This window comes from Colossoma macropomum, unplaced genomic scaffold (genome assembly GCF_904425465.1).
Source record: "Colossoma macropomum unplaced genomic scaffold, Colossoma_macropomum, whole genome shotgun sequence".
Taxonomy (NCBI): domain Eukaryota; kingdom Metazoa; phylum Chordata; class Actinopteri; order Characiformes; family Serrasalmidae; genus Colossoma; species Colossoma macropomum.
The window spans coordinates 19,973,823-20,118,001 of NW_023494807.1; the positions used below are offsets into that span (position 1 = coordinate 19,973,823).

General features: G+C 38.2%; 6 protein-coding genes across 12 annotated transcripts in view; 3 read left to right on the top strand and 3 right to left on the bottom strand.

Annotated features, from left to right (window-relative positions):
- rx2 (retinal homeobox gene 2) overlaps positions 1–2,090 on the bottom strand; it is a 5,290-nt gene extending 3,200 nt beyond the window's left edge. The window contains exon 1 of the mRNA XM_036556464.1: positions 1,799–2,090. Coding sequence (XP_036412357.1) covers positions 1,799–2,090 — 292 coding nt within the window. The remainder of the gene's footprint in view (positions 1–1,798) is intronic.
- Positions 2,091–18,333: 16,243 nt separating this feature from the next.
- cplx4c (complexin 4c) lies at positions 18,334–86,023 on the bottom strand. 3 transcript variants are annotated; one of them, XM_036556812.1, is made up of 7 exons: positions 85,579–86,023; positions 85,036–85,272; positions 59,007–59,151; positions 55,524–55,606; positions 30,167–30,312; positions 21,697–21,784; positions 18,334–18,773 (listed from the first exon to the last, which is right to left on the bottom strand). In XM_036556812.1, the coding sequence occupies exons 4-7, from the start codon at positions 55,566–55,568 to the stop codon at positions 18,549–18,551; spliced, it is 504 nt and encodes a 167-aa protein (XP_036412705.1). In that variant the 5' UTR covers positions 55,569–55,606; positions 59,007–59,151; positions 85,036–85,272; positions 85,579–86,023; the 3' UTR covers positions 18,334–18,548. The 3 variants fall into 3 exon arrangements, with proteins under 3 accessions (XP_036412705.1, XP_036412704.1, XP_036412706.1); XM_036556811.1 differs by having other exon boundaries at positions 30,167–30,315; XM_036556813.1 differs by lacking the exons at positions 55,524–55,606; positions 59,007–59,151; positions 85,036–85,272; positions 85,579–86,023 and having other exon boundaries at positions 30,167–30,628.
- atcayb (ATCAY kinesin light chain interacting caytaxin b) lies at positions 35,035–67,175 on the top strand. The gene is made up of 14 exons (XM_036556808.1): positions 35,035–36,155; positions 37,614–37,859; positions 42,505–42,611; positions 47,679–47,728; positions 50,467–50,700; positions 52,815–52,985; positions 55,688–55,790; positions 58,521–58,652; positions 58,827–58,913; positions 59,026–59,124; positions 60,973–61,008; positions 62,328–62,372; positions 62,523–62,562; positions 66,640–67,175. The coding sequence occupies exons 3-13, from the start codon at positions 42,535–42,537 to the stop codon at positions 62,554–62,556; spliced, it is 1,068 nt and encodes a 355-aa protein (XP_036412701.1). The 5' UTR covers positions 35,035–36,155; positions 37,614–37,859; positions 42,505–42,534; the 3' UTR covers positions 62,557–62,562; positions 66,640–67,175.
- nmrk2 (nicotinamide riboside kinase 2) lies at positions 78,017–80,941 on the top strand. 2 transcript variants are annotated; one of them, XM_036556809.1, is made up of 8 exons: positions 78,021–78,202; positions 78,300–78,390; positions 79,316–79,364; positions 79,680–79,854; positions 79,963–80,034; positions 80,251–80,357; positions 80,478–80,563; positions 80,658–80,941. In XM_036556809.1, the coding sequence occupies exons 1-7, from the start codon at positions 78,177–78,179 to the stop codon at positions 80,561–80,563; spliced, it is 606 nt and encodes a 201-aa protein (XP_036412702.1). In that variant the 5' UTR covers positions 78,021–78,176; the 3' UTR covers positions 80,658–80,941. The 2 variants fall into 2 exon arrangements, with proteins under 2 accessions (XP_036412703.1, XP_036412702.1); XM_036556810.1 differs by lacking the exon at positions 79,316–79,364 and having other exon boundaries at positions 78,017–78,202.
- Positions 83,118–97,957, top strand: loxl5b (lysyl oxidase-like 5b). Of its 4 annotated transcripts, XM_036556804.1 has the most exons (8): positions 83,118–83,284; positions 89,930–90,010; positions 90,171–90,993; positions 91,091–91,199; positions 92,180–92,317; positions 93,649–93,805; positions 94,069–94,164; positions 94,639–94,758. In XM_036556804.1, exons 3-8 carry the CDS (start codon positions 90,309–90,311, stop codon positions 94,756–94,758), a joined length of 1,305 nt encoding a protein of 434 aa, XP_036412697.1. In that variant the 5' UTR covers positions 83,118–83,284; positions 89,930–90,010; positions 90,171–90,308. The 4 variants fall into 4 exon arrangements, with proteins under 4 accessions (XP_036412697.1, XP_036412698.1, XP_036412700.1 ...); XM_036556805.1 differs by lacking the exon at positions 89,930–90,010; XM_036556806.1 differs by lacking the exons at positions 83,118–83,284; positions 89,930–90,010 and adding an exon at positions 97,100–97,957 and having other exon boundaries at positions 90,749–90,993; positions 94,639–94,754.
- Positions 97,958–127,791: 29,834 nt separating this feature from the next.
- si:ch211-178n15.1 lies at positions 127,792–143,165 on the bottom strand. Its single transcript, XM_036556419.1, has 3 exons — positions 141,151–143,165; positions 138,250–139,034; positions 127,792–128,668 (listed from the first exon to the last, which is right to left on the bottom strand). The coding sequence occupies exons 1-2, from the start codon at positions 142,147–142,149 to the stop codon at positions 138,381–138,383; spliced, it is 1,653 nt and encodes a 550-aa protein (XP_036412312.1). The 5' UTR covers positions 142,150–143,165; the 3' UTR covers positions 127,792–128,668; positions 138,250–138,380.
- Positions 143,166–144,179: the final 1,014 nt, after the last annotated feature.

A 144,179-nucleotide genomic window follows, 5' to 3' on the forward strand; every position in this document is an offset into this window, starting at 1 on the left:
AGAACAAAACCTCATATCTCCAAAATAATAACTGTAGAGAAGAAGGAAAAAACTCTTGACTTTTAATGTAAGTCAATGGAAGCAGACTTTTTTTTTTTTTCCAAGTCATTTTGGGCCACTTCTTTTGGTCCATTCATTATGAAATTTACAAACAATGTAAAGGGCAACAGGTATGTATGTAAGAATATATATATATATATATATATATATATATATATATATATATATATATATATATATATGTACATATATATATATGTATATATATATATATATATATATATATATATACTGTGAGTGTTAAATGTAACACTTTCTCACTGTGTATATGGCACACCAATTTGAAGTAAGGTTATACTTGAAGTTATACTTGAAATATGAAGTGTTGGTATTTTACTCCACTGTAATTGTTAAAAATCTAACACTGTCACTTCCCTATAACACCAGACTCAACCAGTTTTGACAACTCTCTCTCTCTCTCTCTCTCTCTTTATTATCGCTTTATTAAACATTGCATTTGTCCATGTCCATATTGTACAACCCTACAACCCTACTGTACATTATGCAACATTATGCATTACGTAGGTTGTTAAATTATAGTGCATGCTGACAATGCTGTACTTTTATGCCATCAATATCAACCAAAAGTTTTTAAAGGTGAAGGCACCTCTCTTATTGAGTAGAACCCTCAACTATGCTAATAAATTTATGTCCATGCACTGCTTATTAGCTTATTGCCAAGGGCCAATGCTGACACTACATGTAAAAAGTCTAATAGCGACTGCTTTCCAGTGATGTTTGTCCTTTTTCTGGATTAGCCCATATCTAAATTAGACGTCAGCTAGTGTTTAAATCTGTAAGAGTCAGCCTCTAAGAACCCCTGTTAACGTCAGCACAGCTTTACACTCCATACAGCCTCCCACTAAGAGTTATGTAACAGAGTGTGGTGATGCACCTCAGAAGAGATGGTCTGTTGTAACTTTTTTTATTGCAACATTTTGTGATTGAGAATGCAGTAATTCTGTCCAGTGAATTCTTTTAACATAAATATTTTGATATTTAGAAAAAAAATGTGTTGGTACTGGCATAGTGAACTAAAATGAGGTTGAGTCCTTTGAATTCTTCCGTTCAGTTGATTTTCAAATCATTTCATAATAAAGACACATGTAATTATCAAATCCCCCGTTAAGCAATGAAACTATATTCCTAGCCTAGAATAGTGAGTTAAACTCAATAAAGGCCCATGATCACTGGCCCATGCTCAATAGTAGGTCAGCAAGGAGTAAACTGTTCTGTGTAGATACTTATCGAATTGCTGTTATAATTATTATGCAGAAATCACTGGACTTACACTTTTATAAAAATTCACCTGATTTTTTTTTTTATTTTAATTGATTCAAGTCTGTCCTTTAATGGTATCATTGAGATGTTCCTGATTAACCTCATAAAATATAAAGGCCCATATATGGGTCTAAATTCTGTATAGCTGCTATTGAGCCTACAATTGTTTAGCTCCATTTATGCTGAAGTTACAAGGAGTGTTTGAGACTGGATGTTTTCTGAATAAGCAGAGGCACAACACAGGGCAGCCAATCAGAATGTATATTAGTCTTAAAGATATATATCAGTCATGAAGGCATAGTAAAAACTGTCATGTAAAAATGAATTATCACATAAAACCACATAAATGCCATAAATGGGGGCAAAAAATTAAAACACATATAAGGTTTCCATACATGAATCCTTAATAGTTAAATAATAAGCTAAGTCTAAAGGTTGAAATGAAATAATTTCTCACCATGATAAGCAGACTGCTGGGAATTGTCCGACAAGCTGGGCAGGTGAGCATAGGGGTCAGAGGTCACCTGCTTTCCCTGTTCCACTAGATCACCTCCATCCACTTTATGGCTCCCCACAGGTCCCACAGGGTTGAGCAGGGGGTCCTGGTCTTTACTGAAGCCCAGAATGACGTCAATACTGTGGACTCGGCCCCCAACGCCTGAGCCCCCTCCTTTGCCCATGTCGTGGTAGTTGTCCGTCGAGAGGCAGCCATCGTCCGCCATGTTTATGGTATCCAGAGACAAATGCATTCGAACACACTCTTCGGGCACAGCTCCTCAGGACAGCAGAGTGGACCGTATGTCCAGACAAAGATCACTTATTTAAAGAAGAATCCAGTGTAATGAACTGAATGTTCAGTCAACAAAAAATGTAATTAGATAAAAATTCAGACTAGATGCAACAAGGAACCATCCTCTGAGAACTGACCACAAAGCTTGCTTCTTCAGTTTCCTGTTAGAAAAGAGAAAAGTGAATGAAATTATAAATTCGTGTCAATTAGAATTATGAAGTGACAACGCTCCATATGGTTTCATAGAAGAACCACATTTGGTTCCCTAAAGAGCATTTTCATAGATGATTGTTTGAAAAATAATTTTGTAAATAAAGTGTACAGGTGTGAAAAACTCTTTTAAAGTGTAAACAACCTCCACATAATGTAAAGGCTCACCTTTATTTTTAAGAGTGAAAAGTATCAGAGTGGCAATATTAGGGGACCAATCATTTCCACCATGAGCCTTGTTGCAGTTATAAGTCATTCATCATGATTGTTGATGAGGGATCTTCAAAGAAGATATTTGTCAGGTTTTGGACAGATAGACTTCAGTGTCTTTTCTGTCCATGAATAGTTATTCTTCTAGTACAAATACCAAGTTTTTAATCATTTCAAGCCCATGATTGCTAAGACTTTTATAGATGGCAACAAATAGAGTGCTTAGCTATCAAAAAAGCAACAATCTTTGCCTAATTAACTGTTGTGAATGAAGCTATCATGGACTTGAAGTTGCAAGCAGTATATGAAGAGTACATAAAAACTGTGTTATGTACAAATTCCTAACATTGATATACGTTAATATTTAAAGAATTTATTTCAAGTGATTTTGGACATTGCTTTGGGTCCAATCAACTCTTTTATACATTGTAGTATTTACACAGCAAATTATGTAGTGAATAATTCGCTGTGTAATTATTATATCTGCACATTTAGACAACCAACAAGCCTGTAATTTCACCACAACAGTTTCTTGTAACTGTGGAAAAGTTCTCAAAGTGATCAACAGGTATTTCTAGGATGGTGCTCAAAGTTGACTATGCATTTCAGTTCAGTCAATTAACTTTTTGTTCTTTTTTCTTCTTTTCAGGTTTTTAAGAAGTTATACTTGAATGACTTCTTAACAACCTGAGTAATTTTCACTTGCCTATTTTCAGTAAAAAAATGGTTAGTATTTATAGTTAAAAAGGTTTTTTGTACTTAAAAGGCATAAGTGATTCCAGAATTTACTAAAAACTAAAAACAATAAAAATAAAGCATGTCATACCTTTTCAACTCCTTAGACCATCCACATTTCAGCTTCTGCCTCTAGTCTCCGTCTCTGTACTAATGACGGTGAAGAGAGCAAGCAACTTTTTTTACTCGGGTGCCGCCTCCTTTGGCCGTTAGAAACTGTTAACGAGTGTTCTGTCACAATAGTGAACAAAAACCTCTCCAAAGCAAGCAGAAATGTCCCATCCCAAACAGCAAGGGCTGATAGGTCCTGATCTTTACGGCCGGGCCGTCCCAGCAGCACGCACGCCGACCGAGCACACGAGAGAATGGAGGTAAAAGGAAAAGACTTAAGAGGTTTATTAATTGGAATCCTTCCCCTTTAAGAATGATTGACAGTTGTTCTCTGCTGGAGTAATTGCTCTAAACGGCGGCCATGGTCCGGCCACAGAGGGAGGCCAGTGCTAATGAAGCCCTGACAAAACTTTCTTTCAAAAATCTTTTGTTTAAATGATAATGGCGTCCCACTGAAAGTGTCCCCTAATCCCTCTTACAACAAAGAAAACACACATGTATTAAGATGTGTTTTTTTTTCTCCTGTCAGTACCGCCAAATGCTGCTCAGTGTTCCATAACAGTGCTCCATAGAAAGTGAGCAACATAAATTTACATTCACTCCTCTGTGATAAAAGTTTTCTTTGTTTGTTTAAACGCCAGATAAACCAAACCACACCACGGCAGATGCATGTCCAGCGTCAGATTCCGTAATATTGTGACAGATAATAAGTTTGTTAAATAAAAAATAAAGCAAACACAAACAAGTGTTAAGATGTGCCACAGACGAGAATAATGACAGGTTTTTTCATTGTACTTAGCCTACTGACCCTAAACTTTCAACAATAAAGGGGCCCTACTGTAGAACCACTTTTGGCTTTAATTAAGAGTTATTTCATGAGCCTTTTTTTGTAAATCTGCAAACATAAACACCTTTAGTTAACCCCTTAAAATCCCAGGCTTATTACATACTAAGACTTATTATTCAGTAACTACCGGGACATCAATGCAAACTGGCTGAGCTACTCTCAGGGTATATAAGTGTGTAATAAAACTTTGGGCCCGCCGGCAGGTTCTGGCCATTTAAGGGGTTAAAATAGTAAAGAACCCCCAAACTATACACGCAAATACAGTATAGGTTCCATACACTCAAAAAGTCTAACCCTAACCCAAATGTCAAATGAAGTACCATATTTGAATTTTTTTGTGTAAAAGTTTGAACACCCGCTGGTCAAATGATATGCTGATTTTCTAAGCAAAAATAAGTGAACACATCCTCTACATTTAGGTTCTTTAAAGAACCTTTTGTAAATTGGTTCTATACAGTACCAAGAAGTGTTCCGCTCTCTTTACAAGCCAAACAACGTTTTTTTGGTACTATATAGAGCCAAGTTTGCTAATAGTATATGAGGAAAACATTTTGTTATTGGTTTTTTAAAATGATTCTTCATAGCACCAAAAAAGTTTCAGCTATTGTTACAAACCAAAGAACCTTTTTGGTATTAGAACCATTTTCACTAAAAGTATATAATGGAAAAATAGTATATGGTTCTTTAAAGAACGTTTTTTTTTTAATTGTCCTGCACAGCACCAAGTTCAGCTATTTTTATGAGCCAAAGAACCTTTTTTGATACTATATAGAACCATTTTTACTGACAGTGTATGATGGACACTATTACATATGGTTCTTTGAAGAACCTTTTGAAAAATTGTTCTATATAGCACAAAAAGGGTTCTGCTACTGTTAGAAGCCAAAGAACCTTTATGGTACTAGATAGCATCATTTTTGCTAAGAGTGCAATGAAATTCTGCTTTGAGGTGCCACCTTTGTTGACCAACAGACACGCTATTGATCAGATATCCCAGCAGACATATTGATCAGTTAGTCAGCTCTGATGTTGTTGCTGCTTTGTGTTGGAGATATGAAGCCCTAAGCTAGCACGCTTTTCTCTCTGCCAGCTGGCCTCGGTAAAGCTTTCGAAGGCTAACTGTCACAGAGATCAACCCTGGTCTTAAGGAGACTACAGTATTCCAGAGATTTCCCCCTGACCTTAATGAAATCTAAAGATAAGTTTAAGAAGCTTCACGGACGCCATTTGGGGTATCAAGCGTGCAAAAAGGGTGAGATATATGTTTACAAATTCATCTGATGCTTCAATGATTTATTCTCCTGACCCAAAGTTCTAGACAGCTCCTACTTGTAAGACGTTATCTTATTTATAATATCTTATCATAATATCTATTTTATATCCTACTTATAAAGAACTATGATATTTAAATGAATACTGCAAAATTATTCAACCTAATCTCTATTTACTGCATCTGTAAATAAGGTTAATCACCATAGGCCAAAATTGGGACACATTTTCCTATACTTAGAAAAAGAACAGAAGATCCAATGACTCAACATACTAACATAGTAATAGAATCAATGGGCAGATGCTGAAGCAACTTTCCACTGGCTTATTTTAGTGTTTTTTTTTTAGAGATTAGGTTAAAAAAAATGCTGACATATTCCTTTAATTTGACATTCAGTTTAATGTTATAGTAAAATGAGATTAACTGAAAATAACAATATTAGAATATAACATTAGCAATACTTTTTTTTTTTTTTTACTTATTTTAAATATACATCTGAGCTAAACTGAAATGTGTACCACTTTAAGAGACATATGTTCACACATCCACTGGTATTAATGGATTGGTATACCATGTGCTGAGAGTGATTATCAAGGAGACCAGGTTGAGCAGAGATAATCGGAGAACTATAGCCTCACGCCTCACCTAGACATTCACTCTTCTGAAAATGTCTTTATCGGTAAATAAAGTGTAAAAATATGTGAGCCAACTTCTTACAAGGACCGAGTCTCACATTTTCACACTCAGCAAAGGCCTTACTCGCTAAAAATGAATGGATTGGAAAATTTGGGGGAGCAGGGAATTATAAAGCTCAAAATATCATTCTTCTATCTGTTTTTTAAAATCAACAATGTGTTTCAAGTTGTGGCTGCATTAAATCATGGCCAGTGATATTCAGGATGCAGCACTGCTGTGTCTAATCCACTCATATCAGTGCAACACACACTAACACGCCATAGCACATCAGTGTCACTGCAGTGCTGGGAATGATCCGCCACTCAAATAATACCTGCTCTGTGGTGGGCCTGTGGGGGTCCTCACAACTGAAGAACAGGCTAAACGGGGGCTAACAAAGCATACAGAGAAACAGATGGACTACAGTCTGTAATTGTAGAACTATAAAGTGTGTCTATATGATTAGTGGGGCTGATAAAATGGACAATGAGTGTAGAAACAATGAGGTGGTTTTAATGTTATGGCTGATCAGTGTTTATGTAGCAATATCATGTTGCTAAAACAGGTTCAACTTCAACCTGAAGTTTAAAAAAATTTAACTGATGCAATGACATTTTATCAACTGTTACATCTCCCGCTCTGTCTGAGTTCCAGTGTTCAGTCTCACCGTGTGACTGTGGGTATGACACAATTGCTAACTATGCCACTTCAACAATCTGATAGGTTGCCACTTAGTTCATTTGCATAAATGAACGAAGGAGCAGTGTGATGAGGTGCATCAGCAGTTTGATGTGCAAATTATATGTATATCCTGTCAACTCTCGCCTCATGATAGCACAACATGACACATTGCGTTTGCTGTAGCTTATCTTAAAAAATCAAATGAAAAAAGTCAATCCTTCTGTATGACATCATCATTTACATCACATATATGCTGCTCAAAACCCCAACTTAAAACACATTCCTGCATCCCTGCAAATACATCTTGCAAGTTAAAGTGATCACATATATCACTAACATTAGCTTGCTAGGTTGCTGCTAGCAAAACTCGCTTTGATGGAGATGCCCATGTGGGTAGTCGAACACACTGGAACGCACAGAAAATTATGCAATTAAACTTCTCACTTCTGAACCAAGTTAAACACAGCATTAGCATCAGTTTATCCTTTGACCTCAGTTTGCATGTCTCAAAATCTTATCTCTGCATTCATAAGACTGATGCTAATGATGCTAAAGAAACGTGAATAGAAGTGTCTTCTTGATTTGCATTACTGTAACTGTTCTTCCACGAAAGCCCAGTCTAGCAAGTCAATTAGAGGCTTGCAGATGGGTAAAGAAGACTAAGATTTGTTGACAGAGAGCAATGAGTGACTTGGATAGTGCTCTCTTAAGGAAGCATTAGCACACAAAGCTAGCAGGCCATCTGGCTGAGTGAAAGCTCCCCAATGCTGGCCTTGACACACCAGCTATTCTAAATGCCCCATTTAACCATTAGCAGTGGAGTTATCACTCCCGGTTTGCCATTAAAAACATTTACATGTAATTCTAAAATTATGTAATCAATTACGTCAGTAGTAACATATAATTACATTGACATTCAATTATATTCTTTATTGACATGTTTCAGTCTGCACTTCCACTATTTCACACGGTATTCCACAAGCCTGTTCATGTATGCTGTATTTCACAGGTGGAGTGCCTCCTAAATCGATTTGATCCATTCTTCTTTTTTGACTTTTTCAGCCTAAACCCAACATGCATTCAGCCAGGCTGGCAGCTTATACAGTAAGTGCATGCTAGGCTGCAGTGTAAACTTCAGTTAGGTAGGCCTGATTTCTAATTGCCTTAGTAAAGTGATACTACAGACAGTCTTCATTAAGAGCTAACAGGCACAATGAGGTAATAAGGTAAACTCAGTTAGCAAGGTAGCAAGGAACCTTATTATATGGAGATGTTCTGAATGTGCCAGAAAAGCCCACGTGCCAACCCTACGCCTGCTGTAATCCAATAACACTGCTCTGAGCATGATGCATGCTTAAGTTCTGTTCTATAATAGTAATATTTATGTTTGTACTCTTTCTTTTATTGGACAAAAAGGTCCAGACAAAATTTAGGCTTTAAGATAGTTACTGCAAATATTCTTTTTGTACTTTTGTCCATTTTATAGACAACAGTGTCTATAAATTAGCCCTGTAACTTTAGACACCAAACATAACTTTGCAAATCGACTACATCAGGGATAAAGGGAAAATTGTGTTTGATTTGTTGTTGAACTATTCCCTTCATTTAGTCTTTGTAGCAGATGTGTCTGAGTATACCACTAAAACTGTGGCACTGAAAACAAAGTTTAGTTCCAACAGCAGCAATAATGGTATATTATCTTACCTTATGCCTGTATGTTTCATTCTAATGTACCCAGAGATAAAATATCATCTCAGGTGATTAAAGCAGCATGTGAACCTCTTCCAGCACTCAATAATACAATATTGAGCAATAGTTGTCTGTACCAACACTCTATTTTGACCAAAATATATTTTTTGACCGAACAGTATATTTTAAGATAAGTAAATAGGAAATGGGAGTTTTCAATGGCACTCTTTTGAAATATGAGAATAGGACTGTTTTGACTGGAAATTAAACAAATGAATGGTGGTCTCTAACTTTTGCACAGTTCTGTATGCAAGTCATTAAGTACAAGCTATTTATTTTAGTGTCAAAAAAAAGCAATGAGTTTTAAATGAGTCTACATTTGGGATACCTTGGATTATGAGAAGAAAGGAATGCCAATTTGTTTTTTGCTTTTATTACAGCTTCCATTCTTTTTTGAGATTTGCTTCCAGTTTTTCAGAAAAAAAAAGTTGCAGGGATATTTTTCCACACTTGTAAATGTCTTAGAAGTTGGTTTGTATTCTTTGCTTCTCACGATTCAAGGAATTCCAATTACAAATTTAGATTCATCAGTCCCTTAAACCTTACTCCACAATGTCCAGTTTTGGTGCAAATATTAAAATTTCAAGATCTGAAGCAAGAGTGGGGCTTGATTTTCTTCTCTCTCTCAAAGATCAAAGGTGTACTGTTTATCTGATGGTTGTTAAAAGTCTTATTTTCTTTATAACTTTAATCACCTTTTTTAACTCCAATTTTAGAGACTCCTATTTTTTCACTTACTGTCCTTTAACTTTTGTTATTCAAGTAGATTGTCTTATAGCTAATCTCTTCAAAAATAGCTAGTAAAAAATGAATAACTTAATGGCCTTTTTGACTAGAATGTAACAGCCTTTTTGACTAGAAGTGAATGAAAGGTGGTCTCTGTGTTATGCACAATACTGTACAGTATATATAACTAAAATGTAAATATATATATTATATATTATTAGCCCATTATACAGATCGGCTGTCCAGCATAATTTATTGTCCCATTCTATACTAGTTGTCACTAATAACAGTTTGTTTGAAGCTAGTTTTAAGTAGTTATATATTATGAAATTCCGTTGAGAAGTTAGAAAATTAAGAATTTGCTCCTACTTACAAAAAGCATGTACTTATAGATTCTACAATACAGAACATGATTACATAGAAAGGATTATCTAAGTGTATTTGTATTAGAAATGAAATGAAGTTGTACCTGCCAGCTGGTAATATTTACCATATCAGTCTCAGCCCTCAGGTGGCGTCAGCCCAGCTGCCAAAGTGATTTTTCCTGGGCTGCTGGGAAGACATCAGCACAGGAAGGGATAATAATCATTTTATCACATTAATATATTAAGGCTGTCCTTCTTTGCTTGTTTCCTCATTATCCTAATTGAGTACAAATTGGTTAAGAGGGTGCAGCGTGGTTATCAAGCCTCTTAGTTTTATCAGATGACAATTTAAGCCTCTCTGATCCTATTAGTGACAAAGCAGCTAACGCATAAAGGAGCTGTGTCAGCTTACCAGGGCAGCTTGGGGGGATGGTGCTAGTAACAAAGAAGGAGGGTGAAGTACCCAGGTCAAGTTTGCTTTCGTTCAAGCCAAGTTAGAGTCTAGCAAGTCTGCTTCCGGATCAGTAAAGTGAGCCAGCTTAGACATCCAATTCAAAAAAGGATAATATTGAAACTATGTTGCACTATATTTCATCTCTGATTAAAAGATGCTCACTTTGTACAGTACTGTGCAAAAATCAAAGACCACCCTTTATTTATGTAATTTACAGTCCAAAAGGCCATTGCTTATTTCTAAAACTGGAAGTCAAAAAATGACTATGAGATACAGAGAAAATGGGACCCCTATGAGACAAATGTGTAAGACCTGGTAGACCAAAAACCACCAGATGAACAGAACTTAAAGCTTTCATCTTTGAGATAGAGGAGAAAATCAAGCTCCACTCTTACTTCTGATCTGAAAAATTTGAAGCTGAAATTAGAGACAAGTGTTTTTAATCGAACAGGTGACTATCCTGTTTTATTTAAAGAACAGGGGTCTATCACAGTCACAACACATGTTTGTGGAAGTGTATCATGGCACAAACAAAGGAGATTTCTGAGGACCTCAGAAGAAGAGTTGTTGATGCTCATCAGGCTGAAAAAAGACAGATTGTGTACAAATCAAGGAAATTCAAGACCACTGTTACGCTCCCCAGGAGTGGTCGATCAACAAAGATCACACAGAGAGCAAGGTGTGTAATAGTCCATGAGGTCACAAAAGGACCTATGGTGACTTCTAAGCAACTAAAGGCCTGTCTCACAGTGGCTAATGTTAATGTTCATGACTCCACTGTCAGGGGAACACTGAACAACAATGGTGTGCATGGCAGGGTTGCAAGGAGAAAGCCACTGCTTTCCAAAAAGAACACTGCTGCCCATCTGCAGTTCGCTAAAGATCACATGGACAAGCCAGAAGGCTACTGGAACAATATTTTTTGGATGGATGAGACCAAAATAGATCTTTTTGGTTTTAATGAGAAGCGTGATTCACTGCATTCCATCATAAAAACCTTATCCCATCTGTGAAACACGGTGGCGGTAGTGTCATGGTTTGGGCCTGTTTTGCTGCATTTGGGCCAGGATGGCTTGCCATCATTGATGGACCAGTGAACTTCAGTTACACCAGCAAATTCCAAAGGAAAAATGTCAGGATGTCTGTCCGAGAGCTGAAACTCAAGAGAACGTGGGTCATGCAGCAAGACAACAACTCTAAGCACACAAGTCGTTCTACCCAGAATGATTAAAGAAGAATGAATTTAATGTTTTGGAACGGCCAAGTTAAAGTCCTGACCTTAATCCTATAGAAATGTTGTGGAAGGACCTAAAACAAGCACTTCATGGGAGGAGACCCACCAAAATAACAGAGCTGAAGCTGCTTTGTACAGAGAAATGTTTAGTTGCAGTTATTGCTGCACAAGGGGGTCACACCAGATACTGAAAGCAAAGGTTCACATACTTTTGCCACTCACAGATCTGTAATACTGGATAATTTTCTTCAATAAATAAATGACTAATAAACTAAGAAAGTCTAATATTTATGTCTCATTTGTTCAACCTGGTTCTCTTCTGCTAGTCTACTGTTAGGACTTGTGAAAGATGTGTTGCAGTAATGAGATAAAATAGCAAAATACAGTGTTTAGCTAAATTTATTTAGTTTAATAATTAGCATTAAATTACTTAGTCTGACAACAGTGTAGAAATTACTCATTACTCATAAAGAAAAGTTGCGAATTTTTTTTTACATATTCATCTTCAAACCTGACTATGTTGCGGAAATGAGAATTTGGTGACTTATACAGGAATGTATTACTAGAAATCTAATTTAAATTTAAAATCAATTAAATCATTCAGATTTATTCTTATTTATTCAACCAAGCATCACTAGGTGCATATGTGTAAGTTTGTTAGCATAACCCACATACACATCTTTGTAAGTTCGATGACATTGTTTTCTATCTATTGCATAATATATTTTGAATATTTTCAATATTTATGTCAGGTTTGATGATGATGCTTCACTTTGCTTGGAGCTCCAGGGCAATCTTAAAAGCTCCTCAGTGCTTGATGTGGTAATTTTAGGTTGGCTGATGACGCCAAATCCCAAAGAAACACTGACATACTTTAGTTCAAGGTGTAATCTGCTGCTTACTCTGTCAATCAAAGCCCTCCTACGCCACCCCCCTCACACACATACACACACTTCACCTCCAGATTAAAGCCAGCTTCACATGGAACACCCTACACTGAACCTCCTTACTGCAGCATCTAAAACCAAACAACACTGGAAAAGTATTGAGAACTGCACATATTAGTGGTCCTTACAGTTTGGTACAATATCTAAAATATGCAGCTACATTAACTACTCTTATAAAGAGGGCACTTTGAAATATTAAAAACGTAATAGCCCAAACATGATTGATTGATTGATTGATTGATTGAGTGATTGATTGATTGGAAACATTCTGGTCCATGTTGACATGATTGCATCAGATGCACTTTCATGCTGCAAATCTCCTGTTCTTCCACATCCCAGTGGTGCTCTACTGGGTTTAGATCCAGTGACTGGAAAGGTCACTGAAGAACCCTGAACTCATTGTCATGTTCATGAAACAAGTTTGAGATGACTTTTGCTTTGTCATTATCATGCTGGGAATAGCCATTAGAAGCTGGGGAAATTGTAGCCATTAAGAAAGTGCAAAATCCCCCAGGACCCCCTAATTAACCTCTTGCATCCCCTGTATCTCAGGGGGGTCCCTAAAAATAAACTTATTATTATTATGATGTTATCCTGTCCATTAGGGTAAAGCAAATGCTTAAAATACAAATTCATTGTTTCGCTGCTGCATTCACAATCAGTGAGCTTCTGTCTTCTTAACTAACTACAATGTAAACGAACCTAATTAATTAAACTAATTAATTATATAAATCAAAAACTATTCTTAAATAACTACAACTACAGCACTGGTCTGCCTCAGGATGGCGCTGTAGCAGACTGGTTCACTCAGTTGGTCCATCATAGCCTAGCTGTAACTACACTATATGCACAAAAGTATTGGGACACCTACATTACATGCTGATGTCAATGAAAGAGTTTGGAACTCTGCAGTTATTGAGTCAGCAGAGTGTTGGCAACTTTCATGCACTATGTGCCTCAGCGCTCAGCGACCCTGCTCTGTAACTTCATGTGGTCTGCCACTTTGTGGCTGAGTTGCTGTGGTTCCTAAACACTTCCACTTTTCAATAACACCACTCACAGTTGAGTGGATATCTTGGAAGAATTTTCCCAAACTGACTGCAGCAGTGGCGCCCTATTACAGTACCACGCTCGAATTCAGTGAGCTCTTTAGAACGACCCATTCTTTCACAAATGTTTGTAAAGGCTAGATACTGGATTTTATACACCTGTGGCAATGGAATTGAAAGAATTCAATGATTAAGAGGTGTGTCCCAATACTTTTGTCCATATAGTACATGTAGAATACCTCCAAAAAAACTTTACAATATGCCATAGCATACTTATACATTACACACTCAGAAAAAAGGTATGAAACTGTGACTAGGGCAGTACCCCTCTTGTCACTGGGGTGGTACCCTCAAGGGTACAGCTTAGAACCTTTAGTCAGGGAACATAATTGTACCAGTTGTATTGACTCCACACACCTTGTCTCGTCTCCAGGCTTTTTATTTTATTACTCTGTTTTAAAACATTAGGTTATAAAAAGGTACAAATACATACTTTTCACCTGGAAAAACTTATTTAAGATGCACAATTGGACCTTAAAACCACTGTTGTACCTTTGAGGGTACGTTGACATTGTTTGTACGTTGATGAACAAAAAATGTACCTGCACAGAACTTTTATTTCTAACAGTGTAGAGAACTTGCCCAATCTCAAACCAAAGACAAAAATGCCAATTAATGTGTGGATGAGCGCATTCCCAAACTAGAAAAGAGCATTTCCGAAAGAAGTCAATGATTTTGTCACCACTGAAGCTAGAATCAGCGCAGCTATGGATTCATGCTGTTGGCACCAAATTCTAGCCCTACCATTTGTGTGCCTCAGCATAAATTGAGATTCATCGATCAATGGTGATCCTGTGTCCACTGCAGCCTCAGTTTTCTTTCTTGGCTGACAGAAGTGGAACCTGACGTGGTCTTCTGAGGGTGTAGCCCATCCACCTTAAAGTGTGATGTGTTGTCCATTCTAAGACACTTTTCTGCTCGTCCCAATTGTATAGAGTGGTTATTTGAGTTATCGTAGCCTTTCCATCAGCTCAAACCAGTCTGGCCATTCTACACTGACCTCTCTCATCAACATGGCCGCAGAACTGCCGCTCACTGGGTGTTTTTTCTTTATAGCACTATTCTAAGTAAACTCTAGAGGCTGTTGTGCATGAAAATCCAGCAGTTATAGAAACACTCAAACCAGCCTGTGTAACACCAAAAATCATGCCACAGTCAAAATGTTTGATGTGAACATTACTTGCCTGCCACTGGTCTGGATCTAGATGATTTTATGCGCTGCATTGTTGCCACATGATTGGTTGATTAGATAATTCCATGAATGTGAATGTGTTCAGGTGTTCCTAATAAAGTGCTCGGTGAGTGTGTCTCTATAATCTAAATCAAAATACGGCAGATGAAGAGTCAAAGAAAAATGCCTTTCTTTGTAATACATACAGTTGGTCATATTTTCAGATACAGTTTTGGTTTATATTCTGACCTTAATGTTTGTGTCAAGCTCGTCTTCTACATGAAGTCAAGAAAGTAGTGCTTTGACCGGTGGTTAGGCTTTTAACCTCTTCAACTCCTTGAGACCACTGGTAGTTCCAAAACGCACTTTGTCATATTCTTCATAACGTTCGTATTTCATAAGCTACATTCAAAAGGTGGGTGTCATTTGAGAGCTGTAACTGGCTTCTTTCCAGTCAAATAGATGGGTAATGTAGTATTAACCCCTTATAATAAAGAAGCTGAACTCACAATTTTTTTTGTCTACTGAAAGTTGAACAATTTTTCCACAAATCTGGGCTATGAACTATAAACAGATGGCGTCTCTTCAGTGATCTGCTCTGTAAAAGTTATTTTTATAAAATAATACAAAGAGCGTCTAAGATTTTTGGTTTTCAGCAATAAATTGTAAGCATATAGCAACATGTATGTGATCATAAAACACATGTTCTATTCATTTGAGGGGAGCTTTTAAAAACTAAATAAATAAATATATAAAATAAAAATGTACATTTATTTCATGCAGTTACTGAATAATTTGCCTTATGATTTAGTCACGTAAATTCAGATGGAAAAACCAAATTATACCCTGGAGAATAAGAGGTAAATACCACTCATGGGTGATCACAGAGCAAGGTGATTTTATTCATCCATCATGGATAATAACCAGTTTCAGAAATCAATGTGAAACAGATTCAGAAATCATGATGAAATAATTTCAGAAACCATGAACAATTTGAGAATTCACAGACAATTTCAGAAATCATGATGACACAGTTTCTGATGTCAAATGAAACAGTTTCAGATATCATTTGGAAACAGTTTCAGAAATCATAGTGAAACAATTTCAGATATCACAATTTCAGAAATCATAGTGAAACAATTTCAGATATCACAATTTCAGAAATCATTGTGAAACAATTTCAGATATCACAATTTCAGAAATCACCATGAAACAATTTTAGAAATCACGATGAAACAATTTCAGAAATCATGATGAAACAATTTCAGAAATCATCAGGCAAATATTTCAGAAATCATGAACAATTTCAGAAGTCATGATGAAATAATTTAAAAAAAATTACAACAATTTCAGAAATCATGATGAAATTTCAGAATTAATGATGATGACACTTTCAGAAAATTCAGAAACTATTTTTGAAATCATGAAAATTTTAAAGATCATCACAAAAAAATGAGAAATTATGACTGAATGTTGGAGAGAAGGAACACTGAGATCAAGTCAAGATGCAGGGTAAGGGTGAAAATGATGTGATGCGTTTATGAAGTCTGCAGAGTGTACAGAGCAGCATGTTACAGCAGGGATCCACTAGAGGTGCCATTCAGACCAATATTGCTAAGTGGGCATTTGGAAAAGCATTTTTACTACAGTCCTAAAACCTTAATGATAGATGTTGTCATTAACACACCGCTCTCATCACACTAGTGAGTTCTGTCTGTAGCGCATTTGTTGAGGTAAATACTATTGAACAGAAGATGCTACAAAGTACAGCACATCCAGCATGAATACTTATACTTTGTATCAGCAATACAAAAATACATCAAATAAACAAATTGCGCAGCTATGGAAAAATGTTTTTAGTTAGCACATAATAATACATAATATTATTTTAATAAGAAAGTTTAGCCATTAACATCCCAAATAAAGGAAAAAATACATTTCCTTGCAAATTAATGCTAAAAAAAAATACTAAATGCAGAGGCAGCAACATTAACAGCATGTTTTACATTCTATTTCTAGATAGTCTTTTAGAACCTTAAGCTAGCCATGTTTTTCATTCTGTTCTCAGTGCATCTGACCTGAGTACTTCCGAACTGAAAGAATACAATTAATCAGAATGTAATTAATTTCTGTCCAGTCATGTCTGAATTATGTTAGCTACTGTTGTTTAAAGTTTCTATTTCTCCTGTATGTATAGTCACATGCAAAAGTTTATACTTTTAATTGTTCAAATTGTTTTGTTGATTTTCCATTTGTTAACACATCCTCTGCTAAGAACAAACTCAAGCATGGCATTTAACATATCGAAAAAAAATTAAACATACAAACATACAGTGCCATGACTTTTGCACAGACCTAACTTTATGCTTTATTTTTCCCAATATGTTAAATTCAGCAAATAAACACTAATTATGTTCACTGTAGAGGATGTATTAACTTACTTTCACTCAGAAAATCAGCAAAACATATCATATGACCGGGGCGCCCAAACTTCTGTATGCAACTGAAGTTATTCATTGCTTCAATGTGTTCAGCTCAGCATTTATTGATAATTTGTTCCTATTTATCCTGATCACAATCATTATTGTATTATTTCTTGATTCTTGTATCCAAAATACTATGATCAAGAAACAGTGGCTCCCAAAAGTATTGGGACATTTGTGCCATATTTTAAAAAGGTATTAAGTGCATTCAAATGTTCAAATTCAAACTAACATTTATTTTAAACAGACCGTTGTAAGTCTCCCTTTTTTTGTACAAAACATTCTTTTAAAAGATGACATTATTTTTAATTCAGCAGGTTTGAATCCAAAATGCTTTGGTATGCTTCTGAGTTTATGATCTCATCAATGAACACAAGCTCAGCGACACCACTATAAGATTAACAGCCCCAGACTTCGACAATACCACCTCTGTGCTTTACAGTACTCTTAGTGCAGTCTGGATGGAGTTCTTCTCCAGAATTTCTCCACAAAAAGAGCACATCATCTGTTAGTGGTTTTCTCTGAGACAAATATTATTTTGTTGAACTATTTTATGAAATAACCTAGACAACTTCATTAAAGTTTACAAAAATACTTTTTGGAGCCACTGTAGATAAAGACCCCCCGCAAATGTTCAGTAATGGTGGTGAAAATGGTGATTTTATGATTAAGTCCAAGCTTGGGTTTAATCTGCATGTGAGAACCTGACCCAAAAAGTGTTCATTTAATCCTGGAGGTTTTGCTCTAGGAGATCATGGACATTTGTCAATGATACTTTATTTGAAATCTACCTGCATAAGGACGTCATAACACATGCATAAGCATTGAATAGCATATTTATAAAGCAATACTTGAGTTTTTATGAACAGCTTATGCCAGTAATCGCAAGATACCATAAGCTGAAAAAACTGACATTATATTGATATAATGATTTTGTACTTTCCCTCATATAGAACTACGTAGAACTGATATAAACTTCTAAACTTCCTTCTAAGTTCCATTGCTTGGAATTGATGCTTCATAATAGTGTTATAAATGGAACAAATGTCCATCACTTTCGTTTAAGCTCCCTTATGTCAATGCAATTTTATTTGCTTCATATAACATCTTACGTCACCTTGTGGTTACTAGCATAAATACTTGATAAATACTTAACTCATAAATACTTAAATACTGCCTCATAATGTGTTATTCAGTTCTTATGCATGTGTTATGTAGTCCCTATGCATATTTTTCTATGCAAACATAAAAAACTTCAGTTCCAGTTGAACCTCACAACTGTAAATACATTGTAATTTGTGCAATTCAACTGATGCGAAAAGTTACAAGCAGTTAAGAAGCGCAAGTCTAAGGACAGAGAACCTAATGCATGCTAATTGCTGCTGATTCTTCATTAGACTCTATCAGCTTGCCAATTCAGAGGGTCAGCAGTGGCTACTTTCACATCAGGACACATTTCTCTTCAGCTGCTTGCTTCACCTCTGTCATGGTGGTCTGAGCTTTGGTTTTGATCGTCTCAAAGTCCACATCCATGTTTTGGAGTTTGGCCATGAAGGAGTCATTATTCTCCTCTTGCTCCTCGTCCTCATCCACCATCTTGGCCAGCTCCTCAGGCACGTCGATGTCGTCTCCTGCCATCTGGACAGTGGCATCATCTTGTGCGCTCTGTTGATGGAGACAAATAAACCAAGTAGTATGAAATGTAATGGGATATGCTGCTATGGACTGTGGAGTAAGGTCCATCAGTTGCCCAGTGGAATCAGGTTGTTGCTAGTTTAAGTGTTGAAGAAGCCACCTCTGAAATGCATCAAGCTTTCTGTTTTTTTTTAACCCATTAAAAGGCTTATTACATACTAAGGTTTATTATTCAGTAACTAAAGGGACTTCAATGCAAACCGGTTGAGCTTTTCTTAGGTTGTAGAAGTAAGTAATAAAACTTTGGGACCACTGGTGGTCCTGGCCCCTTACTTTGGTGTATTTTATTCACAAAATGATTATTTAAAGGTAGATCCATTGAAAGGTTCTTCAGGGAACCAAAAGTGGTTGAACCCCTTTTGCCACCTTCATTTACAAGAGTGTGTGAGTACATACTTTGATATAGTCAAATCAGAACTTTGTGTCTCAATTTTTGTATTAAATTTTTACACCATTTCCTAATGACATGCTGCTCTTTACATTACATGAACATTTCATGATCAATGGACCAACAGACACAGTCCAAAATCAATTAATAAAACTTTATTACATTAATGTACGTTAAACCTTCTCCTATAGAGTTACCATGGTAACACTTTACTTGAACCCTGCTATATTACACTGACACAATCATGCTGTAAATAAGTCTTGGCAGATGTCATCACTGAAAGCTCTGACATTATTAGTACTAAAATATTTAAATTATAATTACTTATTTTCTTGTTTGTATAGTGTGGTTGATTTAAGTGTACTTACTTAAATATGCAGAACAAACACAAAAAGACAAACAGTATAAGAGAATACAGGGCAGAGTCACACAGAAATCCTAGCAGGTTAGTTGATTTCTGTATATGAGCTCTTATTTTTCCTTCAGATGTCGTTTTCAAACAAACAACACATTCATATATTACATAAAGTTTAAATGCAAGTTTGAATGCACTTTGTATGTTTTAACCATGAACGTCTCTGTTTAGTATTTAATTTGGTTGTTGTAACAGTATAGCTTATATCCCATGTGTCAAACTCAAGGCCAGCCACACAATCCTATCCATCCCGCAAAAGGATTTTAATTTTCTATTCATATTAGCCTGTTTCACAATGTGCTGCACTACAGTCTCCAGCATGCACTGCAATGTAATGTGCTCTGACTCTCCTACCCCAACAACAATCTGGGACAACAGTTACACCTCAGTTCTACGCAATTATGCACAAGTTCACATCAGTCATATCACCAAAATGCATTTCAGCTGCAGTTCAAGCAAGATAAACACCTAAAATTAGCTCAGGAGCTCAAAAACTGAGCCCACGTCTTAATGAACTTGCAGCAAAGAAAGGATGCCAGGTGTCATTGAGTGTTACCTGGGGACATTAAATTTTTAATATTTCAAGTATTCATGTAGTATTTCAAGGTCTACTACAAGTGTCTGTATTTTACTGTTGAATTATTTGCATATTTTGAATAAACAATGGCCAGTTTGGGTTACAGCACAACATTAATTTAAAATGAAAAAAAAAAAAACATTTTTTATCTCTGGCCCACAGATTTGATGAGATTTTTTAATATGTCCCTTTTACTGGTTGACTTAGACACATTGGCTTATATCATTGCCAACTCAAGAGTTTTTTTTTACTCAAAGCAGTTGTTGGAGTATATAACTCTAAAGACTCGTTTTGAATATTCTTTTTGAGGATTCTTTTACATCTCAGCTTGTGACCATTACAATTGTCAGTGCCATGAAAATTAAAAAAATGAAATAATTATGTAGTTACTTGAACTTAAAAGCTTAGGTTTCTGCAACAGTATAGTTTGTGTGATGTGTGCTTCTACTTTGTTAAACTAAAAAGATTGGTAAACTAAAAACTTAATTAATTTAAGGCAACAAGTTACCTCAAACAGTTTGAGTAAAGTTTACTTGTACAGGGTTTTCAGTGTATACTGTTATGAGCTGTTGCGACGTGTTAACATTTGAGGTCATGACAGCTTATGTCACATGCTAATTATTGCTGTGGACTCCAGTTAGCCATTGTGACATCTTTCATGAAAGTCAACAGTAATGATAACATGACATTGGTATATTACTGAACATAATCTCATGACATGCATGTCACATGCTCTATGACATGTTTATGACATTGTTATGACAATGTTATGTAGCAGGGTTAAAGTAAAGTGTTACTGTAACAATTATGAGAATATATACACACAGTCGTATGCAAAGTTTTGGCGGCTCTGGTCAAATGACATTTTTGTGGATAAGTTGTATATCGTCTACAGAGAACACTTCTGCACATTTTAATGCACAATTACTGTTTATTTGCTGAATGGAACATATTTGAAAAAATGAATAAATAAATAAAATGTGGCCTGTGCAAAAGTTATGGCACATTTTATATTTTAGATTTTATTTTTTCCAATATGTTAAACTCAGCAAATAAATAGAACTTGTGCACTGGAATTTGCAGACAAAATGCCATACACACTTAAAAAATATGCTTCTTCAAGCGTTCTTCAGCAAAGGCAGTGGTTCTATTTAGTTCTACATATATAGATTCTATATAGAATCTTTTTAAAAAATGGTTCTATATAGCACCAAAAAAGCTAAAAGCTTGACATCATAACAATAGAAGAACCCTTTTTGGTGCTATATAGAACCATTTTCAAATAGTCATAGTCGGAGTTTGTTCTCTGTAGAGGATGTGACAAAATATTTTCACTTTAAAAAGCAACAAAACATGCAATTTGACCAGGAGTGTTCAGACTTTTACATGTATTTTTGACTGTTTTTGCCACAAAACCTAATTTCTCGAAATGAACAGGTTAAAATTAAGGTTACAGGTTCGATTCCATTGATTCCTTCTATGTAATCTGCTGTAGATAAGCGAGTTAGCCTACCTGTGGAAGTCTGTATTTGTCTCTTAGCAGCACTCTCAGATTAGCCCTTTCTGCCTTCCTCGTAGCGAACTCCTTGTCCCTCTGAATCCTGTTGGTAAAACACACAAAGGTCAATGTTTTGGTGAAATTATGAATTCTAATAAAATAAACACATGTTTACATTAATCCAGACAAATCACAAAGAAGCATGTTTAATACACTCTGAAAAAATAAAGTGTTCAATGTCATAGAAGAACCACTTTTGGTTCCCTGAAGAACTTTTCAGTGGATGGTTCTTTGGAGAACCATTTTTGTCAACGAGATATTTGAGTGTAGATAACCTTTCTAAATTCCACAAAATGTAGAGGTTCTAGGAAAAACCTTTATTATACATAATTAGTATAGAACCTTTACATTATGTGAAGACTTCAAACCTTTAAAAGACTCTTTCACTTTCACAAATCTCACAAATCAAGCATGGTTCTTTAGGGGACTAAAAGTGGTTCCTCTGTGGTACCACTCAAAGAACTGTTTGTGGCACTTTTTTTTAAAAAACTTGCTATCAATTTGTTATATGGCAAATGAGAACCTTATTTTCTTTGTTTAATGTTGGGTAAATAAAAGCTAATTACTTTAAAAGAGATAATAAGGCTAATTACTGTAAGTAAAAGAGCTCATCAGTAATAAACCTGTTTTCTGAAAGGCTGTGCTAAAGCATACATAGTGTTTTCCATTAACTGTGAATCTACAATTTACACATAATTGCATGAACAGACCAGAAACCCGTTAAATTCATTTGAAGCAGAGGTGGGTACCTTATGTCCAGCCAGGGCCATCCACATGTTTACCTACCCAGGTGAATAACTTAAAAACACATTCTCCAGATTCAGCAACACCACAATCACTTTTATGCTTAACATTCGCAAAACTAGTTTCTTGGCTCCTCCTTAGTGGCGCGTTGTAAGTGTTAAAGCCTGTCGACAGTCTGTAAATCTGCACCAGCATCACACTCACATGCTTTAGATAGAACAGTGGAAATCATTTCAGTTTATGTTAGTATGACTGAAATCAGTACAATTTTGTACAGCATCAAACTGAACTATATTCAGTTCACAGTGTAGTTTCTTGCAACATAAGTACTAAAAACATAATATTAATTTGTACATTGTAACATCTCTAATCATGGCTGTAACTAGTGTGAGGATATTAAAGCCCAGACCTCATTAAGATATGATGAAAATGTGAGAGTAATAAGAGCAATTAATTAACTAACCCCAAGCTTGTTACTAAGGCTCATTACTCATTAACTACAGGGACTTCAATGCAAACTGACTGAGTTATTCTTAAGTTACAGTGTGTAATAAAACTTTGGGCCTGCCAGTGGGCTCTGGCCATTTAAGGGGTTAACCTCACAATTTTATTTAGACCACTTGCAGTGTTGATAGTTCAATCTGCCACATTAGTGATCAAATGAGAAGTTATTGTATTGTGTTAGCTGGGTCATTCTACAGAAACATCCATTTTTGTGTCTTTAGCGTTTACAGATATATTACACTTAAAAAACATGTTAGGGTTACAATTTATTTATATTTTAAAATAAAGCAATGTTATTTTACCAATTACACCTTCTTTAGCCATGAATTTAGCAATATTGTTTTTAAATCAATTATCTAGAATTCCAAGCACCACAGAAGTGCTTGTCCCCACAGTCATGTGTAAAGGGTGAGTGCCATATTTTGAAGAAAAAAACACATTTTTCTGCAATTTTACCTACAATAATCTATACATGACTATGGAATATATACATTAAATGACATAAAGAAAACAAATGCCAAATAAATATTATAAAATACATGATAAAAGTATATAAAAAGTTAAATAAAAATACAATATATATATATATATATATATATATATATAGTATTTTTATTTTACTTTTTATATACTTTTTATTTACTTTATATATATATATATATATATATATATATATATATATATATATATTTTTTATTTTTTTTAAATAAAAATCACACTGATGACATCTCTTGACTTCCTTTTACCTATTTTCTGAAGATCTATGAAAAAAGCACATGGTAAGTCCACCGTGTCTTTTCAGTTATCAGAAGTTTTCTCAGTTAGCTCATGATTTTATGTGAAGCTTTTAGTTGACGTCACTGGTGTGACCTACTTTATTCACTATTAACTAGCATGTTGATGGCAACAAATAGTTTAAAATAAATAAATAAAGTTAAATAAATTCCCACTTCAAAATAATATTGAATAAATAAGGTCACAGCACTAACAACATTTAACAAACTGCATGGACTGCTGACCTATAGGAACGTATAGTCAGATAGTCGAACTCAGCGGCAGAGCCAATTACATTCTCCATTTCAGCTGATGAGTAGGACATTTCACAAAAACAATGAAACCTTTGTGCAGCTTTACCAGCAGGCTGATTGGCTCATTTTAGTCACATTTGTGGAACTTTCCCCATAAACGGACACCAAGTTGAGCATTATGAGCTAATTCATTTTCAACCAGTGAACAGCCTCCTCCTCCTTTATAATGTAAGGACTTTGGAAGAACCCAGTGAACCCACAGATTCAAAACATACACTGAAACTGTTTATAAATAGGTTTATTGGGACAGGTTATTGTAGCCATGACATATGCCTGTGGTGTCAAATTCAACCACTAAAAAGGGCCATATTAAAAATCTCAACAAATCTGTGGGCCAGAGAAAGCCTATGTTTTTGTTTCGTTTTAATTAACATTTTACTATAAAACAAACTGTCCATGCTTTTATTCAAAATATGCCAAAATGGCAACAGCACAATATAGACACTTGTGGTAGACCTCGAAATGTTACATGAATACTTGAACTATTATATGAAACAATAGGCTACATATAACTGTTAAACCTTTTTAAATGCCCCAAGGAGGTAGACCACTGTCCCACAGATTGTTATTTGAGAGGAGGGTCAGGGTGCACATTACGTTTACATTACGTTTACGATTAAGTTTTATTACACACTTCAATAACCTAAGAATAGGTCAACCAATTTGTATTGAGGTCCCTGTAGTTGCTGATTAATAAGTCTTAGCTTGTAATAAGCCTGGGATTTTAAGAAATATATAGAAAATTGAAAATAACCTTGGGGCTGAGTAGGATTGTGCCATGGGCCTGACGTTGCCTGCAGGCCTTGTGTTTGACACATGGGACATTCGCCAAATGTGCTGAAAGTTAGTTTTACCCAGTCAGTCAGTCAGTGGCCTTGTTGTCTTTTGTCAGTCAGAGAATTTTGTCAGTTGTCTGTCAGTCAGCTGTGGTTCCACCAGTGCACCTTCTTTATTTAAAGAACCAATACATTTTGGTCTGGAGGCCACTCATTGTGACAGCAGGTCGGGGTGTAAGAAGGTTAGAGGGGTTTAGGGTTAGAATAAGGGGCAGGTGGATCAGGAGTCAGAAAAGGACAGGGCGTTAATTCTCACCACCTTCGGTCACTGCCAGGCTATTTTAATGACACTCCACACTGGCCATTGTCCCAAACAAGAACTTATAGCTACACCCAATTCCACTCAGCTAATCCTGCTCTGAACCTTGAGCACCTCAAAACATCATGGCTGCCACCTAAACGACAAAAGAATTTACCAACATTTCAGTGACGTCTCCACGGTATTTCTAGAATTGCTATAATTGCGATGGGTCAAAGTAGGCCAATGTCAGTGTCATTTGGGTGGGGAGGGACCAGTCTGGAAGGCTTGGCATTTGACCCGATTAGGGCTCTTACCTCAGTGACCCAGTTCCTGGCCTAATGCTCTCAGGTGTTATATAAACAGATAAGAACACATAACACAGAATAACACCGGACCGGCGTGTGGAAGCCCCTTTTTCCGAGACGTCATGGTGACTTTTATCGGCGCTGTCGCTGTAGCAACAGTTGCCATGGCACTGCACTTGCATTCTTTCTTAAACTGTTAATAGGTTTGTCACTTGCTGCTTTGATGTCATTACACTTGTCCTGTGGTCATTCTCTAGTGTCTCTAGTGGACAACGAAGGTATGATCATGAGTGTGGTCAGCTTTGGGTAACACATTAGTATGGGGGACAATATAATGTCCTTGTGATGCCATTGTTAAGCCTTAACAAGCTGGTCATCCATAATTAACATGTTCTTTATTATAACTAGGATAACTATCATAACTGGGATAAAATAAGCATTTTCCAGAGCACTTTAATTTGTGTATTATACATCATAATTTTTTGTGCATTATTGCACCAATGTTAAGTCTTATCAAAAATTATTAACTAACTCATCAAGCCAATATTTAGTAATTAACTGGCTGCTTATTATTACATTATTAAGTAGTAACTAGAGTGAATTAAGCTTTTTTTTCAGAGCACTTGTAAAAGCCTTCTTAAGCCACCAGCTGCCAATTAACTGGCTGCTTATCACCACATTATTAAGCAGAAACTAGAGTAACCAGAGCATTTCCCAGAGTAATTAGTTATTTGTTTATTATACAGTGCATAGGTTACCGCTTATGTGCTTTCCTTTACAAAGCTGTATTCTCACGGAAAAAAAAACAAAAACCAAAAAAAAATAACACAACATAACATAAACAGAAATAAACTAAACGAGGTCTTGCACTCAACAAGAGCTCTTTACCACAAGACAGACAAAAACAAGACCATTCATTTGTGGTGAATACATACATAAAAGTCTAGTCAATCTTGTTGTTGCTTAATAATGTAGTAATACACAGCCTGTTAATTATCAACTACTGGCCTGTAGGCTTAATAAAAGCATTACAGGGGCATTGAAATGCTCCCCTATACTGAAGTGTTACCGCATTGCGTAAGAAGACAGGCAGTGGGTGGACTGGATGGTTAATCATAAATTATAGACGGCTGAGTGGGCTTAAAGGAAAAGGATTCAACCTAATCTCTGTCTGCTGTATCTGTAGCATACAGTCAATTACAACAGACAATATTTTTGACATATTTCCCTGGACTTAGTAAATAATCAAAAACTGTTTACTCAAAATACATTCATAACAGAAGAAAATGGGCGGGTGCTGAAACTCACTGTACCTCAGCATGATGAGTGGCCTCGAGGACTTCAGCTAATAGCCAGATGCTAAAACACCTGTTAATAGGCTTCTTTTATAAGCATGTTTTGAAATACAGGGAACCTATTATCTCAGCAATTGGCTGTATGCTACAGATGTAGCAGATCCAGATTATGTTGAACAATACTTGAGTACTCCTTTAATTTAGTAGTTTCACCTTTAATAGAAATGTAAGAGCCCTTATCTTGAAAAATCAAATTTTCCTTGCTTTTTTAAAGACTTGCAGTACATAAACACTGTTAAAATGCCAGAACATACCATTCACTTCCATACAACCTGTATATGGAAACTACGCTGCAAAAACTGCCTGTTTTGAATTCCTTGTGTGTGATGTCACAAAATCTCACTCATTGACACATATCCAACTATACATATATCCAGCAGTTAAGCCTCAGCCATTCACATCAAAGCTATAATGAATGCTTTTTGATTGAGACACAATACATGGCAGGCCAATCAGAACAGAGGTCTTTTACATGTATCATATATTTTATCATATACGAATACTGCATGTCTTTGGGTGGAAACCATGCTGACACAGTGAGAACAAGCAAAATCCACACAGAAAGGATCTGGGTTACCTGGCTGGGGAGTAGAACCCAGGCCCATCTTGTTGTGAGGCAACAGTGCTACTCGTGCCACCATGACAATATTTTTTGGGTGCATTTACATATATATTAAGTATGAAAGTTGAAAGCATTAGAGAATAAAAACATAAAATGCATCTCAGATCTGATTTGCTAGACTGTAACATGGCTGTTGGTTATGTCATAAATAATAATAAATGTAATAATGTACAAAAATACAAAAAGAAATAAATTCAAATAACATGTTTTGATGTGTTCACTTCATTCCTGCCCTACTGTCATATATTAGCCCTACATTAGTTTTATCAGTGGTTGTAGAGCTTGACAGCAGGAAAAAGAACAACAGCAGAAAATACTGTATAGTAATATCACTGCAATATAACATGGGATAATATTTTCCAGTACTATCAGAGAATACGAATTGTATACATTGACACACGCACTGAGGCATAAAGTGCTCCATATCTGGTTTCAAAGCAATATGAAGCGTTGGCTGCCAATGTAGGGCAAGCATTAGCAAACCAGACAGAACTGTTTTTATTGGGTAGTTTAAATATGATTTAAGTGATGATTTAAAAGATCATGTTTTCATGTCATCCACCAAACCTTTGGGAACAGGAATTAAGGAATTAAGCAAGCATTACATTACCAAGCGGCACTTTAGCCTGGATTGAAGCATGGTCATACAGACCCTTACAAGTTAAGGGGATCAATACTTCAATGATTAAAGTGAAGCTGAATTGAATTAATGGTTTAACCAATCTCTATGGATGTCCGGAGAGGCCATGATGCTGTAATTTTCTGGATTATTATCTTAAGATAAAGAGTTAATTGTCTTGTGATCTCAAGACAACAACTTTGTTATCTTGAGATTGTAAGATAATTAACTTATTATCTCAAAATAACAACTTTTGTTATCTTGAGATAATGAGCTAATTATCTTGTGATCTCAAGACAACAAATGTGTTATCTTGAAATAACAAGTTAGTTATCTTGTTATCTCTGTTATTTTGAGATAAAATCATAGCAACAGCTCATGGCCCTCTGGACTTCTGTGTATCTCAGATGCTTCACCCTTAATTTAAAGGGAATTCCACCAGTTTTTCTGCATACAATTTCTGCATTATATAAATGGTTAAGAAGCAACCAAAGCCATTCAGAGTGGTTTAATGTGAGAAAGTCTGTTTCAAAGAAACTTAGAAAGTCAGACTAGTTAGTACACTGTGGTGGTGATAGGAACCAGACATCCAAAACATTTAATGCATTAAGCATTGTTTTATGATAGTTCTTTGATAAGGTTTGGGCAAACATGTATGTTTTAAAATGTATACATGGCAGTGGGGTACATTCAGAGTATCATAAGGCAAAATAGTCCCCAAAGAAAACTTATTTTTTCAGATCACCACTATTTTACTATTATCAACATTACATGTAAAACACAGAAGATATGTAGAGATTCACTGGTCATTTTGGATTGTAACTAAAATAACTGTTTGTGTTGTAGACATTGTGACCTCTGGTTCCTATCGCCACCACTGTAAAGAAATCTGAGTTGGTAAGTTTCTGTACAATAATCAATTTCACATCAAACCACTCTGAATGACTTTATTTACATCTCAACTACTAAATTATGTAGACTTTTTGAAACATTAAGGAAATTCACATTTAACAAATCTAAAAGTAAATCTGAACATGCAGAGTTTGGTGTCAGGATCATTCACTTCTGTCCACTCTGTATTAAATCTACAGTGTTGAAATAGAGTAAACCACACTGAGTCTGGACCAGCATCCAGTCTACACACAGCCCAACCAGCAGTGTTGTAACTGCTTATTAATGCCTTTAAGGTGCTTATGACCTAATTAAAAATATTAATAAACTAATTTTAAACCATTTATAAATCATTTATAAGTGTAGTCTTACTGTAAAATGGTACATGTACAAAGGTCTTTATTCCAACAAACAACAGTTGTAATAACACTTACTGAGCTGAAATGTCATCAAAATGAACAAAAGCAGCCTTTATTACTACCTTTATTACAACTCATGCTTGTTAAAATAAGCCTTTATAAATGTTAATGTAGGTTTAAGTCAGCTGTCATGAAAGGCTTACACACTTAAGAATGATGGTTCTTCAAGGGTTCTATAGTAAATGGTTCTATACAGAACCATGAACATTCAAAGAACCCTTTGCAACCCTTTGTTTTTTTGCATCATCAAAGGGTTCTTCAGATTGATGGAGGTGCTGTAGATTGTTCTATATAGACCCTTTTAGTAAAGGACCGATATAGAACCATTATAGAATGTGTAAGGGGTCTATATAGCACCAAAAAGAGTACTTCTATTGTTATGATGTCAGGCTACTTACAACAGAAGAACCGTTTTTGGTGCTACATAGAACCCTTTTAATAAAGGACTGATATAGAACCGTTTTCTTTACTAAAGAACCCTTGAAGAACCACCATTTTTAAGTATGTATGTAGCCTTATGAATGCTACTCTTCAGTAAAAAAGTATCAAAGTAGATTCCCAGATTACTAGGAGTATAAAAATGCATCCATCTCAAGGTGGTGGACGATTCAGCTGCATTGAATTTGGAATGTTGTATGTTAGAATACATGACAATTGAGAATGCATTCAAATCATTGCAAGGTCAGAGGTCAGAGATTTACCCTGACAGTTTCATTACTTTTATCTTTTTGACATTTCTTTAAACTTGCTTTTGAGCTACGCAGCCCAGCATGTTTCTGGCCAGCATTCGGCTCTACTCACTTCTCCTCCACCAGTTGTCTCTGGTACTCCTCGAACTCCTCTCGGGTCATTCCTTTAGACTCGGCCGTCTCTTTTCCGTCCCCTCCGGACGCCCCCGAGTCCTCCCCTCCTCCACCCATCATGTTCTTCAACTTATCCCCCATCATCTGCTGCATTAAGAAAGCCATGATTCAGGTGCAGTGGACAGAACTACGATCTGGAGAGGTCACGTATGATTACGGCCTCAAGACGGCCCAAACTGACTGAGAGCTCAGCCTAGCCCAGCTCTTGGAGATGGATGGAGAAAAAGAGAAACACTTTCTTCTCGTTAAGCATTTGCACCACTGGAAGTGTGGAACCGGAGGTGTGAGAGGAGCTGGGTGTCAGTGTTGGGGGTAAAACGGCTCAGGGGCTTAGCTCATTACAAACTGCTCACTGACAGCTGGGCCATCTCACCTTGAGACAAGGTCTCCACAGCTATTATCTTGTCTATAGTAATGCAATAATATAAACAACACTACAGTTTTCAAAAATGGAAAATAATATCTGTTGCTTTGAATGCATAGTACTTGAATACTTGAATACTTTTTAAAATATTAATATGAAAAGTATATTAGTATTATTGCTATTTTTACTGTTCTGCTTATCTTTTAAAGTATATTCATTGACTCACTGATTTTTTTAGAGCTTTAGAGTTTCTAATTCATATATACTCATTGTATTCCAAATATATAATATCTAACAACAAATGCTACAGTGTGTAATCATATAAACTGTAAATAAAATTAAAATATATATATATATATATATATATATATATATATATATATATATATATATATTCACCAATCAGGCATAACATTATGACCACCTCCTTGCTTCTACGCTCATTGTCCATTTTATCAGCTCCACTTACTATATAGATGCACTTTATATTCTACAATTACAGACTGTAGTCCATCTGTTTCTCTGCATACTTTGTTAGGACCCCCATGGACCCTCAGACAGCAGGTACTATTAGGGTGGTGGATCATTCTCAGCACTGCAGTAACACTGACGTGGTGGTAGTGTGTTAGTGTGTGTTGCACTGGTCTGAGTGGATCAGACACAGCAGTGCTGCTGGAGTTTTTAAACACCTCAGTGTCACTGCTGGACTGAGAATAGTCCACCAACCAAAAATATCCAGCCAACAGCATCCTGTGGGCAGCGTCCTGTGACCACTGATGAAGGACTAGAGGATGACCAACACAAACTGTGCAGCAGCAGATGAGCTTCTGTCTCTGACTTTATATCTACAAGGTGGACTGACAAGGTAGGAGTGTCTAATAGAGTGGACAGTGAGTGGACACAGTGTTTAAAAACTCCAGCAGCACTGCTGTGCCTGCAGAGAAACAGATGGACTACAGTCTGTAATTATACAACTACAAAGTGCACCTATATAGCAAGTGGAGCTGATAAAATGGACAATGAACGTAGAAACAAGGATCATAATGTTATGCCTGATTGATGTATATATATATATATATATATATATATATATATATATACTGACACCACTATATATATATATATATATATATATATATATATAAATATATATATATATATATATAGTGGTGCTTGAAAGTTTGTGAACTCTTTAGAATTTTTCATATTTCTGCATAAATTTGACTTAAAACTTCATCAGATTTTCACACTACTCCTAATAGAAGAGAGCCTTTGAACCTTTACTTTCAGTATCTGATGTGACCCCCTTGTGCAGCAATAACTGCAACTACACGTTTCCAGTAACTGTTGATTAGTCCTGCACATCGGCTTGGTTGAATTTGAGCTCATTTCTCCATACAAAACAGCTTCTATCAGGCCCAAACCATGATACTACCACCACCAAGTTTTACAGATGGGTTTTCCTTTCTCCAAACATGCTTCTCATTTAATTAAAAAAGATCCGCAGATGGGCAGCGATGTTGTTTTTGGAGACCAGTTTTCTCCTTGCAACCGTGCCATACACTGAGTCTAATTTCACCTTCAAACTATCTGCTAATCCTAAAGGTTCACATACTTTTGCCACTCATAGATCTGTAATGTTGGATAATTTTCCTCAATAAATAAATGACCAAGTGTAATACTTTTGTCTCATTTGTTTAATTTGGGTCTTTTTATCTATTACTTGGACTTGTATGAAAAACTGATGAAGTTTAAGGTCAAATCTATGCAGAAAATATAGATAATTGTAAAGGGTTCACAAACTTTCGAGCATCACTGTATATATATATATATATATATATATATATATATATATATATATATATATATATATATATATATATAACAGTAGAAGTGTGTTCTCTGTTTTGCACACAACTATAGGGTCAGAAAAAAAGAATAACAGATGACAAACAAAGGGCTTTATTCAACTCTTCATCTAAACAAGCAAGTAAAAAGTATATAAGATGGCAGTTTCAAAGTTAATTTGTTTATGTACAGATCTCTTCATCTGATCTCACTAGTTCTTCATGTTCTTCATACACCACCAGAGGAGCTGGCTGATTTGGGGTGCCATCTAGTGGTGGCTAAGCTAAGTACCTTACAGGCAGCAACTTGCTCCCTCTCTCAGCACAAGGGTCGGCAACCCAAACGTAAAGAAGAGCCATTTTGTCCTTCCAACAAAAAACAAACAACCTTTGAAGCCACAACATTTTATGTCCATTTTGGCATCTTGGCTGTAAATATGTCTCAGTATGTGCTAATGTACTAGTATAGACTTATAATATAATATAATATAATATAAACAAAAATGCAGATTTACTTTGCTCTGCTTTAAGCTTTAGCTCAACTATAGCCACTTTTCTCACCTATCCACCAGGAAAAGCAGAATAATTTCTTGTAAAATGTCTCTCAATGTTCAACCTTTTACGAGGCTGAAGTCTTCTCATTTGCCAGCTTCTTGTTTGAATTTTTCTGTTCCACCTTAAATGATGCCAGAGATGACAGAATGTAAACGCTGCACCATTTAAGGTTGAATGGAACAATTCGAACAAGAAGCTGGAATGAGAATCTGACTTCAGCCTCACGACTTTTTAGTGTTTGACAGTTTCTCACTGCAGATTAAATATATCAGGAGACCATCTTATAAATGCAAAAGTCCATTCATCTCCAAATCATCAATGTTCATCCTGAAATTTCGCCCTTTGTCTTTTTGTTAGCTACTAGCTAGGCGACTTTGTTGTCTGTGTTGCTATGTGACCAGCAGTCTGAGTGCCAGTAGGGTTAAAGGTTGGTAAATTAGCAGTTATAGGCTACATTAACTCCAGCATTTAAGAACATTTATCGTTAAAACTGTGTTAGAACGATCAGCACAGCTTTATTTTACTGCAAAGCAGGACTATTTTATTTTTACCTAAAAATCTAATGCTGCTGTGGAGCCACAACAGGGCAGTAGAGGAGTCGCATGCAGCTCTGGAGCCACTGAATTTTTTTTTACCATTTCTGCAAAAAAGTCATTCTTAATGTTGTGAGGTGAAATGGTGCTTAGCATTTAGTACTTATTGAGTCAGTGTTGGTGAAAGGAACCAGATATTGTGATGTCTACAACAGTGTTTCTCAACCCAGGTCCTGGAGGCCCACTGCCCTGAACATTTTAGTGCTTTTCCTGCTTTAACACAGCCACTTAAAATCAATAATGGGCTGTTAATGAGCTGATTAGTTGGATCAGTTGTGTTGGGGGCAGGAAAACACTAAACATTGCAGGTCAGTGAGCCTTCAGGATGAGGGATGTGTCTCATTCAAATGCTTAAGACTATATGATCAAATGGTAACACAAATCTCAGTTCTGTATTTCATCTCTGGATCATTTTTTTTTTAAATTGTGCTTCTACATAGCAAAATGGCACATGTCTACATGGATCAATTAAAAGATCTTTTAAAAGGGCACAGCCTTAAAGACTTTCAGGGCATGAAAAAGCAGTGAATTTTGAAATGTATTTATAGAAGCTCTGATAACATTAGCTTCTGCTCGACTGCCCGGCCTGTCCACTAATGGAGTCCATACTGAGAGCACTTAAGCACTGGTCAGCCAAGTTCATCCAGAGTCTACCCTCAAGCACTGTCAAATAAACACTTCAAATAAACAGACTGTAAAAAGCTACATGTTAGCTGAACTCTGATGTCGGGCACTTGGCCTACAATAGTCATGCAATCTCCAGAGACAAACACTGAAAGAGCTCAGTGACTTTAAACATGACACTCTCATAGGATGCCACCTCTGCCACAAGTCACTCATTACAGAATTCCAAACTGCCTCTAGAAGCAACATCAGCACAAGAACTGTGCATCGGGAATTTCATGAAATGGGTTTCCATGGCCAAGCAGCTGCACACAAGCCTAAGATCACTATGCGCGATGCCAAGCATTGGCTGGACTGGTGTGAGGCATGCTGCCGCCAGGCTCTGGAGCATTGGAAACATGTTGACAAATTGGCGGTCTAATATTCAAAACAGGTTTTGGCAGATGCCAGGAGAAATGCATAGTGCCAACAATAAAGTTTGGTCGAGGAGGAATAATGGTCTGTGGCTGTTTTCAGGGTTTGGGCTCAGCTCCTTAGTTCCAGTGAAGGGTAATGTTAATACTTCAGCATACAAAGACATTTTGAATAATTATATGCTTCCACCTTTGTGGTAACAATTTGGGGAAGGCTCTTTTCCACTCCAGCATGTGCTCCTATGCACAAAGTGAGGTCCGTGAAGACATGTTTGGTGTGGAGGAACTCCAGTGCATTGCAGAGAGCCCTAACCTCAGCCCCTCTGAACACTTTTGGGATGAACTGGAACACTGATTGTGAGTCAGGCCTTCTCATTCAACATCAGTGCCTGACTACACAAATGCTCTTTTGACTGCATGGGCACAAATTCCCACAGACACACTTCAAAATCATGTGGAAAGCCTTCCCAGAAGTCTGGTGGAGGCTGGTATAGGTGCAAGGGGGGCAACACCATTTTACCGCCCATGGTTTTGGAGTAGGACCAACAGGGTCACATTGGTGTGATGGTCTAGTGTCCAGATACATTGGGCCTTAGTGTTGTTTAGCAGTTTAATACAGTACAATTATAGATATAGGGCATTCTAAGCAACATTACACTATTTATCAGTAAACTCTGGTGAATGCACATTAATACAGTCTAGGTTTGAAGGATTATATGCAATGCCACGTGTGCTGAACTGAGGCTGCGGGCTACAGTGTGAAAGTCCCACAAGAATTAACCGATGACATCATTGCACAGAATGTGGGGACACAACAGAATTTCTCATCCAATAGTAGAGCAAGAGAGAATGGAACCTGGCCAATCACAGAGCTTCTAGAGACAGAGGGATGAGTCTCTGTTGACTGACACAGTCAAGCAGCTCTGAGAGAGGGAGGCAGCTGGAGCGAGAGAGGGAGAGAGAGAAAGAGAGAGAGAGGGGAAAGGGAAAGGGTGGGAGGGAGGAGCTAGAGAGCAAGGAAAGGGGGGGGATGAGAAAAGGGAGGGGCTTCCTAAAGACAGCTTGTGTGAAAGTAAGAGAGAGCGAGAGACAAAGGAGAGAGAGAGAGAGAGAGAGTGATGTTGTTGCTAGGGAACAGTGAAAATGAGCGGTCGTCCATCTTTGCCAGCCTGTATCGGAGCAGAAACAGGGACATAGGCAGGATGGTCTTCTTTTAGACAGGTGGAATAGCGTCCATATTAAAAAGAAAGGGCTTTTTCATTATGTATTGAAAGAGAAAAGCAGACGGCAGAGGGAGGTGGCTGAGCCCCCAAGGTGAGATTACGTAATCATCCCAGCACTGTTTGCTGCTTGGTGGCCGTCGCTGGAGAGGGATTATGATCGTATCCTGGCTGGAGCAGCGGCTATTCTGAACATAAAAGTGAGAATATCCCTAAGCCCCTGTGGAGATGAGCCAAATCCAGCAGTGGAACATCCACCCAGGCAGTAGCAAGCACTGGAGGCAAAGGCAGCCTGGGTTTACCTCTTCTAGGTAAGGACTGAAGTGCATGGATGATCTGAGCAGAGCATCAGGCTGGAGAGGATCTAGTCACTGAAGAAACAGTTGCAGAGAATCTGGGTGATGAAGATCTAGTCACTGAGGAGATGCTGAGGGTCTAGTAGCTGAAGATCTAGCTGCTGAATACTTAGTTGCTGAGGATCTAGTTGCTGGGGATTTGTTTAATTTGGTTCAAATATACATTGTCATAAAGCAGCTTTAGAGAAATCTGGGTCCCAACTCTTTATGACCAAGCTGAGGGTCACAGTGTCAGGAAACACTCCCTAAGTGCATGAGGAAGAAATACTGAAAGGAGCCTGCAATCAAAGCTCAAATGGAAAAACTCCCCAAGAACTTGATAAAGAAACACTGAGACTTAAGGGGAAACTTTTAAATATTAAACCTTACTAATCCTTTTAAATACTAAACAGAGAAAATCAGATCAGATAGAGGAGAAATATACTTCCTCAGGATTTAATTGCTGCTAGTCACTGACAATCTAGCTGATGAAGATATGAACACTAATGATTGAGTTTCTGATTATCTAGTTGCGAAGGATCTAGTTGCAGGATCTAGTGGCTAATGATCTAGTCACTGACAATTTAGTTCCTGAGCATATCGTCACTGAGTATTTAGTTGCTAAGTATCTTCTAACTGATCTAGTTGTAGAGGATCTAGTTGTTAAGAATCTAGTTACATGATCTACTTGCTAAGGATCTAGTCACTGACTGTTTAGTTCCTGGGGATATAGTCACTGAGCATCTAGTTACTGAGGATCTAGTAACTAATCTAGTTGTAGAGGATCTAGTTACTAAAGATCAAGTTTCTGAGGATCCAGCTGTTCAGGACCTAGTCACTGAGAATCTAGCTGATGAAGATCTAGACACTAACAGTTAGGTTGCTGTGTATTTAGTGACTAAAGATCTAGTTGCTAAAGATCTAGTTGTTAAGGATCTAGTTACAGGATGTAGTTGCTAATGATCTAGTCACTGACAATTTAGTTCCTGAGGATATAGTCACTGAGCCTCTAGTTACTAAGGATCTAGTGCCTAATCTATTTGTAGAGGATCTAGTTGCTGAGGATCTAGTTACAGGATCTAGTTGCTAAGGACTTCTGAGGATATAGTTAAGGATATAGTCACAAATTATCTAGCTGTAGAGGATCTTGTTGCTAAGGATCTGGGTGCCAAGGATTCAGTTGCTAAGGATCTAGTTTCTAAAGTTCTAGTTACTGAAATTGAGTTTCTGAGAATCTAGATGCTCAGGCCCTAGTCACTGAGCATACAGTTGGTAAGTACTTGCTGAGGATCTAGTTATTGAGGATCTAGTTGCTAACAATCTAGTTGCAGAGGATCTAGTCACCTCAGAGAGCACTGATGATACATTACGCAGTCATCTTCTTACCCAATCACACACCCACCCTAATTCTGCACCCGTCTTTGTCTGCACCAGCCCAAGGGAAAGGAGCCACTACTTGTGAGTGCCAGCCACCAGCTGTCTTTTCCTGGCCAGAGAATCAGAGAGAGAGGAGGAAAAAGGAAGAGAGACATAGTGTTGGTGACTTCCTCTTCCTACAGTGGAACATTATGGATTTAAGAGGATGCCGGCTGACAAAGGAGCAAGCCCAAACCTGAGCGAGTGAGCGGAGAGAAAACAGCAGGATAACATAGCTCACGTAGAGACACTACTTATTCTGCGGTGAGTATTCTTTAAGCGTATCATTTTCGTGGTTATCATTGTGTTATATACGCGTGATTTGGTGTGGACTGGCGAAGCGTTCATTTGCAAACTGGGCAGCCAGTCTGTTTGCTCTGGTATTCCCGTTGTGCCAGTTCTTTATTGATTAACTCACATTCAATGCTCCATTTAATCCAACTAATTAGTGTCTTTTTCCATTTATTGCTGGAAGACCCCGGACTGTAGCTCAGCTCCATTTGCACTTGTGTGTTATTCTCTCTGTCTTGTGCACAGTCCTCTCCCAGCTGCAGAATACACGCCCCTCTGTGTCTGCTACGCATTCCAAGATCATCGTCCTGTCACATTAACTCCTGCTAAACCTAATGGTGCCATACCTACTCCTTAGTATAATGCTATCAGTTCCAGCTTTGAAGTGCAGTGATTGTTTTCGGGTGTATTAGAGAGAGCAACAGTTCAGTTACTCTACCTACTGTGTTGCTTACATTGGTCTAACTGTAGCTCACTGCATCGTCAGCATGTGCAGACGTATTGTTAATATTTGGCGCGTGGGTGATGAGCACAGCTGCTGAACAGACTGATGACATCTGTGCTGTCGCTCCACACTCACTAATCTCCTCCTGTCCGGCTGACATGTCCATTAGCACCCAGTGAAGGCCTCAAAGATGAGCAGCACAGTGCATGTGCCAGTTTTATTAGAATTTAGTCCCTTTACTTGCAAAAGTCAGAGACCACTCATTCATGTATTTAATTTCCAGTCAGAACAAGCATTAAGTACAAGTTATTATTTTTCAGCATCAGGAAAAAAGGAGCAAGCATATATTTAACAGAAAATTACACAGAAGCCTCAACAACTACATATAATATAATAGTTTTCAGTATTTAGTGTGTCCACTCTTTGACTTTATTATAGCTTACATTCTTTTGGGGAGACTTGCTTTGAGTTTTTCAAAGAAATCTGCAGGGATTTTTTTTCCACACCTCCAAAGTTCAGTCTTAGAAGTTGGTTGCATTTTCTGCTTCTCGCAATCAAATTAATCCTAATTACAAATTTGCACTCATCAGTCCATAAAACCTTACTCCACATTTCTGATGTCCAATTTTGGTATTCAGTTGCATTTTTTCTTCTTTGTTATCTGTTTCTTTTTCTCAGTAAATACTTCTTAACAGCTACACACCCTTTCAGACAGAGTGTTGAGTTGTCTTCTCACAGTGGAAGGACAGAAAGAAACACCTGTAGTTTTTTTAGATATGAAGCAAGAGTTGAGCTTGATTTTCTCCTCTCTCTCCTTCCTTATGCAAGTGGATTATCTAATCTCCTCAGAAGTATCTCCTTTAGTCATTCTAGATGCACATTAAAAAGAAGTGTTGAAGGCAGCTGAGGTGGGAGGACACAACTGGAATTGGTTGGTTTTAAGATTGGAAGCATTAAAGTCACAGTACTGTGGACAAAAGTAAAGAGTGGAAAATTAAATACTGATAGATGTGATATTATGTTTAGTTGTTGAGGCTTCTGTGTAATTTTCAGTTAATTATATGTTTCCAATGAATAACTTGTACTTAGTGGCCATTTTGAGTGGAAATTAAATAAACAAAATTGGTGGTCTCTAACACTGCATTGCTTGTGATTATGAAATTATGTGGCTGTGATTAGCACTGGACATCGAAATTCAATACTTTTATGGTATCAAGTGAATTATTAGAATATTACTATAGATAATACTGCAAAGTATTGAAAATATCTGTCATTTAATGCAAATTTTGATACCTAAGCGTTAGCATGCTTGTTAAAAATCTAGACTTGTGATTGGCTGTTCAAATCACATTCTGTAAGCATGATATTAGCATTAACACTTCTTGAATATTCTGCAGGCTGTTGTGGTCAGTAAACATACTAAATCCAGCAAGTCACACCCCACACCCAGTTTCGGTTTGCAATTTAAAAGACAATGTCAAAAAAAATTCAAAGATTGGTATTGAAGTCTAGATATTGAAGTCTGTGCTGCTACTGTTGAATTCTCCATTTTTAAAGATACCAGTATGCCATACAGCAGAAGTGTTCAATCCTGATCGTGGATTTCTAGCACCCTGATCTATCACGTGATCCATGAAATCAAGGCCTCCAGAGGCATCTGAATATTTGAGCCAGTTGTGTTGGATTTGAACTCTCCAGGATGGTAGATCTCCAGAACCAGCATTGGGCACCTCTGCCATATAGCCATCTGTGTCAGAAGCCACATAAGCAAGTCTGTTTGATTGCTTAACAAGACAGTGTGGTTTGAGGCAAGTGTGTGATGATTCAGTCCTGCTGTTTGCACAATGATAACCAGTGAGGTATAAGCTTCTATGACTTGTTAGCTACTTTAGCCTCATAGCAAAACTAAATAAGCAAACTTCAAACACCAAACTTGTCTTTGCCAATCAACTACAGTATTCACCCCCTTTGACGTTTTCAAGTTTTATTGTCATAGAATATTGAATCACAGTAGATTTAATTTGATTGTAGTTTTTTTTTTTTACACTAATTAATAGAAACAGACAAGTCTTTCACGGTTTTTCGGTTATCAGACTAAATGCCTTCGCACACCATCCTCACCGTGAAGCATGGTGGTGGCAGCATCATGCTGTGGGGATGCTTCTCTGCAGCAGGCCCTGGGAGGCTTGTGGGGGAGGGTAGAGGGTAGAATGCAGCAAAATACAAGGAAATCCCAGAGGATAACCTCATGCCTCATACCTCACTGTAGTCTGCAAGGAATCTCAGCTTTGGGAGAAGATTTGTATCCCAGCACAACAGTGACCCCAAGCAAACAGCCAAAGCTATGCAGGAATGGCTTAAAAATGACAATGTTAATGTCTTGGAGTCCAGATCTCAATCCAATAGAGATTTTGTGGCTGAACTTAAAAAAGCCTGTTTTCTCACAATCCCCATGCAACCTGACAGAGCTTGATGTGCAAAGCTGATAACAACCTATCCACACAGATGCTGTGATTGCTGCCAAAGGTGTATCTGCTAAATACTGAATTGATGGGGGTGAATACAATCAGATACTTTGTGTTTTAAATTTGGAATTAATTTATATCATTTTGCAGAGATCTGTCTTCACTTTCACATGAAAGAGTTTGTTTCTGTTGATTAGTGTGGAAAAAAACCTAGTTAAATCTGCTGTGATTCAAGTTCTTTGAAATAATACATGAAATCCTCTAAGGGGTGAATACTTTTTATAGGCACTACACATTTGGGTAAGAGTGAAAATTAGATTTTTCACTGAACTATCACAACAGTGTGAAGATGCTTAGTGGAAAAGAATTGTTTGCAATATCTCAAAAACTTCATTTAATGACAATTTGTGTCAATGCTTGTTTCACTGTTACTCACTCAAACACTTTTGAGTTATTTCCTGCTATGAGGACTATAACAAGACTATATCAATACCAGGTTTATTAATATCAAAATATTTGGCTGTGGGCTGAAGCTATTTTCTTTATAAAGCCTGAGGCATTGTACTTACTTATTATTCCATTTCCACATGATCCAAGTCATGTAGCCATAAGCAACATCAGAACCACTGATGTGGACTGAACTAATGGACTGTGAACCACTGTTTTGCATGGCCAGAATGACTCATTCTCAGACCAGTGTTAGGCTTGTTCCTTATTCATATCTGTTGGTAGCTTTGGGGGAGCAACATTCAAATATTTGCTGATAGATATCCACCACAAATGACTCTGTGCTACTGTTAACCATAATTGTGATCTATGGTACTGTACAAAAGCCAGAGAACATTATTTATTTATTTATTTCCAAATCAAAACGGCCATTAACTACACGTTGGTCATTTTTCACCAAAACTGTCACCATCAGATAAGCAGTACTTAAAGCTTTCGTCTTTGAGAGAGAGGAGAAAATCAAGCTCTACTTTTGCTTCAGATCCGAAAAATCCACAGGAGTTTCCTTCCATCCTTCCACTGTGAGAAGACAACTTAATGCTATGGGTCTGAAAGGATGTGCAGCTGTCAAGAAGCTGTTACAGAGAAGAGAAAATGGACAAAAAGAAGAAAACTTGCAAAGCAAACAAAGAAGCTTCTGGTGTTCTCAGAACAATGGACTGGCCACCCCAGAGACCAGACCTGAACATCACTGACATTTTCTGACACTAAAAAAAATTAATAACTTACTGGCCGTTTTGATTAGAAATGAACTAAGTGAAGTGTGGTATCCGACTGTACCATATGCATTAGACTTATTGTGAAAGGACTCAATAAATACTATTATTGTAATTAGTCAGACTTTTTACAATGCTGATGTAAAAGCTATAGTAGAGATTGTCATGGATGTGTATTATGAAACATAACCAGTGGGCTTGTTTCCCAGACATAAATTAAGTCAAAGCCTAGACTGAGAAGGATTTTTTGGTGGTGAATCACTGCTGGTATTGCAAGTCCAAACCTAGACCTCAGCCATGTTTCTTTACAGTAAGCCTGCATTGGCTTTAGTCTAATTGCAGACTACACCTCCATCTATTACATACAGTTCCAGCAGCCATTTTTTCATCACCTTAAAATTTAGTTCCATGAATTTCAAAGTTGAATCAATGCTGAACTGTTGATGAAGACTTTAAGGGCACCAGACTTGTTGTGTGTGTTGCAGTGCGGCCTGGCTGAGCCTCCAGACAGGGGAATGGGCACGACAGAGGCCACTCTCCGCATGGAAAACCTGGAGGTGAAGGATGAGTGGCAGGATGAAGACTTCCCTCGGTAAGAGCATGCTCCAGAAATTTCAGTTCTGCTGACACTTAAGTTAGCTGGAAACACTTAAGTTTGCTTAAGGTCACTGATGGCAATTCGGGTTAAACATTAGGAGGGCAGATGTTTGAACTGATGCTATCATCCAATGACCCAGAAGAGCCTATGGCTGTATTACACTGTTGGCTGTTATGCTGGCTCTTCAGTAGCACTCATAACACTGAATGACTTGATTTAATCCTAGCTATAATTTTAGCTGATGTGGCAACCTGACACTCGATGGACACTGCTATTTTATATCAGAAAACGTATCAGGAAAATATTTAAACTTATTTTAACTTTAACTTCCTTACAGATCTTCACAGAATGGGTACTGGTCCAAAACAGCACAAAGTAAATGCTTCAAATCTATGATGACATTACAGATTCCTTCATAGCACAAGACCTGCACCAGTATTATTAGTATTATTACATGTATTATTGCACTCTGCACTCAGTGCCCACTTTATTAGAAACATCAATTTGCACATGAAAACATATGGGCTGCAGTCTGTGACTGAACACATACTGTATATAGTGAACCTCATAAAGTGGCCAAGCAGAGCCATTTTTAATCACTTGGAGTCTCAAAGCAGCACCTCATTCAGAAGTCCTCACACAACCCAATTAATTATGCATTAATATGCATGCACAGTTATATACAAAAGTTTGCCCACCCCTTGACAAATTGCATGTTTTGGTCATTTTTCAGTTAACAATAAATTAACCCCTTAAAATCCCAGGCTTATTACATACTAAGTCTTATTATTTAGTAACTGCAGGGACATCAATGCAAACGGGCTGAGCTTTCCTTTGATTATAGAGGTGTATAATAACATTTTTGGCCTGCTGGGGGTTCCTGGCCATTTAGGGGTTAACACATTCTTCACAGAGAACACACTTCTGCACATTTTAATTAAACAATTATTGTTTATTTGCTGTATTTAACATAGTGGGAAAAATAAAACATTAAATGTGGCCTGTGCAAAAGTTATGGCACATAATATATTTTACATTTAATTTTTTTTCCAGTATGTTAAACACAGCAAATAAACAGAAATTGTGCACTGATATTTGTAGAAAATGCCATATTAAACTCTGTTCACTGTAGAAGATGTGTTAACTTATTTTCACTTAGAAAATCAACATAACATGTAATTTGACCCCCTGTTCACTTTTGCATACAAATTGTACCGCTCATAGCAAGAAACTAAACTAAACTAACTAAAAACTGCATGTAGGAAAGATAAGGAAGGATCTTAGTCATGAGAATATTCATGAGTTTCTCATATGACTCATCCACGAAATCCATTTCTGCAGGCAGAGAGAGGTGTTTTAGAACATGAGTCATGTTTTTCAGGTTGCTACTTTTGTATTTCAACATTGTGAAATATTGTCCAAAACAGCCACCGTGACATAAACTAATACTGTTGTTAGCCTAGAACGTGTAATTAATGAAAACAGAATCCGAAACATGTGATTCATAATGTAAGTGAGGTGGACAGGGCACGTGTACTGTAGTGTAATGAGGCTGGAGTCAGGCGATCTTCTGGGTCACATGAGCAGAAAGGAGGATGCTAAAAGCTTGCAGCATTGCCGTAAGCCTCTGTAAACACATGGAGGAAGTGGATGAGCAGTGTTGTATGAAGTTGGACATGCATTATAGTTTATAGTCATAGATGAGGTCATCGAGTGATGACATTTCCCCACAACAGCCAACAAACTGGTGAGAATGCAAAGAATGTACCAAGAGGCAAAAGCGGGTCACAAGAAGAAATGAATTAATATGTCTTTAGGATTGATTTAATCCATTAGTGCCTGCAGACGTGTCTTCATCACACATTTTAGAAATGAAATAGATTCTGCTGAAACCTCATACATTCTGTGATAATGGGCCAAGAATTCATTTAAGTGCTAAAATTAAGTCCACAGATGAGTCTTCACTTCACTATTATAGTTCATAATTATGCTATATTATCAACTTTTTTAGTTTATAGAATAAGGGTGTGTCATAGTTGTGTTAACTGACCACACAATGATATATGATCATCATCCAACCTCTTATTATCCTTTAGAATTAAACAGGCTATTTTGATTTGACTTTAAGACTGATATATGTAAATGAGCTCTGTTCTGATTAGTTGCCCTGTATTGTGCCTCACTCAAAAAGGAGCCTGGAATGAAACACTCCTTATAACTTCAGTGAGATAAATGGGTGGAGCTAAACTGCTGTAAGCTGAGTAGAGCTGAGATGTAAATTAGTTTTAGCTACACCACGAAAGCTACATTAGTTAAGCATTCATCACGAAAACAATCAATTCAAAACTGGCTATTTTACAGCTTAGTGTCCATGTATAGACTGGGGAGTGAATGCTATGTTTTGAAACTAACACTGTTTACATACCAGATCAATCTCTGTTATTTTAAAAAAGTTAGATATGTCAGTTTTCCATATGGGTCCTTTAAAAATACCATGTTAACCGAGGTTAACACACTACATGCATGGCTTAGCTTGCTTTTATAAAATGGTGACAACACACAATATGATAAAATATCCATATATTCAATAAATAATTTGATATTAATAATAATCACAATAAACAAATTTCCAGAAATGAAGATTTCTACCAAGAAATGGAGATTCAAGAAGGCTTTCATTGCCAAGCGACCATCATCAATCATTACATTATAGGAGTCTTTTCATAAACTTTTGTCATATAATTGCAAACATTATAAATGCTATTTTCTGCTAGCTCCTCTTTTTCCTGTGTTTTGATAGCATCGAACAAATGGTATCACACATCTTAATCAGCCAACACATTGATCCATGTTTGGAGTCCAAATTTTGTTTCCTATGGTTTAGAACTGGAGCTATTAGACTAAAATTGCCGATGTTGCTAACTGGAGCTACTAGACTAAGTGGCTCCAGTTAGCAAACACTAGAACTCAGTAGTCACCCAAATAGCCCACATCACTTCTGTAAAAATACAGCACCAAAACATCTTTCAATCCACATCCAGGTCTTCATTAAGGTCACACAGACTTGCCAATGTGATGTAAAGCAGGGTTTCTCAACCACTGGGCTGCAAATCACCCTTTGGTGGTCCCCAGGCCTATACTGAGGGGGAGCCAGTGGTCCTTAGAGGGCCTGTGAAGGCACTTTGTCATAACAATCTGGACATTGTCAGAGAAATCAGAGCTATAAGCATAAAACACATTTCTTTTCCCTTTTCTAAATCTCATATTTTTAGATGGTTATCTGGATTCTCAGGTTTTCTGTGTCCATTTTTATAGCTCACAGTAAGTTACACTATACCCTAAACCATGTCAACAAGTCTGCACAACCTTAACAAAGACCTGGTTTGAGGAGATTGAAAAAAGTTTTGGTGATATATTTTCCCAGAAAAGATTTTGGCTATTTGGGAGACTATTGAGTTCTAGTGTTGGCAATGTTAACCTTGCCACTCCAGTTTTAAACTGAAGAAGCAAAATTTGGACTCCAAATCCGTCTCAGAGGAATGACTAAATCTGGAGTATATGTAAAATTGTGTATATTAGATTTTCCACTAAAGCTTTCTGTTAAGTAGGGTTTGTTAAGTAACGTTTTGGACCATTTACCTCTTGTACATGCTGATGCCTGGTCTCATCTGTCAACAGTCATAAATGCAAATAATTTAACAGAGCATTAATACAAAACAAGGCTCAGATCAGATTTTAGGACCAAACAAGAACTTTCTTTTTATAACCAACATTTCAATACATCATGAAATCTCTAGTTTTACCATTTTGATTCCATTGTTTCGGAATAATTTAAATTAATAAGTTTAAAAAAAAAATAAAAAAAAGTGAATGTAGAAAAAAAGAGTTCCTTGTTTATTATTGAATATTTTTTTAGTTGATTATATGATTTCCCCTTAAATGGCCAAGGTCCACTTGTGGGCCCAAAGTTTCATTACACACTTCTATAATCTAAGAAGAGCTCAGCTAGTTTGCATCATAATCCATGTAGTTACTGAATAATAAGCCTTAGTATGCCATAAGTCTGGGAAGGGGTTAAACTGCCACCTTCAAATGGATGCACTATCATGCATTTATGCATTTTATGCCCCAGTACATAGAAATAACAAAACACTTTGATTGCCATTTTCTGTTTAAAGGTCTCTAATGCAGTAAACACTCATCTTTTTATGCTGACCTGAGCTGTCAGTGAATACAACATTGTGCTATTATCTTTTTTTTCATGAATAATGAATAATGCAGTAAGTACCTTTCTTTTAATGCTGACCCGAGCTGACAGAGTTTGCAACATCATGCTATCATAGCTAATTACTACGTACAGGCCTAGTAATGCCTGTCTAGTAGCCTAGTAAAGAATAGCACATCTCTCTGATCTGAATTATCAGTTTCTATTGCTTGTTTCTCTGACACTAGTACAAGTGTCCTTGTACCCCATCATTAAACAGTCCTTGCTGTGATATTACAGTGGTTAAGACCTTGCTAATTACAGAGTGACAGAACAAGTGGAGTGAACAGAGGGGTGCATGTCCCCAGAGACAGAGGCTACAATCCGCAGCCTATTGTACATGCTTATAAACACACACCAACACTGGGGATGCTGAGGGGTGATACAGTAATTGCCTGTTTTCTTTCCAAAGACATACATTCTTCAGGAAACATCTATTGTTCCTAAGGTGGATAGTGCTATGGTTTTTGTGCTGACTTAGCCGGTCGTCCACTGTAGGCCTTTCTGAAACACTGCTCTGAATGAGGCAGAGAATAAGTGCACAATGGATACGAATTTGCACCACATAGACAAAGTACAGTTATTTCATTAAAAATGGATGACATGTCATTGTGGTTTTCCAAACTAAAGAGCACGGTGCCAAACAGCTTGCCCTGAGGTTTTCGCTGGCATTAGCAGTTCCTCCAGAAATGATGAGGAATGCTGTGCTTATTTGTGGATCTGTGCTGAAGCTGCACATTTCACAGTGTAATTTAGTGATTTATTCTGCAATGTCTCTTCACACTGTGTCTATCCAGGCCTCTGCCAGAGGATGGAGACTTAGACGGCCTTACTGACAACAGAACTTGTGAGTAGCTCCAAAATCACACGTCAGTAACCTACACTTTAAAAAAAAGGTTCTTGCCTTGCACATAGTAACCTTTAATTGGTATAGAACCTTTACATCATGTGGAGGTTCTTTACTTTTGAAATGTTGTGGTCATGTTTGATTTTTATTGAATGTGAAATGTAGCTGATCTTATAGGGGATTAGATTGCCCCCTGCTGTTTGCATTAAAAATATCGGTTAACAGTGAAATGCCGGTGCTGCATATTACAGTTTGTGCAGCGCAACATGCCAAATTATATACAAATTAACTGACAGTAAAAGACAGAAACAGTGTTCTTTATATTAGATTTCCCAAAATGGACTACAAAGTACAATCCTGTTTCCAAAAAAGTTGGGACGCTGTGCAAAATGTAAATAAAAACAAAATGCAGTGATGTGCAGATCATTTAAACTCTATATTTAATTGAAAATAGTGCAAAGACAACATATCAAATATTGAAACTGAGAAATTTTATTGTTTTTTGAAAAATACATGCCCATTTTTAATTTGATGCCTGCAACCTGTTTCAAAAAAGTTGGGACAGGGGCACATTTACCACTGTGTTGCATCACCTCCTCTGTTAACAACAGTCTGTAAGCATTTGGGAACTGAGGAGACCAATACCTGTAGTTTTGAAAGTGAAATGTTTTCCTGTTCTTGCTTGATATAGGATTTCAGCTGCTCAACAGTTTGGGGTCTCATTTGTTGTATTTTTCGTTTCATAATGCAACAAAGCTATTTAATGGGTGACAGATCTGGACTGCAGGCAGGTCAGTTTAGCACCCAGACTCTTTTACTACAGAGCCATGCTGTTGTAATACACATAGAATATGGTTTGACTTTGTCTTGCTGAAATAAGCAAAGCCATCCCTGAAAAAGATGTCATCTGGATGGTGGTATAAGTTGCTCCAAAGCCTGTATGTATATCATTCAACATTAATGGTGCCTTCACAGATGTGCAAGTCACCCATGCCATGTGCACTAAAGCACCCTCATACCATCACGAATGCTGGATTTTGAACTGTGCACTGATAACAAGCCAGATGGTTCCTCTCCTCTTTAGCCTGAAAAATGCGGCATCCATGATTTCCAAAAAATTTCACATGTTGATTTGTCAGACCACAGGACACTTTTCCACTTCCCCTCAGTCCATCTTACATGAGCTTGAACACAGAGAAGGCGGCAGAGTTTCTGGATGCAGTTTACATATGGTTTCTTCTTTGCATGGTAGAGTTTTAACTTGCCTTTGTGGATACAACGAGGTTTAGACAGTGGTTTTTGGAAGTGTTCCTGAGCCCATGCAGTGATTTCCACTACAGAATTGTATCTGTTTTTAATGCAGTGCCACCTGAAGGACCGAAGATCACATCCAGTATTGGTTTTTGGCCTTGTCCCTTACATACAGAGATTTCTCCAGACTCTCTGAAGCTTTTAATGATATTATGTACTGTAGATGTTTAAATCCCCAAAGTTCTTTGCTATTTCATGTTGAGAAACGTTATTCTTGAATTGTTGCACTATTCGTCTGCATAGATTTTCACAGAGTGGTGAACCCCTCCCCAACTCTACTTCTGAAAGGCTGAGATGTTCTTTTTAAACCCAATCATGTTACTGACAATTTGCCAATTAACCTAATTAGTTGTGAGATTTTTTAGCATTACACATCTTTACCAGTCTTCTGTTGTCACTGTCCCAGCTTTTTTGAAATATACTGCTGGCATCAAATTCAAAATGAGATTATATTTTTCAAAAAAACAGAAAAACTTCACAGTTTCAACATTTGATATGTTGTCTTGGTACTATTTTAAATGAAATGTTTAAATGTTTGAATGATTTGCCCATCACTGAAATTTTTATTTACATTTTGCCTAGCATCCCAACTTTTTTGGAAACAGGGTTGAATGTCCTGCTGATGACAAAATGGCCATTTCACAAAAAACTCCAGCTCTAAGTAAAGTAAAACCTCCATATCACAACAAACAACCTTCAGGAAGGTTTCACTGGTACAAGTGTTGGTGGGCTGTTCTGCTATGCAGCATTGCTTGCACAAACATGATCTGCATTAAAGAGGAAAGAAGGAAACTGTCCCTGCAACCTAATCACAAAAGGGAAAACGTATGAAGTATGCAAAAGACATCTAGATGAGCCAGAGGCATATTGGAGACAGGTGGTATGGACTGATGAAGTAAATATGGATCTCTTTGGCCACAATTACCAGAGATATGCTTGTGTAAAAAAGGAGCAGCATTTGATGAAAAGAACACCTTGCCATATGTTAAGCATGGAGGTGTATCTATTAAGCTTTGTGGTTGTCTGGACACAAATGTGACACAGTCAGTCAAGGAGCTGAAGCTGAAAAGAGGCTGACAACAGGGCAGTGATTCAAAACATCTCTCAAAATCCACTATTAATTACTGCAAGAAACGCAGTCTTCAACATCATTGAAAATTTGTGGATAGATCTTAAACATGGTGTGCATGCAAGATGGTTGCAGTCAATGCCTTTTGTAAGAGTTAAGAGGACCTGCTAACAAGTCACTTGTTAGATGCTATACTGGCACCACAGTGTACATTCAGAATGAGAAATCAAAGTAAGATCACAGTAAAAGTTCAGTTCCATGATCCACTGACTGTAGGTCTTAATCAGTATGAAGTTTTTGTTTTTACAGTTTTAAAACAATTAAAATGTAAACTGCACCCTGTTTTATTCTGTTTCAGCACCTCCTGGCTCCCTGCATGGAGGCCATGGAGGCTCAGCAGCACAAAGGAAGCGCCGGACGCTGGTCGCCCCAGACATTAACCTGTCTCTGGACCAGAGTGAAGGGTCCATCCTCTCAGATGACTTCCTGGACACACCTGACGACCTGGACATCAACGTAGATGACATTGACACACCAGACGAAACTGATTCGCTGGAGTTCATCACCAATGGCAACGAGCTGGAGTGGGAAGGTCAGTACAATGTCAAAGGGCATTCTAAAACAGACTCCGTTTTTTCTGACACATATAAACAAGGTTGAAAATAGCAGGTCACAACAGCAACACTGTCGAAACGTCCACTACATGCAAAAACAAAAACATAACATGATCACATGGTTCCACAGGACCAGTCTCGCCAGCCTGAGGCCCATGTAAACAGAGCTGCTCCTGTACAGAGAGCTGGGTCTTTAACCTTTATGGAGGTCATGCATGCCCTATGTGTGTTCATGTGTATGTACATGTATGGAATTGATTCTACAGCAGCCTAAAATAAGGCCCACTACTCCCCTGAGGTGATTTCATATTATGAACATGTAGAAATGTATGACCTTTACGATAATATATGTGCAAATAAGAAAGACCACTTGTCATTTATTTATTTACTAGTCAAAACAGCCATTAAGGACAAGATATTCATTTTTCAGCATAAGCAGAAAACATACATTTAATAGGAAGTTACACAGATGCATCAATAACTGAACTAATTTTTTCAGTATTTTGTGTGTCCACTTTTTGCCTTTATTACAGTTTCCATTATTTTCAGGAGACTTGCTTGATTTTGTCAAAGAAATCTGCAGGGATGTTTTTCCACATCTCCAAACTTTAGTCTAAGAAGCTGGTTGCATTTTCCGCTTCTTACAATCAAAGCAATCCCAAACACATTCAGGGATGTTGAGGTCTGGACTCTGGGATGGTCAGTCCACTGTTTAGAGAACACCAGCAACTTCTTTTTTGTCTATTTCCTTTCCTCCGTAATGGCATCTTGACAGCTACACATCCTTTCAGACCCATAGCATTGAGTTTTCTCCACACAATAGAAGAATTGACAGATATATATGAATGTTTTGTGGCATATGACTTTTTTGGTTATGCTGGATAACCCTTAAAAGTTGCTGTCATTACCAAAGCATGATGGGATTTTATATTAATAATTTCTCACTCTGAGTTCATTGAATCAAGCAGAGAATTCCTGTTAAAACTGCAGACTCTAGACTTTCATTTAATTCCTCTCAAATAGCACTGCTCATATGCTGGCCAAAAAGGCAAAGTAAAACCCCTATATGACAGCAACAATCTGCAGGAATGTGTAGCTGACATAGGAGTGGTCGTGCTCGCTCAAACATGATCTGCATGGAGGAGTCATCAGAAGAAAACCTATGCACTCATCAGAAAAATCTATATCTGAAGTATGCAAAACAACATCTAGATATTGGACACAAGTGCCCTGGACTGATGGAGTAAAAATCACACTCTTTGGCCACAATCTTCAAAGGCATGTTTGAAGACAAAAGGAGCAGCATTTGATGAGCATGTATCTGGTATGCTTTGGAGTTGTGAGGCACAGGAAACACTGCACGGACAGATGGAAAAATGGATTCCTGCAGATTTTAGATTTGATTCCACATTCATACATGTTCATAAGTAGAAGAAGATATATTTTTTGCGTTTTGAGTTTGAGAGAAAGCTTTCGTCTTTTTTATAGAAAAAAATTGCCATTTTTTTATCATTAAAAAAAGAGTAAACTCAAACCTGTCCATATAGAATGCAAATCAAATGTAAATCTAATTTGTTACATGATTACCTGTAATTTATTTTGTAGTTGCATTTAAATAATGATAAAGTAGTGCAGCAGAACAATAAATTACACTACGTTATACCTTTCTGAGCATATAAAGGATATAATCAGCACTAAAAGAACACAGAACAACTGCATTGTTTCAATACAAAGAGCATAATTAGTCCTGTTTAATTAGATTAAATGGCTGATATTGTTACTTAATTAGTCGGTGGCCGATGTGGCAAAAAGAAACAAATCAGGACATAATTTGTCACAATGATGATAAAATTATTGTGTTTAATTGTTTTAGTTAGTCATTATTTAAATCTGGCACCACTTAACACAGTAATAATGTTACATTTCTATGGAGTGAAACTATATTCTACTCAGTTCTTGTGCTTGTTTTTTCATGCTCTAATTGTAAACAGGCCACATTTGTATCAGAGGTGTCAATCGCAATTGGACTTTTCTGAGCCCCCACAGCATTTTTTTTACTTTTGACATTCAAATTATGACGGCTCTCCCACAGATGACACCCCGGTGGCGTGTGCTAAAGGAGGCCCGAGTGATGGTTCAGGACAAGGGGGCGAGGAGGGAGAGGGGTCAGGACGTCTGTGGAGGACTGTGATCATCGGGGATAAGGAGCACCGGATAGACATGCAGGTCATCAGGCCCTATCTGCGAGTGGTCACTCATGGAGGTCAGTGAAGACTTCTGGTGATAGGCAGAATAATGGAAACAGTAGCATAACTACATTATTTGGGCCCCACAGCCAAAAAGACTTAATCCTCTCCAGTGAATAAAGGAATGACTAGTTATTGCCACATCTCAACCAAGATGCTGATGAAATGAAATGAACCGAACCTTTTTAGCCAACTGTATCTGAACACATTGGAATTAGACCTCTGCATTTAACCCATCCATGCAGTGAAATACCACAAACACACTAGTGAACACCCACACACACTAGGGGGCAGTGAGCACACTTGCCCAGGGTGGTGGGCAGCCCTATCCATGGCGCCTGGGGAGCAGTTGGGGGTTAGATGCATTGCTCAAGGGCACTTCAGTCACATACTGTCAGCCAGGGGGATCGAACCGGCGACTTTCCGGTCACAAGGCTGGTTCCCTAACCTCCAGCCCACGACTGCCCCAAAAGTATGTGAAAAGTGGGATATAATGAAGTATGATGTAATGTAGGTGGATGCTTTGGAGTATATTATGAAGATTTATAATATACTATGAATTAGGTTGCACAATGTATGAATGAATAAAAGCATGGGAATTAGCACAATGTAAACTTCACTAATTATCAGCAATGTTAGCTAGTTTTAGGGTGTAATAAAACTAGTTATGACTATAAATATATCAGTATAAGTATTTTCTACTCAGTTTGAGTTTTAATACAAACGCTCTAGTAGAGCTTTTGGTGGTGGGTAGAATAACGGAACTGTTCACCCAAACATGCTAATCATCCATAAGATCTGCTGTGCCATCATAACTGTGAGGGGAGGGATGTATTAGCCCAATAGTTGTTAGGGGCAGCAGATCAGGCCCCTGGCCTCCAGGGATTCCCGTGAGCTTAACATAATTATATTGATTGAGATTTGTCCTTTTCAGTGTGGAGTTGTTTATCAAGCAATTCATTACAAATGATTATTTCTCTTAAACTGCAATGAGACTATTTTACATATTACTTCTTATAAAATAATAATAGTAATTATTTGATTTGTAATCTCACTACTCATTACTTCTAAGTTACTCTTTAAAACCCATACACATCTGTACTAGCTGTAAGGTTTAATAGTCAATAGTCTTTTCAGTACTGTTCAGTCTAAATAGCCATCACAGAAAACATCATTTAATCCCTTAAAATACTAGGCATACTAAGTCTTATTATTCAGTAATTGCATGGAAAACAATGCAAACTGGCTGAGAATTAAATTTACAAGAATTTGAACAACAATACAATAAAAACTGTAATTTTATTAGTGTAACATGTTGCTTTGTACTGTATTACCCCAACACCGATCCCTCTAGATTATCCATAGCTTCACTTTAAATGTATCTAACCTTTAAAATTTGCAATTACAGACACAGTAAGCTAACATTAGTACCTTCAGACAATGTTCATTTTACATAACCTAACCTGCACCTGTCAGCAGTGCTAGCGGAGACACGTCTGCCATTCCATATTGCCATACTTGGGAGGCAAAAATACATCGTGAAACAATAAATTGCAATCCAAATTATGCCATTTTATGCATTTGCATTGTTTGAACACCAAAGGTAGCTGTGGCTGCCAATTTAGGTTGTTTTTTTCTGATGTAAGTCAGCATTAAATGGTTGTATGCAGTGCATGTCTCCTGAAGATCAACATTTTTTTTCATAGTGAATTTTTTGGCGCAGTCATAGGGATGTAATAGTGTCCCAGGGTTACAGTAAGATGTTTTAAATTGGTGGTACTACAGTTTTAAGCAGCATATATGTGACATTTCATAAATGAATTTACATTTCCATTTGAATTTTTTGGATAATTTATCTGCTATAATGAGGCAAGAGACAACCATATTTCCTTCTGGACAAACTTTATGCAAATGAGCTGAATGGCAACAAATCAGGTTGCAGGTATGTAGTGTGGTTAATTTTGTCAGGCTCATATATTCTAGCTACACACTGATTTAACACTTGAATGCACACTTGAGCAGGGGACGGCGCATTATTACATTATGTCACTTTTTAAAGGATAAACACAACATTAGGCCCCTTCAGGGCACAGCTCACCTAAAACTCTGCCCATAGTGTAACTCTGGACTCTAAACATGCTTGTGTTTTAGTGACATGCCCCTAAAGTGGACTACAGTTTGCAAGGGAAGCAATTCATCATGCTGTAATGAAAATGCAGCATTAATTTAAACAGTACACACAGTACCCTCAGCACCCCCATCTTTCTGTGTACCTGTAGTGATCTTAAGAATTAGTTAGCTAAGTTAACCCAGACTAGCCTAGAATGTCTGAATATGGGGTTTTTCTTACTAACATGCTAGTTATTTTTTTAATGAACAAGCTAGTCATCACTGCGACCTGTGATTCAACATTGTCATGCTAGGGGTTCAAAAATACATCACAACACAATACACTGCAATTCAAATTATGCCATCTAAAGCATTTGCATTGTTTAAACACTAAAGGTTGCTGTCATTTTAACCCAGAGTGTAAAGTGGAGTGTAGTGTTACATACCCACAATACTGAGTCTAGTGTTGAGTTCAAGGGCACAGTTGCCATGTGCAATGGAAGGCCAGCAAATTCACTTATGTTGCCCCCTGGTGATATGAATTCACATGACAAGCCATTAGAAACAAATTCCAATTCAACTAACCAGATACCCTTGTTCTTTTCTACAGGTTATTATGGAGAAGGCCTGAATGCCATCATCGTGTTTGCGGCCTGCTACCTCCCCGACAGCGGCTGCACAGACTACCATTACATCATGGAGAATCTCTTCTTGTAAGACAAACTGGTTCCCAAACACCCACACAGGCAGCCAAAACACACTTTATACTGGAGATGTACCACTTTTGGCTGCCACATCCAACAAGTCAGTACAGCCTTCAGTGCAAATTCATTTAGAACACTCACCTGATGTTACACATTAGCATCATAAGTGCTGAATTAACACTTAAGATGATGCCAGCTGGAAGTGAATGACCACTGTCAAGAGTTCATTTAACTACAGTGATTTTCTGTGTACAGCTGGTGGAGAGTAGGGTCACTGTTGTTGTGCTGGGTTGTATTTGTAGAAGCCTATTCTCGCCAGGTAGAGGACAAAAAAGAGTTTTTGAGTTTTTTCTTGACTTATTGACTTATTTTAATACCATACGTTATCAAAATATTGACTTCAAATAGACGGGGTTTGTTCAGAAACACAATAAATATCATTTTCATTCATTTTCTTTTTTATGATTTCGTTGTCAGGGGACAACAAAATTAGCAGTTATTCTTTTTAAATCTGCAGTTATTCTTTTTAAATCTGTTCTTGTTTGGATATGCGGCCTTTTTCAATGAAACTCTTCAAACAATGACTTACGTTCTCATGATATTCACTTGTTTAGTCAAAATAATAACTCAAGATTATTATGCTACTGCAATGCTAAAATAATCAGTTATTACATATCAAAAATGTGTTTGTGAACCCTTGTAAACCATTTTGTGATTTTTTACATAAATGTGGCCTAAAATATGATGAGATCTTCATTTAAGTCACAACAGTAGATAAAGAGAACCCAATTAAACAAACAACACAAACAATGATATAGTTTTTCATTCATTTATAGAACAAAGTGATCCAATGTTAAATGTCTTTGTTGACAAAAGCATGTGAACCTCTAGAATTATCAGGTTGGTATAGGCCAGAATTAGGGTCAGGGGGTTCAGTCAATTGGATGATGATCAGATGTGAGTGTGGCTGATCCTACTCAATTAATAAAAACATTAACCTGAATCCTCACCATCAAAGTCTCTTCTTTGTCAGTGTATGCCATTTCTCAATCAACTCAGACCTCAGAAAATCAGTTGCCAGTGCTCGTGAGGCTGCAACAGGTTCCAATACTATTTCCGAAGAGTTTGGACTTCACTGCCTGTCAGGCAGATAGTGTACAAACAGAGGAAATTCACCACCAGTGTTACCCTTTCCTGGAGAGGTCATCCAACAAAAATGACTTCAAGATTAAGGCGTAGAATATTCTAGATCACAACGAACCCCAGGGTGACATCTAAGGATCTGCAGGCCTCTCTTACACTGGATAATGACGGCGTTCATGAGTCCACAATCAGGCAAACATCTAGAATATGTTTACACAGACCTGCATACGTACAGATATTTATTCATTATTTATTATTCTTTATTCTATTTATTACATTTTTAAAATAGGTTCTCTCTTAGTTAAATACATGTTAACAGTCTGTTTGCTTGTCTGATCTGTTTAGTATGTTACATGTCACACGTGTGGGCACTCACCAAGACAAATTCCTTGTATGTGTAACACACTTGGCGAAATGAAGTGATTATGATTCTGAAACTTTCAAGCAGCACTGTAAGTAATTATTTTAGGATAATAAGTCAATATGTGAAGAAAATAAGCCATTGTTTCAACACACTAAGCCAATATTTTGAGAAAATAAGTGATTATTTTGACATGTGAAGTCATAATTTTGATAAATGTCTTTTTTTTTTCAAGATACTAAGTCTAAACTACTGGCAGAAACAGAGAAGGAAAAAAAAATGTTTTTTCTTCTCTACCTGGCAGGAATTGGCTTCCATAGGTATGGATATAATCCAGTATCCTAAAAGTCTGGCATTACTTGTTTTGATTAGATTGTTTTGTTCTGTTTTTTCCTCTTAAATTACAAGAGAAGGAGCCTCACACAGTATTAATCAGACAGAAGCTACATTTCTAGAAAGCAAACTTGTTATTTATTTAGTTTCATGTATTTTAAATCATTGTTTCAAAACAATTAGAAGCATCCAGCAAAGAACAGACACTGCAATTGACTAAGTTTCTCTAAAACTGAAAATTAATATTGCTGTATGACACCAATACCAGTGTAGATGATTTATCACCAGCACTTTTGGTAAGAATGCAGAAAAGTATGTGCTACTCTCTTAAAAGTGATGCTTCTTCAATGGTTCTTTAGTAAAGTGGATGGTTCTGTACAGAACCCTGAATTCTATATAGAATTCTTCTATATAGAATGCAGAATGTGCTGCATATTGTTCTATGTAGAACATTTTTGAAAAAAGGTTCTATATAGCACCAAAAAGGTTTTGTTGTGATGTCAAGCTTGCAATAATAGACGAGCGCTTTTAGTTGCTACATAGAACTACATTCATTCTCCATCAAGAACTGCAGAATCACCATGTAAAGAACCATTTAGTATGAGATGGCTCTAACATATGGTTCTAGATATAACTATTCTCTTTACTAAAGATTTTTTTAAGAGTGTAGTATAGTCAGTCTTGTTATTATAGTATGCTATTATACATGCTAGTGTAACTCAGTTTTAATAAATAACAGCAATGTTTATCTTGCAAATCCAAAAAAAAGTCACCAGTTCTTTAACCTGCTGATTCATTGTTCCTTTTGTGTGCTGAACAGGCTTTCAAGGAAGACGTGAATAGTGTATTGGTGCTGATGTGTTGGTTTTAGACACATCTGTATATTCCCATGTCTGTGACAGGTATGTCATTAGCAGTTTGGAGTTGCTAGTAGCTGAAGACTACATGATCATCTACCTGAATGGAGCCACTCCGCGCAGGAGAATGCCCGGCATCAGCTGGCTCAAGAGATGCTACCAGATGATCGATAGAAGGTAGTAATATCAATACCTGAATGCTTTACCTTTACATTAGTATGGCTTTCACTGTAGCATATCGTACACCACATTGTTTAATGAAGCAGGTGAAAGGATCTGTTCTTGCATATCTAAATGTGTGTTCTGCATGTTGATTATACTGACATGTTATTGTATTGCATTTATTGCAAGGTTAAGGAAGAACCTCAAATGCCTGATCATTGCGCACCCATCCTGGTTCATTCGGACTGTTCTGGCCATTTCTCGGCCTTTCATCAGGTAAGAAGAAATAGGGTGTGAGTAATATGATCTGTCTTTTCAGCATTGCTGTAGATGTGTCATTATTTTGATTAGGTAAGCATCGTTACTTACTGCTCCTCTCTGACTGCAGTGTGAAGTTCCTGGATAAGATCCGCTATGTGCAGAGTCTGGAGGAGCTGGCTCAGATTGTCCCCATGGAGCATGTGCAGATTCCAGAGTGTGTGCTGCAGTGAGTACATCCCACCAGCAAGGGGAGCTGTTGAGACAATAAACACTTTGAAGGTGGACAGAAACTTTCGCTAGCACAGTTCTGAGGAATTAAGTAAAGGGAGCAACATAACACTGTTCTAAAACTGAATAAAGTGAATAACGCTGTTTACACAGTAACGTTGCTTAAGTCTAAAATGTCCAGTGACTTTATTTATATCAATATGTAGGCTAACTTCTGAGGCTCACTGTAGTCTTTGTTTATTTGTGCTGTGAATTCGGCTGGCCAGTGCGATTAAAAATATTTGTTTGTTTACCTGTGTTATGGAATATTATTCAATCTGTTTTGCTACCACATTATTTGGATAAATTATCTGTAGATGTTCACATTATTAACAACTATGTGCTGAAACTCAAGAGTGTTGGTGTTAGGCTTAAGATTAGTATGAGAGAATAGGTTTAGGACCAGGGTGAGGGTTAGGTTTAGGTTCTGGTTTGTGTGTAAAGTTAAGCTTAAGGTTTGGGTAAGTAACATTCAACTAAATATCTATTAAATACAACCAAACTCATCACCGGATGCTCAGTATAAATACAAAGTTTTAGTCTACCTTGATAAATTTTATTTTTTCTATTTGTACAGACCCATAAGAACTAATGTTACTCTGAGAACTAATAACTAATAATAAAAAAATTGGCTTTATATAAGATGATAAGCCTCATATTTTTCAAAGTTTTAGTCCCTTCTGTAAAAATATTTTTGGATGTTTTAAGTTAAACAAGTATTTTTGCAGCAATAAAAATGTAAATTAATTTAGCTTTAACTAATAAGTCAACAGAGCACATATTTTTGTAACTTATCATTTTAAGGTCAATGAACTCAAAGTTTTTATTACAACACAGTTACTTGCTTTTTTAAGACACAAAGGTTTTTCAGTGCATTTTTTTTACTTTGTGAAGCAGTTCGAGCTGCATGTCATGTATAATAAATGCATCATTGTTATTAGTTCAAGTAGTAATTAGTAAGTGAAGAGAGAAATATAATGACCAAAATAACTAATAATTCAAAAATCGGTTGCTTTTCTTAGTTAATAAGACATAAGGATTGGAGAAGTGATTCAAATTCTATTAAGATGATGGACTGGGTTGATTAAGAGTTTGCAAACTTTTGTTTGTGAATAAAGAATTTAGCTTATCAGCAATGTTACAGTGAAAAACACAGGGGCTCATCAGTGATATTATCATAGTAACAGATTTCTTTGAGTTTAAGAGTAAATAACTTTGGCAGGATTAAAAAGGTGAGCACAGAAGTTACACCAGAATCTATCAGTTATCTTATCTCTTATATACAAATATAAAAATAAACAAAAACGATTCATACACAGATCCACTAAAGGAGAAAAAGCTATTTGGGAATGACAGAGTTCACAGGGTATATTTTATGCAATATTTTAAATGAATGAATGAATTTCTTTGGCCTTATTGGACATTCAGCAGTCCTTCTCCAGTGTATATCCTCACTGATGAACATCTGTGGATAATAATGAATGACTTAAAGGCCATTATGCCAATGATATCATGCTTACTGGTCCAAACAAGTTTTAATTCATTGTTAAAGTGCTTCACTGCTACATTGTCACTTTATTATAAATTATATATTATACATTTGGATAATACTTAGAAAAAATACCTAGAAAAATCTATTTTTAAACAAATCTGAATGACCTCTGTCTTAGAAAGCCACAAAGAAATGTTGTGTGAAGGCATGCCGGTGCAGGTGTCAGGTTTCAGTCAGCACAATGCTGTAGTGTTGAGGGGAGCTGAGGCCAGTGTGTGTCGGTGTGATAACTGGGCACGTCTCTGCTTTCCTTAGGTACGATGAGGAGCGCCTCAAGACCCAGACAGAAAGGTAAAACCGCAGGGGTTTATGGGTCAGCAAACTCTCAAGTGCTGCTCAAGTGTCCACTGGCCTTTACAAGAGGCCATGAACCCTCCACCCCCAGCTCACCACTCAAACACAAGCACACAAATTCAGCCTTTTCACTCCCGGTTTGGAAGTTTGCAGCACTGAGCAGTCCTGCACAAAGCAACTGACCAACACTTTACCTAAGACAGTATTTCATTTCCTCTTTTTTTATTGTGTGCTTCTACAGTAAGATACAGCACAAAGGTTCTCTCTTACGGGCTTCCACGGGGCATAAAATATGACAGCAAAAGTGTTCATAGAATCTCAAATGCAGCACAAAACTCTCCAGGAGTTTTGCTATCATTTTATACATCTGCACTCATTTTAATGTTGAGAATAGTCATGCGGTTCTGTACAGTACAATAACACAGGTAACTATGTACATATGTGTGTGTATATACATGTTTATATACATATATACGTATATATGAGGCGGGGCTCGGGACTTGCGCACCGTCCACCACTCCCTTGTGGATTTAATCCTCTCCCCACTGTCTTTGCGGAGTTTCTTCTAGGCTCGGGGTTTGGGCCCCACCTTCCTGGCAGCTCTCGCAGCCATCAATGGGGCCCAGGAGACGTGTGCATGCCACAAATATAAATTAATATAATAACTCTACTGCCCTCCACCCAGAAGACCAGAGTTTGATTCTCTGCTCGGAAAAGAACCAAGAGTCCCTGGGCAAGACTTCCAATGCTACACCAGTTAAATGTGTAACATGATTAGACTGGAAGTAATTATAGATGAGAGTTGCTCCGAAAGTAATATAGACTAAGTTTCCCATTTACACCTGAAGACTTTAAAAAGTATAATACAGACCTATCATTTTAATCTTACTGTATAAGCACATAATTACATAAAATGCACCAATATAGTTTTCTTTCTTTTGTATAGTCTTGAACTTCGGAAAAAAGGTAATACATTTGGAAAATGGACAAATACATGTGTTTTTTAAAAAGTATTTGTTTAACTAAATCAAGTTTTCAGAAAGCTATTAAGCCTTTCATGAACTGCATTTGGAGTAAGAAGAGCTGCACTAATCAGGATTGCTGCACCTGAAACACTGTAGTCTACTTTTAATTACAATCACCGGTACTGTGATGAGCACTCACGCGACAACAGATTGAAAACAATTACAGAGGCTTTTTTTTTACTATTGCTGTTATTACACAGTGTGTAATTATAAAAGAAATCAGTCAAGATGCTTCTAGCCCTGTACACTTTCCTTTACACTTTACACTCTAATTTTCTTTTTTGTTCACAGGCTTGAACAAGACCAGAAACAAACAGACAAATCAGTCCCAGAAAGGTAACTATACTCTGTCTCACATCCTATTCACTGGTAAACATTGCAAACCCCAACAGAAGTACATTTGGTAAAATTTTCACCAAATGCAGTAGCAGGGAGAAAAAAAAAATTCATTTGACACAGTGATCATTGGCCTGTGTTACTTTGCAGGCCTGTGTCCGTGGCTGCGGAGGCTTATCCATGAGTGCTGGTAAGAACAACTATTATTATTCATATTCTTTATTCATTATTGTAGCTGATACTTAAACCCACTCTTGCTATCAATTCCACCTGAACCTGAACATTGTTTTACATTTGTATGTATATTTTACACTGTAAAACAACACCGTTGACCTAGCCATGCACCGCATTAAACGCTCATAGTGACTGTTGCGACTCTGGACAAGTGGCAAAAAATTCCATTCAACTTAATGAGATATTGTAGCTCAGAAATCCGTTTTCATCAAACACCTAAATTTAGAGCAGGTCATTCTTTTCTAATGTTTATTCTGCACACCTGTCAAAGGTCAGACTGTCAGACGAGTTGTTGTCATGTAGAAACATGTAGGGATAAACACACAGGCTAAGCAGAAATTTCACCAGCTTCAGCTGTTGCTATCAAGCTATCAAGTTAACATCATGGACTAAACCCATAGTTACTGTAGCATGGCTGACGTTTATACAGTTGTGTGCAAAAGTTTGAATACCCACAGTCAAATTACATGTTTTGCGGATTTGAGCAGATTTGGGCAGTAAATTGGGCAGATTTACTTTACGTTTTGCACCATCACAAGAACTATTTTGGCATTAAAAAGTGCCTGTCAACATTTATTAAATGAGCATAATAGTGCTAATAATCAGAATCATTTGTAATAAGACAAAAAAATGGTTGTTACTCTTTGTGCTCATCACTTATGCATTTGTAAGAGTTTCCCTCTCCAAGCGCAAAATACTAGGAGGAGATGATTATGAAGCACCTGATTTACCAAGACTAGTAAATACTGACTTGGCTCTATTTAATGCCTGAGAAAAGTTTTTTTATTTCTAACACTAAGATGGCTGCAGTTGTTTATGCTCAGAGCTTAAAGAGTTTTATTTTTTACATTTATTTTGATGGTATGCCTGCCATGTATACCACATTATTCTTTAAATAAATAAATAAATAAATAAATAAATAAGAGCTTAGCTAAGAGCTTACACTCAAAATCATACAATTCTCAAACCATGTGGATGCGGCTGACTTCAGCTCATCCTTCCAGCTGAAAATGAGCATGCGTTTTAAAACAGAAAGTCAAAAATAATTACTTACTTTTCTCTGATTTTTGATGTATTATTTTGAAATATTGACTTATTTTCTCTAAAAAAATCAGACTTTTTCAACAAGTAATAACTCATTGTTTTTGACATTCAACTTGAAAACTAGAAAATAGGAAATTATTTCGACCTAATGAGCCACAGTTTGAACTGAAACACGGATAAAAGTCTTTTTTCTCTTATTTATTGGAAATGGGTTTTAATACAAAAATGTGAGCCAAACACAAGGTTATATTGCGCTGCTCATATGCTAATTACGAAGTTGTGCCTTTCCATTTGCATGGAAGTTCTTAGTAGATAACCCGCCAAATTGGCCACCCCCAAAAGCGCCACTTTTAGTATATCTGTCCCATGATTTATAGTCTCTGTCTTTGTGTGAAGGCTCAACAGAACAAATTCCTCCTGTATGAAAATGTACTTGGCTAAACGATTCTGATTCTGATAGGATCATGTCAGGCCATGACTGTAGGTAAGAGCACCCAGACTAGTTGTTGTAACAGTAGAGGCCATGCAGCTGGGCTAGTTTAATGACCGCCAGGCGGTACACCATTTTAGGAGAGCACCGCCCCGCCCCCTGAAGGGGTGTCTCTCCGGTCCCAGCCCAGTGGAATTTTTCAAAGACTCCTCTGCGCTGTGTGTTACATAAAACACATCTGCTCCTCTCTTCAGAACACCAACTCAGATCAATGCTATTTTTGCTGGGGTTTGTTGCCATATACGCTCTCTCTCTCTCCCCCCATCTCCACGTCTCCTCTCTCACTCTCTCTTCAGTGATTTATCTTTTATTTTTGAGTGCCCTGCCTGTCACACATTACTGATCGGTACACTGGCACATAAATCACCCTGCTATCAGTGCCCATACAGGGAGAGCTTACTTTAATGCCACTGTGACTCGACTGAAATGTGTAGAGGGCACATTCACTCAGGTTAGCAGCCAAAAAGAAGGGCAACCAAATTTACAAGCAATATTCAGTATATTTAAACAAATAAATCTGAATTGTACCAAAATAATCTGGCAATGCTGCATTGAATCATTTGCCAAAGAAACTTTGTGTGGTCAGAGATTTACGCCCCTAATTGAGAGCAGTATGTGTTTAGGGATGGTGATGAGGACTTGAATTTGGTCATGTCTATAGTTTGGGTGGTGACAACCACAACTGCATTTCCAAGATCCTCATTAGGTGTAGACAGAGGGCAGATACACTAAGACTGTTGTGCCAGTTTCAGGTGCAAATCGGACAAATTCTGCCTGTGTTTTATGTATGAAACTGGTGCACAACCCAAATTCACACTTTGTGGGCCGCAAGCACAGGGGTGTATTAGTGATTCTGTGGCTTTAGACAAAAGACATGAATGGGCCCCCCTGGATGCACAGTTTTAAACTAAACCCTGGGCCCCCAAGTGGCAGATGAAATCATCATAAATCTAGCTGATATATCTAATATTACTTAGTTTAAGATTGTTGAGAGAGTATTATATGATTATTTAACTGATTTCTAGACATTTTTTAGTTAAGTAGTCTTATTAAGGGAAATTCTGTCACGACATGCCGGATCATTTTAAGAAATAATGCTTGAAACAAGCAAAATGATGGGCCAATATCATGAGATTATTTGGTGCAGAATGATGGAGAAGTAAAGTAATGCAAAATGAGATTACTTCTTCCGGGATTAAATTTTGAGAGAAGTACTTAGTAATTTTTACTGGCTTACTGGATTTTGAGTAATTACCCCAACACTGGAGCTATCTAAACGGCCCCCTTAAATGTTTTATTACACACTTCTATATCCTAAGAATAGCACCGAAGTCCCTGTAGTTACTGAATAATAAGCCCTAGTATGTAATAAGCCTGAGATTTTAAGGGGTTAACATTAACACTAGTACCACTCTGTTTTGACTGAAAAAACAAAGTTAGCTTTGGAAACATCACGACAAACTTTTTGCTTTCCTCCCTCTTTTGGAGTTTCTCTGCTGCTCTTAGATAACTTTGATCTTCCCTCTCAACACTCAGAAAATCACTCTAAAGAACTCTCTCTATTATACAGATACCAGATACCATTTCATACCAGTCTGACTTCATTGACTTTGGTTGTATCAGCACGTAATAACATGGAGTATAACATGCAAATAACAACTATTTTTATAATGTCAATATAATTGGTAATAGGTTATTTAACATCAACCTGTACAGTGTATCTAATTTGTACGTTGATAAGGCCCTTGGCTAATGGAGGCCCTAGATGATTGCCTACCTTTGCCTAGTGCAAAGACCACTCCTGGGTGTGCATAATAAAACACAAAATACAATTCTCTTCCTCATGCATTTAAGGGAGGGCCATGCAAAATGTAGGTGGAGATATTACACATGGCTGAGTGCATATTTTCTTAAATTTACTAAACAGTTCTGTGGTGCTTGTCCTTTAACCTTTATAACCAGGTGTAAATTTGCTTTAGGGTCTTAAAGGACGTGTTGTTGAGAGACTTCCTTTAAAGCCACGGGCAGCAGCCGCAGCAGTTAGATGGAAGAAAGAATATATATTGTCACTTTAAACTCTCAGGAGCAGTGACCATTCAAACAAAATATCTTAAGTATTTATCTTTAGTTAACTGAACTGTTGTAACTGTCAAAAACTGAAGTACTGAAACTTAAGTTTAAGTTCTAAAGCTCAATTTACAATTATGTTATTTTTTTTTTTTTTAATTTCGACTTAAACGTGTCCTTGAACAGATTTGACGTAGCACACTTAAGATAAAGGGAAAGCTTAAGGCCCAAAATTACTTAAGCTGTTTTATGTAAATGACACAGATGTACATATGTGTAAGGCGCAAATATGCAAATATTTATATTTATATATATATATATATATATATATATATATATATATATATATATATATAAAACAGTGGCTCCATATGAAGATGCCATTACTGATAAAGATGATGGTTATAATTCTTTCTTTGACTTCATTTTCAGTTGACTGCTTAAACGAAGGATCATTTATGAAAGCAAAGATGCCAAGAACTACTAATTCCTCATCTTCGTCATGTTCCTACAATCCAGCAATTCATCTTCATCCTTTTGTCTGAAGAGGAGTTTGTTAAATCAGCTCCAGATATGTCATGTTTTTGACCTGAACAGTGGGGCACAGCTGTTCAAATGGAAAATGGAAAAAAGAGATGTGTCTGAAAACAAAGCAGACTCTATTGTGCAATAGTTATTTTCTTTCTCTTGAACTGCAACACCTGTGAAAACTCAAGCAGCCTGTGTAAAGAAAAAGTGACTCTTTGGAACAATTCTTCAGGTTCTTGTTGTACAGAACTCATGTGAAGCCTGCAATAGATACACAACCAGCCCTCCAGTGGAACATCCAGCCTCGTCTCTAGCCAACCTCTACCAGAGCGCATGGAGAATCTCTGTTTTGATATAATGTTGCAACTTCTTGAACTGTTACGTATAAACAATGTGACACATTTTGGTTCTCTTTCAATAGAAGGAACTATTTGTCGCTGTCGGGAACAAAACCTCAAATCTAAAAAATGGAAAAGAAGAACATTCCACTAAAGTCACAGAGTTTGATGTTAAATGAGACACTGTAGAGAAATTTATTTGGATTTCTTTACAGTGGTGGTGATAGGAACCAGGGGTCACAATGTCTACCACACACACACACACACACACACACACACACACACATTTTCTAAGCCACTTATTATTTTGGGTCACAGGTGGGGGGTGGGCAATGCCTACCAAACATAGCTAGTTTATTATTTATCTTCTAAAATGACCAGCGAACCTCCATGTGTCTTCAGAGTTTCTATATGTAATGTTGAGGAGGGTAAAAAAAGTGGTTCTTTGGTTACTAAAGATGGCATGTACCACTGCAAGATTATAAAAAAAAGTTTTAGTCCAAAAGTTTATCTCAAAACTATCCCAAAGCAATGGTTCAGACATCCCTAAATGTTTTGGATGTCTGGTTCCTATCATTCCCTCTGTGAACAATTCTAAGTAAGTTTCTTTAGAATGGAGCATTTCACATCAAATCACTCTGAATGAATTTGTTTACATATTAAAGATTTAAATAAATAGAAATTTTGAAAAAAATACCTTTTAACTTTTAATTCTAAGCAATTTTGGATCATATCTGTTGGCCATGAAAAGGACAGCTGGTGTTTTCAAACCATGTAAATTGAAAAAATAGGGGGGAGGGAATAAAGTTATGAGGTTTTAATGCACTCTTAAAAAAGATGGTTCTTCAAGGGTTCTTCAGTAAAGGCAGTGGTTCTATATAGAACCATGAACACTCAAAGAACCATTTACATGCTGAAATCATTCTTCAGATTGATGGAGAGTGTGTTTATGGCTCTATGGTTCTTCTATTGTTACAAGCTTGACATCATAACAATAGCAGAACCCTTGGTGCTATATAGAACCCCTTTCAAAAAGGTTCTATATATAACCATATACGACACGTTCTCCCTCAGTCTGTTGTATATGGTTCTATATAGACACTTTTTGAAAAAGGTTCCATATAGCACCAAAAAACGTTCTTCTATTGTTGCGTTATCAAGCTTGTATCAATGGCAGAACCCTTGAAGAATACATCTTTATCTAAACAGAACCATGGTCTTTACTTAAGAACCCTTGAAAAGCCACCTTTTTAAGAGTGTACGACAGCGAGGTATAGCAAAGTCATCCGTATTTCCCTGTAAGGAAGAAAGGAGGAGAACTCGTTTGCTCCTTTAATTGTGTGCATAATAACAGTTATGAAATCAAGGACTCGCTGGGGGAGCAGCTCTTGGTAGACAGCCATGTTTAGTGTTGTGCTGTGAGTACACTTTAGCTAAATACAGTAATGTCTATAGTTACTGATGTATGTGCCACCAGTGGGTTATTATTTTGTTTGCGATAGCCTACATACCCAACCCCACTCACTTGAGCAGAACTGACTTCGCTACTGTACTGTATAGTAGTAATGAGTGCCAGGGTCCTTGGTGGTACTCTCACATATCCAAGTGGACTGTGTGGACTGTAAGAAATGCTGTATAATGTATCCTGTTCCCTGTTAGCTGGTTCACTTGGGGAAGCTCCTCTTTTTGACTGTACAAAGTTTACGCTAATGCTGACACTTCAACAAGCAGAGCTGGTTAAAAATCTTGGTAACTATCCTGAAGGGACTACTTATGACCTTGTACTACTTTGCTACTTATGAACTTTTCATAAGGCCACATGACGCCTACATAAGTGTTTTATAACAACTAACAACCTAATTAATCATTTGTAAAAGATTATTCCAACAAGTGTCAGTGGTCATAAAGATTGCTTTTGTCATGCATAAGCCTTTATAAATGTCTTTGTAGCTCTATGTAGGTGGCATGCAGCCTTATGAATGCCATCCTTCAGTAAAGTGTTACCAAAATCTCTTTAAAAGCTTTAGAATTTGTTATGTACACAGGTGCCAAAAGGGTTATTTAGAGCGATGCCATAGAGGGACCACTTTTAGTTCCGTTCCAATGAATGGTTCTTTAGAGGACCATTTTTGTAAATGACTTATGTGAGTGAGAAGAAAGAACCTCCACGTAATGTAAAGGTTCTATTGACTTAAATGGTTCCTAAATGGCTTGGGTGTACGGTTCTAGAAAAAACTTTAATTGGTATAGAACCTTAACATAATGTAGAAGTCAAACTTTTGTGGTCATCAAACTTTTCAATTTATGTGGTCTTCACATTTTAAAAAGGTCACACGTGCACATCTCTTGGCTCTTTAAAGAATCGTCCATGGCTATTTAAAGAATAGTGTAATGTTCTTTAGGGAACCAAAAGTGGTTCTGTTACATCGCTCCATAGGATACTTGTTGGTACTTTATAGGTCACACATTAGGTGACAAAATGACAATGGCTGACGAAGAACATAACTGCATTCCTAAATAAATCAGGGTAAAATTATGAAATTAAAGGCAATAGTGATCAACAGAGACATTCTGATCACACATTCCACCTTAGTAGTCTTAGTATTCAATACTGCTCATACTGCTTGCTTTTAATTGGTGGTGCCATTTCATTTCCAGCTATTACTATAATGTAACTTACAGAGTTTTCTAAATGTTCATTACACATTTGAAGGGATTTTTGCAATGTATACTGATCATACTGTTTGTACAGTGTATTGTAAGTAAAACATTTGTATCATGAGATCAATTTCATAGATAATATATGATGTGAATATTGTGAAAATGAGTGTTGGGGTAGACATAAAATGTAATAAAGTATAGACATAAATATCTGTTCAATTAATGTGTCCTTTAACAACCTATTGACTTAAAGTAATAGTTCTATCCAAAAATACCTAAGTAGTCAGCCAAGACAAGTTCAGTGTCCAAATTTTGCTTTTCTAGTTTTGCCCTAGAGCTATGAGGCTAATGTGCTAACAAACACTAGATGTCAATAGTCACCCAAACCTTTTCTGTAAATATATCCCCAATACCTCTTTCAACCCACTCAGATTTGTCAATGTGGTTATACACACAGTATGACCCACTGCAAGATGAAGATCTGGATGTGTTTTGAGTGGGTTGAGAGAGGTTTTATGGATGTATTTACAGAAAAGATTTGGGTGACTACAGACTTCCAGTGTGTCTTATAACTCCAGCATTAAGCTAAAGAAGCAACATTTGGATAAGTAATAAGTTTATCAATTACATCTGGTTTAAGTGGAAAACTTGTGTAAAATTTTGTGAACTTCTGTGATTTTTTTGATGAACAATTCCTTTAAATAACAAACTGAACAATCAAAATCAACATGCAAATTAAGCAGGGTCTTTTGCTTCTGTCAAAAAAAGCCACTAAAAAGACAAAGGGGTGGCGAAATAAAATGCAGGGTCTGTTGCAGTAGCGTTACATATTTAGGCCCAATCCCATTTCACCCCTTGCCCCTAGCACTTAGCCCTTACTCCTTTGTTTTGTGCATTCACAGATAGGGGTAGGGTGTCCTGATTTTTGCTGAGATAGAGGGGTACGGCAAAGTGTTAGACTTCCAAACTGAGGTTTTTCAGAGGCACACTCTGACTTCAGCTTCATATCACTGAAGATTTAGGTGTTAGCAATGATAAATAATTGACGCATGCCCCCCTCTTTAAGGGCATATGATTAAATTTAACTAAAGAGGTTGCTGAACTTTACCCTCCTCTGCTATCACTGCAGACTGGCAGGGTCACCTACAGAGCACCCCTAGAAGTCTGTTAATGAAGTAATGTTCTTTTCTATTTGAGGGTTGTCCCATTTCATTTGGGGAAGACTTCAATGACTACACCTAGTAACTCAGTTCTAAGGGGCAAGGTGACGCTCAAAAACAAGGGGTATGGATAAAAACAAGAAATGGGATTGGGCCTTGGTGTCATCTTAAGAACTAATTATCTATCACGTCACATCATCATGACCCTATTTACACCTGGTCACTTAATGTGACTAGTATCTGGATTGTATCCTGATAAGATTTTAGCGACATGCATTTACACTTGGTGGTCAAATGCATCTCCAGTTACTCGGACTGAAATCTGATTGCTGTGTGGGACAGAATATGTAAATCCACTAATTACGCAGCACCCAATTACCAATTGCTTATCCATTCAGCTTCTTCGTCTGCAGTTTGTTTTGCACAGTAGTGTCTGTCCATAATGCTATTAAATATTTCACTTCGTCTGGACCCCAGTTACTGGGGGCAAGTTACTTTAGTGGGTCACACTCCTAGCCTATTGTCCTTGATTAGCCATAGCAAGTGTTAACTAAATTAGCCAATTAGCTCAACAGAAACAGTATGTTAGGGATCAAGAAGCAACCCACAGTGTTAGCCGTCAGCTAAAGGGAAACCATGGGCTCAATCTCAGTCAGTGGTAACAATTGCGCTCTTGATTGTGGCACCTAACCCCAAGTTACAGCAGGGCATCAACCATTCTAGGTAGCTAACAGACCATAGTATAAGCCAAATCACATATGAATGTATACAATTTGTAGCATTGTAGCATTCGGTTAAGTCAACAAGTTAGCAAAAGTGTCAGTAGGCTACAGGTCAAGAAGCAAACCATGGTGAGGGCTAATCATGGTTGAGTCTAAGTTGATGGTGGTCATTGTGCCCTTGAGAGTGACACCTAACATCAATTTACTCCAGGGGATGGTCCCTGTAGGTGGCTGATAGACCAAAGTATCAGCCAAATAACATGCATATGTAACATGTAGCACTGTAGCACTCAACTATGGTACAAATTCAGCCTAAGAAGGCCTCATAAATAAGCCCACAGGTGAATAAAAACAGAATGCCACGTGTCATAGTGCCATTGTCCTCTGGAATCCTGCAGCTTGTAACTGTTGATGCAACTCCACAGGACATGTCATTAACAAAGCCATAACACAACCCAAACAATGTTATTGCCCTTCTCATCTGTGCTGTTTTCTGTATACAGCATTGTTCTGCTCTGGTGAAAAAGCATGACACTGTGATTGCCATCTTTCCATGAAAAGATGCCGTCATCATAATAACAACAATCATTTGTCACAGTAGCCCTCACCTTAATACATTGGAAGATGAACTATATTTTACACTACACCCTTAAAGATAAAGGGTCCTGGTCTTATAAGATGTACAGCTTTAGGAAAAAAACTTGTGTAAAGCCTTTACATTATGTGCATGTTCTTTAAACTTCAAAAATGTTCTTCACATTAGTGCATCTTATTTACAAAAATGGTTCTTTAAAGGTCACTCTGGCCAAAATGAAAAATGTAACCACTGCTACACCTGTTTTAAACATGCTTATTCACATTCTACAGCAGTGCTGTGGTAGTCAGTCTACAGTGTGGGAATTTACCCAAATTATGTTACTCAAAAGAATATGTTTAAACTGTAGCTTCCATAAAATGTTCATGCGCACCACTGCTAGCTTAGCATTAGCATAACATTTAAAATTCCATAGGGGTGCTGGCAAAACTTTAGCATTGGTAAGTGGATGAAAAAGGCCGCTTATAAAGTGGATTAAAAGTGAATGTCTGTATTAAACATTCTTTGTAATGACATATATGGCTAGTACATCCTCACATTTCAGCACTGTAAATGGCTCTCAGTGTAAATGAAGTTATGAAATAACTAAAGTTTGGATGGTGGACTAACCAAATCTTTTTGCTTTGAGTGCACAGCAGTGCTGTGGTAGTCTACAGTGTGGGATTTTACCCAAATTATGTTACTGAAAAGAATGTGTTTAAACTGTAGCTTCCATAAAATGTTCATGCGCAACACTGGATTTTCTGGTTTAAAGGTTTTGAAAAACTACAAGTGCTTAGGGTTTTCTTTATTTTCTTGGTGAATGTGGAAGCAAGGCAGCTAACATTACTGCTAGGAGGCAAAGTATCTTTTTGTAGCTGTATGAATCGTCATTACAGTGGTGAAGAGAACTGATTGCTCAAGTGACAGAAATGACTCAGATGTGGAAAACAACAAGGTGAAAGCTAAAGTTAGCAAGGTAGCTATACCTGGCTATTTAGATACTTTACATCAGTTTGGATTTTTTCTCTGGTTAAAACTTGTCTCTGGTGTTCATTTTGTGCTAAAATAAAGAGAGAATCTTTGTTTTCTTTACAATTTTGTTCAGTAATCAAGGTAAGAGTTACACCAATATTAGCTACTAGCCTATAGATCTGTGATTATGCTAGCAGTCAGGACTGGTTGACACCACAGGGATTCCCAATGTTTGTATGACATCAGGAGTGTCACTATGGATAGATTTATGGATAGGGGGGAGGCTAAGCCTTTACTAAGGGGGTCTGGGGCATGTTCTTCCAGGAGGATATTTTTAATGGCCCAAAAATATCTGTTCATAACATTGAACTTCAGAGTAGCAATAAACGGAAAATTTATCAAAAAATGAGTTTCCACACTGAAGAGCTGTTTCTCCATAGCATATTAGGCACAGATTTTTACGACTCAAATATCTGTCCACCTACACAGATCACAGATCGAGTCAATCAAAGCTAAAATCCATTTCGCGACCATTTGCCGGCTGACGTTACATTGCAGAGCGAGTAAAACCAGACACCCTCCCCCAGGTCTGATATGATTGGCTTAAAACTTACGAGGTTTGATATGATTGGCTAAGCCGGCATTATTATGTTAGATAATCTCTGGTGGCACCGCTGAGGCAGTGGTAGGTTGTTGCAGCAGCAGCGCCTCCACCAGTTCACGCCCTGCTGTCACAGCATATTGTGAATGTGGAGGCATGATAGCACAGTTGAATAACAAAGAATAAATGTAAAATGCTGCTGATAATTTGAACTAATAATGTTTATTCATTGGGGGGGTAAAACAGTATTGGGGGGTAGTATCTACCCTTCTAAAACTGGCCTAGCGATGGCCTTGTATGATGCATTTGCGTAGTACATTGCAGTAAGAGAACATTAATGAATGAAAACAATATAAAATCATGAATTCTGTGAGACCTATCATGCTAAGGGTTACTGTGCTTCACAACAGAATGCAGAATAACATGACAAATAACAAATAATATTCAGTAAGCACAGGGACTTATAGAGCTATTCTAAGGTTACTGAAGTGTGTAATAAAATGCTGGTAGGCCTTAGCCATTTAAGAGGCTGAAACAGTTTCTTAAGTTTAAGATAATAATATCTTTATATGACCCCCTTGTTCATATCCACAAATTCTGCACATGTAGTTGTTGCAATAAATGAAAGCGAGCGCATTATCAAAGCCTCAGTTGTCATAGCACAGGCAAGAGGTCACCCTTCCCTGCTAATAAACCCTCTGATGTTTACAAATGAAGATAAAGGGTCATAAACAGCTGCAATCGCTATGCCACAAAGGAAGCTATGTGCTAATGCTAATGGCTCTTCTGTCAGCCAGAAGGCCTTAAAAATAGTTAGATTTAATTAAGATCAAGAGACACAATGGTTCAGCTTCGTTAAAATGGCATCACTTTGAAACTAACGTCTGTCTCTTCTGACTTGAGCATGACCAGTCTGGACAGATCACATGTCTGCAAGCAATGCTAGTATTCCAGTTGGTTGCATCAGAAGCATCTGTGACGCAGTGGCACCTTTCTCACACAAACACACACACACACACAAGGTGACAAATATAGAGCTTGGCCTGGTCCACTGGGATCTGCCTAGGCATGGAACGTTTGAATCCTCGCTCGTGAAAATTCCTCCTCGATGTGCAAGCTACGCAAGCTGAGGAATTAGAAAGGCTTCAATTAGCAAAGCAAGTGCATGATTAACCAATACATGTTATCACTATTGTACCAAAACCTTGTAATATAATTTTTTTTTCATTTTTAAGTTGTCAAATTTTAAGGCTTGTCAAACTCCTTATAACTTAGGGGGTTTGTAGGTTTTTATGACATCACAAAAACACTAACTGTTTCAATAGGCTGTTTTTCCATGTATAGACTGAGAAGTGAATAGTACGTTCAGAAACTTTAATAATGTTTTCATACTATATCAAACTTCTGTTTCAGCACAGGCAGGGATAATTTGATTATTCATGATATGGACACTTTACGATTACTAAGTGAATGATAAAACTAGGGTTTAAGTGGTTAACGTGCAAGGGTGTGTATTTGGGGCCTGCACTTAAATTCCTCATTTATTATAAGTACACAACTTATATATTAATTTCTTAGTAGACTATGAATAATACATAGTTGCTACTCATTAATACAGGCTAAGATGAATAACTGCATATTACGGCTGTAGTTCAAGGGTTAAATATGTACCATGTGTGTTGAGCTGACTTTTTATAGAATGGACAGATATACATTTTCACAGTGGTCTACATTACTAAAATTATATCAGCTATAACATTTCCATGCAGTATGGCCTGTAGACAGCAGCTTCCATGCCTATAGTACACTGAAAGATGACCAGCAGAAGACCCTTAATGATAGAGACTAAAAGTAAAGCCTGTTCTTTCAAATCTGAGGGAAGTACACTTTATGTTTGTTGATATCGTGATTAAATTATTACGTGTGGTACATTGGAGAAGTGACAGAAGCGCCAGCTCAGACAGAGTAAAGCGATATTCAGACGCAATGTAGAAGAGCGGCATGACAGACTGAGGCCCACGCCAAAACCAAGCACAGCTTTTACAGCTTTTGGAGCTAGTCTTTTACAGACTAGCTCTAAAAGCATCTGGTCAAGCCCCCATTACAACTGAGCTTTGTGCTACTTGTGGTGAGATATTTTCAAATTTGGAGCACATAACCTATCATTAAACACGTGGCTTTGTAATCTAATCATTGTTGCTAGCGTTCTTCCTTAGTGGTTTATTGTTATGTGGTGTGGTTTTTAAAAACACATTATTAGCCTTCAGTTCTTTTATAGAATAGGAAAACACATTTCTTAACCACCTTATTATATGACAACAGAAAATACAACACTCCACCACTTTACCACAGTTTGCCTGGTACTGACAAAAGGGGGCATGACAAAGCCACACATTCAAAAGTTGGGATGAATGAAGAAGCGCTTTTAGAAATACTATAAGAATTTCTGCGTCTTCTGAGAACTTCTGAGTCTTATTAGAATCTTATAGCATACTATAGTTTACCACAGGATACTATACAAGTATTATAATTATTATCAGATAGTACTACAGGAATTTTACAAAGAGCTGTAAATGTTATACATTATTACTGAAGTAATGTGCAGTGCTATGGAAATAGTGTAGTTTCTTATTCAATTTATACAGTTCTTTCTTATAAGTTATTTACAATGTACACTAAAAATGTACAAAGCTGTACAAACTGCTTTGAATGACACTAAGCCTTTTTATCAACTGTTTTTGATTATATCATTATGCTGAAAAACGCAATTTAGATGTATAATAAATCATTTATACATAATTGTATATAATTGCCTTGCAGTTGTACTAAACTGTACAAAAATGCCACTAAAGGCGTTTTAATCATATATATATATATATATGTATATACACATCGCTGTTGTCAGAACCCTCATATCTCCAAAATGACAACTTTACAGGAGAAGGAAACAACATACTCTATATTTAATGTAAGTCAATGGAACTAGACTTTTTTCCAAGTAATTTCAGGCTGTTTCTTTTAGTTCATTCATCGTGAAATTTACACTCAATGTAAAGAGCAACTAGCATTTTCAAATAATGTCAAAAACTGAAAAACAAAAAAAAAATGGAGATCCGAGGTTTTATTCTGACAGCAGCGATATGTGTGTACATACATATATCTGTACATACACATATATACTAACTTAAAATGATACTAAAAACTAAAAATAATATATGATTATACTAATGTAATTCCTTTTAATTGTTGGACCTTTACACTGTGTTAAAATGAATGAAGGAATAGAAATGATCATTCCATTGACTTCCATTCAAAGTTAAGGATGTTTTTTCCTTCTCCTGTAAAGTTACCATTTGGCAATATATCAACTATCTATCTATCTATCTATCTATCTATCTATCTATCTATATATATATATATATATATATATATATATATATATATGACTCTAAATAGTCGTCGTCCATATATTGCTGCATTTACGCATATATTGTAATGATTGATATGCGTGAATATATGTAAAGTTGTCTAATATACTTTTTTTCCGACACACACACACATACACATTTCCACTTTTCTACCTGGTGTGAGTCATGTTATACAAACCCCTGAGTCACAAGCTTCCTTTAGGGCTCCATCGATCAGCATGGTCCACCCCCCTATAGCACCGCTTATTTAAAACTTTCCATTTCGCCCTTAAAAATAATCATTTAAATCTCATTTCACTTCAAAAGAAGCAGACCTTCTTTGCCTTTGGCTTTATAGGTCATACACGCCCACGTCGGGGCTATTATAATTATAAATCTGTCATTACTAGGAAAGTGATATGGAATCATTTATAGACTGCAACAGCACCTCTTCTGTCCATTTCCTCCCCCTTTTTTAAATCTATTCCCACAGTCGCTTTACACAGGTCAGAAGCTGCGAGGCTACGTGATATGTCACGAAACTTCGTATATTTCCACTGTTAAAGAGTATTAAGAGCATTGTGTGATCATTATGACCCCTCCACCATGCCCCCCTCCCTCCCACACCCCACCTCACTTTACAGCTCCAGACACGTGGCGACGGACGAGGCACGACAGGTGCAGAACTGGCCATACTGCCCTCGTGCACATTCAGCCATGTGATTGGACGACGCTGACGCGCAGCAGACCATGATTGGTTTTGGGGAGAGGAGTCCCATTGGCGAGGGCTGCGCATGCGCGAACCGGTGACTGTTTCGCGTCGTAGGGCTCGAGTATAAATTCAGGAAAGTCAAGTCCATCAATGAAATAGTAAGGAGGAGGGGAAGAAAGGGAGGAGGAAAGGAGGAGAAGGCGTGAAAAAGCATTCCCAAGCGTTTCATTTACTAGCGAGTAAGTTGATTATTTTTTGTGCCGACGTTAGACCAAAAGAAAGAAAGATAAAATGAAGTTCATCATCGGAATCGGAGGGTAAGTCAGCATACATTCACACAAAGTGACATACTACTGAAATAAGACGTGATACGGCTGTGGAATGACGTTGTCTAATGTACGTTACTGTTTGCAGTGTGACCAACGGTGGGAAAACCACTTTGACGAAAAGGCTTGAGAAGATACTACCAAATTGTTGTGTGGTACATCAAGATGACTTTTTCAAGGTATTAAAATACTCCACCTTTTATTTTGTATTGATTTGACACTGAATGTGACCATTCTGGAAAGAAATTCTGTCAGCTTAGCTTGGTTTTGAAGATTCTGTAAGCTAATATTGTAGCAGCTAAGGCTAACAGTAAGACTACCATGACTGTAAACCACCTACAGTGTAATAGTACTGTTTAGGTATAGAACATAGAGTAGCAGCAGCACTCTAAAGGCAATAATACAGGTAAAGTCAGATGTATAGGATTTAATGTGTTGTGTTTGTGGGTGTGTTGTCCATGTTGTCCATGGCATGTGGTTCTTACACTCCTATGCTGATGTTCTCCTGGACAGCCAACCTCAAAGAGACATGAAATGAATGTTTTTAGCTACCTCTGACTAACCTCAGATGCAACAGGGATTTAGAGGTAGCTGACATTCATTTGCGTGTTTCTTCAGTATAATTTCACTAATTGTTTTCTCATGGCCATCCATTAATTTACCACTTTACTCAGTTCCAATATCCACACTCCAGCAGCACAGCCAAATACACATTACTGATCTCTCAACGTCCTTTATTCATACCTCACCAGCCAACAGATCACTGTCATTAGTGACCTAATTCACTCAATCAGTGAGTTACTGAACCATGGTTTAAAATGCCATTTTGTAACCTTGAAACCATTTCAGTCCTAACCAAGCGAACAAGCAAATGTGCATACCAACTCATTCCACTCATGTAAATTCACTTGCCGCCTCGAGGCCTAATTGCCTAACTAAGGTTCAGTTGATCAAAGTTGAACTCTTATGGCTGATTGATTGACGATGAAGAAAGACCTCCATACCGCCATATTTTAGTCTGAGGGCTTGGCATTATATGTCCAGGTGGGATCAGCACTGCGTGAGCAATCTGCAGCAATGTTTTATTGGTCACTGTTATTGCAGCCCCAAGATCAAATAGAGGTCGGGGAGGACGGCTTTAGACAGTGGGATGGTAAGAGTGGCTTTCGGCTGTAGGAAAAAACAACAGTAATGTATTCCTCATCTTTCCATGACCATTTCGATTTTGCCTTTGCAATTTTACATTTTTCCATTTTGACACCTAAAACCTAAAAAAATAGTAATTTAATTTGTCCATAAATAAATGTTATAACTTTATAACATTTAATTATTAACATCTATTGTCTGTTATAAAAAAAAAAGAAAAAAAGAAAAAAGTATAGAGAAGGAAAAAACTGCATTATATCCATAGCGCCATTATCCTGTTTTGTGAGATGTGGCCTGTTTTTTTTCTGTTACCCTTGTGCAGTGATCACAGCTCTGGACATGGAAGCCATGGTCAACACCGTCAAAGGCTGGATCGAGAACCCGGTGAAATTTGCTCGCTCTCACGGTGTGACCCTGTCACCCTTGGCTGATGGGTCAGAACCGGAGCAGCAAATCCATATACTTCTTGTCGAGGGATTTCTGCTCTATAATTACCAGTAGGTTTGGATTTTTTCACTTTGTTTTATCTTAGCAAACATGATATGAAACTTGGCAAACTCCAGAATTACTTTAACACAAAATTTCAATTTTAATTTCAATGGCAGACCTCTGATTGAGATCTTCGACAAGTGCTACTATGTCACCATTCCATATGAGGAGTGTAAAAGAAGAAGAAGGTAAAATTTGTATTCATTTGCAGTGATTTGGTTATAGATTAAGCCCTGGACTAAATTATGTGCTGGGATTCTTTACTGAGAATCATTTTATGCAAGATTAAGCTAACAGAGTCTAGATCCAGTATCCACAGATGAAAGTTCTCCACACAGACATGATTGTACCCATTGGAATGGGTTTGGTACTCTTACTCATTTCTCCCTGTTTTATCCCCATAGCACAAGAACCTACACAGTTCCTGACCCTCCTGGTCTGTTTGACGGCCATGTGTGGCCCATGTACTTGAAACACAGGAAAGAGATGGAGCACAACTGCAGAATTATCCGTAAGTGGCCCTTACCAATCATTTAGAAATATGTGGGATTTCATGAGAAGATTTATGAGTGTTTTGAAGAATCACCAGAAGCTAATGTTTCTTTTTTGGTGTTAATTTCTGTGCTTGCAGAATATCTGGATGGAATGAAATCAAAAGAAGATATCTACAACCAGGTTCATGAGGACATCCAGAACACCCTGCTGAATAGCTTATAGGTAAAGCTCTCCTTCCTGATTCATTCTTTATTTATTCTATGACCATTTTTAGGATCAGTTCTTTAACACTTACTTTCTCTTTCTTCTTTTTCAGCGGCTCCGAAACACCTGAAGATGTCTGTGTATAGAACTGTAAATAGATTTAAGTGATAGCGCCTTCTGCCATGGAATCAATTTTGTAAATATGACAAAAATAACTTATTTTTGAGCCAGTGGCTAAAGCCTGGAATTTTATATCGCCTTATATGTATGTGGCTTTTCTTTTATATAAAAAGTGGCGTAGAGCTGGATGGCTGTATAGCATGATGGCTACTGACTTTTTGTCAACTATGTTATTGTGCTGAAAGATTTATCCTCATTGAAAGACATTTAAATTGACTCTGTGTTATGTTTTTATTGTCAATATTTGGACATAATGAACACAATTCACTGTAAAACAAATTTCTTAAAGTTACTGTTCAGGCTGCTTTAAAATTAAAAGTGTATTAAATTTTGAATAGTAAGTTAACAGAAAAAGAAAAATTTTTTTTATGCCCTATTACCTTACTGTTTGACATTAAAATAATTCAAAATTTTAATGTGGCCTAAACACTAACCTTTTTAAGTTATAACCCCCAATTTTTTGGGTGGGATACAACAACATATACGCATGCTGCCGTAAGCTAAGTGCCAATTTTACTGCTATTAGATCTGAAGAGGTCATTGAAGTATGAGTGATGTAAAGTTGTCCTAATGATAACAGACTAAATGCTGATAAATTCTCAAAACAAGTAATGCGAGTGCAATCTTGATACCTGTAGGTCATAGAAGACCTTTCAACTGCACAACAAACGTGAAATACGTGAGAAAAATGCTTCAGGAAGTGTGTTCCCGTTGGCATGCCTTCAGAGCGTGCAGTACTATTGTTTACTAAGGAAGCCTTGACCTTGCTTCCATTATGTCAAGTGACTTTGAGGTTAGCAATGATGTGGAAACTAAACAACATTGCAGTAGAGTACATTAATACAGGGCAGCAGGTTATGACTAATTCCCAAGTTACAAACACAAGTCATAGGTAGTCCATTAAGAAAACAAAGATAGTATTGCATAGCTATAGTACAGTTCTTAACTCCTAATGTGAAACATCCTGAATGTATCTTACCACTTAGCACACTGGTTGGCTTACAGGTTAAATCAAATCAAAGTCTCATTCATTCTTATACAGAAAGCATACAGCTTCATAACCTGTACTCATTACACAACTTGTGCTTCCCAATTACATGTGCAATAGCAAGCTTTGAGCTCAAAGTGAAAAGTTTTGCTCCAACTGTTCTGTGCCAACCCTGAAGATAAGACGGTGAGTCTTATCTTTTAGTGCATGGTCAGAAGGGCTGGAGTGCCTACCTTGGGAGTGGGTGGCAGTGAGGGAGTTTATATTTAGGGCCAACAGCGTCAATGGAGGAGAGTTGGAATGAGGTCTCGAAATATCTTTGCCCTCTCACACATAGCTGCCCACCACCCCCCTCACAAGACCCCCCATCGTCACCCCTGGCTAGGGCCTCAGGGAAAGGTGAGCAGCAGACTGGCATTTTTGCCCGCTTCATAGTTCACTACAATGTGCCAGAGTGGAAAAAGGGAGCTGGCAGCTGAGCACTCTTAAATATAAAGGTTCTTGGCTCTGACCAACTTTAACTGGTAGAGAACCTTTACATTATGTGGACTGTTAACATTCCAGGCTTATAACATATTAAGGCTTATTAGTCATTAACTACAGGGACTTCAGTGCAAAATAATGGAGCTTTTCTTAGATTATAGAAGGATGTAATAAAACCTTGGGCCCGCTGGCAAACCTATGGCTTGGTAAGGGGTTCAAGAACTGTCCGGAACCAGTTCTTGAACTTAGACTCCCAAGAGCCTTTTTGGCACCTTTATTTTTAAGAGTGTAGATAATGTTTCGCCCTGTGTTTCAGTTTCTCTAAAGTGATAAAGCACTTTAGTGATAAAAGGTCAATATCATCTAAAATAGTAGAGGACAAATTAATTGTTAAATAATCTTTTTTATCTGTTTTAACTTGTAATTTTTGATGTTGGAATACATTGAATCATTTGGGAAACTGTTCTTTCCTATGGGTACAATCAGAGCCATGGACTCAGCACTAGAGTGATAAAGTGGATGGCAGTCAGTGGTTCTCAAACTGACTATCAGGAACCCAGAAGGCCCACATGTTTACTTTATCCTTATGTGTTGAAGTTAGAATTGAGCAAAAATGTGGACTGTATGATTAGAGATGAGTGGTAATCCAGTTAGTTGTATTCAACATTTCACACACTCTGCTGCACTAAATCCCATTAAACAGGACTAATGATGCCCTTTTTTTATTGATTTTTATTGACAATATCCACAATTAAGCAAAGCATATTGTGACATACTGTCAAATAATTCATCACGATAATGATAACTATTGTCATATTGCCAAGTCTGGTGATAACTGGTTTGAGCTCGGGGACGCTGCCTTCTCCTCACCCTTGTGGGCCCCATTCACAGGTCTCATATGATAAATGATTTCCACACCCATGACAGTTCCGTTCAGAAGGAACAAACACTACTAGTTTGCCATCTCTACTTGGCTTCTCAGAACCTGTCGCATAGGGGGATCTTGGTATGAGCTGAAGACTTGTCACAAACCCTCATAACTGGCATAGATGGACAACAGCAGGAGCTGTATGCGCAGCTGAAAATGTGTGAGGGGACATTTCCTGCATTTGTCGCATGACTGTTTCTTTTTCAGAGACCCAACATGGGCCCTGGCCCATTTAAACAATTTTTAGGCTAATAATAGTATTGCATAGTGGGCATGTACAGTCTTGACCAGGTTTTAACAGCAATAATCTGGACATGCTTTGTGTAATGTAATTAATTTTATTAACCAAGCCCAGTAGCTTATTTTCTTAGCCACCCCTTTTGTGACAGCATGTATTATTTTAATCAGGCCTTGCATTTGCTTTGGTAAAGCAGTCTTGCCAGTAAAGCCAACTGAAATGAAAACATTGCCAACAGATCACCAGAAATATATGCCTCAGTGGTAGTTATGAAATACACAAGAGTGACTTTGAGCTTTCTCTGTAGTGTGCTAACATCCACATATGCTAAAACTGAAGATGATCCAGCTTTTACAGTAATTATGGTGAAATGCTGATCTAATCTACAGTAGATGCCATGTGTAACCACTGTTTGGGAGAGTCAGAGAGATGTGCACTGACTATAGTAGATAAGAAATGTGATATGTCATAATATGTCTAATATGTCATAAATCCATTTCATTAGTAACCTTTCAGTGGGCAGCTCAACAAAGGGGCCACAGAATCCACTGAACACTTGTTTTCCTACTTGCTTTAGGTTGATCTCTGGATCTAAAGAAAGACCGGTAAAAAATTCCCTTAAAAGCCACTGTTTTATGACTTTTTGATCACCCTTTATTAACCCTGATGAGTGCTTTATAATAAAAATGATCATAATTATAGCTATAAAATATTTAAGATGAAATTTACCAGATAAATACCTTCGCCTATGACCTTTGTACATATATATGTGACATAATGTGATTATCTAACATTAGTGAATTTAGTGATTAGTGATTTAGTGATTTAGTGATTTTGTAAATCCATTGCTGTGTTAAAGCTTTTCAGCTTATTTAAATCCCAATGTTTTGTCTTATATTTTTTCCTCAGTTTAATATGTGAATGTTGAGCTTGTATAAATGTATATAAAAAGAGAGAGAGAGAGAGAGAGAGAGAGAGAGAGAGAGATGGGCACTGACATTTCAAGGTAACACGAAACAGATTAAAAGTCCTCTTGTGACCTGTTTCAGCACTTCCTACGGAATTTGAGTCACACGTTCCAGTTAATTATTCGGGAACACGAGTGGACAAGGTCACGTGCACATCTCGCCCCTCAACGAGCAAACGCAAACACAAAATCTGACAATCGATGATATTATGGTAGTGAGAGCACGTGACTCGACTTTAAACTATCACATTCGCGCGCAGTCATACAATACGCTATCCTCTCGCGATGTTATTAGTAAATCGGCTAGGCTAATAACCAGCAAAGGTAACATATTATTATCACTAGCAAACAGTCACACACTCTTCAAAACAGTTCAAACCTGCTTCACGGTGAATTGTTCAGAACGCACGACGCTTAAACGCGCTGTTTTTTCCCCACCCATATTCCGGAAAACCCCGCCCCCCTGTGAAACGATTGGTCCGTTTGTGGACTGCTTAAGAGTAGCCAATCCCAGTCCAGGAAGTGAGCATTTCCAGCCAATACTAGCTCCGGGGGCCAAATCCCATTATCCAATCCAAGTGCAGGAGGGCGGGCTTTTCTGAAAACGGGTGTGAAAAGGAAAAATCCCGCCTTTAGAACTTTCCCCACGATGCTGAATGCCAAAGAAGAGCAGGTCCTTTGAGGAACATTACAGCATTTTTCTCACCTGACATAACGGTCCCCCACATGATCAGAAGGAAAGCAAAGGTGACCTTCAGCCCCTTAGGTCGCTACCATTTAGATGGAAACTCCTTGAAGGATAGTGTTTCTCTCTACGTGGCTTCGGGTGTAAAGACAAAAGAGGGCGAGGTATATTCCTTTTGGGATATCTTGGGCTCAAACCGATAAAGACCATCTTCGTTTAAATCGCCCAAGAGGCAAAGATCAGTGCAGCTCAGGATACCTATTCATAAAATGAAATAATTCCAAAGTGTAGAAACGTTAGCTCGAGGTCGGGAGCAGCAAACGGGGAACATTTTCTTTTTTTATTGTAACAACTTTTATTTAACAGCAAAAGTGGTTTAGGAGCACAACATGGACCAACGCGGTCAAGACACTGTGATCACTTTTTATTTCCAACAACTTTACAAACTTTTTTTTATTACTACAAACGTCGAGGCAGCAACACCTTTGCTTGTGATTTGCTTTTACTCTTATTTTCACCTTTCAGATGCACAATCAAACACTCAATGTAATGTTTTATACTTACTGGCGCCTAAACTGTATGTTATTGTCCTGGCGAAGGTGTCTTGAGCCAAACGGTTCCCACGGACTCGCCGCTCTTATACCGCCAAACGGAGGAGGCGCTCTTGGGTTTATTCTGGGAAAGGATCACCTTGTAGCTTCATCTTACACACCACATGCTCGCTGAGTTCTTGCCCTATTTGGCTTGCAAGTGTAACCCAGTCATCCCCCCCTGAACAGCCCCTCCACCACTTGGCTGGTGATATTCCTGGCTTATAAGGACACTTGAGGTATTTTGAAGCACATGTGACACATGCTCTGCGGCCTGGACACACAGAGGTCACTCCTGCAGGGGTTTTCCTCTAAACCAGCAGCTTCGAAAGCGTTTCGTAGGCCTAGTTCAAGTCAAAGTTCCTTTTACACACAACTTTCAAGTCAAAGTATCATCAGAAAGGTTGTTAATAATATAAGTATCTGTAGATCATCCTATAGCGGACCATCCAAATAAAGTGTGACCCAAAAGTTCTGTATAATTTAATCATTAAGATGTAAACAGGGCCATTCAGAGTGGTTTGATGTGAAATGGTTTATTGTAGAGAAACTCTAATATCTTTACAGTGGTGGTGGTAGGAACCAGGGGTCACGAACACAAATATGGCCATTTTATGTACTATTCAAAATGACTGGTAAGTCTACACATCTACTGAGTTTTTATGTGTATTGTTGGTAATGATAAAATAGTTGTACATCCGAAAAAAAAGTGTGGGGGGACTATTTTTTCACAAGTTGGGCGTCTTACAGCGCCCAACTTGTGTCTCCTCGCCATGATTAGACTTTAAAAAGTAATACGTTTTAGGCTCAAACCTTATTTCAAAACTATCGTGAAGCAGTGTTTGAGTGTACTATAACCATTCTATGTATAACTTACGGTGAGGTCATTTTTTTGAGGCATTAAAGGTTTTTTTTTTTAAATTTCAGCATAAGTAAACGTTTTGGAGTCATTCGATACTCCATTTTAGAGAAACTTTTGTCAGAATTGTTCCCAGTGGTGGTGATGGGAACCAGAGGTCTGAAGAGTTTAATGCCTCTAAAAGCTCTCATAAAGTTATTACATGAAATGGTTATGAATATGTTGCCTTTGTTTATATTTTACATTTTAAACATTTAATTAACTTTAGAAAATCTGTGGATTTTACATTTGCCTTATAATAAACCCTAGAAATACTTTATTCTACTTATAAGTTCCTGACAGGTGGAGTATTTAACCTTCCTGCCTGCATATCTAATAAGTTTCCATGTTCCCTTCATTCAGAGTTCAATTGTTTACTGGGTAGCTTCTTCATAGGTGCTGTTCTGAAATCAGCTGGGCTGTAGTTAACAGTGTGTTAATGAACATATCGCTGAATCAGTGGCACTAATACCAGCTCAAACCTCAAGTACTGTTACTTCAATTACTTGCCTTGCAGCGCCACCTTGTGGGCGAATGTGTAGCTGTCCCTCAGTGTATTTCCTGTTTACACTGTAGTCCTGATACTGACTTCATGTTGATTATCAGTTTTTATCTTGAATTGTTGCATCTTGTGATTCTTTAACCTGTTTTTTTTATTTATTTAATTGGTTTTCCATACTTTTAAGAGTTATGTATTAAAGTCAAATAATTTCCAATAAACCTCAAAATTGTAAGTAAGGCATTTTACTTAATATAAATAAAAAAGCTATTTAAATTGTTACAAAACTCAATTGCACTGTTAAAATACATTTCAAACATGTAATAATGTGTTTATATATATATATATATATATATATATATATATATATATATATATATATATATGTATTAGGGGTGGGAATCTTTAGGCACCTCACGATTCGATTCGATTACGATTCAGAGGGCTGCGATGTGATTATAAAACGATTATCGATGCAGCTCAATGCATCTTTTTCAAGTTTCAAGTTTATTTGTCATTTGCACAACATGTCGACATTTATGCATTGAAATGCTTGTGGTGAGGCTCAGATAATCACTCTACAGAAAGTAAATAAGTAAAAATAAAAATTCAAGAAAAACCAACTGAAATATATTAAATATACACAAAATATACACAGAATATAGAGACAATACACATTTTAAAGTGACTAAGTGACTCGGTGTTATTGTTATTTAAAGTCACTTGGTACTTTTAAAGCAAAGTATTTGTAATGATCCATAATGAATTTACTTCCAATATCTTTTTTAATAAAACAAATGGAAGTGATGTGGCAAGTGAACTAGAAGGCTCTCACTGACTGCTCTTGTTTGGAGCATGAGAAGCTGCTGCTACTCATCTGCGATAAAATGCGCAGTTACGGTGAAATAAGATCCAGTGGTAGTGGATGACCACGCAGCACGTTACAGCTATTCTACCCGTTTTCTTTAGTGATTTTATAACTTCGGTTTTGGTCTCGTTGTACAGATACAACATAGCGCGAAAGCCCTGTTTCGCAACGACTGAGAACCGGCGTGCAGACTGCAGGTCACCTAGCAACGATGCGTTATTCGCATTTATAAGCAGCGCAGTTGGTTTCCTGGTAAGTTTAATCTGCAACGAGAGACTGTCAAACACTAAAAAGTGGCAGAGCTGAAGTTGCTTCTCTTCTCTAAGGTGGAATTCTCCCGTTCCACCTTAAATGGTGCCGCATTTACATTCGGCGCCTCAGTTAGAATTTAAGGTGGAACGGGTAAATTCGAACAAGAAGCTGGAGAATAAGAAGCGACTTCAGCCTCGTACAACAGTCGTTGAGAGACATTTTACAAGAAACTGTTCTACTTCTGAGGAAAAGTTTTCTGGCGGAGATGGGAGGAAAGCGGCTATAGCTAAAGCTTAAAGCAGAGCAAAGTAAATACGCGTTTTCGTTTATATTGTTTAGCCTCTACTAAGACATTATCACATACTGAACATGTGTTCAAACATCGGTATCAGTTGGATTATTAGCATATTGGCTGTGTTCCGATTGGTTTCTGTGTGTTCTTTATCATAATACACATGGTAGTCCATTCTAATTAGAGCATTATCTAGTGTAAACCTACCACTCTGTCACTACACGAGTGGATGTCACTAGCCAATCCTTGATCCTGGATTCAGGATCCTACTATCCAATCCAAGCCCTGTAGAGGAAGGAGAGCTTTCCTGAATATAAGTGCAAAAAAATGTTGTCTTCAGAGCTTCAGAGCTTCCCTGTGAACTTCTATGACAAAAGTGTAAAACTCCCATGACAGTTTCCATGCCATATCTGTAAGCAGCTGGGGCACCTGAAGGCTCAGTGCCCACAGAGGTGGCGGTCAGCAGGCAAACAGGCCTCGGGAAGATGGCAGCAAGCAGGTGCAGAGGAGGGAACGGCCGCCAGGGAGACAACGCCCCCCCCCCTACAAATTAGTCAGGCAACTGAAGCACATCCAGCAGCCTATGGTGCCATGCCAGATGGATGGCGAGGAGTTAAAGGCTTGAATTGACACCGGCTCTACAATCAGGCCAAGGGCTGCGAAAGTGGTCCTGTGTTATGGGGTTTGGTTCTTACAGCACCAAAAAAGGTTCTATGGTCTTTTTGGTGCTATATAGAACCAGTATATTCTCCATCAATCTGAAGAACACTTTCACCATGCAAAGAACCCTTTGATCACGCAGAGGGTTCTTTGAGTGTTAATGGTTCTATATAAAACTATTTTCTTCACTAAAGAACACGTGAGGAACCATCTTTTTTAAGACTGTACTTCTCCACCATGAATGGATTTTCAAAATACATTTTAGGGTAAAACGGGCGGCACGGTGGCGCAGTGGGTAGCGCTGTTGCCTCACAGCGAGAATGGCCTGGGTTCGATTCCCAGTCGGGCGACCAGGGTCATTTCTGTGTGGAGTTTGCATGTTCTCCCCATGTCTGCGTGGGTTTCCTCCGGGTACTCCGGTTTCCTCCCACAGTCCAAAGACATGCAGTCAGGCCAATTGGACGTGCTAAATTGCCCCTAGGTGTGAATGTGTGTGTGAGTGAATGTGTATGTCTGTCTGTCTGCCCTGCGATAGACTGGCGACCTGTCCAGGGTGTATCCTGCCTTCCGCCCAATGACAGCTGGGATAGGCTCCAGCACCCCCCCGCGACCCATAAGGATAAGCGGTTTAGATGATGTATGATTTTAGGGTAAAACTCTGAAAACTGTTGTAAAAAATGTCTCAGACAACATAGACATTTCATGTAGCTTCAAAAGGCATTAAACTCTTCAGACGTCTGGTTCCCATCACCACCTCTGTGAAAGACTGTGACCTGCTGCATTTCTCTTTAACTGAGCATTTCAGTCACACCACTCTGAATGACTTCGTCTACACTTTAACCATTTCATTATGCAGACATTTGGAAAATTATGCAGAAAATTTTGGAATTCACCCTTCAGCAGTGATGACAGCAGCTTACAACTATTCATCTCGACAGTAAGTGTGTGTATACACTGTATATCATTGGAATAAATATAAACATAAATACAGTATGCTGAAATGAAGCTGGTGTGCATGCGTGTGTGTAAACTCGCACGTTTTGATAAGTGAGCCGCAGCCCCCTCCTCCTTCTCTTCCTCCTCCTCTCTCTTTCAAGTTACCGTGAGGAAAGTCAGTTCATGCCGCTGACGCGCTCCAGAGACACCGAGAGAGCGCAGAGGGGTCGCACATCTGCTCTGCCTTCATTACAGAGAAAAACTTTCCATTTGTTATTTTTATCATTTCTGGTGCTAAAATGGCCAATCTCGCAGTCCTGCTGCTCTTCTCTGCCCTTCACGGTCTCGTGCGTTTCGTCATCGGCCAGCAGGCGCGCGAGCGGCTCGGTGGTCCCTGGACGCACAGGGTCCAATGGGAGAACAACGGGCAGGTGTACAGCTTGCTGAGCACAGGCTCCGAATACCACGCGCCCACGCGCTCGCGCACCGAGTCGCGGATGTACGTGAGCAGCCGCAGCGAAACCGCGCGCCACTTCTCGTCCGGCTCCGGTTCGGCGGTGCAGGAAGTGACCTCGGGGACGCACGGACGGCGCTATGGACCAGCGGCGCCTCTGAGGCGAGGGCCCGAGAGTGCCGGTGCGCCGGGCGTGCGCAGGTCAAATGGCTCGAGCCCCGGCCTCACAGCAGAGGATTCTGGCGTCGGAGGCGTGACGGGGAGAGCGAGCGCGAGTACGAGCGCAGTTCGCGAGGACGACGACCCCGGGAGGCAGCAGGCGCTTGCGATAACCGCCGAGACAACGAGGAATGACGAGGATAGCGTGGCACGCGACGACATGGTGAGCGACGACCCCCGGAACCCGCTGAAGACACATAGGAACGCGGTGCTCTACAACGCGTATCCGCCACCCCCTCTGCCACGCGGCGTCCCGCGCGCACGCCGTCCTCCTCCCGGAACCGGCTACGGCACCAGATACTTCCACCACGGTGAGAACTGCACCTCCGGATGGCATCAACAAGGACAGGTAGAGTTTATTTAGGCGCGTGCACTGACGTGTCCGTCCCCGTGTGTCCCTGTCTGCAGGCCTGCCGGACCTCGTGCCGGACCCGTACTCCATTCAGGCGGGATCCTACGTGCAGCGCATGCAGATGTACGCGCTCCGGTGCGCGGCGGAGGAGAACTGCCTCGCGCGGTAAGAACTCACAACTTGTAACGCAGCTCCCAGCACACATTACGCAGCTCGTAACGTGCTCATCACTCATAACGTAACACTTACCGCTCTTCTTACGCACCGTAACGCTCTGATATCGCAGCTCAAAAAGTGCATATAACGAACGCATCCATTACGCACTCATAACGCGACACAAAACGCGCTGTTGCACAATGTCGCCCTGGTAACGCAGCTCAAAGCTCATTCATAACGCAACAAATAACATCACGCACTCATAACGCGACACATAACGCGCTCTTTACGCACCATATCGCCCTGGTAACGCAGCCCAAAACGCATTTATAACGCAGCTCAAAACTCATTTATAACGCAAGAAATACACGCTCTTTACGCGCCATAACGTCCTGGTAGCGCAGCGCAAAACGTACTTATTATAATGTATCCATTACGCACTCATAGCACAACAAAGAACACGCTGTTTACGCACCATATTACTCTGGTAACACAGCTCAAGGCGCACTTATAACGCATCCATTATGCACTCATAACGCAATACATAAAGGCTCTTTACGCACCATATCGCCATGGTAACGCAGCTCAAAACATATTTATAACGCATCCATTACACTCATTGGTGGATTCCTTCTAAATGAGCAAAAGAAAGTAGTGCAATTTGAATAAATGGATTTATGAATGATTCACAACACCTGCCGTGTAATACCTCACTACCAGTCCCATGAAACCTTATGTACTGTTTTATAACACTATATAGTGCCACGTATAACTAACATTTCACTTTTATTTTCACTTTCTGGCCATTAAACAATGCTGAGGCTACTATATGACAATATCAAATAAATAAGTATCCGATGGAAATGAACACTTATGCATAGATTACTCTATTTTAGTTGAGCAAGAACATCAAGATCCATTGTCTGTCCATTCAGCTCTGCCTCCACCTGTCCATCCATCCTTTAGTGGTGTTGTGTGTTCTTTCTAAGGTCAGCATATAGACCTACAGTAAGGGACATTGACTACAGGGTTCTCCTACGCTTCCCGCAGAAGGTCCGAAACCTCGGCACCACGGACTTCCTGCCCCTCAAACCCAGACACCAGTGGGAATGGCACAGCTGTCATCAGTGAGTATTCAGCTGTAACAAGTGCTGCTTGTTCAACTGTAGCAAAGCTTTCGCTCTACTGGTTCTGAAAGACTGCAGAATCAGACACATCAGTGCACTGAGTGGACTTTTATGTGCAGCTGTGTTAGACTGACATCTGCGAGTGCAGCAAAAACCCATTTAACTCCAAAAGTGACCTGTCCATGCTCTGCCCGCAAGTGTATTATTTTGTTGCTAAATCTGTTGTAGCAACCATGATTGCAAGAAAGTGCGCACGAGTTTTTGCCAAGACGCCTAACTTTGGAGTGTGTTACTAACTTCGAATAATGTTCACAAGTGTTCTGTAAACTTTCTGTCCAATCACGCAACAGTTGCTATGAAAGACTGCATTTGTGGGTGGAGCATGGTTAGGCCAGTGAAAACCAGCAAAATTAAATGAACAATCTACAGTGTTAAAACAGAGCATTTATTTAAGCCCTGCTGAACAAAACATATGGTCAGTATTAATTCAATACTGGTATGTAAATATTTGCTGTCTAAGTGGAAATATCAAGAATACTTCTGTTTCCTACTGTCTCTCTCCATTCTCCACCCTTCTCTCTCCCTCTTTCTCTGCTCTTTCTCTGTTTTTCTCTCTCTCTCTCTGCTCTCACTCCTTCTCTCTTTCCCTCTCTATCTCCCTCTCTGCTCTCTCTCTCTCTCTTTCCTTATCTTTCTCCCTGCCCTCTGATCTGTCTGTCTCTCTCTGCCTCTCTCTCTACTCTCTCTGCTCTCTCTGTATCTCTCTCTCTCCTTCTCTGTCTCTGCTGTTTTTTCATCTCTCTCCTCTCTCTGCTTACTCTGTCTCTCTCTGGGCTCTCTGTCTCTCTCTTCTTTCTCTGCTCTCTCTCTGTATCTCTCTCTCTCTCTGCTCTTTCTCTTTCTCTCTCCCTGCTCTCTGCTCTGTCTGTCTCTCTCTCCATCTTTCTCTCTGCACTCTCTCCTCTATTTCTGCTTTCTCTGCTCTCTTTCTCTCTGTATCTCTCTCTCCTTCTCTCTCTGCTCTCTCTCTCCTCTATTTCTGCTCTCTCTCTCTTTCTCTCCCTTTCTCCCTTTCTCTTTCTTTCTGCTTTCTCTTTTTCTCGTTCTCTCTCATTCTTTCTGATCTCTCTCTCCTTTTCTGTTCTCTTTGTATGCCCTTTTATCTCTTTCTCTCTGTCTCGTATTTTTTCTTTTTGCATGCTTTCCTTTTTTCTCCTTCCCTTTCTGTTCTTTTTCTCTTTCCATCTGTCTGTTTCTCTTCCTCTTTGTCCTTCTCTCTCTCTCTCTCTCTCTCTCTCTCTCTCTCTCTCTCTCTCTCTCTCATTCTATAGGCATTACCACAGCATGGATGCCTTCAGCCACTATGACCTGTTGGACGTAACCACTGGACGTAAGGTGGCAGAGGGCCATAAAGCCAGTTTCTGTCTGGAGGACACTGGCTGTGATCCAGGCTTCCGCAGACGCTACGCCTGCACTGCACACACACAGGTACAAACACGGACAGTGCATAGGCACAGTAAACACAGACACACAGGCACAATACTCAGCAAAAGTTTGGAATCACTTACATCACACAAGAAGTTATTCAATAGAAATAATGTATTATAATTTGTTTTTATGTAATTAAATAAGTAAAATTACTAAAAATATGCTAAGTAAGAATAAGGCTGAGATGTACTGTTGATACTGATGTTGTTGTTGCTGAACATGATGATAATCTGTGGAATGATCAGTTCTGTTATGTGCTGTAGGGGTTGAGCCCTGGTTGCCATGACACCTACGCTGCCAACATCGACTGCCAGTGGATCGACATCACAGATGTCCCACCCGGGAACTACATACTTAAGGTGAGAAAGTTAAACATTTTTAGATTTTTTTTTCATTTTGGAATCACTATAAAAGCTTAGAATCAGTGTTTTCAGTGAAATAAAACCAATAGAACCGTCCACCAATGTGTGGTGTAAGTTAATGTAAAGAGATTTTATTACAAGCAACTTTGGAGCATTTCTGTTTTTTATTTCATTTCTTGTGCCACACATCATGAAATGAATATCAAGGACAGCTGCTCTGCTCAAATGATGTAGATAAAATAAAAATCAAAACAAATGGAGATACATGTTTTTTTTGGAGAGCGACAAAATATATTAAATACAGGAAAGTGACCAGTAATTGCTTTTTGAACAGCATTGTTTCTAATTAAAATATATCAGTAATACGGTAATATATAGACTCATAATAACAGTGGCGCTTAAAGAATAGCTAATGGAGAGGCAGCCTGTTTAACAGAAATATGATTATGGCTTCCTTTGGCACACTTGTAGGTTTCAGTTAACCCAAATTTCCTGGTTCCTGAGTCGGATTTCTCCAACAACGTGGTGCGCTGTGAGGTCTTCTACAGCGGCCATCACGTCCAGACCAGAAACTGCAGGATAACCAGGTGAAAACAGTGTTTTTATTGCTTAAAATGTTTCATCAGTTTTGTCCCTATGTAATTTAACTGGGTTCACTAAAGTAACATTTGAGTTGGGTAACTTATTTAGCTCACTCCTGGATTGCAGTCACACAAGAACATGTCCTGTGTACATTCTCCCCTGTCTGTCACTGGATCCTCTGAATCAGGAGGTTGTTTAGCAGTCAAAATGCGAGTAATACTACATACATGATACGAGCAAGCTAATGCTCCTGTGCACTGAAATTACATTGCCTGAGAAAAAGTAAGTATACTATTAAACTTTAACAAAAACTTTGATACAACTTGCTGGTTTGTGTACAGTTGCCAGTGTTATGATGCCAGTTCAGTGCACAGCAGTGTTGACTTGCATGTATTGTCATATTTCAGCTCCTTAACAACCTGGTAATTCAGGGGATCTGGTAGCGTCCGAGGAAAAATGTTCGGCAAAACATATCGGCTTCGAAACATTTTTGTTTAACGCAGTGTAACTAAGATTTTCTAAAATGCCTTTCATTTTAGTCAGAGAGAGAACCAGCTTTCTTCCTAATATGAGGTTGACACCCATATGATGACACAATTTCAGAGGTCTAGACTGTAGCCCATCTGATTCATCATTGGTCAGTTTCTGACCACAGGTCCACTGTTAAGCAGATATTACTTGGGGGTGGATCACTCTCAGTACAGTGACACTGACATGGTAGTGTGTGTGGTGCTAGTATGAGTGTGTCACACACAGCGGTGCTGCGGTTTTTTTAAATACATCATTGTCACGGCTGGGTTGAGAGTGGTCAACCACCCAGAACTATGTGGTTAAAAACTGGCCATCGATGAAGGGCTAGAAGATGACTAACACAAACTGTGCATCAGCAGATGGGTTACAGTCTCTAACTGTACACCAGCAAGGTGGAGCTACAAGAAAAGGGAAAGGTGGCCAGTGACTATAATACTGTTCAAAAGTTAGAGACCCCCCTTCATTTAATCAAATGTATTTCCAGCCAAAGTGGCCATTAAGGACAAGTTGTTAATTTTTCAGGAGATATTTCTGAGGAGGTTAGATAGATGATAAGCCGCTTGCATCCAATTGCACTCAACAGGGTCTGAAAAGATGTGTAGCAGTCAAGAAGACGATCATTAGTGTTGCATTAGTTCAGTATACACAAGCCCTATTAGTGATCTAACAGAGTCTGACCAAAGACGCCATTAGACCAGACCTGATTTAGGTCTATAATAGTTTTGAAATTTTCATTAGTTTTTGATGTTGTTCAGTTTTTCAGTGGTGCATTCAGTGGTGCCCATATCCTACATTTTTTTGTATTTTTTTTTAGTTTAATCAACTTTATTTCCAGTCAAAGTAGCCATTAAGTACAAGTTGTTCATTTTTCAAGAGATATTTATGAGCAGATTAGATAAAAAGATAATCCACTTGCATAAGAAACTCAGTGATATAGATCTCAAAAGATGTGTAGCTGCCAAGAAGTCATTAATGAGAAAAGAAAATAAACAAAAAACATGAAAATTTGCAACACAGAAGCTGCTGGTGTTCTCAGAACAATGGACTAATCACTACCAGAGTCCAGACCTCAACATCACTGAATGTGTTTGTGATAACTTGGATTGTGAGAAGCATAAAATGTAATGAACTTCTAAGACTGAACTTTGGAGGTGTGGAAAAATATCCCTGCAGATTTCTTTGAAAAACTGAAAGCAAAGAAAAAAGAATGGAAGCTGTAATAGAGATAAAAGGTGGACACACTAAATACCTCTGAAAAACCTATGTTTGGAGGGCCGTGTAGCCCTAACACTTCACCTTACCCCCCCCATCTCAACAAAAATTGGCACAGCCTACCCTTAGATAGATAGATAGATAGATAGATAGATAGATAGATAGATACTTTAAATTTAGCAGACAGTAGCAGTCACACAACACAGGACAGTAATAGTAATAAGGGTGTAAACAATATAACAGGAAGAATAAATATATAATATAATAGAAAAATACAACAATCAGGAATAATATCTATAACCTGAGATGAAAGTGGCGGTGCAATAATGACTGTACAAGGAGGCACAGGTAACGGCATATAATGACAATATTAAATGCCTAAATGCATAAAATTGAGGGGTAGGGCTAAGTGGTAGGGGCGATGGGTGAAATGGGATTGGGCCTTGGTTGTCGAGGCCTCTGAGTCATTTTCTGTTTTCTGTTTTTTTCTTGCTGTTGAAAAAAGAATAATTTAATAAATGAAGGGTGGTCTCTGGCTTTTGCACAGTACGTAATGCAACATGTCTTAAGAATTTAATCTAATTTTTCACTTTTCTTATTTTCACAGGAACTAGAATTACTGGACGTTATGACCATTTTTGTCCATCTTCATATATTTTTTTTGTATTTGAAGCACATTTTGTAAGTTGATACTTTCTGACATCCCCTGCTTTAAAGTGTTTTCAACATAAAACTTGAAATATTCCCTTTGGATGTTGGAATAATGTGTCTTAGCAAATGTACTGTATCTGTTTTGAGATAAATTTGATTTCTTGCTTTTGTGCAAGCAGCAAAAGCTCGCTAAAATGATGGCAAAGTATATTTTTCACTGGCTTTGTTTTTCTTTATAAATGTTGGAATATTTTGCATATCACAATAGCGTATGCAGTTTTTGTAGTGCATTTATTTTATTTAAGACTTGTTAAGAAAAGGTGCTTTTTATTGTCACTTTCTGTTACTATATGTGTGTATAGCCAATTGGGATTTATTTTTATTTATTATACAGTATAGGAAGATGTGAGGATGTATTCTTTTAAGCTGACCAAAGTGTAGAGGTTTTTCTCTTGTGTAATCTCTACTTCAGTCCAGTTTTCTGAAGCAGTGGTTTGGTGACATTCCAGTAAAGACCACTAGCAGCCATACGACCCTAGAAAGCAACATGTTCTCTTTTATGTAATGCTTCATTCAGTTCCCTTTGTTCCTGTGTAAGAATGCATGAAGGTGTCCAAAAAACCCTTCTGAGCCTACGTGTAGTCGGCCCACGTGCACTGTCCCAAACGCTTCCTTTGTCTCCTGCCACGATTATAAGAGACATTCCATGGTCGAGGCTGTTTGGCCTGATATGCAATAAACACAGCATGGAAAGAATGTAATACTGAAAATGAAATGTGTTTCTTCCTTAAACTCTTTTGGCATTAAATCACAAATCCACTCAATACAAAGTCTCTGTTTTGTCTGTTTAAATGAAGTGAAGCTTTGCTTTAAACTAACAGGAGGTCGTGGATCATCAGAGTTGCATTCGTTCAGTATATACAAACTCCATTAGTGAGTCTGACCAAAGACTTCATTAGATCAGACCAGAGTTAGGCCTCTAATAGTTTTGAAATATTCATTAGTTTTTGTTGATATTCAGTTTTTTTTATTATTTCAGTTTTCAGTGGTGTATCAAGGGCCCATATCCTACATTCTTCTTATATCTTTAATTTATCTCCTTCAAGACTGCTTAAAACATATGTGTGGCTTTATGTACCAAAAACGTAATTTATTTTTAGCATGACCATTTTCTGATCTCCCTTTATCCCAAACAGGCTGGTCAAAACAGGCTGTTTTTGCTACTGCGCCTTTATGACTGATATATGCAAATGACCTCTGTTCTAATTGGCTGCCCTGTGTTATGCATTATTTAAAAAGTAACCCAGGCTAAAACACTCCTTTAGCATGAATGAGCAGAGCTAAACTGCTGCAAGCCAAATTGTGACATCACAAAAACTACAGATTTAAAACAGGATGTTTTAGCAGCTTAGTTTCCATATATGAACTGTATGGACTGGTGAATATATTGAAAAATGTTTATGTACTATCTGTGATGAACCTTTTGGTTGTGCATGATACAGGCCCTTTAATGGTTCTAGTTTTGTTTCTATTTAGCCACAATGTGTTTCTCCCTGAGCTTCTCTCAGCTCTTGTTGGCTTCTTGTGTGAGCTTTTCAGGTGCACATCAGTACTGTTCAAACAACATCAGAAAAGTTATGACACCACTGACTGTAACAATACAGATAAAATTACTAAAATCTCAGCTTTAAAATATTATGCACTTTCACTTCAGTTTCAAAATCACATTGTATGTGGGAAACTACAAATATTTCATTTGTGTTGTCATTTCATTTCAATTTAAAATAGCTCCACATTTCTTGTGTAACACCACTGACACAATCTTTTGTAACCCATGTAGCTGTTACTATTTTAGCCAAATTTATCAAAAATATAAAGAGATTTCACTCAACTGTGGACTTCTCCCACTTAATCTTTCCAAATGACATTTAATGTTTCTTTAGCAATACTTATGAAAAAGTCTTGGGAAAAATTACTAATAAAATTACCTATGTACCTAAATCCCTATGTGTTTAAAATAATTTTAACACATGACAGACAAGATCTATAATGCAATTTCATAAAATTTTTAATGTTTCAAGTAAAAATAATACTTCAAAAGTCAAAGTTTATTTATAGAGCGCTTTTTGCAACAGGTCACAAAGCAGCTTTACAGAAAAAAAATCTGGGTCCGAGCCCCCCATGAGCATCCCCAATGGCAAAAGTGGCAAGGAAAAGCTCTATAAGAGCAAGAGGAAGAAATCTTGAATGGAACCAAGACTCAAAAGGGGAACCCATCCTCCACTGGTCAACACTGAATAGCAAACGTACTGCTCATACTGCTGCTGTCACTGCTGTGACATGTTTTTCATGTACAACGTGACCAAAAATCACTAAAATAAAAGATGTATAATCAAAGATGTATAAAGTGAAATGAACTAAGCAGATGATAATGTGTGACACTGCTAGCTTGTTATCTACTGCAGGCCGTAGCTCTTCTCTGAATTCAAAAGAGCAATGCTGTAGTCTGATAGCCTGTAGCGATAGCTAGCTAGCTAGTTTAGCAGGCCTGGCAGGTTATTTACTTCATTAAACCTAGAAAAAAGCCTTCTACCTCTAAATGTGTTCTTCTGTGTCAGTGCGACACCTGCGTATGTCTAGCTAGGGTTGCCAGGGCTCTGGTATTTGAACACCATTATTCAGTGCCCAGTACTTCAGACCAGGCTTTAAAATGTCCAGCTGAGTCTCATTCTAAGGGCACTTGATTTGGTGAGGTATAGTGCTGTTCCTGCCCTGTCATTGCGCTTTTTCTCTGTAAGTGTAAGTTTGATGGGTCAGGTGGGATGAGCAGTGCGTCCCCCCAAAGATGAAAGGAAATCTACTTCACTGATTTATACCGAGCCATGCTGGTGATATCCAATTTAAATAAAAATAATGCATATCCACACATGGGAACGAGATCATAATGCGTGGCCACAATGTAGTAAAGTGTGGGAATGAGATAATTAAGTTGTGGTCATGACTTAGTAAGGTGTGGGAACAAGATAATTGAGTAATAGCCACAACTTAAAAAGGAGTGGGTACGAGATAGTTAAGTCGTGGCCACAACTTAGTAAGGTGTGAGAACAAGATAATTAAGTCATGGCCATAACTTAGTAAGGAGTGGGAACGAGATAGATAAGTCATGGCCACAGCTTAGTAAGGCATGGCACCAAGATAATTAAGTCATGGCCACAATTTTGTAAGGTGTGGGAACAAGATCATGCCTTGTTAAACTGTGGTCAAGGCTCAGTTTTTTTGTTCCCACGCCTTACTAAGTCGTGACCTGCATTATATTCATTTATACGGGATGTCACCCTCAGAGATCCATAGAGTTTACTCTTGTTTTGAGTTCATTTTCATGAGTTCAGTTGCGCCATCCTTTCAACACTGCTCCACAAACTTCAACATTACTGCCAACAACTGCATCTGTGGTTGTCAGGAACAGTTCGCACCCAAAATAATCCCAAACTCAACTGTAGTTTCGCTTATGCTAAAACAGCACACTGTGTTCAGTTAAGCTGAAAGCTTTAGCTCATGTAAAGGCCATCATGTCCTGTGTCAGGTTTTGACATAGAAAGGATCCAATTCAAGACCAAATCTCAGGCACTCAAAATTAAAGTTATTTTCTGTAATTTTGTTTTTGTTCATGTTTCAGTAAACATTGAGATTTTTATTTTAATTAAGTAGATTTTTCACTCCTAGTTTTCTATATTGTGGGAGTTTTTGGTAACAATGTTTTGGATCAGACTTTCGATCTTTATCTCAGAAGCATGTCTGAGGTAAAGTCTTTCCCTCTGAGATCATTTGGACTGGTTCAATGGGGGGTTTATGTCTGTTGTTTTGACTCTGGAACAGCTAACATTTACTTTGAGTATTTTTAAAGTTGTTGAAATGTTAGCACTAGCAGAACCACAATGCAGTGTTTACTACATATGAAATCTTTAATGGGTTTGCTAAAGGGCTCCTTTTGCTGTGTGATGCCAGTAATTTGCTATTTTCACTCCAGCTGAGTGATGGATGAGGAATGAGTGTTTCCTGTATTCACCATGATGCTAAACCAAGCCTCAGTCATGGAATAGTGCACATTCCTCTGGCTTGTATGTTGGACAGAGAAGAAGTCAAATGAATGGAGGCTTTAAAAATCACTGCATACCTTTTTTTTTTACGATTCTCAATAAAATGCGAGTCTCCTGAGCATACATGCCCATCACCCAACATCCAACATCCTCCCTGTTAAAGTCAACAGCTCTTCGGCCTGAAAGAATCCTGTCAGCAAATTCAGCTGTCAGTCAAGCTGGCTTACTCATCAGTCACTCAGATTGAAACACGATTGTGTTCAAATTAAATGGTGCCTAGCCAGCCTAATACGCAAACTCGTAGTCAATCTAGTCATTTACCACCTAAATACTAGGAAGTCATTAATTAAGTCATTCATTCGGTATACATTGCCTAATGCCTGAGACGTTGTTTTACAGTAGTTTTTTCACGAGGATTGAAATCTTTTTTAAATACAATAATACTAGAGTGGTACATACATATAGGGCATTTCATATTTACCACTATTTTACCAACATCAACATTATTTATTAAAACTCAGAAGACATGTATAGGTTCACTGATTTTGGATAGTAAATAAAATGACTTTATTTGCATTGTAGACATTGTGACCCCTGGTTCCCATCACCTTCACTGTAAACCAATCAATGCACCTTTAAAAATAAAGGTGCAAGAAAAGGGTTCTTTGGGGACAAGAAGAACCACGTCTAGTTCCCTACAGATCCCTACAGATCGCTAAAGAATCTTTCAATGCATAGTTCTTCAAAAGACAATTTTTGGAAATTTGGAAACATGATGTAGAGGTTTCTATCAATTAAAGGTTTCATACAAAATCATATGACAAAGCCAAGAGTGTCTGTATGTGGTTCCACACTTCAGTTCCTCACCCTCATATAAACATACTGTACTGTGGAAAAGTCTATTAGACAATTTCATTTCCACTCAAAATGGCTATTATGTACAAGTTATACATATTTCAGTATCAGGAAAAAGCAGAAAACATACTTAACAAACAATTACAAAGAAACCTTTTAAAAAATCAATATGTTGTCCACACACAACCCTTATTACAGCTTCTATTCTTTTCAGGAGACTCACTTTCAGTTTTTCAAGGACATTTGCAGGGGTGTTTTTCCACACTGGTAAAGTTCAGTGTTAGAATTTGGTTGTATTTTCTGATTCTCATGATCCAAATAATCCCAAACACATTCAGTGATGTTGAGGCCTGGACTCTGGGGTGGTCAGTCCCTTGTTCTGAGAACACAAGCAGGTTCCTTGTTTGATTTGAGTTGAAATGTTCTTCTATTTTTGTTTTCTTTTCTCAGTAAGGGCTTCTTAACAGCTACACATCCTTTCAGACTCATAGTGTTGAGTTGCCTTCTCACAGTGGAGGGATGGACAGAAACACCTGTGGATTTAGTCAGATCTGAAGCAAGAGTGGAGCTTGAAATGTTTATCTGAGAGTCCCATTTTCTTTATAGTGGAAACTCCACTTACGCCCCTTTGATGTTAATCTCCTCAGAAATATCTTCTAATGAGTTGTACTTATTGGCTTTTTTTACTTTAAATAAATGGAGGGTGGCCTCTGATATTTTACAGTCACTTACATGTTAGTTTAAGAGCAGTGACTGAACAATTATTCAGTACTTACTGAATAATAGTATCAAGATTAATAAATAGATAATAAGCCAAGGGTTCAACAGGTTAAAGCCTGTGTCTCTGTATCTATGTGGATTCAGACTCTTCTTAATGGGTTCTCTGTTTTGGAAGACAACACTATTAGCAATAGCACAGACAGATTCATATGTCTGTATTGGTTCTAATTGCTTATATACTGGGTGTGTGGAGTGCAGATGGAGGCTGTCTGGCTGGCTGCAGACAGGCCTGTAAGAGGACCTCTGGCTATGTGTTTGCTCACAGTGACCCGTGAAGACTGAGCTGGGACGGCATTAAACCGGCCGGCCGTGTGTCTGCCATTACTGAATGAATGACACTCACATACTCTGTCTGTGGGTGGGATTCACATCATAAGGTGTGGCAAAGTTAGCTGTCTTTCATGTCCCAGTACAGTCCCAGTGCTGATCTTTATAGTGTAATATTTCAGCAAGTTAGTATGTAAAACATTAACATACTGTACCTGTTTGTTCTACCAAGAAGTGATGAAGTGAAATTGCTGTTCTACATAGGATTACGTCATATTAAGTGATGTTACACCCAATGGGGAACCCTCAGGGCTAGTGATTCCTGGGAACCAAATAAAACGTCTGTAATTTTAAGCTAATTTTATTTAATAAAATCATCAAGCAAGCTCTATCATTGGTTAGGATTTCAGGAGCTGGATTGAAGGCCTTATGCATCCAATTAACCACCAGTATTAAATACTGACAGAGAAATCAACCAATCACATTTTGATTTCCAATGGGTAGGACCAATTTCAGGGGGGAAAAGGCACTCCAGATCTTATGGAGGTCCTAGATAGATCACTGACTGAGAATACGAGTGTCTAAACAGGTTACGGTTGGTTATTAGAAATGGATGGCAGCAGCCAGGGCTCCTCACTGGAACATTGAAAATATAATATACGTGCATGTCTTTTGCAAGCTTCAAATATGCGTGTTTAATCTACAATGGCCAAAAACTTTTCATGTGCAACAGCATTAGCTTAGCACTAACATACAATTAGGAGGTATCACCAAATTTAATGAAGTTACCTTAAGCAAATTCTACCTTGATCTTGTTAGCTAGCTAGCGCTCAACGGATTCTGCCATGTTTTCAAAATTTGAGTAGTCATGAGTATCTCTTCCCTTTCCATTTTGCATGACATGATGTCCATCAGTGCCACACAGGAAAATTGACTGATTCTATACACACTCAAAAAATATGGTTCTTTATGAGTTCTTTAGTAAAGGCAGTTTAGTACGAGGAGTTCTATATTGAAACATTTCATGCTTAAATGGTTCTTTGCATGGTGAACTGGTTCTTCAGATTAATGGTGAATGAAAATGGTTCTATATAACACCAAAAAGGGTTCTTCTATTGTTACAAGATTGACATCGTAATAATAGAAGAACTCCTTCTGGCACTATATAGAGCCATTTTCAGAAAGGTTCTACATAGGTGATATAGAACCAAACAGTTCTACATAGAACCACATACAACACCTTCTCCACCAATCTGACGAGCAATTTCACCATGTGAAGAACCATTTAAGCATGAAATGGTTCTATATAGTACCATTTTCCAAAAGGTTCTATGTAGAAACAGATACAACACCTTCTCCATCAATCTGAAGAATGATTTCATCATGTAAAGAACCATTTAAACATGAAAAGGTTCTATTTAGAGCCATTTTCCAAAAGGTTCTATGTAGAACCACATACAACACCTTCTCCATCAATCTGAAGAACAATTTCACCATGTAAAGAACCATTTAAGCATGAAATGGTTCCATATAGAACTTATGGTTCTCAGTAGAGCCATTGCCCTTTACTGAAGAACCCTTGAAGAACAATCTTTTAGTGTGTACATGGAGATACAAGGATTTGTCCCAATAGCAACAATATGCTTGTTACGTTTTTTGAGTACAGTAGACTTCTGGTGCAAAGTTCTGATATTGTTGAGAAAACAACTGGGACACAGCCATAAACTGATGACTAAGCAAGGTTCATGAGTGGACTAGAGAACTACCTGCATCCAAGCAGTCAGCTGAAATCACTTCAGCCAGTGAACGTCAGTTAAATAATTGTCTGTCTGATTATTACTCATGTGGTTTCTGCATTATCAGAACTTGAAACCCCAGTGAATGAACCATGAGCTCAGGTTTTAGGAGTAGTAAAGCAAGGGCAGGATGGAAGCCAAATGTGAGGCTAAAGAAAAGTGCAAATGAGCAAGGCACTTAAACGGAGCAAGGTTTATCCTGGCCAGCTGGGAAGCAAGACTCTGCCAGAATAGCTTCTCCTTGTTTTTGAAAGTGTCTAGAAAATCCCCCCTTCTCCTTGCTCCATTCTTGTCTGTCTCGGTATTCTCGTCTAATATTGACTCAAGGGGAACGCTCGGGAGAGGCTATGTTCTCTCTCCCTGCTGTTTACGGGAAATTCAGTTCATGATGCACAAAAAAAGAAGGAACTTCACTCTTTCCTTCATGAGAGGCCCTCTAAGGGGTCATTTTAATGGTGAGCACTTGCAATAAGGCATGTTGAACAGGGAGCTTTTGCTGGTGAAGACAAGGAGCCGTTGAGTGTGCTGCTGCATACACGTCATGGGGCTGCCGATGGTGAGCTCCTCTCAAATATGTCACCGAGGGGAGAAGGAGGAGGCTGTTTGTCCAGCTGCCCAGTGCGGATAGAGTCCTCGGGTGAAAGCATCTGGTAGGCGTCTGCCACTGTCCCCTTTACACAAAGCACTGTGCTGCACGTACACACACATAGACCTATACATTAGTCCAGTGGTTCCCAAACTGTGGTAAGTGTACCCCCTAGGGCAGAGGTTGGCAAGGTTTTACTGACTTGTTGCAGCCCCACAGCAGAATTAGATTTTTAGGTAAAAATAAAATAATCCTCCTTTTGCAGCAAAATAAAGCACTGCTGATCGTTCTAACACAGTTTTAATAATAAATGATCTTAAACATTGGAGTTAATGCATAACAGCTAATTCACCAACTTTTACTCCTTAAGATTGGTGTGCAGACTGCTGGCCACCATAGCAACATAGCAACAATCTTGCTTAGCTAGTAGCTAACGAAAAGGCTAGGAGAAAGGTTTTAGATGAACACGGATAATTTCCAGATTAAACGTATCAGGTTTAACGAGAAACTGTCAAACACTAGTCACGAAGCTGAAATCAGCTTCTCGTTTGCCGACTTCAGCATTGTAAATAATCAAACATTGAGAGACATTTTACAAGAAACTATTCTACTTTTTTATTCTACTTATATTTTTAGCCTATACTAGTACATTAGCACATCCTGAGACATATTTACAGCCAAAATGGTAAAATGGACATAAAATGTTGTGGCTCCCAAGGTGGTTTAATTTTTGCCAAAAGGACAAAATGGCTCTTCTTAACATTTGGGTTGCCTGACCTTGGAGATATATAAATCTGACGTTTGACGTTTACACTTACATTTAATCTTCGTTTCATTCCATTAGCTGGCCATGCAATTACACAGATACTTCCCTGATACAGACAACACAAACAGATCTGCAGCTCTGCACTCCACTCACCAACTCCTGAACAAGAGTACCTCACTGAAACTGAGTGAATCTTGAAATACTGAGTTTAATCTAAAGCCAATGCCAGACTTTTGGATAGCGTTAACTTACATGATGGCATATATGCATGACAAGTGCATGAGTGTGGGATATATATAACATCCAGCACATGACAAACCCTCACTCCAATAGATATTTTGCTCTTTATTTATTATTATTTGTATAAAGGGCTGTGTTGGAGAAGGCGCTTCACTCCAGTTCCTTCTGTGTATCCCACGTTCTGGAGAAACTAACAGTTCTTTCATTATGATGTCTGTGTCTACGATGCGCTGTTGTTGGCATGAATGGAGTGAGTATGGTGTATTAACTGTTGTTACGGCTTGTATGTTGTGTTTGTGAGTTAGTTTCACTTTCACAGATGCAGTTCAGTTCATGGTTGTAGTGAGATATCAGTTTGTAGCTGCTGTGATTAGCGCTTAGCTGTTAGCATTTTTGTTAAATGTTTCTAGCTGGTTCGAGCTGTAGGGCTGGTCAAGTTGGTCTCGCACGGCCCTCATATAGACCGCCGTGCACTTTATTATTATTCAGTATATCGGGTGTTAAGTGTTATTGCATCATAAACATGTTTGATCATGGCAATATGAGCACGTGTATAAATAAGAAGTGAGAAGGTGGTCAAATGTCTGAAGGAATACCAGACTATAAAACATTTCAGAACCACTGCATTAGTCAGATTCAGAATCAATTTTATGTGGCAGAGCATGTGATAGACATGGAATTTGACACGTATGATGCTTGAATAGACAAACTACAAACTATACAGTACAAGTTAAAGTCCAAGATATTTGGAGACATCAAGTAATGACGGACAGAGCTTTACATACTATGGCATACTATAGGTATTGCAAGAAAAAAATCTAATAGGCCCTGAAAGACAAATCCTGTTTTATTTTCTACCAAAAATAACTTTTGTAATGTAATGAGCCTATTTACAGTATTTCATTTTGCTCATTTACAAATCATGTAAATCTTAAATAAACAATAATTTCCTATGCACTTTTTTCTGAACTTTAACCTTGCCAATGAGTTGCAGCTCCAACCATTTTTTGTTTACCAGTTTGGTTACATTCTCAGTGACTGTAGTCAGAGCCAGTTTAAGGGACCTTTTTTAACAGGAAAATAACTCCCATCATTTGCTCTATAACAAAATGACACACGCAGCTAAAAAAGTGTAGTGTGGCACTGCTTTTGAGAATGCTGTATAAGTTCAGCAGTACCACAAGTACAAACTCAATTCTAAAAAAGCTGGAAAAGCATGTGAAATGCAAATAAAAACAGAATGAAGACTAGTATTTACCTTGACGTTGTAACAATAAAATAACCATTTTCAAAAAGGTTCTATATAGAACCAGATAACACACTTTCCACCAATCTGAAGAACCATTTAACAATGCAAAGAACCCATTTATTGTGCAAAGTGTTCTTTGAATGTTCATGGTTCTGTATAGAACCATTTTCCTTACTAAAGAACCCTTGAAGAACTCTAAGTTTTAAGAGTGTAGCAATGTTAAATGTTGAGAAAACATTTAAAAGAGGTGATGTAATAATGCTCTGGTATAGAAGGACCATCCAGGAAAGGCCTAGTCCTTTGTGAGCAAGGATGCGTTGAGGATTGCTAATTTTCCAAATGCACCAGCAAATAGTCGAGCTGTTTGAGAACACCATTCATCAATGAGTGTTTGCAAGAATTTTAGGTATTTAATCTTCATACTGTCCTGACTTTTTTAGAATTGGGTTTGTTCGTTAAAATGGCATATCAGCCCCAAACAACTGCAAGTACTAAGCAAGAAAGGTCAGAAAACATTTTCACCCGTGTTCTCAGGGAGAAAGTATGATGAATGGCGGTGCAAGAAAATTATACAACGAATGTGTAAAATGTGACCATACATGTTTGTTAACTTTGGCTAATGTGTGGCAAATGTAAATAAGTGGACTACAGTATGTTACTGTTATATCTATTATGTTAGTCTGTGTTTTTTCATTCAATTAAGCCTACCTTGTTTATATTGTAGCTTCAATGCAGACTTAAGTCTACCATTTTCTACCAGGAAAATGCTCTTTATTGAAACAGCAGAAACAGAAGGAAACTGAACTGTGGGGGAAATTGGGGGGGGGCATCAACAGGCTAACACAGCACACAGAGAGTGAACACTTCCACACATTACTTCAACTGCAAAATGGCATGAGAAAGCACAGCCAAAACATGTACACATTACACCAAATAAAGAACAACATTTTGAACATTAATTGTAACTAAATAAAGGCTGTGTAGAGGTGCACAGCATTCTAGGAAGTCCTGTATGAGCTCCTCGCCCCTCTCTCAACTGGCCCAAACCAGTCCAGTGGATGCCTTTATCATTGAAAATTATCACTGAAGCATGAATTAGCCGAGTTGTGACCTCAGTGCTGTTTTCGTCATGGCAGACAATAGCAACAAGGGAATGCTAAACTGTAGAAATACAATAAATGCTAACGCTAAAGTAAATAAAATACAAGTATTTGATTTTATAATACAAGAATTTGATGCCTGCAACACACTCAAGAAAAGTTGGGACAGAGATATATTTACCACTGTGTTACATCATTTTTTCATGATGTGCCATACATTTTCAATAGGAGACAGACCTGGGCTGCAGGCAGGCCAGTCAAGCACATGCACTCTGTGTCTACAAAGCCACATTGTAGCATGTGAAGAATGAGAACTGGCATTGTCTTGCTGAAATAGCCATAGACCTCCCAGAAAAAGGTATCTTCTTGATGGCAACATATGTCTCTAAAATCCCAATATATGTCTCAATGGTACCTTCACACATAGACAAGTCACACATGCAGGGGATTCTGATGTGCCCCCATACTATGACAGATGTTGGCTTTTGTACCTTTTGCTAATAAAATTCTGTATGGTCCTTTTCGTCTTTGGCACGAAGAACTTGATGTCCATTTTTCCCAAAAACAAGCTGAAACATGGACTCATCTGACCACAGCACATATTTCCACTGTCTTTTGGACCCTCTGAAATGAACTCAGGCCCAGAGAACTCAATAGTGTTTCTGCATAGAATTGATGTATGGTTTTCTCCTTGTGAAACAGAGATTCAAATTGTATTTCTTGATGCAGCAGCAGACTGTGTTAAGTGACAGCAGTTTTATGAAATATTCCTGAGCCCATGTGGCTATATTTAACATGGCAGTTTCAATGCAGTGCTGTCTGAGGGCTTGACGGTCATGCACATACACCTACATGGACTGAGATTTCTCTGGATTCCTTTAATCTTTTTACAATATTTTCCACAGTTGATGGTGAAAGACCTAAATTCTTTGCAGTCTTACATTAAGAAATGTTCTTTTTGAACTATTTGACAATTCCCTCACAAAGTTTGGCACAAAGTGGTGAGCCACAACCCATCTTTGCTTGCAAAGACTGAGCCTTTGGTGGACACTCCTTTTATACCAGATCATATTATATTTACTCCTCTTTCACTCAATTATCTGTGAAGTATTTCCAGTGTAACTCCTGTGCAGTTTGAGCCATCTTTTCCATGTTTGATCAATTCTCTGTGTACTTACCTTTGCTCATTTACCATTTCTTCATTAAGCTTTTAGATTTTTGCATTCTGGGCTTTGATTAATTAAGATTTTTCTGCAATTCTATCCATTTGATGTCACTGAAAAGAAAATTGATACAGCAGAAAAAGCATCATCTAATAGATTGACCACCATCAAAGATTTCATCAAGGTTGTTGTTGAGCAGGGAAGACTGCTTGGAGACCATTACCGTAACTTAGTGCAGCTCAGCACAGGTGTGAAAACGTAACAAGCATTGTTCAATAAAGCACTGTTTCCAGTGCCCAGGGTGGCAGTCAAAACCATCACAAGTGTGCAAGGATTTTGCAGAGTGCAAAGAATTTTGCCTCAGTTCTCTTTGTAGTTTGCTCCTGGTTTATGTTTAGCCAAAATTGCTACAGTCATTACTCTATTGATGGACTGAACCTTAGGCTAGGTGGCTGTTGTGTGGGTGAAATGAGCTACATCCTTTCACTGGTTTATTTCTTTATTTCAATGGCTCTTCAAGTCATCCACCTGAGGGCAAGTTAAATGGCGAGAAACTCTTACTTCAGGATAACTGCTGAGCAGCAGATTACACCCTAGCGGCATCTAGTGCCTGGAATGAACCGGCATTGTGTGCTCTGTTCAGGAGGGGTTTGAGAGAGGACTCACCAGACTGAGCTTGCCTGTAGAGATGAGGTGCAGCTGGAAACTTGATTTCTGGTGACCTGGCAAAAGATGAGAATCTCCAATTACTCCACTGGACTCTCCCACAATAGTTAATGATCTTGTCATCAGGCCAGTGGGAGTTGGTGACACAAGATTACAAACCCATAGTGGACTGGAAGCACCTCAATAAGTCACTAGTCCTCCTACTATAAGAAGACAAATCTCCAAATCCCATGCACATCTGGAAGTCCCTGACTAGTGTGCTGACTACAGAGGTTTTCAGAAAGAAAACAATTTCTTTTGGCCTGGGCACTGTGTCACTGATCTCCTAGACAGTATCACACCACCTCTGCCATCAACACAAAGTATAGAGACAGTCACTAGATAATACTTTCCTTATGAATCAGAGGTGTTGCCTCTTCCACCACACCACCATCTCTTCCCTCTGTGATAAGTATAGAGAAAGCAAAGGTCAAGAGCTCAAAAGCTAATTTACCCAGCAAACTTAGTAAGACATCCACATCCTACCATTCCATTCATCGAGAGGTAAGTGCCTCTGAGGTTCTTGTTAGAGCAGTACCATGCCACTGCTAAAGTATTCCTGTCCAATTTTCCTTAGGCTAATTTCTCTTGTAAATCTGTCTCTGCAATAAGTAACCAGGATATTGGTTAAATACAGAGCTCTGAAGTTGTCATTCAAGAAGTGGAGGTGCTGGCTGAAGGGTGCCAAAGAAACCACTGCTGGACCATTTTAACCTGGAGTACACCTGGAAAGCCAAATGGGCCCTTTTTCTTCTCATATTGTCCAGACTCCAAGAACACAACAGTGTATATTCCATCACTATTGTATGAGGAGGAACACTCCCTCACTGAGGCTCGTGCTGTCACCCCTCAGTCATGCATCCTGTCTCCAGTCCTATGGGACATCCAAGGACAACCTAGTACCCAGTGCCTGGCGGCGAAACATACACTAGACGTCTAAATGTTTGTACACGCTTGCTCACCCAGTATTTCTTCTTTTGTCTTTGATGGGCCATCATCATGGTTGGGGGCATCTGAAGGGCACCTGTACTGAGGAATAAATGCAAGGGGCAGATGGATGGCAAAGGGCAAAAAGAAAGTTGTCCTTTATGTTTTTACACCAGTCCTGCTCAGGTGGACACTATCTGGCCTAAAATTCTTGTCACCCCCAGAATAAATTAAAATTTTATGCTACAGGTTCTGCTCAGCCACATGTTGAAGAAACATATCAGTACCTCAGGCTGGAAGAGGCCTCCTAATGAATGTTTGAACTATCAACTTCTCAATTGTATTAAACAGCTCAGTGAAGTATTTTTTTAGGATTTCTGGCTGTTCTCTGCAAATGCCATTTTAGGCCACATGAAAATAATTAACATTGCCTGGTACAGGAAAGGATACTGGAATGCTCCTCAATTAATTCAGAGACAGTCATGTTGGTGAGACAGCACATTAGCACAGATTTGCTGTTTATGCTTATGAATTCTGATTCTGATTCTGATGTTCCTGCCAGTGGAATCATCCACAATCACAATTCTCTGTGTGGTCTCAACTCAGAGCCAGTGCTTCTTAGGCCTTGTGTCTTTGCTAGCCTTCTTTGAGGCCCTGCTCATAGTCACCTTCGCCAAATTTTACTTCATTGCTGTTAGTTCTGGGAATACCTTCCCCCAGATTCATTAGGGGTCCAAATTGTCCACCAAAGGGTACCTGCTGTAGCTGCTTTATTGCCCTGTTTCTATGGAGTGCAGTGGTGCTAGCCAGGTTGGCCTTTTAAGCATTTGCAAAGCATTAACTTTCAGAGCCACAGTCTCGTGTGCAGAACGCTAACAAAGCAACCTGTTGCACTCATGCTTTTGGCTTTGCTCCAATCTTATGCCATCAGCTTATACTCTGATACGGTTCAGCTCTGTTCACTAGTTTTGACTGTGCTCTGTCAAGCTTCTGGAAATCTGCTAAATATTCAAGCTTTAGCTCAGCTTGTTGAGCTGTGCTTCTGTTGACTCACCAGCAAGTGGCTGTGGAATAATGTTGGAATGTTCTCTCTTTTTGGTTCTTATTCTGGCTGTACAATACATCTGAATCTTGTTTCTAGCAGAGTCTAGTAGAGTCTGCTGTCGTAGGAGAAGCCATAGTTCGTATTTGTCTGCTGGTTGATGGTAGTGTTGAGTTCTTGAGTCCTGTCATTTTAAAGGCTAGTAGACAAATCAGAGTAAAGTGTCTAGTTTTGTATAATTAAGTTCTCCAGAAGAGCAATCAGGTGACTTACCTTACTTCCTTTTATGCCTTTTCTCTTAGGCTGGTGGTTCTTGGACCCTTGGTTAATATAGTGCCCTCTGATTGTCTACTGGAAAAGAATGGCTCTTCTGCCTATGAGTGGCCATCTTCAGTGGAAAAGGACCTGGGGACATGTACATACAGTTGCACTAAAAAGTATTCCAACACTTAAAATATTGATCAACTTAAATGAAGATCTTTAAGTTGCTTCAGAAAATGTTTAACAAAATTATATTTGAACACTTTTAGCACAACATCAAACTGACTCTTTGTGAGGAAAAGGCTTGTATAAGAATTCCAACCAGATTGTATTAAGGGTTCTGTAATGTATGTGTATACAAAGGCATTTTGAATGCAAATCTGCAGAAGTCTGCAAAGAAGCTGTTCAAACAACAAAAGTGGAAGCGGATCAGCAGGATAATGAACTGAACCTCACCAGCTGCCTTTTGAAAGGTCTTGGAAAGGTCTGGTTTAAAATAAATGCCACTTGGTTTGACATTTTGTTTCCAATTAACTTAATGTGTTTTTAGGCATGGCACAAATGTCAAATTAGTTTTTGGGCCACAGTAACTGGATGCAGTTTGATACCTTATAGAAATCTATGGGAGGTATTTTTGTGCATTATTTTAAAAAATACTATGAAAAAATATATATTTTTAAGGAAAAACGTGACAAAGAAAGGGACAGGGCTGACTGCCTGAAAGCTCATACTGCCCATCAGAGAGAATGAATTAGTTTGTAACAGCCTGGGTGTTGCCTGCGTGTGTTTTAATGTGTTTGCATGTAGGTCGGATCTAGCTCCCTTGTGTGTGTGCCAATGCCTGCCCTGGCACGCCGTCTTACGCACTGAGCAGAGAAATTCCTCAGTCGCTGGGTCAGTGTGGAAAAGCAGGGGAAAGGAAGAAGGCCGAGGACCATACAGTAGCAATAACATCCTCAGCAGAGGCCATGAGACAGGGAGCCACCTTGCGTATGCTACTTATACAACTGGCAGACACATCAACTAACATACAGCATCAGCGTTGGCACTGTTCACAGCTGAATGCATGTTCTGTCTCTGTTACACAGAGTTCAGAGTGGGAGGCTGCCTCTGTCTGAGCTACAGAAGCTACTCAGACTACACTGACTGTATTTTACATTACCTAAGTGGAGGAAGTCTGTAATTATTCATTTAAAATGATATGATTGATGAGCGCGAAAATGAGTTTGCGTGGTTGGCAAGTAGGAGAATTCACAGTTTTGCTGTTCGTTACTGAAACAGAAACTGGATGTGTTTTAAAATGTTCTCATTACTCAATGGCAGACGTTGTCTCCTTGCAAAGGAGGGGCAGACTTACTGGATAAATCAACATTTTTAAAGCCATTTTGGTATTTGGAATCAATGTTTTCAGTAATATGAACCAATTGGGTTACAGATAAATGTATAAAGTGATTGATAATGATAATATGTTAATATTAAGATGTTTTATTTGTGCCCAGAATGATGAACAAAGCTGTAGATGGTTCTAAAATGGCTGAGAAAGCGGTCCCAGACCGCCAACACTCTTCAAATCCATGTTAAATCAACATTAAAGCTTCACTGAATCACTTTTGAGTCCTGAATTAATATTGAAATAACCTTGAAAGTTCAACAAAACATCAATGCTACCTTCATCGTTGTGCAACCCTTAGAAAATCAAAGGCATCCTGGTTTATCTACAGCAAGGACAGCAAAAAGCCAGCTGGCCTAAAACAAACAAAAATTTCCGTTAGTTTCTTTATTCAGATTTATTGAATAACAAGATAGCATGAAAATGCTATAAAATTGTCATTACTTTTCAATAGTGGAAAATTAGTCACATACTCAAAAGTGTAGTTCATAAACAGTAGATGACTGGTTTACTTCACATCTACTTTTGTCTTCGGTACTCTGAAAAATAAAAGCAAGCAAGCTGTGTTTTTCACAAATTGTTGTACAAGGAACACAGACGTAAGAATATTTCTCTTTCTCTCTCTATTATTTCTAAAGCAGACAGTCACATTTCTCAGCTCAATAAATGACAAGCATAGCTTATATGAACAGCCATGAGCAGAGATTTACTACTGTAACATGACAGCAAATCAGGAAATGTATCAAAAGGATCAACATTCAATTTTAAGATAGTGTGGTATATCTCTCAAACATCAAACTTTTTAAAATTATGTTAGAAATGAAACGTTTTACAGCAGGCATGTCAAACTGGGGACCTTTGGGGCCAAAGTGTTGTGGAGACACTCTGAATTCAGTTCATGAAGGCCTTGCTAATTAGCTGATGAGCTGAATCAGTTGTGTTGACATGCGAGAGTTTATACTGGCCTATGCATCACATGATCTTGTGGTCCACTATAAATCAGTGTATAATCAATGTTTTTAATGTTAAATGCCAGATATGTACAGTAGTACATTTCATAGTCAGTCACCTAAGATGTTGGTGTCTGATGTTTGTTTCTTCTTAAGTTTTGAATTGGAGCTTGGAAATTGGTCCCACCCACTGGAAATCAAAAGTGATTGTGCATATAGTGTAATTATGCTAATGGGTAATCTAAGGCTTTAGGCCTTGTCTTCAGTTCTTTAAATCTTAACCAGTAGGAAGCTTGTTTAGCCACCCAGAAACCTTGGAGAAAATCAACTTCTGATTGGCCAATTTTCTGACTTTCAAGAAGTTAACCCTTTTAAATTAAGAAGTTAATCCATCTAAAATGAAACACAAGCATGATTCTAATGAGTAAAAATGAGCAACAAATTACAGACATGTAGCTTTTAGCTTAGAGAAATTATTAGACCTTCTGTGAGGCCTAGAAGGCCCTGAGGGTTCCCCCACTGGAAAAGACAGATACAGTGGAGTTCACACTCTCAATTGCCACATGGCAGATGGTGTCCTGGTCAAATTCTGGTCACAGACAGGAAGCAGCTCTGTGCCAAAACCAGCCAGGATGTTTGCCTGTGCCTCTTCCCTTAGATTCTTCTCCTCAGGTACAGCACCAAAATATTTAGCGTGAGTGAGGAATGACATCAGGTGCACATCCTGCCAAAGACAAACGTCTGTCTTGGTTTGAAAAGGACAAGGAATGCACTTTTTGACATCAAGGATGCACCCAGGTTTGTTTGTGTGTATGTGTGAGTGTATGTGTGTGTGTGTGTGTGTGTGTGTGTGTGTGTCAGTCATACACACTGCCTTGGCTGGCTGGCTGGCTGGCTGACTGTCTGCTTGTACGTGTGTGTGGCCACAAGATTGTGGGTGTGGAGGAAACCAAAAAAGGCTATGACATTCCCCTTCAGACATAATACACTTACAGTCTACAAAAAAACAAGCACTGCACCTTTTGAGCTTGTGTTTTCATACCTATCTGCAGCCACCATGAATGTGCCAAGATATTTTTGCTTTTTCAGTGTTGGGCTATAAGCTTGTCTTAGAGGTCATTACACATTTGTGCCACAGAGGAGCTCAGGCTATTCTGTTTACTGCAGAATTTATCTGGAGCTGAATGTAATAACAAGAGTGTTAATATGTCCTCAAAAACAAAGCACCTAATTACCTTTATCTGGACATAGAGACACTACAGCAAAGCTATCGAGAGGAAAACAATTAGCCATGATATAATGACTTGTAAAAAGGAGTCAGATATTTTTAAAAAATACTTAAACGTTGTTCTTATTACGGCTGTCTGGGATAACCTGAATATTCAAGTGCTGGTTTGTTCCATTGCTATATGTTTCTCTTTTTTAGTATTTGGAGGTTTTGTCCTTTTTTAACCCACAAAAACTGTAGCTTAAACTACAACACATTTCATCAGCAAATGCCTTCAAAATGAATACTTATCATTAATATATGGGAAATGTTAAAAATGAATAAATTACTTACTTACCTACTAATTATTTACTACCCAGATCAATCAATTAATTAAATATAATAGGGTTGCAGCGTGCTGTGACAAGTGTTAAATTCTCACGAAAGAAAAATAAATCCCACAACAAACAATGTGTTTACTATGACAACAAAGATGATTCTAAGACTGGCTTTACACTGTGAAACTTTTATGTGACACTTAAAACTAAATTGCGCTTGAGTTGCACACTTTTAAGCAACCTGCAACTCACTTGAAACTCAGTTGAAACAGTTGCACTTCTCAACTTCATGACGCAAGTTTAACAAAAGAACCAATGAAAACTTTCAATCCTTTGATTTCACTGATGATTTTCATCAGAGGACAAGAACATAAAACAGAATATGGTTTATAGGGTGGTTGAAAAGGAGATCCTTCTGATAGACTTGATGCAACATCAGTCATTTTTCATTTTGTCAGTTCTTTGAGCCATGACGTCAAACGTTCTGTAACCAGCTGCATTAACTGGCCAGCTAATGGCAGCAGCTGTTTAAATGAATTCTTGTGTCACTGTTTATTATTCATTGTTAGTCTGCTGTTATCATAATTTATGTGATTTAACTAGATTAATTTTCTCCTCTCTGGAGGCCTCCTGATTTTACACAGAGCTCAGTCTCTATAGAATATAAGGGGTGAAAATTATTGATGGTGAATATAGTGAGTTGCGTTCTGCAATGATCTTGTGCTTCTAGAACAGGATGAGAGAGAAATCAAGAATGCTGTAACAATAATGGCTACTTGAACATACATTTTCAAAGGCTTAACATACAAACAACAGATACAGACTTATTATTATCTTGGTTTATTATACAATATATTGTGAGAAACCCAAGAGCGATAGATAAATTACGGATATGAATATTAAAAAAAAAGACTGGTAATGACAGTGGGAAACATTACAAAGATAATCAAATGCTGCAAATATAAATAAACCTCGTGGATGATGGCACACTACAGTGTATCAAAAATAACAAGTTGCTAATTTGACCATCTAGTAGAATAATTGAATGTGTTGAATGCACAACTTTGATTGTTTTTATTTAATTACTTTGTGTAACTGTCAAGTTGCATAGAACTTATGGTGCGGGCAACTCACAACATGCAACTAGTTGCAAGAGTTTCACTGTATAATGCCAGCCTAAGTTAATTGAAATTTCTCTTTTTTCATCAGTTTATCTGTTGGTATCAGAAAAGAGCAGCCTCCATATGCTGTTAGTGCAGTTTAGGAGCTGCTCTGCATCTAGCACACCAACAAGATCATCACATTTTAGAAAAACATCACTTAAAGCATTAAAGCAAACATTACTTACTTTAAGGTGGTAGTAACTTGCATGCTCCCGCAGATGGCGTTGCACAAGGATGATGGGGCTATAAATACCTGCGGGGTGTGCGACGGGATTCATAGATTGAGAAGAGGTGGTACAATGCAGTGAATGTTTGATGTGTGGAAAATGGGTTGCAAAGCAGATGTTAATGATTGGCAAAAAGAAGTGATTGCATTTTGGCATGTCAAAGGCCATAGTGTGAAGGAAGTAGCTGAATTTGCAGGTGTATCGAAGCATATGGTCATACGGGTCTACCAGCTGTGGCAAAAATCCCAGTCTACAGGAAATTCTCATCAGAATTGTGGCTGAAAGATGAAACTGATGGACAGGGATCCCCGGCGTGTTTCACGGCTTGTGAATAAAAATCCCTTCCCTGCAGAGCGTTCTTTCAAAAATTGGTTGTAAAGGACTTGAATTGACTTCTAGAAGCAATTCTTGCCAGGAAGCGAAGTGATTTTTATTCACAAGCCCCCCAGACAAAAAAAAATTAATCAGCACCCTAAACATGCAATGTGACTAATTTTTTGTCTGGGGAGCTTTTTTGACAATGCTACAGAAAGTGGGAGTGTGTGATTTGAATTGATCTCTTCACTCAGGTGTGGACTTGATGTGTAAAAGACTGAGACAGGTCAGAAAAGCTTGTGTTGGATGCTTGTCCAGTGCAGCCAATGTGGACTGAAACAGTGATTAAAATGGAAGTGTATCTGTTCCATAAGACAGTATTTGAAATGCTGTTTGGGCCAATTAATTATATGTTAACATCTGGAAAAGCCTTTTACACAGGCTCCTTATTGCTGTGGACGCTGCCTTTTTACAATTTCACTACATTTTAAGAGCTTTTAACTTAAGAAATCACACACTCCATTCAGATCCGAATTAAAACCATTAACACGTTATTTTACATGTTGGGAATGAGTAACAGTAACAATCGAAGGTGACTGATGTCTGAGGTTTAATCCTATGCATTCTTGTGATAGTTCAAAATGGTAGTTAGACTTCAACTGACCTAAACTCACACAGAGTCAATCAGATAATTAGAAAGTGACAGTAAGGTCCTGAGGACTGTACTGTACATTCAGCACTACACTGAATGGACAAGCTGTGTTGATACTGCAGTATGTATTTAAGGGAATATAACAGAATTATACCACAATGAGAAAGGAAGAGAGAGACAGAGCAAAACCAAACCCCTTTAGTAGCTTTGTTCATCTCTGAGGGTCACCAGAGTCCTGTTTGTCGTGGACACTTGGTGTAACTCTTAGCACAAACATGTCATTCAACAAGCTTCACTCCAATGCTCCAGCACTCCAGTGCTTCATCTTCATTCTCTCTTTCTGTCTCTCTCTCTGTCTCTCTGTGTCTCTCTTTTGCATGCATTGTGTACCTTTCCTTTTTTCTTCTTCCTCCATTATTATAAATAGGCGCCGCTGTACGCAGAGCCCACCTCTATTCTTAGCCAGATGGGACTGGGGCTCTTGCTTTTTTGAGTGGGGGAGGGGAAGGGGGGGTGGTCAGAATGTTGTTTGGCTTTAGTTTTTTAGAGTGTTGTGTTTGGTTCAAATAGCGGTCTAGCATTCTGACATACCACAAGGCACTCCCTCTGTGAAAGAGAGAGAGAGAGAGATACAGAGAGAAAGAGAGAGAGATTCTCCAAGATGATATAAGACGGAAAGAAAGAATAGAAGAATGGAGGAAAGAAAAGGGGGAGCAATGATTCAATAGATGACAATAGGAATAACTCCACTCTTAAAAACAAAGGTTCCTAAACAGTTCTGGTCTTGAATGTATGGTTCTAGGAGAAATAATGTTTGGTATAGAACCTTTATAGTATGCTGAGGTTCTTAAGGTTCTTCACACTTGCTTTTGTCATTTACCAAAACAGGTTGAACCAGTGAAAGATTCTTCTATGACGTCTCTCCAAAAAAACGTTTTTGGAGCCTTTATTTTTAGTGGAAGTGAATCAATGGATGGATGGATGGATGGATGGATGGATGGATGGATGGATGGATGGTTGGAGGGTGCATGCTGGGTCCAAGTGTACGTCTATACCTCTTGTCTTGCCTAATGTCTAAGGCATGAGTGAGGTCACTGAGTACTCTAATGGTCTGTGCTAGCCATTGCTTACCAACTCTGCTGCTCCACTGCTCATTTCCACCAGTGTTTGCTCTGCTGAATCATGTCCTCCTCAGTTTTGATTTATAGAAGTAACTGCAGGAGCCCAGAGAACTTGTTGACATTATGACTGTGGTCTCTCCTACGCAAGACGGCTCTCTTTTCATTCCTCAAGAGATGTGAAATAGACCTTTAGCTTGGTTGTGTAGGGCGATAGTGTATAGCATAGTCTGAGTGGAAGACCATAAAACTTTCTTTTGTCTCGGCCTCAAATATGGACATATTAACTCTTTGAAGTTTAGCGTTATTATTATTGCTTTGCTATACATTCAATTTACGCTACATTATTTGCAATCATTTGTATGTAACTTTCAAAAGGTACGTATACTTTCAAAATTCATTCTGTATTGAGAGGTTTGAGTCTGCACTTTTCAATTTGTTTCAGTGCCAAAAAATGACAAATACATGGCAAAAAAGGAAAGGATGGACTATACTGTACTTTTTCAAATTTAAATCACAATGAAATACCTCCTCTTCCACTTATAAACACAAATGTGGTTTGGATTGAAAGGCTGGGATCTTCACTTTAAACAGAATTTCTCTGCTTGCTTTAGTGAACTATGATATTAATAAGTATAGTAAATAATACATGATGAAAGCATAATAAACAATAACAACTGTTATGAATATAGTAATGTTAATAATATACAGTTGAGCAACCATCCAATTACCCTATCTTTGAGAGACTGTGAGATTGTGAATTCAATCCCTAGGAATGCCACAGCCATCCATGGCTGGGAGTCCAAGAGATAATTGGCCTCACTCTTTCTGGCAGGGTAAGGCGGCCCTCCCTCTCCCCCATCACTCAGTGCTATGCTAGCCCTCTCTCATAACTACATATTTTACACACATAGAATTAAACTCCTGAGTGGCACGGCAGTGGGATGTGCATTTCTACTAATTTTCATTTTTAAAGAATCTGTAAGAGTTAATGAGCAGATATACAGTTAACCACAGGGAAGGAAAAATCAGCAACAGGAAAGAGAAAAAAAGGACTTTGGCCAAAATTAGCATAGAGCTGTAGGCTTACTTTTTAGATGATAGCACTGGAGGTTAAAATCTGAAAACAATGGTTATTACTCAAAAATAGCTGAGGGAAATTGGTAGGTTTTCATCTTGATGAGTAACAGAAGATGCCTCTTCAGAGGAGCTAATGGGCTACCTGGTACAGTTACTGTTAACAGACTGGTACAGTGTTGCTGATGATGAAACGTAACGCACAACTAAATGGTGATTTCGGTATTCACATCCTGGCACCTCGAATGGTTAACCGAGTACTAATGCCCAGGCACATAGCTACACAGAATGGTTAAAGTTAGTTGTAGCTTAAGATAAGGCCTATTTCTTTTCTTACTCTAGCCCTTAACAGTTAATAACTCACAGATGTAGAATTTTATGTTTTTGTTAAATGTGATTATGACTATATGTAATCTAAAAGGGGACATTAGCTACAAGCTAGAAACATATCAACTCCACACAGCCCAAGACCAAGCATTTCCATTTTTCTAAAAGGTTTGCTTTGAAATTATAATAAATAGAGGCACGGCCTGTTTACTTTAAACCTCTCAGCGGGGCTCTTCTTGCAAAAGGTTTGAACATGTTGAAAAGTAGAATGAAACAAAAAACATACACACAGTTTCAAATTAATGCCATCATTATTCATTTGCCAAGTTGTGTATGTGTAATAGTACAGCATGACTGATTTCAGGCAAGGTGTCCAAGAATAAGCTGCATAGTCCTTCGCTGTCCCAGACCAAGAATAATGACTGTGTAAATGACCCGGTGCAATATGCTAACCCACAGCCACTTAGCAGCTAGTCATGAGGCCCTGTGCCCCCATCAACCCTTTTACCCCTTTCTCTTTTTACAGGGTGGGGTAGGAAGCCATGATGGAGGGAGTCATGGGCTATGTAAAAAAAAAATATATATATATATATATATATATATATATATACACACATACATGCCTTATTCACTATGTAGAGCATCGCAAAACTACATTTTGTCAGTTCAACCTTTTGTGCTGACAACAAATTTAACAGAAGTTTAAAATGAAGCAAAGCAAAGTTATAGTTCAGATTAACAAAAGCGATATTTTTCATCAAAGTGCACTTTGAATTTGCCTTGGCCTTGTTCTATTTGTTCTTTCTGTCTTGTACTGTCCAAAACAAAGTGGAGAACATTTGAAGCATGTTTACAACAACTTTTTAAAAAAATAAAGGTCCTTCAAGGGCTGTTTAGTAAGGGCAATTATTATATTAAGACCTTTGTTCCAAAATGCTGTATCCTGTATTTTGGATAGAACAATTTTGGAGTTTTTTGAAAAGAATAACAGCTGTTGTATAAAGGAAAATAAACCATGAAGATCTAATCATGAAATAAATATTTTTTTCACACAATGGTTGGCACCCATAGAAATTACTATGAGTGAACCTAACTTTAACATTTTCTATTATTATTCATATTTTATGTTTTTAAGTTTATTTGAGTGATTCAGAACGTTTAAATGGTGAGCCATGCCTTCATGTTTCAAAGGGGTATAAATATTAGGTGACACACAAATTCCCCTATAGTCATCCATCACTATGAGGAAGATCAGAGAATATAGATGTGCAACAAAAGGTTGTTGAGCTGCCCATAGAAAATAACTAAACAGTTGAAAATGCCCATTTCCACCGTAAGGAAGTTTAAAGCAACTCGGAGATGTTTAGCATCTGCCAAGAGGAGGATGTATGTCTATATTAACTATGTTATTATCTATATTATCCCAGGCTTATTACATATTAAGGTTTATTATTCAGTAACTACAGGTACTTCAATGCAAACTGGTTCAGCTATTTTTGGGTTATAAAAGTGTGTAGTAAAACTTTGGGCCTGCTGGCAGGCCATGGCCATTTAAGGGGTTAACCCCATGTACAGTGAGAAAGGATGGTTTAAGTGGCCAAAAAATCTCCAATGAGCACTGCTGGGAAATTGCAGACATTACTTAGGTCTTGGGGTCAGAACATCTCCCCAACTACAATCAGATCCTGCCTACATAATCACATGTTTTTTGGGAGGGTTGCCATAAGGAAGCCTCGGCTGTCAAGGACCAACAAACACGTTTCAATAATTTGCCAGGCATTACTGGAGCTTTCAGTGGGACTATGTTCTATGGTCAGAAGAGACCAAATTAGAGCCTTTTGGCACCAAACACCATAGGTGAGTGATAGATGGTGGTGTAGATGCAAAGATAGCCATGCAGAAAAGTACCTAATCCCCACTGTGAAGTATCGTGGATCTGTAATATTGTGGGGTTGTTGTTTTTTTCCAAAGGCCCTGGACAACTTGTTTGGATACAAAGTATCATGGACTCCACAGTATCAACAGACATTAAATCAAAATGTGACTGCTTTAACAAGGAAGCTTAAGCTGGGCCATGGTTGGATCTTCCAGCAGGACAATGATCCAAAGCACAGCTCAAAATCAACACAAAAATGGTTCACTGCCCACAGAATCAAAATTTTGCCATGGCCATCCCAGTCCCCTGACCTAAACCCAATAGATGGCCTGGGATGAGCTGATGAAGAGAGTCCACAAGCGCGAATCTTGGAATCTGAAAGATCTGGACAGATTCTATATGGAGGAATGGTCTCCAACCCCTTGCCATGTTTTCTCTAGTCTCATTAAATACTGTATGAGAAGACTCAGAGCTGTTATACATGCAAAAGGCTTGTTAAATAAAAGGGTGCCAACAATTGTGGTACACATCGATTTGAGCAAAATATTTCATTATAAGATTTAGTTTTTTTTATTTTATTCATTGTACTTCAAATAGCAGTTAGATTTTTGGTAATGTTTTGAATGATTGTTTTCAGTGATTTTTTTACAGCCCATTTTGCTCATGTTTACCAGAGGTACCAATATTTGCATAGAGCACTGCTAGTATGAGTGTAGGGGGTGTGATTTGGGGACCATTTCCAACACAGTAGTGGGTCTATACAATCACCCTCACTTAGCATTTGTCAGAGTCATATGAAGTCAGCAGCAAATACAGATGGGGAAGAAGAAGACAGAGCAATTTTGGTAAGGCTTGTAGGGTAAAAACAAGACCACTGCAAAGGGGTGAGGCAGGAAAGGCTAATGGACCCTGCATTTTCACTGCCCACTAGCCATTAATGCTAAAATAGAGGCCATTTTTGCAGCGACTTGTTTGTCCCATGCCATTTAACGCCATGCTTCAGTAACAGAACATGATGACCTAGACACAAAAATAGAAAAATAGTGAGCAAACATTTACTAGACAGAATGATACTGTATGTTTGCTAACAACTAATATAATGTGATATTGAGACAATACAATAAAAGAGATAATAAGGTTGATATAGTTGAGACATTTTTACCTTTTAGATATAAGTATATTTGCACACATTAGGTTATAATGTAACTTTGTTTATTAGTTGTGATGCCAGAATAACAGCTGTTTCTGAACACAATACACTTTACCTAAAATTCTATGCTAAGGTCACCTTTACCTACGTAACAGCTTTCATTCTTTTAGGGAGATTTACTTTCAGTTTTTCGAAGAAAAAACGTGAAAGTTCAGTCTTAGAAGTTGGTTGCATTCTCTGCTTCTCATGATCCAAGCAATTTCAAATACAGTCAGTGATGTTGACTCTGGAGCGATCAGTCCATTTTTCTGAGAATAGGAGGAACTTCTTTGTTTGATCAGCAATTTTTCTTTGCTACTTTGTTTGATTTGCAACTTTTCTTTTCTCAGTAAGTCTTCTTGACAGCTACAGAAATCTCCTGAGAAATAAATAACTTATACTTAATGGACAGAAATTGACACAGTACTGTATGTTAGCACACGTTAAGCTACAATGTAACAGTTTACAATTAGCTGTGATGCCAGAATAATTGCCTTTAATGGACATAAGGTGACTGTTAGAAAAAGCTCACTTTTGTTTCCTAGCTTTTTGTTTAAGCACCGTTCCACACAGAGCTTACTGGCATCTACATGTCAAGTTTGACGTTTGTCTGTCTAATGCAGCATTTTCCATGAAAGCTTCTGCTGAAAAACAGTAGGACACAATTACATAAATGAAACCACCTCCAGTGCTTTTAATATCTACACACAGTCTATGTGTTTTAGCAAGACATTAACAAGCCTACTTCACTCAGAGGTATCACAACATATCAAAATAAGATCATCTGTTATTACAGCTTTCTGTTGGATTGCCATGCCAATAGTATAAAGTAATGACAGCTATATCATTATGTAGTCAGAGCTTACCATTGCTGTGGTCTTGAACTATATTTGTAGCACGAGAGAAAGAAATACTGTATCTGTGTGGTATATATTATAAGGCAAATGTATAGACTATTTTGACATAAATAAAATATATTACATCAACAAGAGTTTGAATGAAGTAAACTTAGAGTATTACACTTTTTTAATGTATGAGTTTGATGAAAAGTTATTTTCCAGCCAGCGGCAATATCTTTGTTCTGAGTGAAAGAAAAAGGTATATATAGCAAAGTTCTTAAGTAATTGGACAGCAACATAATATAATAACAAATTAATTTCTGCACTTGTTATGGCAGTATATACAGTCATAAGCAAAAATTGCATGTTTTGTTGATTTTCTAAGTGAAAACAATTTAGCACATCCTCTACAGGGAACACACTTAAATATGGTATGTTTCTGCACACGGAGCAGTTTATTAGATACAGATTGTAACTAAACTCAGCAGGAAAGTAGATCTCCAGGACCAGGGTTGGAGACCACTGTGCTAAAACTGAAACTCTGACCATGTGTACATATTATTTTGTTTCAAAAAAGAAAGAGAAAATGTTTTTTCTGTGGTATATTCCTTGGAATTCAGCAAATAAGCTGGGTAGAGGATGTGTACTTATCAATAAAATCAATAAACTACGTCATGTGAACAGGGGTGCCCAACCATTTTCATACAACTGTATAACTTTAATTTGAAGATAATCGTCTGCATTTTAACTCGATTGCTTCATTTCAGATTTAATATGCTGGAGTACAGGGCCAAAACAACCAAATATTTGGGGGTATCCAATTACTTATTGACTGTAGGGGGTGGTCCCTGTCAGGAGTTGCAAGAGTGGTACTACAAAGCATATACCTTATAATACAAAGAGAAAGTAATTCTGATGAGTGCACGTAAGCTCTGCTGAATAGCTCCACCTACAGGCCATGGAAGAAAAGCTAATGTCCATTATAAATTGACAGCTGGACCTAAATCATTTTTTTAGCACCAGGCTAAAGATTTGTAGTTTGGAACTTGTCACTTGCAAAGATAAGGGGATTATTAGTTGGATCATTCCTTTAAAACAACTCAGTAACACTGAGATTAATAGCTGGCTCATCACATGGATTTATCAGTCTACTCAGCCTTTAGCAGGAACTCCAATGTAAAAAAGCCATTAATTGAGATCATCTTAAGAATTCATGAGCAAGCAAGTTTGCTACATGTTGTGCACAGATTATGAAATCATTAACAAACATGCATTAATGGTGTTTCTTTTGAATATTGTATGTTTTTTAATAAGTAGTTAAGTTTTCTAAAAGATATTCTCCAAACATGTAAAAAGTAACTGTATTCTGAATACCGCCTGTATTAATTGTAACTTGGACTGAATACAGATACCTAACTTCTTTGTGCTGAGTATATATTCCCAATACTTATTCCGTCATATCCCAAACCTGTTGGTTGATTCTGGTTAATCTAACATGTTAGGACTTCTCTTCAGCTCTTAAAGTTGTAACGAACAGAACAGTCTGCTTAGCTACATCTACCTGGATACTGCAGAGAACACACGTTCTTGTTTGGACAATTTTCCACTCATTTGAAGAATTAAACCCTTTGGTATCCATCCAGAATGTAACAGTGAAACACGAGTAGTACTCTAATACTTTCAGGTTTTAAATACAAGCATGAATCTGTTCAATAAAAATGAACTAAAATTACAGACAGGTATTTTGTAGTTGCCAGAAGTGATTAGACCTTCACTGAAGGCCCTGAGGGTTCACCTCTGCTGTGCATGGTGTACTCTATAGTATCAGGGAATAAAGTAAGAGAGCTGAGATGGTAAAATGGGCCCCTCAAGGATAAGTGGTGAAATTCTCAGACAAGACTTAAATAAATAGAGACACAGACGCTGTCAAGACTGGAGACACTGTACTCCAGTGTACAAATATTCTTTAGGAAGAATATTTCATCTAGTCTTTGGTCAAATATGAGTTCATATTACACAAAAAAAGCATGTAGGTTGTTTAAAAACAGCTTTTTTGAGAGCTTTTTTTTAATTGTAAGGGCATTACGTTGTATGAATGTGTATTAGGGAAAAACTGATATGAAATGATGACATCACCCTAACAGAGTGCTTTAAAATGTTTCCATTTTTATTTCTGGTGAGCTTCATACGACATTCTTGAGTCATTTAAAGTCTTTTGCATCTTTCAGTATCCTAAAGCGCCCTCTTCTGGCCACAATACGTCAATGCTACTACTTAAATGCAACAGTCTTTACAAATGGCTTATACTGGCTGTAAATACTGCTTAAATAAATCCAGTATAGTGCGCAACGTTTATGAACAACGCGCTACAGTCTGGTCCAGAGGAAAGAACCATGCTTATACTGGACCACAGAACACGCAGGTTGAATATATAATCTTCTCGTATGAGGTGCTATGACCCGCTTTTTAAGACGGGTAATGGCTTCAGCTTTTTACAATGATTGTTTACTCGCCAGACCCTCAGGGTCAAGATGATTAGTTTAGCTTTAACACTTATCAGCCACTGTTCATTTCAGCAATGATAAGGAATGTTAAAATCACTTTCTTTTTTTTTTTTTCTTTGGTCATTGCAACAGTCCACTCATAGTCATCAGAACGTGTTGCGTAATATTTGGGTGCCAGGACTGAATCTGGACTTTTTTGTCCGATCAGGGAGCAGCTTATTCCTCTGTGGCGCTTTACCTTGAAAGGGTAAAAACTCAGAGACTGGGTCACAGGTAGGTCCCATGTGTGCCTAGAAAGGGCAGCTTTGTTCTGTTGGTGGACACAGTGCAGTCAGGCTTGAGTGAAGAGAGACAGAGAGAGGTAGACAAAGAAAAAGAGAGAAAGAGAGAGAGAGAGAGAGAGAGAGAGAGAGAAGAAAATGGAGCTGTTTCTGGAGCTTTCCATTGGAAATGCTTCCTCTTCCAGTAAGACGCCCTCGCCTTGCTGTTAGAAGCAGTTCCACTTTGTGGCATCCATCCCTGTAATAAATAAAACAGACAGTTTAATAACTCAATGCTCAGGAAAGGCTTTTTATAACAAAGGCATAAGCAGGATAAAAGTTTGAGCACCCCAAGTCAAATTAGGTTTTGTTTGCTTTCTAAGTGAAAGTAAGTTAACACATCCTCTACATGAACTACGGAGCCCCGCTAGTGACGACCCTTTTAAAAAAATAATGTGTAGCCACAACTTACTTGTCTTATTCCTACATCTTACTAAGTTGTGGGACTTAAATATAACAACTTAATTACCTTGTTCCCATGACTTAATTATTGCAACTTAATTATCTTGTTCCCAAAGTTTACTAAGTTGTGGCCATGACTTAACTATAACAACTTAATTATCTTGTTCCAATGACTTAACTATTGCAACTTAGTTATCTCATTCTCACACTTTACCGAGTCACAGCCACAACTTTATTATTGTAACTTATTTAGCTCGTTCCTATGACTAAACGTAATTGTCGCAACCTCACATTTTACTAAGTCATGGCTACGACTTAACTATAACCAATCAATTGTCTCATACCCATGACTTAAGTATTGCAACTTAATTATTTAGCTCCCACAGTTTACTAAGTTGTGGCCAAGACTTTACTATTGCAACTTATTTATATCATTTTCACACTTTACTAAGTCATGGCCTCAACTTAATTATAACAAGTTAATTATCTCATTCCCATGACTTAACAAGTGCAGTTGTATTATCTCGTTCCCATGACTTAACTATTGCAACTTAATTGTCTAGTTCCCACACTTTACTAAGTTGTGGCCATGACTTAACTATTGCAGTTTAATTATCTTGTTCCCATGACTTATCTATTGCAGCTTAATCATCTTGTTCCCATGACCTACCTATTGCATCTTAATTATCTCATTCCCATGACTTAATTGCAACTTAATTACCTCATTCCCACGCCTTACTGAGTCATGACCCCGCACTATGATCACATTTCCATGCCTCAGTAAGTTGTGGCCACACATTATTTGAAAGAAGGAATGTCAGCAGCAGGGCTCCCTAAGGATCAATGTTAAATATGTTAAATATTGTTAATTTCTGCAAGTTTTAGACCACAATTTCATTTACTTGCTGAGTTTAACATGTTGGAAAAAAATAAAGCATAAACTATAAAATGTGCCATGACTTTTACACAGTCCCACACATTTTCCCAATATGTTCAGCAACAAACAGTAATTGTGTATTAAAATGTGCAGAAGTGTGTTCTGAGTAGAGGATGTGTAACTTATTTTCACTCAGAAAATCAACAAAATGTCATGAGAATACTATATAACAAAATGTAGGATTTACATCATTTAACTACATAGCAGTTAATAAAGCATCTAATGGTATGCAATTATCTTGTTTTGTTCAATTATTTTTTCAATTGTTTAATCTTATACACACTTTGTTCCTTCTTAAATAGTGTACTTTTGCAAAAAAAGATTTGAAAAAATTAATTATATGTTACTGTTTTGTTTGCCAAACTCAAAAACAAAACATGATGATAAAAATCATGGATTGTGTAAAGTCCTTCAAATATAGTCCTTCGTAAAGGTGCCGAAAGGGTTTCTTTGGAGTGATGCCATATATAAACCATTTTTCCCTTTCAATGGATGATTTTTTTAAACAACCATTTTAGTAAATAAGATGTGCAAACATGGAGAAGATTTAAAAGTGTAAAGAACCTTCACATAATGCAAATGTTCTGTTAAAATATTTTTCTTTTCGAGAACCATGCCTACAAGCCAGGACCCTTTTCAGAACCTTTAATTTTAAGAGTATATCATGATATATCACCCACCTTTAGCTTTAGGCTTACATGCAGGTCAAAAACACTTTGATCAAAACTCAGCATACACAACATGCTTAACCCCTTAAAAGCTGCAGGCTTATTAGATACTAAGGCTTATTATTCATTAAATACAGGGGCTTTAATGCAAAGCAGCTGAGCTTTTCTTAGGTTATAGAAGTGTTTAATAAAACTTTAGGCCTGCTTGTGGGCCCTGGCCATTTAAGGGGCTAATCTTAATCTACAGCTATAAAAACTGTAATATCTACAACAATGTACCGTGCCCAGGCTGCTGTGATACTTTAAATGTGTTTTATAGTTTAATACAGCATCCTGTGTTAAATTCTGGGAAAACATTTAGAGTACAGGTAGATTATATTGTTTCAAACACCTTATTGTATGGCTACTGTATGTTTTTATGTATATATATACATATACAGTTTTATACCGCATTTAAAAATACATGTACAACATGTCATTACTGTAAACAAACATTACAGTAACTATCTACAACTCTGCTGCCAGTAAGTTATTGTAAAGTTACAGAGTAATTGTTTACAGTTTACATTGTTTACAGACACTGACATACATGAAATAATATGTGGTCTGTATCCCTTAAACTTCTTCCATCAGAGCTAAATTCATGTGTTTGTCCTTCCTAAGTTTGATCCCTCAAAGCCAGTACTACTTTCACTAATCTACTGTAGTATTTATCCCCTGGATTTGAGCAATAGCTCGCATTAGAACACAAAATAACTTAAATTGGCCTTTCCCCACTCTATCAGTGCTGCTGTGAGAAAAGCGAATGGCACCGCACCAAGCCTGCGCTTGTTTAACAACGTGATTTAAGGGTGTGATTAATGCGCTCTGTTTGGCTCCGTGCTGGAGGACAGCAAAACTGATTAGGCAAGTGCTTTATTAAAGCGCCAGAGTGTTGCTTTTGCCACAGCTTAAATGCGGCACTGGAGATGCCAGGGTGTGCATTTGGGAAAGGGATGCAGCTTAATGAAATGCCTTAGATTAAAAATGATAGAAAAAGAGGTAGAAGTTCGATGGGTTTAAATACAGGACATGGCAAAAGCAGTCCTGACATCTAATCTGCAAACATTAAGATCATTACATTTATCCTAATGTGTTGTTTTTAATACCTGAATCCTGTCCAGTTTTGATCTAAATATAAGTAGCTGCCTCTTCCACCATCTAAGAACATCAGAACAGGCTATATATACAGTGCAAAAGTCAGAAACCATCCATTCTTTTCCAGTCAAGTATATAATATTAGGTATAATATCAAATTTTCTATCAGTATTTAATTTGTCCACACTTTACTTTTGTGCACCTACTGACAATTTAACTCTTCCATTCTTCCAATCATAAAACCAACCACTTACTGCCTCCCAACAAAAGCTGTTCCCAAAGGAGTCACTGACATTATTTTCTCCTTTAAAGAGACATAAACATTCACACAAGCAACTATCCAAACACACCAAACATTTTTTCCTTGTGCATCTAGTGCAGCTAAAGGAGATGTTTCTGACAATAGATAACATAATCTACTTGCATAAGGAAGGGGAATGTCAAAAGAAAGTAAGGGAAAAACTGGGAGTTTGAAAAAAGATTAAAAAATACAGATAAAATGGGATCCCTAGCTACTGTGCAAGACCTGGTAGACCAGCAAAACTGTCCACATCAGATAAACAGCACTTAAAGCTTTCATCTTTGAGGGAAAGGAGAAAATCAAGCTCCACTCTTGCTTCAGATTTGATAAAAGCCTTGAATATTTCTGTCCATCCTTCCACTGTGAGAAGACAATTCAACACTATGAGTCTGAAAGGATGTGTAGCTGACAAGAAGACAAGTAAGAATAGACAAAAAGAAAAACATTTTGCTAATCAAATACAGAAGCTGCTGATGTTCTCAGAACAACAGACTGACCACCCCAGAGTCCAGACCTCAACATCACTAAATGTGTTTAGGATTACTTAGTTTGTGAGAAGCAGAAAATGCAACCAACTTCTAAGACTGAACTTTGGAGGTGTGGATAGATAGAAATTATTGATAGATTTCTTTGAAAAACTGAAAGCAAGTCTTTAGAAAGGAATGGAAATGGTGATAAAGGAATGGACGCTGTGATAAAGGTATGGCCACACACTCTATAATTACTGAAAAAATAGATATTGTATTTAGATATTGAGGCTTCTGTGTAGTTTTCTGTTAAACATATGTTTCTGCTTGTTTTCTGATACTTTTACCTGAAGTTACAATAAAATTAACATCCAGAATGCATCGTATTTAAAAAAAACAGTGGTGATTAAGTCTCGAGGCAGATAACTTAAATAATTACGAATAGATCATTACATTTAGTAACTTGTTGATGTTTACAAAAACTTGAAACATCTTAAAATTCTTTTGTTATTGAATAAAATAACAGTGATTATTAATATGACAAGTGATTCCAAACTCTTGAAGTTATAATATGTGTGTGTGTGTATATATACATATATATATTTATATATATATATATATATATATATAAACACACACACACACACATATATATATATATATGCACTGTTACAGGTAGACTTCAGTATAGTCTGTGTTTCTGAGCTGCTGGTGGAAACTCTCGAACAGGTATAAACATTAGTCCTTCCTCTAAGACTGTAACCATAGTAACCTGTCATGCCAGACACATGTGGCCCTTAAAACCCCTTGGACACCTGAAGCGGCTGTCATAATTGATTTAAAAGACTATTCTTAAGTCTGTGGCACTTGGAGACTAGAAATTGAACAGAGCCATGCTTTTCTGCAGGAAAGAGTGTACCTGCGGTGGTACAGCATGTATCAAAGTTGGAAGAGTGAAAGTGCTGATTGTAGGATTAGATTACGTCTTTCATCCTCTCATGAAAATAATTATATAGACAGAAAGAGCTGATTTAAGATCAGCACACCGGGGACAGTTGGTGCATTCAGACCCTCATAGCAACTATCTGCATTTTCAGACCAAGGCACTGCACACCAATCAGCCCTCATATTCTGGGGAGGAAGGAGCAGGCTTTCAGTACAATTCAGTCATTTTCAAGTTTACCAGAAGGACTAGCACTCAAACAGCTGATGCCAGTCATAAAAGCAAGTAGTAAACTATGATTCAAGCAGAGTTGGGCAGAATACTTTGAAAATGTAGTGATGGCTGAATGCTGGATACACTGTTGAAACACTGTGACAGCTAAACCTTCCTCTCAGTCTTTTGCTGCTGTATGGGTGTTTTGCTTTGCATTTCTCATCAGCTTATATATCTTCCAGGCCTTGCCTTGACTTTCCACAGTTCCCCTTAACTGACATTTCCTAATGTCATTTTGAACAGTTGAAATTGTGAGCTGGAAGCATTCTGATATCATTTCAAAGTCTTCCCCTGCTTTGTAGTCATAAGTTAGCTTCATTTTTAGATCCACAGCCAGCTGCTTAGAGGATGTTAGCACAAGGTTTAAGGAGCCATACAATTTATTATGCTCCAGAATTGTAATCAGCTGGTTTAATGACAATTCCTTTCCTGTCTAAAAAGTCCTAAAGAGTAATTTAAGGTCTATCAAGTTCTAAGAGTTTACAGTAGGGGGGTGTCCAAACTCTTACACATGCCACAATTACTACTTTATTTTTTTTTTTAGGTTAATCAAGCATTAAGTACGTATGTAATTGCAAAACAATGTTATTTTTTTAAAACTACTGTAGAGGTTGTGTTACTTCTTCAAAACAAAAAATATTTTGTTTAAAAAAAATATTTTGACTGTAAATTAAATAAATCAAGGGTGATGTCTTTTGCACAGTACTGTAATTCTTCTATTAATATGTACCACAAAAAATTTGCTTATCATTTGAATGAAGTTCCACAATTCATCAGTTCACTGCTGCTCCCACAATCCCACAAGCAGAATTGCCACCTGTGTCATGAACTCAGCAAAAGTGGACGTTTTTTGTAACATCATACATCATACCAGTACAACACCAATACTAAGCTCATCACTCGCAAAAATGTCCACTATTGAGGAGACTGTTCAGTTCCATTATCCCTCAAAAGAGCTTAGTAACACTGAGACAAAGAACAGGCTCATCACATTGATTTATCAGTCTACTCAGGCTTTAGGGAGAACTTTAGTGAGAACAGTGTTTGTAAAGAAGCCATTTGTTCATCTTTAAAGTCTGTCTAATGAGTGTGTTTGCTGCATGCCGTGTGCCGTTTAGTAAATAGAAAAAATTGTATTTAAAAAACATGCATTGGTTGTGTTTCTTATAAAGATATGTATTTTTTTTATTTAGTAGGTATTTAGTAAGTATTCTAAATAATGCTTAATTTCTGTGTTCCGATGTATTCTAGATACTTGTTTCCCATTACATTCCACCCTTGAATACAGGTATGCAATCTAAATATGAGTGGTAAATTCTGAAGCTGTAAAATCAAGTGGCGAACTCGGTCAAGTTTCAAGCCTTTTTTTCAAGTTGAAATGCCAGTCAGAAAATTCTCTAATACCACATGAACGCACTCTTTTTACAGTGAGTGATGTCATTGGTCTTCCTTAGCGCATACTCAGGGTTTACATTATAAATGATCAAGTTCAAGTACCTTGAACACAAACAACTAGTAATTACAATTTGGTGACATGACAATTTTTTTACTTTGTAAATTGAATGTGATAACCACAGAAGTATGATGAGGTGGGACTTAATGCTGTTATTCATGCAACCAATCAGATTTCTTTCTTTCACTCCCAGATGTCAGGGATCCAGTTGTTGACTACAGATGTGGAACTCCTGGAGGCTGAAATACAGGCTATCCCCATGTTGAAATCTCTGAGCATCTCCACATGCCTTGTGTCATGTCTCATAAAACTGTCTGGCCACCGCTTTCCTGTCTGACGCAGGAGTAAAAATAAATTCTGAGCAGCATAAAGGAGCGTGGCCAGGCCAGGGCTTTCTAAAAGACGAGCTTTTATTATTCACGTGGCGTGCTAAAGTAAAAAGCCATTTCTTTACAACCTCTTTTTTATGGGGCTGATATGAAAGGTAGATGAAAGTCAATAGGGCTCTATTTTCCCTAGACTAGATTTTAATGAGTGGTGCTAGTCCTGTTTGACTTGGGAATTAGAAGTCTTAATTTCGTTATTTGCGTAATTCAGCAGGCAACGAGTGTCACAAGTAAGCTAATTAGATGACTAGCTAAAGGATATGCTCTGCCAAAAAGGATTACTGTTTGTCTCAACTGAAACGTCTGTCCCAGTACAACAATTTGCACATTCTGTTAACACCAGATTGCAGAGAACTCGGAATGTTAACCCAATAAAGCACAATCAGGTCAGGCTAGCAGAGCACCATATGCCCAGACAGTCGTAACCGTCTAGACTTTATGGTCTGTGTGGGCTAGCTCAGTCGCACATGCACTGACTGTACTGCCATCAGACTGTGGGAAGTTAGATTACACTTTAATGAATACCACCAGCAAATAATTAAACCCTCACAGTGGCCACCGCTGCGGAGGAAGTTAATGGTGCGCCCAAAAGACTTGGAACCAGCTTTTTTAGGGTTGTTGTGGACCTCTGGCCAACAGAAGTTCTTTGCAAACAAGTCGCTTACTTAAACATCCAGTGTGTTTTGAGGATGGAGCACATGCTTGGGACACTCCCTCAGATAGCTTATGGTCACTGCTGACCACTTCCTGTGTTGGGTGTTGGGCCATGCCATGTCCCCTCCCAGCTGTGGGCGGCCATCATTTTACACGGCGTCTGAAAATGCCTGTGTTTATGGAACCATCGCAAATATTGTACAAGCTTGCCTCATTCGGTCCGTCACCAAGCCAAGTGGCGTCTAATCAAAACCAGACAGCAGGTCTGGCTCAAACATGGGGAGAAAAAAATAGGCTGTTGTTGCAAATACCCTCCACTAGAGGACGATGAGCAGCTCTTGCCAAACCTCAACCACTGTTTTGAAAACATGGCAGGAAAAAAAATAGCCTAGCTCTTCCTGTACACACAGATTGTTTCTGCAGTTTGAAGACTAAAACCAGAGTGATGAAGGCTGAGACAAAGATTTGGCTTATTTTCCCCTCCACTGCAGTGCTAAAGCCCACCAAATATGTCTAAGTGATTGCACCATTAAGCCATTAAGTGAACTTCCTCCCTAAACAAAAGCAATGTTCACATGTTCATCATTCAGGCACTTAAGAGATTAGATAAGATAGCATCGCTTAAAGAGGATTTTCACCCAGTTTTGAAAATTTCTGTATAATTAAATGGGTAAGGTGTAAACAAAGCCATTCAGGGTGGTTCGATGTAAAGTGCTTCATTCTAGAGAAGCTTAGAGTCTTGGAATCAGAATTGTTCATAGTGGTGATGATAGGAACCAGACATCTGAAGAGTTTAATGCCTGTTAAAGCTACATCACAGGACGTTATTATGTTACAAATATGCTGCTTTATGCCTGGGACATTGTTTTACAATAGTTTTGAGGTAAGCTTTCAGCCTAAAACCGATAATATAGTCTAATAAAAATGATAAACATTACATACAATGTAAAAAAAGGTATTTTCACTGTTACAGTACTGTACATTTTAAAGATCATTATTTTTGGAAAAAACTTTTTTAACTGCTGTTGTTAACTACAGAAATAGAATGTACATTTGCAAAAACAAATGATCACCTTTATTTCGCAAACATTAATGGTTGTAAGTAGTGAAACTGTTGAATTAGATCAAAATGCAGTGTTTCTAAGAAATTAAATAACTGTAATTTTACAGATTTTTACTATAATTGAGAAAACATACTTTTGCTGTTAATTTATGGGTATTGTCTGGCACCCCTGTCATTTTCTTACAGATTTTTTTTACAGTGCATGTAGGTTCATTAGCCAATTTCAATTGCATAAAATGGGTACATTTGTTTGGTAGACACCATAACCACCTCTTCCTATCACCACCAATGTAAAGAAATCTGAATTTACATCGATTTATTTCTGCTGAAATTTTGAAAAATCAGAATTCCCCTTTAAGTTAAAGCAGAACATTGGCTGGTACCTCTTCACACCCACTTACGGAGACAAATGTATTCTTGAAACAGACACTATTAATCTCTGCATTCTGCGCTGGCTAAATAATACATTATTTTTAGAATGTTTATAAGAACCTTCTTGATTGCACCCTGAATTGCATACTGATGAATAGTATTATAAAGCAACGTCCTCCAGGCCTCTCAATGAGCCAATCTCATCCACACTCTCCTGAAGTGATTAGTTCTGAAACTCTGTATTACCCAGGAGTCGGTTGCATTGACTCCCCCACACAGAAAATAACAACACAAACAGTAACCCGAGAATCTATGCGCCGTGCAGCATTAGCACGACAAACAGATGGAACAGATCACTCATGACTCAAGTTAGAGCTATATTATCAGGGGGGAGAACGTGTCGTCTGCTTTTGCCCAAGTGGCAGATGTTCAATTTTTGAGAAAATGATTCAGCCACCTCCTTGGCCTTCTACTTCCCGGAACGAATGACTAAGAGTCTAGATGCTGATGGTTTTAGCTGTTGCGCAAGAGGCCTTTCAAAACCCGTACTAATAAATCCGATAGCTTATTTGATATGTTTAGAGGTACATATGCAGACATACAGTCAAGTATGCCTGCATAAGCCTTTATACATTCAAGTACGGTTTTAGCACAAACAAACACAAACACAAATATGCATTCATGATGAACAATCCTCTTTTGAGGACACTCATTGTCCACTCACCCTGAGTTACCTAACCATGTAGAAGCTTGGGGGGGGGATCCTATTTAGGTTGTTTACATGTATGTGTGGGTGTGTGTTGTCCTCATGACTGCAGACAGCTCTGAGGCAGCAGAACTCCCCTCTTACCCCCTTTACACCATGGTGGAAGTTAACTGTTTCTGTTTTCCAGAGTAAGAGGGTATCTTCAGGGCATTTGAAGGATGGCTTGAATCCTGAGGGGGTATTTTGGCCTGTCCATTCTGGGGATATGGTGGGGGTTTTTGGGTCTTAGGCAAGCCAAAGGTTGTCAGAGGAAAAGAGGGTTCGGGATTCTTTGAGAGGGCCATGTGATCCACTCTGCTTCTTTGATGCTGGAGATCTTTGACTTTGACTCTGGGAGGTCTGGCTCGCAGGCAGTCTCCATTGGCAGTGCTCTTAGTCCTCTGCATTTCTGTTGCAGAAGCATGATTCATTCCCCTGCTGCCTGCAGACTCAACAGCAACTGGACCGTGGACAGGAGAGGACGGGTTTGTATGGTTCTTTGTGGCGGTATGACTATTGGCGCAAGAGGCAGCCACTGCAGCTATGCTGTGGTCTGGCAGGGAATGGGTAGTCCGCGACCTGACACCTGGCCGAGCGCCGTCTCTTTGTGTTGATTCCATATCTCCGTTTGAGTTATGGACGAGCGCCACAACTCCAAAATGGTTGCCTTGGTGCCTGGAATCCTGTGGCGGTCCATTGCATGGACTTTGCTCTTCCTCACCCAGGTCGATGTTGGAGGTCAGAATGTCAATCTGTTGGACCACCTACGCAGATAAATGACGTTGTTAGGCTCAAACAAAGCATGCTTAACCATTTACTGCATGACTTTTTGCCTGAAAAAAAATTGCCTGACTATAAAATAAAAGTCCTTTTTTTCATTTTGGGATACTGAAGCCTTTTCAAAGAGTTTTATCTGATGCCTTCCTGTTGCCTTCTGTACTTCTTTTATCATACACACATCACATGGTGAGGACAGCCCTCAGAAACATTCTCAAAATTTGTGTATAATTCTATAAATATATATATATATGTGTGTGTGTGTATATATATATATATATATATTAGAGAGAGAGAGTGAGAGAGAGGTGATAAAATATAATTGTTACCATATGGCAACAGCATGCAACACTTGACTTATATTCATAATCCTTTATACATTTATAAAACATTTATACATAATTTGACTGTTATGCACTTAATGATAAATATGGCTTTGTCCTTTGGTGGTATATTGGTTTATTCTCATTGTATGCACAAATTGCAGTTATTTTGTGATATGCTTTTGCCATGTGGCAACAAACTGTATAGTGCACCCTCAATTTTTGTCCAATTTTTACCATTTTTTTTCAATAAGAAAGACAACGTTTTTCCAAATGTATTTCTTAATTCATGAAATAAGGGAAAGGAGCATCCAATACAAGATCTATGTCTTTGAAGTGTGTTTGTGACATAGAAGCAAATATAGTGGAACATAAAATCTGATTTATTAAAAAACTCTGATTAATGTGTTTGATGTAGGAAAAATAAGAATACTTAGTACTTAAGAAATAAACAACCCATTTGTCAGTCACTTGAGTTACATTTTTACATGTGGTAGAGTTGACTTCTCTGTCCCAGAATCACCCAGTCATATGACCACTAATTGACTGTTCGCTCTTTTTATCCAGCTACAGAGTGCCTGGGGAATGCTGGCTAAATTCTTCCAAACTGACTTCAACAACAAAAATCACTTATTAAATGATGTATTTCTACATGTAATTCTCCAGTAAATCAAGGCCATTGTTTTAAAGGATTATAAATGCCACCACTCTGTATACTGTTATCAGATATCATTAGACATAAGTTGTACCCTACCATTTTAACCCACCACCTCACAGCAACTCTTCACTTAGATCTTTTTAAGCTGATTTGTGATTTCCTAGAATTACCCCTAGCCTCTTAGATGGCATATACAAAGCAGCTTTTAATGGAAGTCTTGATGTGTCTACTGAAAATTGCAGCTCGATTCTAAATAATTAATTTCCTTTTTCATCTCTTGTAGTCCATTATTACTAATGTGAATCTACATACAGTAGATTCAGCTATCTTTAGGTATTGATTTTGGTGGTGCTTCCTTTCTAATGGACAGCATCCAGTCTGGGGTCCTCTTAAAAGAGCAATATCTCATTCTCTTGGAGTGATAATAACTTCTCATTTGCTGTGATATCCTTTGTTTATGGGGATCAGAGCGCTGCATAGATCCTATTCCATACAAAATAGTCAATGGTTTACACTCTTGATAACGACACAATGTCCCAAGAGACTAATTCAGACTAACTCAAGATGTCCAGCTTTGATGACCCATATGAGGCAACAATAAGGGGCTTTGATCCCAAAAGCAGCTGTATTTTTTTGTCTTGATGTTTATTTTGGGCTGAGGTCATGTTCTTCAGCATTCAGCAGTAGCTTACCTCCCCGTAGCTGTCAGACCGGATTCATTACCAAGATGTTTGTAGAGAGCACGCTTAAAAAACATCTACTCCACGGGCTGGCACCGGACACTGCACTGATCATGGCCAGATTTTCCCTCTAAAAATTCATTAAGGCCCCGTTTCTCAGGAATCTGAATCACTGATAAACCTAATGATGTTAATGCTCTCTTAACAGCAATAGTCCTTGTAAAATATACATTAAAGATGCACAAAGTAAAAAGATGTGGTGCAAATAATGACCAAATGACCTACTCTACTATACTTCATGCCTGCATACTGTTGGAATAACAGGAACAAGTGGAGAATACTGGGCAAAACTTATGAAAAAGACTTTGTAGCAAGGTTGTTGACATCGATATCCATATGAAACCAAAATGACTATGGACAAGTTCAAAATTACCCTCCTCACCTCTTTCATCTCCAACTGAACCTGTTTCAGACCACCAAGCACATCTTCCAACTCTGTGACCACCTGTTTGATCTGTTCCCGCACTGTTCCTTGGTTTTTCCTCTGGTTCCTCTGGTTGTCCTGACTTCTATGGTCCTCTGTCCTTCCTGCTTGATCCTGCTTGGTCTCTCCTCTCTGGGCCCTGCTTATTGGCAGCCTGGGACCTGATGTCCTGGAGCACCAGAACTTGCTCGGAGGTACCTCTGTGGAAAAAAAGGCTGGGGAACCATTGCAATGTGTCTTGGCAGGACTGGATGGTCCACTAATATCTGGGCTGTTGCATCTGTTCCCATCATCATGACCCTCAAACCTGACATGTCTTTTTTCACAATGCCCATTGTATCCAGAAGTGTCGAGATTGTCCCAGTCTGGTCCCTGTGAATGTGCATCCCTGTGGTAGCTCTCACTTACACAGTCCCAATAATGCTCCTCTGACACATACCGGGCTTCTCTGTAGTACCGCTGACCTCTGACCTTAGCTGGTGGGAGCTGTGGAATGGGGCTGCCGTTGAAGGGGTGTGGTGGCATCTCAGGATGGTACCGTTGCCTTGTGCACCTGTAGTCCCCATGTCTTTCCCAGACACATGCACACGGGACCAGCCGGGGGTCCGGTGGCCAGTCCCATCTACAAGCCCTTACCTCCCTCCACAAGTAGCAAGGAGGACTACAACTCTCAGGTACAGGGTAGTGGCTTGGCCCCAGGTAGATGTGCCTTCTCCGGGGTACGCAATGGTCAGGGTACCCCATGCTATCCTCAGCCATTCCTACCTCTGAAGGAAAGGGAACAGGCAAATCCCCCCTCCACAAGACTGGGTTTACACTGTCCACTGGAGACAGGCATGGCCCATCCATGTGCTCCTGCCCATGGGGTAGTGCTGGTCCCCGGAGTAAGCAAAGGTGGCAGTAGTCCTGGGCTGGATGGAGGACAGGCCGTCCCGTTGCCGCCTTCTCTGACTGCATACCAGCAGGAGTCCAGAAGCCGCCCAGGCCGATGACTTACAAAACAACTGGTTTCCTCCCCCTTCTCTCTCCACCCAGGCCATTCACCAAGACTGTTTTTCTCATCTGCGTAGTTTCTGTTTCTCTCACTACTCCCTTTTTTACTCCCTCTCTCACTCCTTCTCAATCCCTTTATGATCCCTTCACTCACATGCTGTTTCTCTCTATCTTTTCAGTCTGTTTCTCTCTTTTGCTCTTTCCACTTTTCCTGTGCAACTTTTTTTTCTCTCTCTCTCAATCTTGCTCAAGCCTCACCTCCCCCTTCCTTCCTCCTGGTTCTTTTTCTAACCTTTCCTTGTTTTCCCTCCTTTCTCTCTTTCTCTCTCCCCCTCTTCTCAACTTCTCTCACTTCCCGTATGCAGCCAGTCCGTTGCCCTCTCTCCGGCGGTGGGCCTCTCTCTCTTCCCTTTCTCCCTCCCTCTTTCTCTCACCACCCCCCTCCTTATTCTCTCACTCTGTTGCAGGCTTCAGACTTTCCTGTTCCTATCCCTCACTATGCTGCACTTTGTCTCCCCTTCCCTTGTTTCCTCTCTCTCTTTCTCTCCCTCTCATACACACTCTCTCTCTCTCTCTGTACCTTTCTCTCTTTTTCTCTACCCTTACTCCTTGCCCATTTTCTCTTTCTCTCTCCCTCCGTCTCTCACAGTCTCTTTCTCTCTCTCTCTCTCTTTCTCTCTCTCTCTCTTGCTGTCTCCCTTAGAAAGTCAAGAGTTACGGCTCGTAAAGATGTTGCCTCTCCATGTGAGTCCCGATCGCTCCCTCAGATCTCTCACAGTCCTGCTTTCTCTCTCTCTTACTCTCTCTCTCTCTCCTTCTCTCTCTCAAGCCTGCCTGCCACTCGCCAATTAAACACAGCCAGGATTCCACACCGCCTGCAACGGGGAGGGGAGAGAAAGAAAGGGGGAAAGAGAGAGAGGGAAAGACAGATAGAGAAGGAGAGAGGCAGAGGAGGTGGGGTTTCAAGCACCGCCGAAGCAGACAGGATCTAACATGAGCGGGAGACAGAGAGATAGGGAAGGAGGGAGATGAGGAGGGAGGGAGGGAAAGGAGAGAGCGAGAGGGTGGGAGAGAGAACAGCCCTGGTGGAAGGGGGATTTTCAAAATAACTCTTCCCTCCTTTGAGTCTCTGCTCCGTAAGTGTGTTTGATAGACTTCAAAGGGTGTACGGCTGAAAGTCTTTTATTGTGTTTCGCAGTGTTTGTCCCTGCGCTTATCTGATTCCAGCCATCTGAGAGACTGATGCAAAGCCCCGACCCCACCGAAATCACACAGAAGACTGTTTGTTGGGGTTAAATTCTCATGGCAAAACAGTCCGTAGTTGCACGTTCCAAAGAAAATAAAAACTTTTCAACAAATGTATTCATGCCTGGAGCTTCTGTTAGAATGAGGCTCCCTCCCTGGTGTATTTGTTTTGTGTTGTTCCCCCGCAAATATGAACGCTGACATTTTTTTTTGGTACATATTCTCCATGGGAAAGAAGACGGTGTAGCTAATGTCTGACGACAATTGTTTGTTGAAGATACCTGAGAAGCGGCAATACTTGTGTTGCAGATGGACAGGTGAACCTGCAAAGCTTAGCTTGACAAATTTACCTTTGCATTTATGGCAGTTGCTTTTATCCAGAGCTTACAATTAAGCCATGTTACAGACGCAAATGCAGCGTTAAGAGTCTTGCCCAAGGTCTGCTATAGGCAGAACTTGGTGTGCGTGCCCTGCCCAAGATATCAAACCCCAATCTGGAGGACCTACACCCTTAAACACAGGGGTTCTGCAAAAGTTTCTTAGTAAAGGCAATAATTATATATAGAACCATGACAATTCAAGAACCATTTGAATGCTTGAATCATTCTTTGCCTGGTTAAATGGTTCTTATCCATGATAAAGGATGTCTTATGCAATAATCTTTAAAGAACTATTTTAAAATGTTTCTATATATAGCACCAAAAGGGTTCTGCTAATGTTACAAGCTATATAACTATTTTATTGATCCT

Excerpts from the sequence above, each read along its gene's own strand:
- atcayb (XM_036556808.1), top strand. The coding sequence starts at position 42,535 with ATGGGCACGACAGAGGCCACTCTCCGCATGGAAAACCTGGAGGTGAAG. Across the intron at positions 52,986-55,687 it reads GCGAGTGGTCACTCATGGAG|GTTATTATGGAGAAGGCCTG; the intron begins GTCAGTGAAGAC and ends TCTTTTCTACAG. Across the intron at positions 55,791-58,520 it reads ATCATGGAGAATCTCTTCTT|GTATGTCATTAGCAGTTTGG; the intron begins GTAAGACAAACT and ends TGTCTGTGACAG.
- cplx4c (XM_036556811.1), bottom strand. The coding sequence starts at position 55,568 with ATGGCAACTGTGCCCTTGAACTCAACACTAGACTCAGTATTGTGG. Across the intron at positions 30,316-55,523 it reads CACTAGACTCAGTATTGTGG|CAGATGATGGGGGATAAGTT; the intron begins GTATGTAACACT and ends TTCTTAATGCAG. Across the intron at positions 21,785-30,166 it reads AGACAACTGGTGGAGGAGAA|GATTCAGAGGGACAAGGAGT; the intron begins GTGAGTAGAGCC and ends TTTTACCAACAG.
- nmrk2 (XM_036556809.1), top strand. The coding sequence starts at position 78,177 with ATGAAGTTCATCATCGGAATCGGAGG. Across the intron at positions 78,391-79,315 it reads ATCAAGATGACTTTTTCAAG|CCCCAAGATCAAATAGAGGT; the intron begins GTATTAAAATAC and ends CTGTTATTGCAG. Across the intron at positions 79,365-79,679 it reads CGGCTTTAGACAGTGGGATG|TGATCACAGCTCTGGACATG; the intron begins GTAAGAGTGGCT and ends ACCCTTGTGCAG.
- loxl5b (XM_036556804.1), top strand. The coding sequence starts at position 90,309 with ATGGCCAATCTCGCAGTCCTGCTGCTCTTCTCTGCCCTTCACGGTCTC. Across the intron at positions 90,994-91,090 it reads CACCAGATACTTCCACCACG|GCCTGCCGGACCTCGTGCCG; the intron begins GTGAGAACTGCA and ends CCCTGTCTGCAG. Across the intron at positions 91,200-92,179 it reads GAGGAGAACTGCCTCGCGCG|GTCAGCATATAGACCTACAG; the intron begins GTAAGAACTCAC and ends GTTCTTTCTAAG.
- si:ch211-178n15.1 (XM_036556419.1), bottom strand. The coding sequence starts at position 142,149 with ATGCAGTCAGAGAAGGCGGCAACGGGACGGCCTGTCCTCCATCCAGCC. Across the intron at positions 139,035-141,150 it reads TTCAGTTGGAGATGAAAGAG|GTGGTCCAACAGATTGACAT; the intron begins GTGAGGAGGGTA and ends TTATCTGCGTAG.